General features: G+C 42.5%; 2 protein-coding genes and 1 pseudogene across 4 annotated transcripts; 2 read left to right on the top strand and 1 right to left on the bottom strand.

The window, feature by feature from the left end:
• Positions 1 to 8,193: 8,193 nt before the first annotated feature.
• Positions 8,194 to 101,960, top strand: ASB2 (ankyrin repeat and SOCS box containing 2). Of its 3 annotated transcripts, XM_036735716.1 has the most exons (10): positions 8,194 to 8,558; positions 41,090 to 41,339; positions 56,037 to 56,141; positions 63,872 to 64,038; positions 66,188 to 66,343; positions 70,298 to 70,543; positions 73,737 to 73,908; positions 88,289 to 88,850; positions 94,054 to 94,207; positions 97,691 to 101,960. In XM_036735716.1, exons 2-10 carry the CDS (start codon positions 41,101 to 41,103, stop codon positions 97,825 to 97,827), a joined length of 1,938 nt encoding a protein of 645 aa, XP_036591611.1. In that variant the 5' UTR covers positions 8,194 to 8,558; positions 41,090 to 41,100; the 3' UTR covers positions 97,828 to 101,960. The 3 variants fall into 3 exon arrangements, with proteins under 3 accessions (XP_036591611.1, XP_036591613.1, XP_036591612.1); XM_036735718.1 differs by lacking the exon at positions 70,298 to 70,543 and having other exon boundaries at positions 8,227 to 8,558; XM_036735717.1 differs by lacking the exon at positions 56,037 to 56,141 and having other exon boundaries at positions 8,227 to 8,558.
• LOC118828389 lies at positions 74,403 to 85,704 on the top strand (annotated as a pseudogene).
• An 8,649-nt stretch (positions 101,961 to 110,609) lies between the features above and the next one.
• On the bottom strand, positions 110,610 to 111,487 carry FAM181A (family with sequence similarity 181 member A). Its single transcript, XM_036769509.1, has one exon. The coding sequence runs from the start codon at positions 111,470 to 111,472 to the stop codon at positions 110,636 to 110,638; it is 837 nt and encodes a 278-aa protein (XP_036625404.1). The 5' UTR covers positions 111,473 to 111,487; the 3' UTR covers positions 110,610 to 110,635.
• Positions 111,488 to 144,179: the final 32,692 nt, after the last annotated feature.

Raw genomic sequence — 144,179 nt, forward strand, 5'->3', positions numbered from 1 at the left:
TCAGTTAAAATTTCTCAGGAAATGGTGATAATCAAGTTTTTGCCTTTTTCCATTTTTCATCATTGGCATCACTGAGCTGGTGAAAACCAGTTTAATCGGTATGCTTCCATCCCCCCAAGATGCGTACATACTGAGGCTTAACTGACCTCCAGACATTGTCCCTTTCTTCATCTGCTTGCTGGAGTTAAGTCCACTGGATCCCTGCCCCTCCTTCTTCCTTCTTTCTTCCTTATTAGTCAACTCAAAAAAAATACTCTGATTTTAGTGGTCCAGACTAATCCCCTGTCCCTCCCCACCCCACTTTTGGGGCAAATCTCATTTTTGTGCCATGTCACCTCTTTGTCTAAGAGTCTGTAGAAGTTGGACCCTTGAATGGCTCGAGGCCTTGGATAGGAGGGGACAGCTTGTTGCATGTCTGAGCCAATGGACTATCCATGGAGCTAGGGACAGTGGGAGAAGGCATCCCCCAAGCTGTTCCTCATGGGCATCTTTCATGGCTGCTATCTCTATGTGACAATGTGATTCTTTGGGAACAATTCCCTCTCCTCTTTCTTTGAAAGCTTGTTTGAATAGATTGTCCAATGCTGCAACTGTCTTCAGTATCTTCTCATCATATTTCTTTTTCTAATAACCTGTTGATTTTGCCTTAACCAATTGATGGCCTGACTGTGTAACAGATTCTGATATGACGCCCATGCCAATTACTAGTCATTTCTTTCCTTTTAAGCTACATTTATTTTTTCATAATGTTCACTGCCAGCTGAGCCCAGTGCCAATTGTGCCCAATGTCACCTATTCTCTTTTTAAAGAAAGTATTCATTAAGATGTAGAATGAGGTCTTTGAATTATCTGCAAGCCTACAATTGCTTTCACTTCTGAAATCTGAACTATATTTTGTGCTTTTTGCCGTCTTCCTCTCTGAGTACCTTTGCATTGAAGTCGCTAAGTACTGAAACATTTGCTGATTTAGTTTGGAGGATCTTGTCACATCTGTCATAACATTTCTTTACCTTTTCCTTCCTCCAGAGCAGACACTGGGTTCTAAGCAGCAATTATCTCATTGGTGCTTTTTTTTTTTTAAAACTTATGACCACCAGGAACACTACAAAAACAGACGACTACATGCTCCATGAAATGATGTTTCTAATTGCTTTTCGTTGCATAATGAAAACAATTCTGCAAATCCCTGTACCTCTCCAAGAACACATAAAACTTTTACTCAGTGTACCACCTTGGGCAAGTCACTTCACCTTGGTGTCCTTCTCTGTAAAATGGTGAGTTGGGCTCAAACATCTCTTCCAGAGCTGTATTCTATGATCCTATGTAGTGCCACATCCACTACATGGTACATGGGTCCATGATGGATTTACTCTCTGGATGCATCCTATATCCATTCCTTTTATGAATGAATGAGTGAAGATGAACTTATGTGCTTACCATGTGCAAAGCACTAATGTTAAGTAAGTCCTGGGTACATAAAGAGAAAAGTAAGAATCTCTGCTCTAAAGGAGATTGTATTTTAATAGGGGGAGGAAACACATTTAGGAGGTTTCAGTTGCAAATTATATGGAAAGGTCCAATGGTCCTTAGGGTGCAGCCACAAGGCAGTTGGGAAAACATCATTTTTAGTGTCATTTCCATTAATAAAACCATATCATTTTCTGATGTTGAACCATTTATGAAATGGTATAAAGAACTTTTATATCCTAAAAGAGCTCATGGTCCTTTAAGAGTGGTCTCTGGGGCACTAACACTCAAAATGAGGTAGGAGAGGAATTCAGTGCTAAGGACAAGAAAAAAAAAAACACTGGGGGTGTGGTGTGGAGCCAAGATGGCAGAGTAAAAGCAGGGACTTGCTTGAGCTCTCCCCCAAACCCCTCCAAACGCCTATAAAAATGACTCTAAACAAATTCTGGAGCAGCAGAACCCACAAAATGACAGTGAAACAAATTTCCAGCCCAAGACAACCTAGATGGTCAACAGGAAAGGTCTGTTGCACTAGTCTGAGAGAACAGCGCAGCCCAGCATGGGTGCATAGACGGCCAGAGCAGGCCTCAGGGGATACTGTGGCAGTTTCCAGACTTCTCAGCTCACAAACGCCAAAGACAACTCAGAAGGAGTATAAGCCCTTGTTTGAAGCTGTTGGTGATGGCCCTGAAGGAAAGTCATTGGAAGACATATTTTATGAACATGAAGTAAACTGAATGTAGTGACCTTCAACAGGCAGTTCCACTGCGGAATGTTTTATACTTTTATAAAGCTGAAGGAACTAGACATGGAAAATATTGTATGGATCGCTGAGTATATTTCACAAAGACATTGAACAAAAATTAACAATTATATTCCTATTTTATAATTCAGTGGGAGAAACAAGGTTAGAAAACCAACAAAGACAAATGCGCTCTTGTGGAAAATAATAAAGGCTATTTTGCTATATATTGTAGGCTACACAAAAATAAACAAAGCTTCATCTTACCACATATCAGATCTGTTATTAAACCTTATAAATTAACACCACAAAGAAAAAGACACTGGGATTTATTTTTTTAAAGCTCTGATAAAGGCAAGAGAAGGCCCAGAGCTCAGGGTGGACAGTGAGAAGGTAAGAGTCCTCAACTCTTATTTTGCTCTGGTTTTCTTACAAGGATATCTATCTTTGAACTGGGGAGAATAGGGCAACATGATTAGAGGCTGTGGAAACTTAAGATAAGTGGAGAGATGCTCAGGCAACATGTAGCTGTCCACAGTAGTTACCACACCCTGTTGAATTGTAACCTCAACTAGAGAACTCGAAGAATAGGGACCACTGAGCCACAGCGGTCAGGGATTGTAGAAAGTAAAAGGAAAATACCGCCCCATATTTCAAAATAAGAAAGAAGGTAGAATTTGCAGGTAGATCTTTATTCCTGGTAAAATTTTAGAACACATGGTTAAGCATATTCTTAATTTATTAATATGAGGTATGCCAAAAGTCTTAGGCACAGTGGCTAGAGCACCAGGCCTGGAGTCAGGAAGACCTGAGTTCAAATGTGGCCTCAAACATTTACAAGCTGTGTGATGTGAGCAAATCATTTAACTCTGTTTGCCTCATTTTCCTCACCTGTAAAATGAGCTGGAGGAGGAAATGGCAAACCACTCTAGTAGCTTTACCGAGAAAACCTCAAATGGGGTCATGAAAAGTTAGCATGAGAAGAGTTATAACTGAAACTACTGAAAACAAGTTTTTAGAGCTTTAAACTATCGGCTTACTTTTGGGATACCCTGTGTAAGTTGTTATTAATTGCTGATTAAAAACTTCTTAATTTTACTAATTGAAGAGGGACATTTTCTTAAATAATATCTTCTGGAATTTTGTCTGGAATAAAGGTCTGCTTGCAAACTCTAACCTCTTCCCTATTTTGAAATCTGGGACAATCGTTTCCTTTCTCTTTCAGAGATCACTGACCACTATGGCTCAGTGGCCACGCCTGCCCATTCTTTTGGTGTTCTATCCCAGGATGTAGTTCAGTGGGGCCTCGTAGCTTGAATTTGCAAGAACTTCAAAGAAGAAGCCATGATCATGGAACCCCCCAGGACCTCAGAGACCCTCTAAAACAACCTAGTTCAGAATGAGAATCCCTCTCTAACATACCAGATATGTGATTACAGAACTCTTGCTTGAAGATTTCTAGTGAGGGGGAAAGCCAACTCCCTGCCCCCCCGCCCCCGGCCCGCCCAGAGGCAGCCCACTCTATTTTTGGAGAGCTGATTCTTGGGAAGTTTTCCTTACACACAGCTTAAGTCTGCCTTGCTGCAAAGAGCATTACTAAAAGTCAGCATGGCTCCATCAAGAATAGTTCACTGACCCTCAGAGCTACAAGGAACTTAGAATCTCTGCAGTTCAAACAGGGAGCACCTCATTAGACTCTGAGGTCTTTGAGCTCAGGCATTATTTCCGCCCACCTTTCTAAATACCCTCAGCACTTGGCCCAGGGTGTAGCAGTTTTCTGTCGTTCAGTTGTTTCAGTTATGTCTGGCTCTTTGTGACTGCATTTGGGATTTTCTTGGCAAAGATACTGGAGTAGCCGTTTCCTTCTCCATCTCATTTTACAGATGAGGAAACTGAGGCACAGGGTTAAGTGACTTGCCCAAGGTCATACAATTAGTAGATGTCTGAGGTCAGATTTGATCTCAGGTCTTCCTGACTGCAGACCTGGCACTCTATCCACTGCACCAATGGTAGGTCCTTAATAACTGTTTTTGCTGACTCAACTTGACAAAAATCCCTTTTATAACATCCCCGATGAGTCCCTGTTCATTTTTTGCTTGAAGATCTCATATGAGAAGGAGGCCATTATTTCCTGAGGCAACCCTCAAAAGGAAGTGATTAGTCATGTCAGACTAACTTTGTTTCCTTTTTAGACAAGGTATCTAGACTGTTTATCAGGGAAGTGTAGTCACAGCATACATAGCTTTTGGTAAGCCATTTGACAGTCTCCTATGCTATGGTTGTGGATAAGATGTACAGACATGAGCTAGATTATATAGTTCATTTGAGTGGATTTGAAACTGGCCAAATGGCCGGATGAAAAGAGTGGTCATTGTGGAGTTAATGTCAGCCTGAGGGAGGTTTCATGGGTATAGCCAATCGCTTCCTGCCCATCACCCCTGCTTTCCAGCTCCCCTTCACATACTGTCTTCCTCCATCAGGGTATAAATTCCTTGATGGCAAAGCCAGTCTTCATTGTTTGTATTTGTATACCTCACACTTGGCAAAACACCTAGTTGTTTTCAGTCATGTCTGATTCTTTGTGACCTCATTGGGTTTTCTTGGCAAAGATGATTTGCCATTTTATTTTGCAGTTCATTTTATAGACAAGGAAACTAAGGTAAATAGGTGAAGTGACTTGCCCAGGGTCACACAGCTAGTAAATGTCTGAGGCTAGATTTGAACTCAAGTCTTCCTGACTCTCGGCCTGGTGCTCTGTGCACTATGGTGCTCCCTAGCTGGCCCAGCAAAGTACCTAACATATAGGAAGTGCTTAGTAAATGCTTTTCCATTGATTCATTCTCTCTTCCCAAGAGGAATAACAAAGTTGATTCTACTACGACTACAAAATTGGAAAGGTGAGGGGCAGGAGTATGAGTCCAAGGCCAGGACAGCAACATGTTAGCTAGTGAAATGCCAGAGGGGTAAAAGAGGCAGAGCATGAACCAAATTATGGCCAGAGCCAGGAACCTTGGGGAAGGGCGAGCCCTGTGTGATTATGAGCCCTTGTGAACATAGCTAGTCTGACACGTACCCTGGCTTTGGGGGGAATGGATTTCAAAGAATTCTGGAGATGGATAGGTAGGGTCCCATGGGCTAAATGCTATAGGCCCTCAAAGAACTCAGTTCAAGAGACTGGAAGTGTTTGAGATGAAAATTGTAAAGAATAGACTTGACTTCTTCTGAAGTCTTTGATGCCATTGATCACCCTCTCTTCCTTGACACTCTCTTCTTTCCAAGTTTTCAGGGCACCGCTCTCTCCTGATTTTCCTCCTACCTATCTGCCTGTTCCTTCTCTGTTTCCTTTGCTGGATCCTCTTCCAGATCATACTCTCTAACCACAGGGGTCTCCCGGGGTTCTGACCTGGGCCCTCTTCTCTTCACCCTATCTACTACTTCTCATCAGCTCCCATGGATTTAATTACCATCTCTACGCTGATGATTCTCAAATCTCCCTTTCCTGAGTACAGATCCAGCCTCAGATACTTACTAGGTTATGACCCTGGGCAAGTCACTTAACCCTGTTTGTCTCAGTTTTCTCGTCTGTAAAATGAGCTGCAGAAGGAAATGGCAAACCATCTTTGCCAAGAAAACCTCAATGGGGTCACAAAGAGTCAGACATGATTGAACAACAATTCCCTTCTGAGTGCCTTGCACACAGTAGGTACTGTTGAATCAAATACGAAAAAATGGCTTGCTTTTTATATATTTGTTTGCATGTTGTCTCCCCCATTAGACTGTAGACTCCTTGAGGGCAGGAACTGTCTTTCACCTCTTTCTTGTATCCCCAGAGCTTAGTACAGTGCCTGGCACATAATAGGTTCTTAGGAAATATTGATTGATTGATTTGATGGATTGACTGTTCTCTGTAGCCCCAACTTCTTCAGGGTTAGCCCACAGAGGGCATCACAACCATGTGATTGAAACTCATGTAGCTTGGGCTTTCTTGTGACTTAAGCAGGTCATCAAAGACTTTTGATTCCCTCAAAGACTCCATCAAAGGCACTTGATTGCCTTAGTGCTGAGAAGCACTCCAAAAGAAAAAACAGCCAAAAGTCCCACTTTACTTGCCATTACAATTGTTGAGAACTTTAAAGGTCAGAGGACAATTATCAATGGAGGAATTTATATTTGACCCTAGAGGCTGTAAGCAGCCTCTGGGGTCTATTAAGTTGGGGGTGAGGATGGGTGGCACCGTCAGACCTAAGCTTTAGAGGAAAACGACTTTGGGGGCTGTGTGGAGGCAAAATTGGAACACAGAGAGATTCAAAGCAGGAAGACCACACAGCAGGCGATTGTAAAAGTCTAGGATATTAGGTCATGAATTAATGTAGTGGCTGGGGGAGTGGAGAAGATGTTATGGAGATAGAAATGACAAGATTTTGCAACAAATTGTGGGGTGAGTGAGAAGTGACAAATACTAGGCCCAAGGATTGTTGATTAAAAGATCAATGTTAATTTGAAGGGAAGTCTCTAGTAGATTTCCCTAAAGCTCTGTTCTGTTCAACATTTTTATTGATAACTTGAATGAAGGTAAAAATGGCGTGCTTGTTAAATATACTTATAGTATAAATCTGGAAGAATAGCTAATGCTTTGGATGACTGAAGTGAGTTGCAGAAAGAGCTTGAATAGCTAAAACAAGTGAGCTGAAAGTAGGTAACTAATCTGTGATTTCTTCAGTGTGGGTATTCCTTTCACCAATTGAAATAACTTAGTAGATAAATCTTAGATAGTTGCCTGATGCCCAGAGGAGTTAAATGATTTGCTCATGGTGAAATTACCTGATTACTACAGCTAGTAGTTGTCGAGCCCTATTTGAATCCAGGGCATTGTGTCTTAGCTGGACAGGTGGTTAGTACTCTAATGAAGCAGCTAGGTGCCATAGTGCTGGACCTCAAGTCAGGAAGACCTGAGTTCAAATTCAACCAATACAGAAGTCTTATCTGACAGTGTAAGTAGTATTTGGGACCTATAGTCCCCACCTCTCCACTGAGAGGAGGGAGATGTATTTCATCACCTATCTCTTGGAGCTGGTATTTATCATTCCCTTTAGTCTAAATCCAGCTGCTTTTGATGTAGTTTTCATTTACATCACTGCAGTCATTCTGTATATGGATCTCTTGATTCTATTTTCTTTGTTCTCTATCAGGTCGTATAAATGTTCTCATGCTTCTCTAAATATCTCACATTCATTGCTTTAGAGTCCAGAGAGGTGAGATGATTTGTTCAAACAGTTGGACATGACTGAAATGACTGAACAACGATTGCTAAAAATGAGTTCAAATCTGGTCTCAGACACTTCCCAGCTGTGTAACCCTGGGCAAGTCATTTAATCTTATTTGCCTCAGTTTCCTCATCTGTAAAATGAGCTGGAGAAGGAAATGGCAAACCACTCCAGTGTCTTTGCCAAGAAAATCCCAAGTGGGGTCAAGGAGAGTCGGATGTGACTGAAAGGACTGAACAACAATGATGGCTAAAAAACAAAGGAATACTCTGATAGAAAAATGGAGCAGGCATGGTTTCCTTTCCCTACCCACCTACACCACGCCATCCTCCATTCTTCAGACATTCTTCATTCATTTTTAAAAACTCCTTTAAACCAGACTCATTTATAGCCCCATCCTCCCTCCCTGCCTTTCCCCCCAATCTCTCCTCTCCTCTCCTCTCCTCTCCTCTCCTCTCCTCTCCTCTCCTCTCTCCTCTCCTCTCCTCTCCTCTCCTCTCCTCTCCTCTCCTTCTCCTCTCTCTCTCTTCTCCCTTCTCTCTCTCTCTCTCTCTCTCTCTCTCTCTCTCTCTCTCTCTCTCTCTCTCTCTCTCTCTCTTCTTCCACCTCCTCCCTCTCCCCTCTTTCCACTCTTGCTTTTTTGGATCGTTCCAGAAACATGTCCATATATGGCCTACATGTCAAGGATCACAAATGATGTTGTAACACGAGGGCAACGCTGTGCCATTTAGCTACAGTATACTTTATGAAGAGAAGTTCAACAAATTAATGTAACTGAGGGGGACTGAAAGATGGATAAAAGCTTCTGTAGGGTAATCTTCAGACAGGAAATCTGAGATTCATAACAACTTATATTTTGGCTTGTCATCACTGGTCATGCGGTGGTCCCGAAATAAACTCAGCTTGAAAGAGGAGTGTTTCAAAGCTGCGCTGTAACACATTGAGACACTCGGGGAAAGGAGAGAGATGAAAAATTAGGGTTTGAGGTGGGAGAGGAAGGGGAAGGAAAGCAATGAATATCTGAAGACACAATCAAGGAAGTCCTTCTTTTGGGGGCATTGTTCTCTTGTTTCAGAACCTCACAGGTAATGTATGTTTTCAGCTTTCTTTTCCAGAACTTGCAAAAAAGACTGTTTTGCTAGCTGCCAAAGCCTGAGCTGTTAGTGGTAAAGGGGGGGTGGTGGTGGAAATATTTACTCGGAACTTCTTGCAAATAAAAGCAGTTATCTTTTTTTCTTCTGTCTTTCTTCCCTCCTTCCTCTCTGTCTTTAACCCTAATGCTTGGTGCATGATTTAAATCTAATTCTGGGGAAAGTGGATGGAAGATGAGATGTTGGCTATAGTTACATGAAAGCTTTTGTTCAGATTCTCACTTAAGTGATCAGCTTCTAAGTCTGAAGCGGCAGGGGTTAACTGTGATGCTGCTGCCAACTTGATGTGCCTGCAGGTGTAGCAGACAGCACATAGAGGACTTTAAGGGAAGGGGTTCTGTTCACTGAGCATGAAGGTTTGTTTGTACAAATGTCCACAGAGAGAGGCAGTGTGGTAATTACAGATGGTGGGCTTTGGAGTCAGGAAGATTTGAATTCAAGCCCTGCCGCTGACACAAACTGGTTGTGCGACTCTGGGCAAATGACTTAACTTTTCAGTGCCCCAGCCGACTGCAGGATACCAAGGTGTTGCTTCTTTATGACAGCGGAGGGAGTTTCGTCATCGGGGATTCTCCAGATCAGTGAAATCACACAGACACACAGACATACAGACTCACAGACACACAGACACTCTCTCTCTCCCTCTCCCTCCTCTCTCTCTATCTCTCTCTCTCTCTCTCTCTCTCACTCTCTCTCTCTCTCTCTCTCTCTCTCTCTCTCACACACTCTCTCTCTCTCTCCCCCCTCTCTCTCTCTGTCTCCCCCTCTCTCCCTCTGCTTCCCCTCTTTCTCCCTCTCTCTCTCCCTCTCTCCCTCTCAATCTCTCTCTCTCTCCTTCTTTCTCTCACATACACACACACACACACACACACACACACACACACACACACACACACACCTCAAACAGTGCTTTCTGTGATTATAGTAAAGAGTGTTTGATGCATTAGTTGTTAGAATTGCAAGGGCCGTATGGTCCTACCTGGGTGGAAAAAGTCACACATAGACTTCTAAACCTGGGCTAGACCATCTAGTCAAAAATATTCATTTTATAGGGTAGGAACCCGAGTGCAGGAGTAGGGAAGTGACTTGCCCAAGCCGTACACAGCCGGTTAGGGGCAGGACTGGGACTAGTTCTCACGGATTCCTGATTCGTAGTACATTGTGCTTTTTTAAATAATATTGTTAAAAACTCATATGGATTGAAGTTAGCAATTAAATTTATAAGCACCTTGAGTTATGGGAAGAATGACCGCAGCTCTCTGCCTGTATAACCTTTCAAATCAGTGGCTTGCTGCAGAATCACAACTTGACAGTATTATTAGATGTTGCAAATGTACTTCCAGAACGGTTGGATGAGTCTGGACAGCTGTGGCGAGAGTGGAACTATTTACTTGCAGGAGGTGGGGGAGGGAGAGGGTCTCCACTGGAACCTCTCGCTTCTTCCCTAGGCACTGAGCACAGCTCCGGCTTGGCTTACGTCATCTGTCATTGCATCAGGAGTCAGAGCCACAGGCACCCTGCTTAATTATAATTCTAAATAGGTACCTAGAAATGACTTCTCCAGAAAGACATTGCTATTAAAATCCATCAATTCGGCCTATTCTTTAGTGTGAGGAGGATTTGTTATTTGTTGCAAGGAATTTGCTTTTCCTTTACTTTTTTCTCAATGGAGTGGTGGTGGGGAGCCAGTGGGAGAGCAAATAGATTTCTGTTAATTAAAAAAATATATTTTAATTTCTAAAAGCGTAAAGAGGTAGGTCACCGGTAGAGAGCAGGGACTTTTCTTTTATATGAAATGTGCTGGAAGTGACCAGATACTGTAAGGCAGAAGTAGAAAGCCTATGCGTTGGAGCTGGGAGCAGGTGTTGGGAAGGGATAATTTTACCATGGTCAGAGAACAGGAATTGAAGTCAGAAAACCTGGGTCTGAGTCATGAACCTGCCGCTCACTATATATGACCTTGGCTGAATCTACTTACCGGTTCTGTTTCCTCATCTGTTTAATGGGGCTGAACTAGATCAGGGATCTATGAACCTGTTTTAAAAAAATATTTTGATAACTTTATTTCAATATGATCAGTTTCCTTTGTAATCCAGAGTATTTTGTCTTATGCATTTAAATACCCTGAGAAGGGGCCCATAGACTTGACCAGATTGCCAAAGAGGTTCATGACACAGAGAAGGTTAACCTCTGGACTGAAGAATTTCTAGGTCCCATCCAACTTTAAATCCTGTGGTCCTACGAGCCAATGAAAATGCTTAACTGATTAGTCTCTGTGTAGCGATTCTAAATCTGGGTGCTTGAGTTTTTTATGGCTGGAGGTCAGGGGAGAATCGCAGCTGCCAGGTCCTTCCCACACTTGTCTACTTCGAGGCGTCCCTATGACCCTTGTGCATATTTTACCTCCTGGACACAGAGAGTTAATTCCCTACATGTGTCTTTTGGGTACACACTGCCAGATCACCGTGCTCGGGTTGGGGGTCAACAGCTGTTTGAGTGAATTCCTGGGGAGTCTAGGAATCTATACTAAAACTGAGAAAAGCCAACTTTGTTTTTTAGCCCCGTGACCTCCTGAGCTCTTTGCAATAAGAGCAAATGCTTAACTTTATGGGAAGCCCACGACCCAAAACTGGGTCAAGTGGCCCACTGATGCCTCATGCTTTCAATGGGAATTTCAGACCAAAGCAGACTTGTTGGCATTTGTCCCGAAATGGTAATGCAGGATGTCAGCTAAGGAGGTGTTAACTAGGACAAGGGCCCCACCCCAAGTCAGGGAGGTAGAGCAGATGACCTCTTAGAGACCTGAGAGAATGATGATGAATGGACCCTCAAGGTTTAGAAGAAGTATTTCATGACAAATTAAGATGCTGTTATCAATAATAAGTATAATAAAACAAGTTCACATTTTTATAAAACCTAATGGCTATAACGGGAGGCAGCATATTGTAATGCTATCTAGTATACTGGGGTTTGGAGCCAGGAAGATGTGAATTTGAATCCTGCCCCAGACACATACTGGTTGTTAACCTTAGGCAGTCATTTAAACTTCTCTCAGCCTCAGTTTCTCTCATCTGCAAACCACAGATAGTAATAGCAACTATTGTGAGGTTATGAGGACCAAATGAGGGAACATCTATAAAATGCTATTTAAACATTAACTACTGTTATTAATGTACTTTCATGACCATTTTCTGGTTGGATGCTCATAACGACCCTGTGAAGGGGCAGGGTGAGGAGGAGGGAACTGAAGCTTTGGTGGGATTGAGCAATTTGACTAAGATATCTAAATTACTTTTTCTATTTCTCAGCATTTTTGTGTGGTATATAATTATATAGATTTGGGACTCGTGCATATGGGATTTATTACACTTTTGTGTACCAAGTTTTCTATAAAATGAATGAAACCATCTGTCCTTTTCTCATGCTTTTTCCTTTTTTTGACACCTAGTTTCTCCCTTTTCTCTTCCTTCCTTCCTTGTACCTTCCTCCCCCCATCCTTTTCTTCCTCCCTTCTTTCCTTCCTTTCCAACCACTAGGATTTATTTGTTTTTATTTTGGTGGGGGCGAAGAGGGTGGGGCTCTTCTATCCCCTTTCTGCAATTCTCTCTAGTCTCTTCATCTTTCTCCTCTGATTTTCCCTCCCAAATATCCTTTCTTCATCAACCACTTCCCTTCAATAGCTTTTCTTAATGACTTACCCTCTTTTATTCCTTCACACAGTTGACCTACCCACTCATCTACCATCTCCACACAGGTTCATTCAGTCACTTACAGATTCTTGGGTCATTGCCCAATCTTTCCTCAGTTCCTCCTCTGTTTCAACAACATTTAATTCTTGCCTATCATGTGTAAGGTGCTGCTCTAGGTGCTAGGCCCCATAATCCATTTGGGTGATACATCTATCTATAGCCATAGAAGTCAATGAGAGGTAATTTGAAGGGGGAGAGAGCATTTACTGGTGGGAAAGATCTGGAAAGGTTTGCCATAGGACGTGCAACCAGAACTGGACCTTGAAGGAAGCTAGACATTCTAAGCAGCGGAGGTGAAAAGGGAGCAGGAATTGCAGGCATGGGGAACTGCCTGTGCTAAGTCACGGAGAGAGGAGACAGGGCCATTTTGGCCCTCGGCATGTGAAAGTAAGTAATGTGAAGTATGTCTGGAAAGTTAGGTTGGAGACACCATGTGAAGGGCTTTAAAGGCCAAGCAGAGGTGTCTGTATTTTAGTCAGGCATCTAGGAACAACTGAAGATTTCTGAGCGGTGGAGTAATATAGCCAGACCCATGCATTACGAAGATTATTTTGGTGCCTCTGTGGAACCCAGAAACATGGAGTCCAATTAGGAGGCTATTGCAACAGCCCAGAAGAAAGGAGATTAAGGCCTAGCTAGTTTTGTAACTGTGAAAGCAGCAAAGAAGGGATGGACATGAGAGAGGTACAATGGCTGGCTAGGTGGCACAAGGAGCTACAGATCCTAAGACACGATTATATTCTAGTCATGGGACATAGCCACGAGAAGGCAAGGAAACAGACACTGTGTTAGGTATGAGGAATAGTAAGAAGGCCATTTTGACTGGACCATAGAATTTGTGAAAAGGAGCTACATGTAATGAGGCTGCAAAGGTAAGTGGGAACCAGGTGGTGAAGCATTTTAAATGTCCATCAGAGCAGTTTATATTTGGTATTGGAGGAAAAGGGACCCGCTGAAGTTCATTGAGTGGGGGAGTGTTGTGGTAAGATGTTTGGTTTAGGAAAATCATCTTGGCAGCTGGGTGGGGGATGGATGGGAGAGGGGAGAGACTGGGGGCGGGGAGACCAGTTGAGAGGCTACTGCAATAGCTCAAACAAGAGGTGATGGGGGCCTGAATCAGGGCAGTGACTGTCAGTGGAGAGAGGGGGTCACGTACAAGGGATGTTGTGGAGGTAGAAATGGCAAGATCTATCAGCTGATTAATATGTGGGGTTGAGGAGGATGCTGAGGTTAAGAACCTAGAAGACTAGAAGGATGGTGGTGCCCTTGACAATGTTAGGGAAGGTCAGAAGAGAAATGAATTTTGAGGCAAAGAGTTTGGTTTGAGGCATGTTGAATTTGAGAAGCCTACAGGACGTCGAGTGACTGGCTTGGCGTTAGGAAGACTTGAATTCAAATCTGGCCTCAGACGCTAGTTGTGTGACCTTGAGCAAGTAACTTCACCTAGTTTGCCTCAGTTTCCTTATCTGTAAAAATGAGCTATAGAAGGAAATGGCAAACCACTCTAGTATCTTTGCCAAGAAAACCTCTAATGCAGTCAACAAAGAGTTGGGGACATGACTGAAAATGACTAAGCACCAACAATGGGCCATCTAGTTTGAAATGTCCAATAGGCAATTAGTGATGTGGGACTGGAGCTCAGGAAAGACACTAGGGATACTTACCTACCTACCTGCATGCACATTTATATATGTAAATGTATAGGCAACTAGGTGGTACGATGTATAGAGTGCTGGACCGGGAGTCAGGAAGATGAGATCAAATTCTACCTCAGAATTAGCTGTATGACCCTAGGCAAGTCACTTAACCTCTGTCTGCCTCAGTTTCCTAATCTGTAAAATGAGGATAACAATAATAATAGCCCTATGTCCCAGGGTTGTTGTGACGATCAAATGAGCTGATATGTGTAAAAGTGCCTTGCAAAACTTAAAATGCAACGTCAATGCTAGCTATTATATATATATATATATATAGATAGATAGATAGATGATAGATGATAGATGATAGATAGATAGATAGATCGATAGATAGATGATAGATAGGTAGAGATTTGGGAGTCATCAGCATAGAGTTAATACTTAAGACTGGGGCGGGGTGGGGGTTACTGAGGTCCCCAAGAGAGAGGAGAGAGATAGATAGATAGATGATAGATGATAGATGATAGATAGATAGATAGATCGATAGATAGATGATAGATAGGTAGAGATTTGGGAGTCATCAGCATAGAGTTAATACTTAAGACTGGGGCGGGGTGGGGGTTACTGAGGTCCCCAAGAGAGAGGAGAGAGAAGATGAAGGGTAGGACTTCTGGTATACCTATAGATGGTGGGCATAGCATGGATAATGATGCACCAAAGAAGACCAAGAAGGAACCACTGGAAAAATAGAACCAAGAAAGATTGATGTCATGAAAGCCTGAAAGAAGAAATTATATAGGAAGACTACAGTGTCAAATGCTGCAGAGAGGTGAAGAAGAAAGATCATGAAAAGGCTACTTAGATTTGGTCATTTGAGATCATTGGTGACTTTGGAGAGAGTAGTTTTAGATGAGAGAGAAGGTTGGAACCCAGGCTGTGAAAGCTGAGAAATGAATGAGACAAATGGAGGCAACAAGTATTGGCAGCCTTTTTTTCTAGGAATTTGGATGAAAAAGGGAGGAAAGATCCAAGATCTTGAGGGGAGAGTATGATCTAGGGAGGATGAGGAAAGATTTAGGGTATTTGTAGTCAGCAGGGAAAGAGCCACTAGATAGGGAAAGCTAAGGATTAGATAGGAAGATTATAGAGAGATGAGATGATTGAAGGTTAGAGAGGTGTGCGCATGTGTGTTTGTGAGCATGTGTGTGTTTGTGTAATTGAATGGAGCTTGAGGAAGTCACCAAATTGTACTGACTGGGTCCATTACGTAACATTCATGTTATCTAATCTCAGTTGGGCCCTTACCAAAGCAAGAGGGTTCTTTTACTTCTCCATAATTAGGGCTCTATCTCATTTCCTTGAACTGAAATGCCTCAGCGTGGTTAGAGTCCTAGGGGAGATATGAGTCAGAGTGGAATTTTATAGCCTGAATGATTTGGATTGGCTGCCCGAGTCAATCAAATTAATTAGAAAACACTTAGTTTTTCACCTAATTCAATACCCAATCAACTAATCACACATCTATCCATCCATCCATCCATCCATCCATCCATCCATCCATCCATCTATCCATCCATCCTTCTATCCATCCATCCATCCTTCCATCCATCCATCCATCCATCCATCCATCCATCCATCCATCCATCCATCCATCCTTCTATCCATCCATCCATCCATCCATCCATCCATCCTTCCATCCATCCATCCATCCATCCATCCATCCATCCATCCATCCTTCCATCCTTCTATCCATCCATCCTTCCATCCATCCATCCTTCTATCCATCCATCCTTCCATCCATCCATCCATCCAGGCAGGGTAGTAAAAACAGTAGTAGTAATAATAATGGTAATGATAATAATAGACAACATCTGTATAGTGTTTACTGTGTGCCCGGCACTGTGCTAGGCATTTAAAAATAGAATCTCATTTTCTCCTTATAAAAATCCCAGAGGTAAGTACTGTTATTATTTCTGTTTTACAGATGAGAAAACCAAAGCAAAGTGACTACTAAGTGTAGCGGAAAGAACCAAAGACTTGATGCTAGGAGACCTGGGTTTGAATCCTAGTTGGTAGACTTACTGGCTTTGTGATTATGGCCAATTTCCTTCACCTTTCTGAGACTCAGTTACCCAGTCTGTAAAATGGGGTTAATAATCCCTATACCATTTACCTCCCAAAGTGATGGTGAGGAAAGTGCTTTGTAAATCTTTAAGTGATTAAAGAGATGTGTTATTATTTTTGGCTCATTCATTCGGCAAATGTTTCTTGGGAATTATGGATCCATAAAAGTTCTATTCTGATGTCTGCTTGATAATGGCAGGCACCTGACCCTGGGCTCTCACATGTTGTGCCAGCAGGGCTCAAACTCTGACAGGTCCTTCCTAAAAGAAAGCTTTGAAGATGGTACTGGGGACATACTGTTTCTGCTGTTCAAGGACCAGCTTAACTAAAGAAGGAGAGGCTCATCATCAGATGGTTGGCCAGTAGAAGGATTCACATTATCCTAGGAGCTATGAGATAAAAACAATATAAATCCCTGCCCTTGAGGAGGAGGAGGAGGAGGTATGTGAGGCACAGACACAAATAAATAGGATAAAAATTGAAATATGATGCTTTTATTTTTATTTTCAAATCTTATTTAATATTTTTTCTAATTACATATAAAAACAATTTTGACATTCTGTTTTTTCAAATTTGAGTTCCAAATTCTCTCCCTCCCTCCTCTCCCCCTGCCATAGAGACGGCAAGCAATTTGACATAGGTTATACACAAGTAGTCATGCAAAACACATTTCCATGTAAGTCATTCTGTGAAAGAAAACACTGACAAAAAAACTCAAGAAAAATAAAGGAAGTAAAGAAAAAGTATCTTTGATCTGCATTCAGGATCTGCCAGTTTTCTCTGGAGATGGATAGCACCTTTCCTACAGAATTGTCTTGGATCACTGTGTTGCTGAGAATAGCTAAGTTATTCATAGTAGATCATCATACAACAGAGCTGTTACAGTGTTCTCTTGCATCTGCTAATTTCGCTTTGCATCAGTTCATGTAAGTCTTCCCATGTTTTTCTGAGAGCATCCTGCTCATCATTTCTTATAGCACGATAGTATTCAATTGCAATCATATACAACACGTTCTCTGCCATTCCCCAATTGATGGACATTCCTTCAATTTCCAATTCTTTGCCACCACAAAAAGAGCCACTATAAATATTTTTGTACACATAGGTCCTTTTCCTTTTTGCTTTTTTTCTCTTTGGGATACAGACCTAGTAGCAGTATTGTTTGGTCAAAGAGTATGCATGATTTTATAGTCCTTTGGGTATAGTTCCAAATTGCTCTTCAGAATGGTTGAATCAGTATACAACTTCACCATAAAACATTAGTGTTTTATTTTTCCCACATCCCCTCTGACATTTGTCATTTTCCTTTTCCGTCATATTAGCCAATCTGACAGGTGTGAGGTAGTATCTGACAATTGTTTTAATTTCCAATTTCCCACATCAATAGTGATTTAGAACATTTTTTTTCGTATGACAATAGATAGCTTTGATTACTTTGAAAACTGTCCATTCATATCCTTTGATCATTTCTCAATTGAGGAATGGCTCTTATTTCTATAAATTTGACTCAGTTTTCTATATGCTTGAGAAATGAAGTCTTTATCAGAGAAACTCGCAACGATTACAAACTTTGTATTTCCCTCCATCTTATTTTCCCCCTCTTTATCTGACTCTCTCTCCCCTTTTACCCTGCCCATTCTCAAACGTTTTTGCTTCTGATTTTTACCTCCCCCAAACTGCTCTCCCTTCTATCACCTCTGACCCCCTTCTCTTATCCCCTTCCCTTCCAACTTTCCTGTACGGTAAGATAGATTTCTACAGCCAGCTGAGTGTATATATTATTCTCTCTTTGAGCCAATTCTAATGAGAGTAAGGTTCATTTGCTGATCTCCCTGCTTCCTTCATTTCCCCCTCCACTGCAAAATCTCTTTCAGTCCTCTTTTATGTCAGATAAATTATCCCATTCCACCTCTCCCTTTCCACTTTTCCCAGTGCATTCTTCTTTCTCATCCCTTAATTTTGTTTGTTTAGATAATCATACCATTCACCTCACACCTTTGCTTTCTGTCTATATATACTCCTTCTAACTGCCCTAATACTGAGAAAGTTTTTAAGAGTTATAAATATAATTTTCCCATGTAGGAATACAAACAATTTAAACTTATTGAATCCATTATGACTTCTCTTTCCTATTTACCTTTTTATGCTTATTTTGCATCTTGTGTTTGAAAGTCAAATTTTCTATTCAGCTCCAGTCTTTTCATCAGGAATGCTTAAAAATCCTCTATTTCATTGAATGTCCATTTTTTTCCCCTGAAGAATTACACTCAGTTTTGCTGGGTAGGTGATTCTTGATTGTAATCCTAGCACCTTTGCCTTCAGGAATATTATATTCTAAGCCCTCCGATCCTTTAATGTAGAAGCTGATAAGTATCGTGTTATACTGACTGTGGATCCACAATATCTGAATTATTTCTTTTGGTTACTTGCAGTATTTTCTCCTTGATCTGGCAGGTCTGGAATTTTACTATAATATTTCTGGGAGTTTTCATTGTGGGATCTCTTTCAGGAGATGATCAGTAGATTCTTTCAATTTCTATTTTACCCTCTGGCTTTAGAATGTCAGGGTAGTTTTCCTTGATAATTTCTTGAAAGATGATGCCTTGTTTTTTTTTCTTTTTTGATCATGACTTTCAGATAGTCCAATAATTCTTAAATTATCTCTCCTGGAACTATTTTACAGGTCAATTGTTTTTCCAATGAGATATTTCACATATTCTTCTATTTTTCTATTCTTTTGATTTTATTTGATTTTTTGTTGATGTCTCATAAAGTCATTAGCTTCTGCTTGCCAATTTTAACTTTTAAGGAATTTTTTTTTCAGTGCACTTTTCTAACTCCTTTTCCATTTGGCCAATTCTATTTTTTAAATAGTTCTTCTCTTTGGTGAATTTTTTCCATTTGGCCAGTTCTGCTTTTCAAGGCATTCTCCTCTTCATTGGATTTCTGTGCCTCTTTAACCATTTGCCTATTCTGTTTTTCAAGGTGTTATTTTATTCAATATTTTTTGTGCCTCCTTTACCAAGCTGTTGACTCATTTTTTCCATCATTTTCTTGCATCACTCTAATTTCTCTTCCCAATTTTTCCTCTACCTCTCTTACTTGATTTTTAAAATCCTTTTTGAGCTCTTCCATGGCCTGACACCAATTCGTATTTTCCCTGAGGCTTTGGATGCAGGAATTTTGACTTTGTTGTCTTCTTCTGAGTCTGTTTTTAGCTTCCTTGTCACCATAGTAACATTCCATCGTCAGAATTTTTTCTGTTGTTTGCTCATTTTCCAGCCTATTTCTTGACCTTTAACTCTATGCTGAAGTGGGATTGTGCTTCCCAAGTGGAGGGAGCACTGTCCCAAGCTTCAGGTTTTTTGTGCAGATGTTTTCAGAGGTAATTCTGTGGATCTATCAGTTTTTGCCTCTTCCAAGGTGGTATGATCTAGGGAGAGATGTGTTTACTACTCTCTTGCACTGTGCACTGGTTTGTGAGTGACTACAAGCACTGTTTTCAACCCTGGACCAGGGTCCCTGCTCCCCTGTAGCTGCAAACTCTGATGTTCTAGTGCTCCTCCTCCCATTGGAACTAAGACTCAGGACTGTGACCCAGATCCAAGTAGGCAATGCAACAGAGTCCTGCCCCTGGTGCCAGCAAAGGAACCCCTGCAAATCTCCTTCTGACCCATTGTCCATTCCTCTTACCATCTGTGGGCTGAGGGGTCTGGACCCTGCCACTGCTGTCATGGATTCACTTGCCCTGAGGCCTGCTCCTGGTCTGTGCTGGCATGGCTTGTGTTGGACTGTGCTCCTCTCGCACCCTGGTGCAGTAGACTTTTCCTGCTGACCTTCTAAGTTGTCTTGGGCTGGAAAATTGTTTCATCCCATCTTCTCGTGGGTTCTGCCACTCTAGAATTTGTCTAGAGTCATTATTTAAAGGTATTTGGAGGAGTTTGGGGGAGAACTGAGGTGGGTCTCTGCCTTTCCTCTGCCATCTTAGCTCTGCCTTTGAAATATCCTAAGTTCTTAGGAGGAATGTAAAAGCATTATGAGGTCTGGCAAGGTCAAAGGGGTCCAATCCGACATTAGAGATTGAGGGCTTTGATGCTAGTATTTAAGCCCGTGGCTGGAAAGGCCAAGAGAAGCTTTTTGAAAACCTTTGTACAGGGGAAGAGGGTTCAATACCCTGATATTCTGAGCTCTAAAGGGACGATGAAACTGGATACCTGAAGCAGGAGAGGCTGGAGGATTAGCTAACCTGTCCAAATTCCCATGCTGAGAGCTGCAGTCTGGGGATCTCAGCCAGAGAAAGGGAATAATCTCTCTCATCCAGTAAGGACAAGAATGACATGGACAACACTGGCCTGTAGTCTCTTTTGCAAGTGGAAGAGGAGGCTGATGCTGTGGTGTGACTTAAGAAGGGCCAAGAGCCCACTTTCCCCACCTCAGAACATCCAGATGCCATCCACACTGTCCCCAGGACTGTCATCTCTCCAAGGCTTTTGGAGGAAGACATCCAAGCTTCTTGCTAAGATGCAAATGTGATCTAGGAAAAGCAGCTCTTTAAGACCTGTTGGGAGACAGCGTGGGGGTAGTGGAAAGATCCCAGGACTTATAGTAAGGACATGTGGGTTCATATTTGTCTTTGACATTGACTTAAGTGAGTCACTTATCTCTCTGAACCTCAATTTTCTCATCTGCAAAATGGGGAGAACATGTAATGACTTAGTGTATGTAGAAGCTTTATAGACCTTAAGATTGCTGGGATGTGAACTATTATAATAAATCACTAAAATGAAATGGCTGGAAGTAATTAATATCTGAGCTTGAATTAATTGCTTAAAGTATTTAGTCAGTCACCCAGCTATGCCCTGAGGCAATGGATTTAAGACAATAGATTTTTGTGAGGAGGAGAGAAGCAGGAAAGAAGCAAGAGAAGGAAAGAGTCCAACTTTCAAGGGAATTGCTGCCAAGGAACCTGGAGCAGCTTGCTGTGCTTAATAATCAGCAGAGGATATCTCCAATTTGGTGAGCCGATTGGCAATGACTAAACTGACCTTTGAACCATGGAATAGCAAGGCTGGAAGGGAACTTAGACACCATCTAGTACAACCCCTTTATTTTACAAAGGAGGAAATCGAAGTCTGAGAAGGTGAGGGGAGTTGTCCAAGATCATTCAGCTAACAAGTGGCAGAGTAGGGACTGGAACTCAGGTCTCCCAGTTGCCAGTCCAATGTCCTTTGTACCAGACCAGGCTACCTTCAAGAAAACCAGCCATGCAATTTTTTGGAAAATTCTGTGCCAAGCAGGATTGAGCATACAAGCATGTTACCATCTGGTTCCTTAAAGAATGAGATAATTTAGGGATGTCTCAACAATCCGGCTTGCAGTGTTCTATGAGCTGGTTGTTGTTGGTTAAAGCATGAATTCTGCCTTCATGATATAAGGGGAAAGGACACAATGCTGGGAATGAGGACACCTGGGTGATTAATTCATAGATTGAGTTAGCCCAGCACTGACTCTACCTTGGTGAGTGACTCTGGTCGAGCCATCTTCCTGTCTGGGTCTCTGTCTCTTCGTCTTTGAGATGAATGGATTAGACTGGCTTAGGAGTTTTTAACTTGTTCTGTACCACAGACCCCAGTGATGGTCTGGCGAAGCGTATGGACCTCTTCTTGGAATTGTGTTTTTAAATGCATAAAATAAAATCCATAAGATTACAATGGAAACCAAGAGTTAGTAAAAGCAAAGATGTCATTTTTTTTCTTTTCAATATCACAAATATCCTGAAATCTGTTTGTGGACCACTTGATGATGTCTGAACCCCAGTTTAAGAACCCCTTGACTAAAGAATCTATAAAGTCCTTTCTAGCTTTAGTATTCTGTGTTCTAAGTTCTGATGTTCTGTGTTCCAAGGTCTCTTTCAGCTCTAACATTCCATGTTATGTGTTCTCTCATTGTGTGTTCTAAGGGCTAATATTCTATGATGATGATCTTGTGGGAGAAGACACATGAAACAGAATGAAAGATGGCATCAATCGAGCTGAGTACACTCAGTAGTAATAGTACAGTAGGCTTTTGGAGAAGGGATGGATAGGAAGATTGTTCTTGAGTAGATGAGGCTCGAACTGAGCCCTGATGGGCCTGATAGGATTTGGAGGGAGGTGGGAGGAGAGGGCGAGAGGGAGGACAAGGGGTCCTGGGGAATAGAATGTTATCATTCTCCCAACCCACTCAGAGACTGCTGACTGTTTGGTGATGATCTGAACAATATCCAGCCAGTTGGAGTAGGAAAATAATACTCCATTTCTACCCTAGGGCAACCTGTGAGCGTGTTATTGACATTTGAAAGGACTAAGTCAGGAGGTTGCCAGGATTTCATTCCAGTGCCCCATGTGATTCCCATGTGTCATCATCCCGAGGGAGGCTGAGGGTGCCGAGAATCACAGTGTTATTTCTGACCGCAGCTGTACTGGCCAGCAGCCGCCAAAATAAAGACAGGGCCAGGTCTGGCAGGGGGAGATCAAAGTCCCTTAGGCTTTGTCCTATAACGATCAAAATCTGAATTGCTTCCAAGAAAGGAGCCCTGTCAGGACTTTCATGATGTGTGACCTTGGTCAAGTTGATTAATGACTCTGCACCTCAGTTTCCCCATCCGTAGAGGGGATAATAGCTGCCATGTCAACTGTGTCTAGTGTGGTTATATATGAAGCTAACTTTCTACATGTAAAGTTTGGGCCTATTAGTTAGTGAGAGACTCTTTTCCCCCCAAGCTCACTCCCAAGATCCCACCCACATGATAATTCTCAGCTTTATGGCCTCCTTTTGGGGTCTGTTTTTTCATTGTTCCATAGCTGATGAGAGGAAACAGGTGATAGAAAACAAGTACTGGAATGCTGTTGTAGGATTGCTTGAGCTCTGTCCTTAGCCTTTATCCCTCTCCGCTCCCCCCCCCCCAGCATACATGTACTCAAAGACACATGTATACAATTAATTGATCGATCAGTCATTTATAATGTGCTTACCATGACGCATGTGCTAAGTGCCACAAAAAAACAATCCTTGCCCTCAAGGTCCTACATTCTAATGGAGGAGGCAACGTGTAAATAAATACATACATACAAGATAGATAGAAAGTAGATGGAAGGTGTCCTTAGAAGGGAAGGCCTTAATCACTGGAGGAACTGGGAAAGGCCTTCTTCACTAGGTAGGGTTTGAGTCAAATAATGAAGGAAGAGAGATAGATTCTGAGAGGAGATGAAGGGAAAGAACATTCCAGAAGAGGGAGATAGCCTGTGCAGAGGCTCTACACACTTACACTACACACCCCAATATAGTGATCCACATACACATATATACAGAAACATGCATACACACACTCTTTGTTTTTGTTCAGTCGTTTCAATCATGTTCAGACTCTTCATGACTTGGAATTTTCTTTGCAATGATAGGGGAGTGGTTTGCCATGTCCTTCTCCAGCTCATTTTACAGGTGAGGAAACTGAGACAAACAGGGTTAAGTGGCTTGCCCAGGATCACCCACCTAGTAAGTGTCTGAGGCTGGATTTGAACTCAGGAAGATGAGTTCATACACACACACACACACACACACTCCCTTTTGCCCAACTGTAGAAACTTTATACCACCTGGAAAATAGCCAGGCTGTCCAGGGCATGTGTTTTTAAGTGTGTCCTAGTTCATGGGGTCTCCCCAGAGGTGCAGCTTCCACGTTAGTGAAGGCATTTTACTACTTTCCAGAGCAAGCTAGAACTAACCACTTCTCCCTGTATGGGTGGGGAGGGGTGGGGTGGGAGTGTGCTTGCTCTTCCTTTTCTAGCTCCCCATGTGCATTCTCCTCTGGCTTTTCCTACACAACTCCCTCATTGGATTTCCTTGTCACCATCCCAGATCTTGGACTCCTTCCCCAGAAGCAATCTTTTCTCAGCAAAGTGTGTACCACATGTACTTTTAGTCCCTTTCCCCCAATTAATGGTCAAGTCCTCCAGGCCTCCAGAGGCAAAGGTGTTAATTTTTTTTCTTAATTTAGGGGAAAAGACCCTGACAATGGGCTCCAGGTGCTCTATCTTCCCTAGCTAATCCTCTCCTACCAAGACAAGAATGCCGATGATGTCTGGAGGCCTGTAGTTTCTCCGAAGAGGCAGGTGATTATGAGTCTAGAATTGGAAGGGAAAGCAGAGGTTGTCTACCGCAATGTTACCATTTTGTAGGTGAAGACGCTGAGATACAGAGAGGTTAGGTGACCTGACCAGTGTCACACGTACGAGAGGGACTTGTCTCATCCTAGCCCTCCCTTGGCAGTGAACACTTTACTCTCTCTGTTTCGGGCCTCCTCCACTACCCTATTCACCCCACACATACACAGCCACACTAAATTTGTGGCTAGAAACTAGGTCCCTGTATAAGGATGAAAAGGGTGGCTAGCTGGTGCAGTAGATAGACTGCTAGGCCTGGAGTCAGGAAAACTCATCTTTGTGAGTTCAAATCTAGTCTAAGACACATACTAGCTGTGTGACCCTGGGCCAGTCACTTAACCCTGTTTGCTTCAGTTCCTCATAAATAAAATGAGCTGGAGAAGGAAATAACAAACCACTGCAGTATCTATGCCTAGAGAACCCCAAATGGGGTCAAAAAGAGTTGGACACAACTGAAAATGACTCAACACCAGCAATAACCGTAAGGACGAAGTCAACTCTATCCTTACTACTAGGTGTAAAGAGATAATTTACTGGCTGGGTGACTATCAGGTGTATTGTAACACAGATTCATTTTGGGTGTGGGTTGGACTAGCAGGCCGTCTGCTTTTCTAAATCACATGATTCTGGTGTATTCTGCAATTCTCAACGATTTTAACTTTTATGATCTGTGTATGCCTTGTGCTCTTGAGTTCTTTCCTATGTTTTGTCTTGTCTCCCCAAGAAGCCTCTTTGAGCTGGAAAGAAGTTAAAGGCATTGTTATTTATTTATTTATTGGAGGGGGGAGGCGAGGCAGTCGGGGTTAAGTGACTTACCCAAGGTCACATAGCTTGTAAGTGTCAAGTGTCTAAGGTCACATTTGAACTCAGGTCCTCCTGACTCCAGGGCTGGAGCTCTATTCACTTTGCCACCTAGCTGCCCCCTTCCCCCAGGACATTGTTATTTTAAAAACTCCATTTTAAAGATGAGAAAACAGGCTACGCTTATAGTGTTAAACCAGGATTAAAAGGCAGGTCAACTGATTCCCACCTTAGGGCTTTTTCTAATACACAGCACTATAACTTAAGGTCAGGGACCTTATATTTGTATTATATTTGTATCTTTTGTAGTGCCTAGTATAGGTTGTTGATCAGTCATGTCCAATTCTTTGTGACCCCATTTGGGGTTCTCCTGGCAAAGATACTGGAGTGATCTGCCATTTCCTTCTCCAGCTCATTTTACAGATGAGGAAACTGAGGCAAACAGAGATAAGTGATATACCCAGGGTCACACAGCTAGTAAGTGTCTGAGGCTGGATTTGAACCCAAGTCTTCCTGACTCCAGGCCTGGCACTCTATCCTGGCACTGAGTCACCTAGCTAACCTACTCTGAATTCATTCATTCAGAGTTCTTACTATGTGCTGGGCATTGTGAAAGGTGTTTAGTGATATACAAAGATAAGTAAGGTACTGTCTTCGCCTTTGAGATATTTATAATCTCATAGGCAAGAAAAGAGCTGGGGAAGGAAATGACAACGCCCCGCCCCCCATGGGGTCACAAAGAGTTATGCATGACTGAACAACAAGGGAAGAGAAGTATATTGTCAAAAGACAAGGTTAAATAGCTTAGGCACCAAGTGCTGTGAAAAGTCCTAGGAGAGAGAGGTCCCTAAAAGCACAGATCTGACCATGTCACCTTCCAGCTAAGAATTTTCAATGGCTCCCAATTGCCTCAAGGACAAAAGACAAAATCCCTACCCTGACATTTAAAGCTTTCTACAATTGGGCTCTTGCTTATCTTCCTAGCCTTATTTCATATTGGTCCTTTTCCCATTTCATTCTAGTCAAACTGGCCTGCTACCTATTCCTTGTAAACAACTTTTCCTCTCCTATCTCTGTGTCTTTGTACAATTTGTCCCACGTTTTTGGAATGTACAGTGTTCTCTCTCTTCACCTTTGCCTCGTGGAATCCCCCACCTCCTGCAGTGCTCAGCACATGCCATCTCCTAGAGGCTGCCTTTCCTGATCCCCCCCAGTTATTAGCAGCCCCTCACATTACTTTGCACTTTGATACTTATGTATATATGTCCCTAGTAGAAAGAGTCCTTAGTAAGGACTATTCTGTTTCATCATCAGTGTCCTCCAGTGCCTGAAATAGTTAGTGCCTTTTATGTACTAAACACTTCATAAACATTTATTGAGTTTAAATTGAATCAGAAAAGGCTTCTTGGAAGAGGCGGCATTCAAGGTGAAATCCAAAAACTGGTCAGAATTTCCATAGGGGGAGATAGGGGATTGATGTGGTGAAGTTCAGGCAAAGGAACTTACGAGAACAAAGGAGGATGCAAAGTTAGACAGCTAGGTGGCACAGTGGACGGAGCCCTTCCCCTCAGAATCAGGAAGAGATGAGTTCAAATCCAGCTGTGGATACTGTCTGTGTGGCCCTGGACAAATCACTTAACCTTTGCCTCACTTTCCTAACCTGGAAAATGGAGATAAAGGCAGCACCTGCTTCCCAGGATAAAGTGAGGCAATATTGACGAAGCATTTTGCAAACCTTAAAATACGACTTAAATGCCAGTTATTGTAGTTATCAGGGCTGGCAGGGGCCTCAGAGGCCATCTAGGCACAGAAAACAAGGAGCTGTAAGTAATGAACACACAAGGGTTGAGTGAGGCTGGAATAGAGAGTAGAGGATAATAAGGGTGGTCAAAGAAGCTGGCTGGAGGCAGATTTTGGAGGGCCTTGAATGCCATACTAAGTAGTTACAATCCATCCCCAGGAAGGTAGCTTCGTTTTTGCTTAGCTCAGTAGGAGGCAAAATCCTTTGCAAAGGTGTGGATGAGTGGGTGGTACCTGTTACTAGCTACTAAGGAGTGCTTACGGCAACCGATTTTATTCCCTACTAGAATAAATTTATGGCTCGGTGGCCAGGGTTGGGGGTGGGGTTTGAGGCAGGTGGGGATGGTATAGAGCTGACTAAATAGGCAAGGAAACCTAGGAGGCCAGCTATTTATGCATCCTACCATCTAATATAAATTCATTTTTAATCTTAAAATGAAAACTCTGAGTCACAGGCTGGTCTTTTACTTTAATCAGATCAATTTAGCCAAGATCAGAGTCAGTGAAAGCATATTTTCTTGGAAGGTAAGGGTGGGGAGAGTTGTTGTGGCTCACCCTTTGAACAGGACCAATGACTTCACCAGAGTGATGTCTTGACTTGCCAGTGAATCGGATTTAAGAGAGGCAGAGTTGCACAAAGTCATCTGCTTCCTCCTCTTCTCTAGAGTCATCGAAGTCTAGTAGTAAGACAAAGGTCATGATGACTGGCAAAGGCCCAGGACATTGGCTTTTCTAAATTAAATTAAATTAAAGTCTTTCCCCGGTCTCAGTTTGTCTGAGGCCATGTCCATTTAATGACTAATGACCAGGTAAGAATTGAGACAAAAGATGGCCTAATTCACCATCACAAAGGGGAAGACCTTCAAGAGTTTCTGTTTTCTAGTGACAAAGAATTAGAAATTAAGGGGGAATGGCTGAATAAGTTAGTGGTATATGATAGAATGCTATTGTGCTATGAGAAACAATTAGGGGGATGGGTTCAGAAAAACCTGGGAAGACTAAGATGAACTGATGCAAAGTGAAAAGTGCAGAACCGGGAGAACATTGTATCCAAAACAGCGGTGTTGTAATGATTATCAACTGTGAAAGGTGGGGAAACGGTGACTAGGAGGAAAGAAAGAGAGAAAAGGAGAAAGACAGGGAATATTAAGTGTTGTGCTTTGGAAAGAGTGATGGATTTTGACTCAGAGGACCTGGATTCAAATCCCGCCTCTATCGTCATTGTTCAGTTGTGTTTGGCTCTTTGTAACTCCCATTTGGGGTTTTCTTGGCAGAGATACCAGAGTGGTTTGCCATTTCCCTCTTCAGTTTATTTTACAGAGGAGGAACTGAGGCAAACGGGGTTAAGTGATTACCCAAGGTCACCCAGTTAGTTAGTGTCTAAGGCCAGATTTGAACTCAGGTCTTCCTGACTCCTGGCCCAGCACTCTTATCTACCATGCCATTTAATTGCCCACAGATGCCTGCTTCTGTTGCTCACTACCTATGTGACCCTGAGCAAATCTGCTCCTTTTTTGGGGTCTCAGTTTTCTCATTTGTAAAATGAAGGTGGGGATGTGGGGGAGTGGTGAACAGGACCATATCCAAGGCTGCTTGCAGCTTAGATCTTTGATCACAGAATATCAGACAGAGCTAAAAGGAAGATTAGAGATCATCTGGTTCGACCTCTTCATCTTCCAGAAAAGGCACCTTGTGCTCAGAGAAGGGCTTTTATTCAAGGCAAGCAGAGGGGATGGTAAAGCTGGGATTAGAATTGGATTTCTGGGTTCTCAGTCGAGTTTACCGTCTCTCAAAAAGAATCCGGCTCATTTCCTAGGGTAGGCGGTGATCCTCCCCTTGCCTCCTTTCTCTCTTCTCTCTTCATCTTTAGCTTGGGTAGTTGGGAATTGTGTGTGTGTGCGCGCGTGTGTGTGTGTGTGTGTGTGTGTGTGTGTGTGTTGGGGGAGGGGTTCCCTTACCTTCTTTAGCATGCATAGGTGAGAATTTGGGGAGGGGAAGAAGATGGACTCCTGGTTTAGTGAAAGGAATGCTGGTCCTAGAGATGAAATCATTAACTTGGAGCTAGAAGGGTCCTTACAGGGCGTCTAGTCCAATAGCTTTATTTAATAGATGAGGAAACTGAGGGCAAAAGAGATAGAATGACTTGTCCAAGGTGACCCAGACAGCCAAGGACAGAGGTAGGATTTGAACCCAGATCCTCTGATTCAGACTCAGTGCCCTTTCCACTCCCTCACTCAGTCTCAACAGACTTACCTTCACATCCTCATCAGTAGTGACTAAATATCCCTGCCTGTGACAAGCCTGGGGTTGATGAGAGGCAACGTGGTAACAACACTGGTTCTGGAGTTCTAACACCTGGGTTCAAATTCTTCTCCTGTGACCTTGGGAAAATCACCACCTCCCTGGACCTCATTTTCTTAATTTGTTGAATGAGGAAGATGAATCAGAGCCTCTAAGGCCTCTACTGGCTCCTAGATCCCGAGTTCCCCGCCCCATACTTCCTAAGCAAGTCACGAACTCTCTGGGTCTCAATTTTTTCATTTGTCAAATGAGGATAATAGTAATTATCTTGCCTACCTCGTGAGGTGAGTGCTTACATAACGTGAGTTATTATTGCTTCTTGGACTGAATCCTCTGCCCCTCTCAGGGCTTCTTGAGAATGTTGTCCTTAAATTAGATATTTCGTACACTCTAGTGTCTCAGTCTCTAGAAGACTCTCTTCCAGAGTGACATCCTATTATAGGCCCTCCAGTGCTGTGGCAAACAGAGCGATCTGGATGGGATCCAACAGAGACTGACTTCCTTTCACATTCAGCCCTCTGGCTGGAGGCTCCTCTGGGCTTCCTGTGTAGGCTTGTTGAGCCTCAGTGTGACTGAGGTATGGGGCATGGATATCTTGCTCTACAAATGAGGTCAGGAAAATTCCCATGATCTGCGGACCACTACACTAGGCAGATTTTCCTGGCTTGCTTGGCCACTTATTTTCCTTCCTCATCCCTGAAAATTAGTAGGTTTCCTCAGGGGAAATCTCATGTGTCTCCCTCCCCACAGACCTCTGTGAGGGAGAGTCAGAGGATCTGGGTTTGAGGTTCAGTTCTGCTAACCTCGGTCAACTGTCCTTCTCTGTGACTCAGTTTCCTCCTTTCTAAAATGCAAAGGCTGGAAGTGATGCTCCACTGGCTCTAAATCCAATGAGTGCATTCATGTGAGGGGAAAAAAAAAGCAAAAAAAAAAAACCCCTCACATAAAATCTTCCAACTCTGCTGCCAGCCTGTAAATATGACAGTCTTTGGCCACAGTCCCACTGGCAGGGAGCTGCAATCCTAGGATTAGCCCTGGATAACTCATCTTAATGTGAGAAGGATCTTGAAAAAAAAAAAGGCTCTGTTTGTTTGGTTTCCTATGCCCCTCCTTATTAACTTCTAAGTGACTTGAAATGGTATTCCCTCCCCGCCCTTAATCCCCCCCCCTACTTTTTTTGTAACATCTCAGGCTACTCTTAAGACTGCTTTCTTTTCAATTCTAGTTAAAAATGTAAGGGAAACAGATTGGACCTCTGAGTTCTACAGTATAGTGATCTCCCAAGTGAAGAACTACCACCTAACAAGGAAAATCAGCATCTTCTCTGCAACATATAGTCATCCACTGCATTCTGTGGTCCTGACTTTTGTCTTGTCACTGGCCTTCCCATGATGGGGAGAGGGAATGAGGCTGACTACTGTGTGAAACTCTTCCTCACTTCAATTCATTCACAAGTCAAGATGTCATTCGCTAATGTCATTGTTCTTTGAAAATGAAGGACAAATAACAACACCAGAATCCCGGTGCTGATCTGCATTGATGAAGGGAGTTTCCTTACTAGGAGTACTCAGGAGTGTTGTGGGGGGATTAGGCCGTGTGTTTGATACCTCTGACTCATACTATAGTTAAACGCCTCCACTTAAAGGAAACCCACTACCTTTTATTACATGTTGTCACATCTCTGGTTGTTAAGCAGTGAAATATACTTGAGTCTCCACGAGGACAGCCAAGGACCAGAACACCAGGCCAGTACGTGCTCCCTCTCCATAGACATCTTCAGCTAGGAGAAGCATCTATATTTGAAAAGTTAGTCTAAAGGAATTAGGAAGCAGCTAGGTGGTTCAGTGGATAGACCTCTGGACCTGGAGTCAAGAAGATCTGAGTTCAAATGAGGCCTCAGACACTCACTAGCTGTGTGACCTTGGGCAAGTCACTTAATCTCTGTTTGCCTAATCCACTGGGGAAGGAAATGGAAAACCACTCCAGTATCTTTGTATCTATCCAGTATCATTGCTAAGAAAACCCTATATGGGGTCATGAAGAGTTGGACCTAGCTGAAGAACATCATTAACTAGTCTCTGATGGCATGGAATTGCAGACACCAGCAATCGAATTGTAGAAGATTTTTTTTGGGGGGGGTATGGATTCCTATTGCCCCTGAAATTCTCTCCCCATAGACTGAACTCAGCCAAGAAGTAAGACTGACCCTGTCACCGTGAGCAGGTGGTGAGGGGAGACAGAGACAGAGGAAGCTGAGAGGGCCAGTGTGGGCACTGAAAGGCTGGGTCCATATGGTCAGCACTTTAAGAGGGTTAGAGAAACCACACTTTCCCATGAACTTAATGGAGTTCTCTTTTGTAGTTACCATTCCATGCCAAAAAACCAGCCCATTACGTTAAGTGCTGCCCACTGGCAATAGGACATTTCTCTCCCAGGGCGCAGGGAGGGAGGGAAGGAGAGAGGGAGGGCAGACTGTTCCATGAGGAGATGATACGGGGAGAGCAGCTGCAGGATAGGCTGCTCAGTTTGGAGGGAGCCTGGGCCCCCCAAGCCCCATGATACCACTCTTCCCCTCTCCCATCACAAGTCCTTAGCTGTGTTTAGTCAGGCCTTCCATATAAACCTCATCCCATCTGGGCCTGTATTTTTTTTCCCCTTAAAATACAATTTCTCCCTCTGTAGTCTCCCTGGGGTATTATTATGTATAGAAAAGCCTTGGTGTGTTTACTTGGGAAATATTCATTATTCATCACAATCCATTCTTCTACAGGGTCACTTTCTCCACAGAGTCTGTTGATACATTTTTTTCCCCTGCTGCCCTAGGGTAGAACAGCTGTGAGATCAGGGGACCCTGGGGAGAGACTCCGCGGAGAGGCTCAGCTAGACAGCTAATGTTTGTGGGTACAGGAAGGTGGGGGGTAAATTTAGGGGGCCTTTTAAGTTCCCCTACAGCTACTACCTCAATTTTTCAGATAAACTGAAAGCCAAAACAACGGATTTGTCTAATAGGGTGACATTGCTAGGGGCAGCACGGTGACTCAAGTCCAGGTCACCTGGGCCTTTTAACACTTTGCTGTTGTTCAGTCGTTTCAGTAGTGACTCCATTTGGGGTTTTCTTGGCAAAGGTACTGGCGTGGTTTGCCATTTTCTTTTCCAGATCATTTTGCAGATGAGAAACCTGAGGCAAGCAGGATTTGGTGACTTGTGGGGGGTCACACAGCTAGTAAGTAAGTGTCTGAGGCCAGATTTGATCTCAGAAGGATGAGTCTTCCTCCATCCAGGCCTGGTACTCCATCCACTGGATCATCTAGCTGTCCCTTATGACACTCCTGACTCCAAATTCTGTATTCTTTCTACCTAAGACCGGAGGACTTGAGTTTTAGTCTTTTCCTCCACAACTTACCATTTGTGTAACTCTGGACAATGCACCTTATGATTCTTGCTTTCTCCACCCACAAAATGAGATTAAACTTGTTCACCTCTGAGATCTCTTTGACCTCTGTGCTCCTATGATCTCTAAGGTCCCTTTCTGAATCTAAGATCCATTGATTTAGCATCTTTGTTCCCCTTTGTCATGAATTTTTCTATGTGTTTGGGCAAACCATCAAATGCTGAGTTCAAATTTTAACTATTGCCAACAAGCTCTGTGACCTTAGGCAAGTCAAGCCCCCTTTCTGGGCCTGTTTTCATCTGTAAAACAAGGAAATTTGACAAATGACATCTGAAATCTCTTCTAGATGTAACGTTCTATTGTTGAAAGTTATCCTTCAGTCTAACGTTCTGTATTCTACAATCCCTTCCAGGGGTAACATTCTATATTGTAAGGTATCTTCAAGCTCTAACATCCTGTCATTCTCATTTTCCCATGTAGATATCTAGAATACGGTGTCATCATAGGCACTCCAAGGCACAGTAACTAATGCCCTGGAAGCTGTTGGACTGACCATAGGGTGTATGTGTGGGGGCGATTGTGGGGGTGCTGATAATTTCCTCCTCTGTTGAAAATCTGTTTCTTGGATAACTGGAGAAAAATGGACTGAGATTAAAGCTTACATTAATGAATCCTTACAATAATTATAGATGCTACAAAATTCAAAGATCAGGATGGTGACTTATATATGGGTATTACCTCACTCTAAGTGAGTATGTGAAAAGGCCGTAGGGGCTCCCATTGTATCCTGGGCCATCTCCAGTCATCCTAGTGAATATCTGGCCACTGGATCCAGATGGCTCTGGAGGAGAAAGAGAGGCTGGTGACCTGGCACAGCCCTTCCTCACTCAAATCAAAGTCAGCTCCAAGTTGTGTCATCATTTCCCTGATGCCATGGTCCTCTTCAAAAATGAAGGACAAACACAACAACCACCTGTTTGGTTAGAGACTGGGAAAATAGAGGAAGAAACTATGAGGAGTAAAGATAGGAGGTCTACCTTTTAAAAACACTGGCTCCGATTCTTCAGGTCTGTTTGTAAGTTCTTTCCCAAACTAATTCCTTTGTTTGCTGATTTCTTTTCTCTCATGTGTGCAGTTCATTTTCCCATTAGAGTTTAAGCTCATTGAGGGCAGAGGTTAAGTCTTGTGTTTTGACATGTGTGCCTACAGTACTGAGCCTGGGGCTGGTCACAGAATAAGGCTTAAATCGTGCAGGAAAGGGAAGAGAGAAAGAAGGAAGGGAAACATCTTTTGGTGAGGCTATAGGATCAGAACTTGGTATCCAGAGACACTCAGTCTTCACTGGTCCCTGGCTCAGCCACCAGGTAACATCTTGTTTTCATGAGTCTATGCTTTGTCTTTTAAAAGACATTATAAATGTATAGGAGGGTCAATTCTGTCACATTCTAGCTGTGTGGCCTTGTATAAGTCCCTTAATATCTCTGAGCCTCAGTTTCCCCATTAATGAAAGAATGAAAAAGCATTTATTTATTTTTTTTTTTTTTGCTGTGTGCCAAGTACTGTGTTAAGCCCTGGAGATACAGATACAAAAGTGAGACAGCCCCTGACCCCACATAACTTACATTCTAACAGGGAAAGATTAATAATAGTGAGAATTTATATAGTACTTTACAATTTGCAAAGCATTTTATAAATATTCATTTGATCCTTGCAAAAGCTCTGAGGAGGTACTATTATCCCTATTTTACAGAAGAGGAAACTGAGGTAGTTGTTGTGCTTAGTTGTTTCTGTTGTGTCTGACTTTTCATGACCCCACTTAGGGCTTTCTTGGTAGAGATACTGAAGAGGTTTGCCATTTCCTTCTCTAACCACAGAAGTTAAATAACTTACCCAGGGTCGTTCAGTAAGTGTCTGAAGAAGGATTTGAACTCAAGTCTTCCTCACTCTAAGCCTAGCCCACTATTTACTGTACCACTGAGTTGTTGGGCTAGTGGTAGCCAAGGAAGGATGTTTTGCTCTGAGAATTCATCAGGAGAGTGAGCAGAATAATAAGGCAGTCCATTGGCATGGCCTTTCCGGAACCAATGGTGGTATTACTTGATTCCAACTCTTAGAGCAAGATGTGGAAAGCAGAGAGGGACGGGGGCGGGGGGGATGTGGCTGCAAAGTAGGGAATGCCCAGGATGAAAGTGAGGCCTGATTGACCCTGGGAATTCACACCTAAGTGTCTTAGTTCCTACAGGCATGGCATTTAGAGAGGTCTGTTTGGAGGGCAGCGCAACAGCAGGAGTAGGGATGGGATGAGGGCTCTCATTCATGGACTTAGAGGGTTTGAAGCATCTATGAATGGAGGTAATAATATCTGCAGGACCTATGTTGTAAGGCTTAGGTGAGATCCAAATGAAATTTAGACATATATGTGTGTGTGTGTATGTATATATGTATATACACATATATACATCTATATCCACACACACATACATGTATATATACTACACACATGTACATATGTATTTATGAGATTGTATATATATTATATAAATGAGATTACATACAAGGATACATAAGAATATGTGTATATGTGCTATGTATAGAAAATATATGCTATATATAATATGCATGTATGTATATGTATGTAATATATGGCAGCTAAGTGGGTGCAGGGGATAGAGCGCTGGGCCTGGACTCAGGAAGATGGTCTTAGGCTAGCTCTGTGACCCTGGGCAAGTCAGTTCACCTTGTTTGCCTCAGTCTCCTCATCTGTAACACAAGAGAAGGAAACAGCAAACTGCTCCAGTATTTTTGCCAAGAAAACCCCAAATGAGGTCACAAAGAGTCAGACACTACTGAAAAATGGCTACACAATGACAAGATATAATATGTATGTAGGTGTGTGAATATATGTATATATAAATATATAAAATATCTATCTGTGTGTGTGCATAAAATCATCTCGCTTTGTAAACCAGGTGCCACATAAATGTCAGTTACACACATCTTTGGGATGCATGATTACATATTCTAGGATTCCTATTTTGATTTCCTCTCTTAATCAACCTCCGATATTGTGAACTTTATGCTTTTATATGGAAGTTGTTTTCAGTGTAATAGGGGGTGTCCCACATGTATCCCTGGTTTCCTTAGTGGCGACTTTGAGCCTAGAAAAATGAGAAAATCTTCCAAAATATACCAACACCCTTTATATCACCTTACAAGGGCTACTGTATTATAGAAATGTGAGATGTTACAGTATTATTATACTTCTGCAGTCCTTAGCCCAGAACTGGGTATAAAGTTGGTAACCCATCTCTAATGGCAGTTAGGTAGCACCATAAATAAAGTGCTGGGCCTGAAAGGAGAAAGACCTTAGCTCAGATGCAGCCTCAGACACTTACTAGCTGTGTGACTCTGGGCAAGGAATTTCATTTCTGTATGCCTTAGTTTCCTCAACTGTTAAATGGTGGTGATAACAGCCCCTACCTCCCAGGGTCTTTGTGAGGATGGAATAAGATAATTCTTGTACAAAGTCCTTAGCACGTTGCCGGGCACATGGCACGCACTTAATAAATACTTATTTTCTTCCGAATACTTGAATTGAATAAAGGCAAAGTTCTTCACCTCCTACTCAACCCTAACAGAGGCAAGAGGGAAACTGCTGTTCGTAAAGCCTTCCACTCCTTCAGAACGGTCCCTCCCCTTCTCCCTGCTTCATCCATCAACATCTAAACTCTTCCAGTGTGGTGGAGTTCAAATACCACTGGATTTGGTGTCACAGAAACTGAATGTAAATTTCAGCTCTGCTATGGATTAGCTGTGGTGTCGTTGTTGTGGTTGAGTCATGTCTGACTGTTCATGACCCTATTTGGGATTTTCTTGGCAAAGATACCGGAGTGGTTTGTCATTTCCTTCTTTGGCTCAGTTTACAGATGAAGAAACTGAGGCAAACAAGGTTAAATCACCCAGCTAGTAAGTGTCAGAGATCAGAGGTGAATTCAAGAAGACTCATCTTCCTGACCCCAGTGCTCCATCTACTGTACCACCTTGTCCCATATTAACTTGTATTTATTTGACATAGAAAATCAGTATTTTCTCTCTCTTTCTTCCTTTCTTTTCTTCCTTCCCCCTTTCTTTCTTTCTTTCTTTCTTTCTTTCTTTCTTTCTTTCTTTCTTTCTTTCTTTCTTTCTTTCTTTCTTTCTTTCTTTCTCTTTCTTTCTTTCTTTCTTTCTTTTTCTTTCTTTCCTTCCTTCTCTCTCTCTCTCTCTCTCTCTCTCTCTCTCTCTCTCTCTCTCTCTCTCTCTCTCTATCCCTGTCTCACTGTCTGTCTGTCAGATAGTATCTCTCCTAACCTTTATGTTCTTTCGGGGCAAAACCACTTCTGCGTCTTTATATTCATTCCACATCCCCTTTTCCCCTTCCCCCTCCCTGGCTACCCAATATCTACTGAAGTTCCTTGCACATAGTAGGTGCTCAATGAACATATGTTAAATCAAGGAATAGATGGACGTGAAATAAAGCCCCGGTTTCTTTGTAGTTGCCTTTCATCTTTATCATTCACTGTTCCCATTCGTGTATCCCGTGCTCCAGTTAAATCAGGAGACTCAGACTCTGCTTTCCTCCTGTGCTTACTCTGTACTCTCTGTCTTGAATTAGAACCCCAATTCTGCCTTTCCAATCATCCCCTGATGCCCCTGGGCAGAAAGAATCTCTCCCTGCTTCCCATTTTGTTTACACTTCTCTTAAGGTACTTTTCTCTCTTTGTCATACTCTGGAGTCCAGCCAAATTTACCCTCTCCCTGGTTTTCACACAATTCTCTTATCTCTATACCTTTGCATTGGCCATTCTGCCGACCTGAAAGGTACTTCTGGTTCACCTCTACCTTTTAGGTGAATGCCTTTGAGATATACTTCAAGCACTGCCTTCTCCATAGAGCCTTTGCTAATCCTCTCTACTTCCAGTATCTTCCTTCCTGAATTACTTTGGATTTAATAATATTGTATGTATTCCATATATACCACAGAAAAAAGCTCTTTGAGGGCAGAAATTGGTTCAATTTTTTTATCTTCAGTGTGCAGTGCCTAACACATAGTAGGCACTGAATAAATGTTCAGACACTTACTAGCTCCGTGACCCTGGGCAAATCACTTAACCCTGTTTGCCTCAGTTTCCTCATCTGTAAAATGAGCTGGAGAAGGAAATGGCAAATGATTCCGGTATCTTTGCAATGAAAACCCAAATGGGGTCATAAAGAGTCAGATGTGACAGAAAAAAGACTGAACAACGACAGTAAATGCTCATCCATTGATTGGTTGCCTTATATAGGGTGTCCCAAAAGTCTTGGAGCCGTTTGAAGCCCTTGGGACACATAACCCTGTGCTATTCTATTGTATTGTATGATACTACTGTACATTTTAATAGTACCTTGATATTTTCAAAGTGCTGGTACAATTTTTACTATCCCCATTTTACAGAGGAGAATGCATCTAATATGTCAGAACTAGATGTGATTAAATTTCAGATGAGGATGTCTTACAATCACCACCTTGGTGACCTTGGGCAAATCATTTAACTTCTCTATAATGGGAGAAGTGTGGACTAGATGAGCTAATTCCATGCAGTAAGCATTTATCAAGAACCTAGGTGAAAGACTATGCTGGGGACTAGTGATACGGCAAATGTCAGGGTATCCTATAAATTAATGCTATCTTAAGAGCTTAAAACTGACACCTTGTGGAGTCTCTTCTCTAAAGGAACTTACATTCTACTAGGAGATACAACATCTACAGCTACGGTATAAGTAAATGCAAGATACTTTGTGGAAAGGGAGGACACTAACATCTGGGGCGGGAGAGAAATCAGGGAAGGCTTCCTGTAGGAGGTGACACCTGAGTAGAATCATGAAGCAGGTTAAGGATTCTAACAAGTTGAATTGAAGGGGAAATGTACAACAGGCCAGCATGAAAGTGATAGATTAAATGCAAAGTTCAGGGAATAACAAAGAGGCCTCTTTGCCTGGAACTTAGAATGCAAGGAGCAGATGCATGCGGAATGTCTATGAAGGGAAGCTGGAGCAAAGGCTTGAAATGACTGTATTTTTTCAGATACAATAGGGAGCCAGGGAAGTTTCTTGAGCGAGGCAATGACTTATTAGATCTAATTCTTTGGGGACCAAAGTGGAGGATAGATTGGAAAGAGAGAGAATGCTAGCGGGTCGAATATTCAGGAGGCCACTGCAATAACCCACGTTTGGGGTGGTGGGGGTGATGGAAGGTAGTTGGAGAAAGGGAAGGGAATACGCATTTGAATAGAACCTCTTGTATGCCAGGTACTTTGCAATTATTGTCTTATTTGATTCTCAAAACCACCCTGTGAGGTTCGGTGCTGTTTTTAAGTTTTATAGTTAAGAAAACTGAGGCACAGAGTGGTTAAGTGCTTTCCCTAGGGTCACACAGCTAGTCACTGTCTGAGGCAGCCTTTGAACTCAGCTGTTCCTGACTCCAGGGCCAGCACTCCATCCACTGCACCACCAGCTGCCTGATGAGAGGTAAATGTTGTGGAAATAGAACTGACAAGACAAGGCAGTAGGAAATGAGAGAGAGTGAAGAATCAGGAATGACTTTGAAGTTATATACTTGAATGACTGGAAGGACGGTCATTGCCTCAACAAAGAGAGAATTTTGGAGGAGGGGCAAGTTTTACTCTAACGCTAGCCCTAATTCTTTTGGCAGAGAGTGGGCTGGAGGTGGGGATAATGGATTCTGTTTTGGATATATTGAACTTGAGGTCATAGGATCGTAGGGTTAGGGACCTTAGAGGACACGGATTCCAACTCCTTCATTTTACATATCAGGAAACCAAGGTCCCAGTTAAGTGACTTGTCTGGATTTGAACCTATGTCTTGCTGGCCTGAAAATCCACTTGGCCACAATAGTTCTTCATACAGGTAATGTCCAGCAGGTAGTTGATAATGTTGGACTGGGGTTTAGAAGGGAGATCAGGACTAAATATATAGATTTGGCAATTATGTATGTAGATGTGATAAGTGAACCCTAGGAGCTGATGAGATCATCAAGAGAGAAAATATATCAAGGGAAGAAGGTCCAGGACAGTGCCTTAGATGGGGGTTGGGGAACACAAACAGTTGGAGGGTGGGAAATGGATGATGATTCAGTAAAAGAATATAGGAAGGAGGTAGTCATACAGAAGGAGAACCAGGGGAGAGTAGTATCATGGGAACCAAGGGAAGAAAGTATCCTAGAGGAGCAAGTGGTCAAAACCTGAAGAAAGGCCAAGAATAATGAAGCCTGAGAAAAGACCACTGGCTTTTACAGTTAAGAGTTGGTTAATAACCTTGGAAAGAGAAGTTTCAGCCAAGTGGTAGGGCCATAAACCAGATTGCAAGGGGCTGAGAACTGAGGAGGAGGTGAGAACGTGGAGATAGTAATAGTAGATGTCTTTTCTGGAAATTTGACTGTGAAAGGGAGGAAAAGTACAGGCTGATAGCTGGAGGCTGTGGCACGGTCAAGGGGCAGTTTTTTCTATTATTAGAGAATGGGGCAGACCTGACCCCTTCTAGCTCTGAAAGATCGAGCTCTTACCACTCCAGGTCTCGTGTATCATTCCATTAAGCTGCCTCTCTGTAGGTATCTGTGTTCATGTCTCATACCTGCCTCTCGACTGCAGTGTCCTTAAAGGAAAGCATTTTGTCTCAATAATGATAGCATCTAACTTACATTTTTATAGTCCTTTAAGGTTTACAAATGATTTACTCCTGACAATCCTCCAAGACAGGGCGGCTCAAGTATTATTATGAAGCCCATTTTACAGATGAAGAAAATGAAGCCCAAGGAGGAAAAAAAATGCACAGCTTGTAAACGTTAGATTCAGATTTGCATTCAGTAATACTAATACAAATATTATCTCATTTGATCCTCACGACCCCTCTGGGAAGTGGGTACTATTGTCATCACCCCCATTTTATAGGTAAGAAAACTGAGGCAAAAAGAGGTTCGATGACTCCCCTAAGGTCACATAGATAGTGTCTAATGTTGGATTTGAACTCCTATCTTCTGACTCTGGGCCCAGTGCTCTCTGTCCTCTCCATCACTTAGCTGCCTCTAGTACCCACTTCCCTTCATTTTCTCCTACAACACCCAACTCTGTGGTTCTCTATGTATTGTCCATCCTCCTACACTATGAGAATCTCGAGGGCATGAACTCTTTCTCACATATTCCCATATCCTCTTTAGAACCTAGTGCAGGGCCTTGTAAATAGAAGGAGCTCAGCACTTTTTAAAATTTTAGTGGAAAAGATATTGAAACATGGCCTTTTAGCTCATTCTCCCAAGGGCCCTACAGATGCTGCCCTAGTGATTGGGACACTTTCATTTTTCACCAAGCTCTTCAGAGTTTCATTTTCTTTACCCCCTCATTGAACTCTCTCTTCTTACCCCATGATAACAGACCGGGGGAGGATGGCCATGGAGATCACTGCACCAAGTGCCCAGAAAGCTATCGGGCACGAAGAGTACAGTCTGTACAGCAGTATGAGTGAGGATGAACTTATCCAAATGGCCATCGAGCAGAGCCTGACGGACAGCTCCCCTGGGCAGCCAGCTGCCCCAAGCTGTCAGAAAGCTCGGACGGCGGCGAGAGAAACGGCTGCGGCCAATCGCTCCAACAGGCCACCTGCCCATTTTTACCCATGGACCAGGTAAGCAAATGGAAAATTGTGTGCACGATGGGGACAGGGTTGGGTGGCGATGGGGGCTTGGGGCTAATTGGAGGGGTGAAAGGAGGAGGGGACCGATAAACCACAGAACTTGCCTTACCAGCCAAGAGCTTGGCCAAGCAAAGGGAGGCAATATGAAGTAGTGGGAAATCTGCTGGATTTGATGTCAAGGAGGCCTAGGTGGAATCCTGGTGCTAACATTTATGAGTTATATAACCATGGTAAATGATATGAGTTTTCAGAGCCTTAGTTTCTTCATTTGTAACATGGGGATAAGACTTAAACATCGCTTACCCTACAGGGTAAGTGTTATGGGGAAGGTGCTTGCAAAGTGTTTATAGAAATGTGAATTATTCCATATGGCTAGTTCTCAATTATCTATATAAATGGTGGGATGGTGGGATGGGTGGTGTGGACAGCCCAAAATACTGGCTAATCCAGGAAAGAATTTACATCTATTTTCAGCATGCTTTTGGGTACTTGAACTTTAGAAATGAGAGACTGACCAATGCAATGGGGAGAGGACTAGCCATGGAGTCAGGAAGATATGTCTAACATTTCTATAGACCTTTAAGGTATATGTGAATTTCTTAAGACAATCCTATGGGGGCATTGTAATGACCATTTTACATTTCAATTCAACGAACATTTATTAAATTTCTACTACATGCAAGTCACTATGTTAGATCTTGGGAATACCAAAACCACATCAGAGCCTTCCCTGATATCAAGATGTATACATTGTACTGAGTTCAAGTCCAAGGTTCAAGATCTGCCTCTTGAACATATTAGCTATGTGAGCTTGAGCAAGTCTTGCAACTTTTCAGTAACCCAAACGACTCTCTAAGACACTAAAATAGAATGTAAACATTTCTTTTCCTTTTTTTTGGTTTCTCTGAATGTATATATTTGTATGTATATATATATGTGTGTGTGTGTGTATGTATGTATATTGTATATATGTATGTGTGTATGTATATTGTATATATGTATGTGTGTATGTATATATATGTGTGTGTGTGAATATATGTGTATATATAAATAGCACTTAGCATGGTGGCTGGCACATGGGCATTTAAAATAAAAACTTGTTGAATTAAATTGAATGAAATATAGTTACAGGTGAGTTGCTGTTCTGAGTTGGTGGAGGGAATTTACAGGCTGAGTCTTCCCTAAATAAATTCTCTTTTCCTTTCTTTCTTTCTTTCTTTCTTTCTTTCTTTCTTTCTTTCTTTCCTTTTTTCTTTCTATATGTGATGCAAATGTATTCTTAAACAGGATTTCCCAAAACATTTAGTGAATGGTTAAGTTCTAACAGCATAAAAGGAGGTCCTTTTCTCAATAATAATATCTAACACACAATTTTAACTTTAATAGTTTAAAAATACACTCAGACTTTTGGAATATGCTGTATATGTGTCATATATGGCTGTATTTGTATGTGTATATATGTTTATATATTATATATGTATAATATATGTTATTATGCATAGTCTTTTATACACGGTCTAATGTATATATATACATGTGTGAATGTGTATAGATAGAACATGCATAAAATATACACACAAAATATGTATAAATACATACACACACATATGTATGTACACACATATCCACACATACACATATATAAATCACAGGCAGCTAGGTTACACAGTGGATAGAATGCAAGGTCTGGAGTCAGGAATTCTCATCTTTCTGAGTTTCAAATCCGGCCTCAGACACTTACTAGTTTGTGACCCTAGGCAAGTCACTTAACCTTTTTTGTCTCAGTTTTTTCATCTATAAAATGAGCCACAGAAGGAAATGGCAAACCACTCCAGTAGCTTTGCCAAGAAAACCCCAAATGGGGTCATGAAGAGTCAGATAAGACTGAAACAAATGAACAATATAATCACACTCACATGTAATTTGAACTTTCATTTCATTGGCATAGGGAACTCTCAGTGAAAATTTTTTTCTCCCAATCCAAATTGGCACCTTCTTTCAAACATATAGTTTTGGAAAATGTTTTGGGTCACTAAGAATTTAAATGATTTGCCTGGGGTCACAAAACCAATATGTATCAGAGATAGCATTTGAACACATGTGTTCCTGACTGAAGACAGCTCTCTATCCATAATCTCATGTTACCTTTCTTTCTCTCCCTCCCTCCCTCTCTCTCTCTCTCTCTCTCTCTCTCTCTCTCTCTGTGTCACACACACACACACACACATGCACACAATACATACATTCAAATGTATGTGAATATATCCATGTGCATGTGTATGTATGTTTGAGATTTTGTGCATTGACATCACTTACCGATAAAACAAATTAAACTGTACTCTGGGAAACCTGACTTAAGAGTCCTTGCAAAGTTACCTAGTTTCCCCAGCCTCATTTCTCCTTGTTAAGCAGCAACCTGGTCCCTGCTGAAAATAAGCATCAGCATCTGTGAAGACAGAATATTAATTGGTTATCTGAGTGACTCATTTTTACTACAAGGTGGATGCTTCAGGAGTAATTAAGCTTTTGAGTTTACAAATATTTGTCTATATGGTCAAGCTATGCTTCAGTTATTGAAATGGTATGGGATGCACACCTCCCACTCCATCAAGACCCGAAGGTTTGGGGTCAGCTGGAAGAAAGGTGGGAGAGTGAGGAGGAATCAAAAGCCAAGTGGTTGGGTCCATATGTAAAAAATAAGGTGACTGACGATGTAAATACTCTGTGCTTTTATAGATGTAAAGGCAATACTCATGGGATTAAGAGCTAGAAGAGACTTTAAAAATCAGCTAGTCCAGAGGCACTTAAACTTTTTTTTATGTATGTGTCTTGGACCCCTCAGGCAGTTTGATGAAATCTATGGGCCCCTTGTCTAAATAATATTTTTTAAATGAAGGAAATGCTAAATTTTAGTTAGAGCAGGGATTCCTAACCTGGGGTTCACAAATAGATTTCAGGAGGATCCATGAATATGGATGGGAAAATTACATCTTTATTTTCACCAATCTCTGACTTCCTTTATAACCCTTTATTTTATGCTTTTATAAACATACTGAGAAGCATTCCAGGGGCTTCATCAAACTACCAAAGGGGCTCCATGACATTGAAAAGATAAAAAAAATTCTGGGTTAGAGGTTAATGCAAATTATGATGTAATTTTTTTCCCATTCGACTTAATGGACCTACTGAACTCTCTCCTCACACCCCTTGGGTTTCAAGATAAAGAAGCCATGATATTCTAGCCCAACTCTAATAGAGAAGGAAGTGGAGGTTCAGAGGGAGGAAGTAATTTGTCCAAAATCAACCAAGTAAAGTTAGTGGTAGAGGCAGGATTCAAATCCAGGTTGTCTGATAGAAAATCTAACACCCTGAGCTGTCACCGTGTCTTTCCTTGCCCTGCCCCTAAATGGGACAGTATAGTGCTGGGTGTGGAGTCAGGAAGACATGAGTTCAAATCCAGCTTCAGATACTTACTAAGTATGTAACCCTGGGTAAGGCACTTTACTTCTGTCTGCCTCAGTTTCCTCAGCTGTAAAATGGGAATAAAAATAGCCCCTGCCACCCAAGATTGTTGTGAGGATGAAACGAGATGATATTTGTAAAGCGCTTCACACAGCGCCTGGCACATAGTAGGTGCTTAACTGATGCTTGTTTTCTCCCTTCCTTCTTGCTCTCCAGAGTGTGAAATGTGAGCAGATTCATAGTTTTTTGACTTTTCTTTTCAGCCCAGGAGATCCTTTTTTACTTAGGGTCAAAGCAACATGCACCTCAGAGTATTAACCTAGACTGGAACTCTTCATATGGCTAAGTGAGGACTGAGCTATATAGACTGAGGGCTTCTAGAGAGATTGAGCCCATCTTTTATTACTCCCCTGATAGATTCTTCCTCAAGTCCTGACAAAAATAAAACATTGAATAAGCTGTTAACATCTACACATTTGTCTTTTCATCACCTGAATAGTCTATGGTTGGCCTAAAATAAAGTCTTTGCCTTCTCACTCCCCACCTGGGGGTGGAGGAGGAAGCTTCCTGGGAGTTCTCTTCCACAGCACCCTTTCCCTGTCATCATCCTCCCTTTATATGCCAGACCATTTGAATCTCACAACAACCTATGAGGTATCTGCTACAGGAATTATCCCTATTTTACAGATAAGGAAACTGAGGAACGTTACACAACTTGCCCAAGATCATGGAGATAGTCAATGTTAGCAGTGGGATTTAAACCCGACTCGTCCTAATTCCAAGTTCATCTCCCCATTGTGGTGTCTCTCTAGTGCAGTTAGTCTGAGAACCAGGAAAGGGGGAGGACTCCAAGGACTCAGGATAGAGTCACAGGACTTGGGACAGAGTTAGGTGAGACAATTTTATAGGTCCCTCCTAGCTCAGACATTCTGGAGATTAGCAACAGATTTAAAGAATGTCTTTGCAAGCACGTCATGACAGAGTCAGCATGCAGAGTGGGGAGAGCCTGGGGTCAGGTTCTGCTTTGGGTACACACCGGCTGTGTGACTGAGCAAGTTTTCACTTAACCGTTCAGTGCTCTGGGCAAAAATCTAAGACAAAGGTGACCACCAGCATTAGTAGAAGGAGTTTCCTCCCTGGAGAACTCTCTGTACCAGTGAGATCTCAGGTCCAATCTCTATCCCTACATAAACATATTTCTCTGTCTCTATTTCTCTGTCTCTGCCTCTGTCTCTCTGTGTCTCTGTCTCTGTCTCTCTTCTCCCTCTCCTTTCTTTTTTCCTTTCCTCTCTCTCCTTGTTTCTCTCTCTTCTCTCCCTCCCTCTCCTTCTCCCTCTCTCTCTCTCTCCCTCCCTCTCCCCCCCTCTCCTTCCCGGTCTCCCTCTTTCTCTCTCCATCTTCCTTCTCCTCTCCCTCTTTTTCTTTCTCTCTCTTTCTCCCTCTCCCTCTCCCGCTCTCTTTAGTTCCCTTCCTCTCTCTTTCTCCCCCTCTCTCTTTCTCTCTGTCCCCCCTCTCTCCTCCCCTTCCCTTCTCTCTGTCTCCGACTCTCCCTTGTATATATGCTCTGATCTAGGGAGCAAAAGAAATGAAACAAACCTCAGCATGAGCTTTATCAAAAGACCGGACATCAGAAAGCCTGTTCTTCAACTCTTATCTTTTTTCACTTTGGATTACAGGTTCAGACTACCGCAGGGGTCGGGATAGAGGCACAGCAGAAAGGGTATCACTTCTGAGTTGTTATTTAGTCGTTTTTCAGTCGTGTCTGACTCTTTGTGACCACATTTGGGATTTTCTTGGTAAAGATACTGGAGTGGTTTGTCATTTCCTTTTCCAGCTCATTTTACAGATGAGGAAACTGAGGCAAACAGGATTAAATGACTTGCCTAGGATCACAGAGCTCATAAGTGTCTGAGGCTGGATTTGAACTCAGAAAGATGAGTCTTCCAGGCCCTGGCACTCTACCCACTGCATCACCTACCTGCCCATCACTTCTGAACGTAGGTTCAAATCCTGCCTCTGAAGTTACATGTTTCACATTGGGCAAGTTATACAATTTCTCTGGGCCTTAATTTCCTCACTGGTAAACTGAGGAGGTTTCTGCATATGGCCTCTGAGGTCATCCCTTCCAGCCCTGTGGTCCATGAAGTTTTCCCATTGATAGAAGGGCTTAATCTGCATTTGTCAACAATTTATCTTTGCTTAGAAACACCAGCCCAACTTGAGAATGACCTTATTGCACCAGCCCTAAGAAGCTACAAAGTAATTTGGTGAAAACAGTATCAAGAATGTGGGTGTACACTTTGTAATGTAGTTTCAAGGACTTCCCCCTCCCACTCTGGGTAAATGGCATCGCTTGACACAGACGATGTGATAGTCATCCTGGCAAAGTTCCCCTGTATTTTATTAGTCAGTTCTCCAATATCCGTGACTTGGGATCAGAAGAAGAGGACCATACACACACTCAGGCCCTGAATAAATAAGTCCTTGTGGCCTTTACTGTATTTGAAAGCTCAGTTATTAACGTTAGGACAACCACATGTCCTACAGATTGTATCTCCTTGTATGTGAGAAGATAAACTGGGTCCTGTAGACATGAACTCTTTTTTTTTTTTTTTTTTTGCTTTTTGGCAGGGCAATTGGGGTTAAGTGACTTGCCCAAGGTCACGCAGCTAGTACATGTGTCAAGGGTCTGAGGTCACATTTGAACTTGGGTCCTCCTGGCTCCAGGGTCGGTGCTGTAGTCACTGCGCCACCTAGCTGCCCCCGACGTGAACTCATAGAATCATGGGATCTCAAAGGGGGAAAAGGCCTAGGAAAACACCTGATTCTCAACATAGGATCACCCATTAGTTCTGTGGGCCTGAGCACAGCTCATCATGGATGAATGATGGGGACGATATGGTAGATGGAGCTTTGGACTAGGAATCGGGAAAGTACAGCCAAACATTCCCTCAGATCCTCACTGACCTGGGATACTGTCCTCGTCTGTGTGATAATGGCAGCGTTCCCCTCACAAAGTTACGGCAAAGATCAGATCAGATCATACACTTAGAGCATTTTGTCTAGCCATGAAACCCCCATCTGAGGTTTTCTTGGCAAAGATATTGGCATGGTCTGCCATTCCCTTCTCCAGCTCCAGGAAACGGAGTCCAACAAGATTAAGTGACTTGTCCAGGGACACACAGCTCATGAGTACCTGAGGCCGGATTTGAACTCGGGTCCAGCACTCTGTCCACTGCGCCATCTAGCTGCCCCCAAAGTGCTACATAAATGCTTCTTACTGCTCCTGTTGTTATGCCATGAATCAGCCTGTGTCATTTGTAAATTACTAGAACTGTGATGACATTTTTCCTCCTGTTGAGCTGAAAGCCACCTCCTAGCTTCCACGGGTTGGTCCTGGTTCTGCACATCGAGGCCAAGCAGAATAGAGCTAATCCTTTCCACCTGTGAGCCATGCAAGACAAATTTTGTTCCTATGACTTGTCTTTTGTTTGAAGACAATAACTACCTTCCTCCCAAGTCTCTTTGCCCAACCCTACCTCACTTAAATCTGATTTGCTTGCATGTCACGGCATCACCTCCCTGATGTCATGGTCCTCTGAGAATGAAGGACAAACAACAACAACCCAGCTTTTCAATATCTGTTGTCGATTTTTCCCCTATAGTATATGCAACCTAAGTTTGTGCCAAAAAACAAATAAAAAACTTAAAATGTACCAGAATAGTACAAACAAGCACATAGGGCAGATGACATATAGTTTTGTTTTTGTTTTTTAAAAGGTTTATAAACCATTCTGCAGCAGTGAATATAGTTTAAACTGCTGCAAATCACAAACTCCCAGAGCTGAAAGGAACCTGACAGGCCATCTCTTCCAACCCGAACCTAAATAGCAATTTCCTACACAATATTTCTTTTTAAATTATTTATTTATTTTTCGTTTTCAATATCCAGTTCCACAAGTTTTTGAGTTTTAAATTTTCTTCACCTCCCTTCCCTCCCCCTCCCCAAGATGGCATGCAATCTGATATATGCTCTCCATAGACATTCATACTAAACATTTTCACATTGGCCATGTTGTAAGGAAAAATTAGAACCAATGGGATGAACCACGAGAAAGAAGAAACAAAAGAAAACAAAAAAGAGAGAGCAAATGGTATGCTTCCATCTGCATTTAGGCTCCGTAATTCTTTCTCTGGATGTGGATAGCATTTTCCATCATGAGCCTTTTGGGATTGTCTTAGAACCTTGAGTCGCTGAGAAGAGCTAAGTCTATGAAGTTAGTCGTTGCATAACATTGCTGTTACTGTATATAATGTTCTCCTGGTTCTGCTCCCCTCACTCAGCATCAGTTCATATGAGTCTTTCTAGGTCTTTCTGAAGTCTGCCTGCTCATCATTTCTTATAGCACAATAGTATTCCATTACGTTCAGGTCCCACAACCTGTTCAGCCATTCTCCAGTTCATGGGCATCCCCTCAATTTCTAATTCTTGGCCACCACAAAAAGAGCTGCTATATATATTTTTGTATGTGTGGGTCCTTTCCCCATTTTTATGATCTCTTTGGGATACAGCCCTAGAAGTGGTATTGCTGGGTCAAAGGGTATACAAATTTTTATAGCCCTTTGGGCATAGTTCCAAATTGCTCTCCAAAATGGTTGGATTAGTCCACAACTCCACCAACAATGCATTAGCGTTCCAATTTTCCCACATCTTCTCCAGCATTTATAATTTTCCTGTTTTGTCATGTTAGCCAGTCTCCTACACAATATTCTTGAGAAGTAAACGTGATTACCTCCAAATGATGAGGAAGCTCATTATTTCATAAAGAATTTCATTCCATTTTTGGCCCCAGGTAGGTGGAACAGTGGATAGAATGCAAGGTCTAGAGTCATCTTCCTGAGTTTAAATCTGGCCTCTGACACTTACTAGCTGTGTGACCCTAGGGAAGTTACTTCACCCTGTTTGCCTCAGTTTCTTCATCTGTAAAACGAGCCGTAGAAGGAAATGACAAACCATTCCAGTATCTTTGCCAAAAAAACCCAAATGGGATCATGATAAGTTGGACACGACTGAAAAACAACTAAACAACAAACCTCATTCGATGAACAAATTCCACTCTCATTCAGGTACCCAGGTATTTAAAATTTGGGCTCTTGTGTTCTCCAAAGGCTTCCTCACTGGGTTCTTGTTATACTGGGGTACTTTGCTAACAGGACTATTTATGAATCCTAGGAAAGAAGCTATTGAGAACTTGGGAACTTACCAGTGGGAATCAGTGTGGTCTAATAAAGAGAGTACTAGATTTAGGGTCACATGACCTAGTTTGAATTCCTGCACTGGTGTTTATTACTATGTGTGACATTGGGAAAATCACTTACATAACTTGCCTATTCAGCTAATGAGGTCATTCAGCTAATAAATATTTGTGGTGGCATTTGAACCCAGTTCATTCTAATTCTAAGTTCAGAACTTCATCCACTATATTATATTCCCTCTCTAGAGCAGTTAGTCTTAGAGTCTACAGTGGAAAGTCAAGTCAAGTCTATAAGCATTGGTTGAGAGCTTACAACTCCAAAGTTCCAGGTACTATGCTAAATGCTAGGGATTAATATGCAGGCAAAAAGAAAGATAGTCCCTGCCCTCCAGGACCTTACATTCTAACGGGGGAAGACAGCACATAAAAGGGAGCTGAACATCGTGGGAGAGAAGCACGTCCATGGAAGTATGGTGGTAAATTCCAGACAATAAAGGATGACTGGTCTGGATCCTTTATCAGAACGGAGATTCTGGGATCAACTCATCAATTGGAGAAAGGGGCCACAGGGGTGAAGGGAGAAGGCTGATGAAAAGACTTAGAAGATTCACGTTTGAGTCACGGCTTGGCCACTTACTAGTTATATGACCATAGGCCAGTTACTTTCCCTTTCTCAGCCTCGGTTTTCATATCTGTAAAATGAAGAAATTGGGTTAGACAATCTTATAAGTCTCTTCCAGTCTAAACATTCTCTAAACAAATAACATATTTAAATATTGTCTACAAAAACTGAGGAGATATTGTGGTATAACGCATAGAGGACCCTATGGGCCTTGATTTCCTAATCTATAAAAAGAAGGGACTGGATTAGATACGGCCCAGTAGATAGAGTGCTGGGCCTGAAATCAGGAAGACTCATCTTCCTGAGTTCAAATCTGGCCTCAGACACTTATTAGCTGTGTGACCCTGGGCAAGTCATTTAACATGGTTTATCTCAGTTTCCTCATCTGCAAAATAAGCTGGAGAAAGAAATGGCAAACCACTCTAGTATCTGTCCCAAGAAGACCCCGAATGGGGTCACAAAGAGTCAGACATGACTCAAACAACAACAAAGCACTTAACACAGTGACTTGCATACAGTTGGTGCTTATTATATGTTTGTTGGGATCAGTTGGATTGAATGTTAAAATATAGAGCACCCGAAAGGTATTCTAAAGTCCTAAAAAAGACCTTAGGTCATAAATGACATCTCAAAACTTGACTAGGAAAGCAGAAGTTCTCTCAGGAGCACAGATTTAGAGCTAAAGAGGCGCCTTAGTCTAGTGATGTGTTGGTAAACGTTTCACAACTAGCTCTCTGGGGCAAAAAAGGAAAGTACAACACACTTTGAGTTAAATTTGCACTATTAACGTTTTCTTCATAACTTTCTTAAGTCTAGATAATCGGCACAATAATAAATCAAGCCAGAATTTGTAGTATTTGCCCATTTCCGAGATCTAAATGCTCATACTCGAAATTTAATAATCAGCTCCCAAGAGTCAGTGCAAGCTGGCTCCAGCACACCGGTCCGACCCATTCACTTTATAATGGAAGAAACTGAGGCCCAGACTGGGGAAGTGGCTTATTGTAGGCTGTGCTAATAATTGGTTTTGTTCTTTAAAGTCTGTCTACTTACATTGCTGATAAGAGAGCTGCTGAGGAAGGTGTTTGAGCATCAGCGTCAGGCCTAGATTAGGGCTCGAGGTCAGAGATAAAAAAAAAAAAACCAAAGCAAAATATTTTCTCATCTATGTTCTCTCCCTCCCCTACTTCATCCACCTACCCCAATCACTTATAACCTTCCTTTAAATCCCCATGGATGTTAAAGCAGAGAAAATCATAAAGTGACTTTCACCCATTCAAAATCACATGAAAATAGTTCAGGAACAAAAGTGACATTCTCCATGCCCCATCCTACCTTAAATCTGGGTCAATTCCAAGCAGCAAAGTGGCTTAATAAGTAGATAACTGGACATGGAGTTAAAAAGACCCGAGTTCAAATCCCTCCTCCGATACATATCTCTGTGACCCTGGGCAAGTCATTCAGCCTCTGTGGACCAGTTTCCTCATCTGTAAAATGGGATAATAAAGGTGTCTCCCTCACAGGGTTATTGTGATGCTCAAATGAGGTGATGTAGGCAAAGCACTTTTCAGAACTTAGGGCTCTAATTAACGCTTATTGTTTTCAGTGGCTTCCGACTCTTTGTGACCCCATTTGGGGTTTTTTTGGTAAATGCTGGAGTGCTTTGCCTTTTCCTTCTCCAGCTCATTTTACAGATGAGGAAACTGAGGCAAACAGGGTGAAGGGACTTGTCTAGGGTCACACAGTTAGTAAGTGTCTGAGGCTGAATGATTCTTCCCGATTCTAAGCCCAGTGCTCTGTCCACTGTGCCAGATAGCTGCCCAAATAAATGCTAGGAGCTACTATACGTAATCGCAACAGCAACAGATATTTTTTCAGTGCCTACCTTGTGTAAAGCACTATGCTAAGGACTGGAAATACAAAGACAAAACTGAAAAAAAAAGCCTGCCCCTACTGGGTAAGAGGCGATAAGATAACAATCCGCTGGGGGCCTGTAAGAAACCGGTAAATATAAGATAATTTGAGGAGACCAAGGGCTCTAACAACTAAGGCAGGGATAGGGAACTTGTGGCCTCGAGGCCACGTGTGGCCTTCTAGGTCCTCTGGATTCAAGTGAGGAGCCATAAGGCCATAGGTTCCCCACCCCTGAACTAAGGGAATAAGGAAAAGCTTCCTATAGGAGGTCCCGTCTGAGTTGACTTTTTTTTATTAGTTAATTTGTTTATTTTCAGTTTTCAACATTCACTTTCCTGCATTGAGTCTTGCAGGAAGTTAAGAATTAAAAGAGGTAGAGGTGAGGAAGAAGGGGAATAGCCAGAAAGCCAGTTTGGCTGGGCTGTAGAATGTGTGAAAGGAAGTTGTACAAGTCACAGTCTTGCGAAGGGCTTTGAACAGCAAGTGGAAGAGTTTGTATTTATGGTAGAAGCCATAGGAAGGCATCAAAAGTCCCTGAACAAGGGCATGGTGTGATCTGATCCATGTTTTAGGAAGATTATTTTGGCAAAGAGACTGGAGAGAGGAGACCATGGAGGTAGAATTAGGAGGTGATGAGGGCCTGAGCTAGGGAAATAGCTCTGTGATTAGGGAGAAGGGGTAGGATGTGAGAGATATTGTGGAAGTAGAATTAATAAGACTTTGCAACTGATTTCAATATGGAGGTGGGGTGGGAAAGAGTCAACGTTATGAACCTGAGTGGTGGCCATCACAGAGAAAGAGAAGTTGAAAGGAGGGATGGTTTTAGGAGGTCATAGATTATGATTTCCATTCTAGACATGTTGAGATGCTGATGAGACATCTAGGTAGAGATGTCCAACAGGCATTCGATAATGGAGGATTGGAATTCTGGAGGAAGCTAATACACATATGTAGAGTTGATAGTCTTATGTAGAAAGTTGATAAACCCCTGGAGCTTGATAAGACCACCAAAAGAGAGAGGGTGTAGAGAGAGAAGAGGGCCTCAGACAGACCCTTGCAGGACACCAGCATTTGGTGGGCAGGACATAGATGAAGGTGCAGCAAGGGAGACTGAGAAGTGGTTACATGGGGAGGAGAACCAGGTGTCTAGAAAACCCAGGACGTTGGTCAACAGTGTTAAAAGCTGCAGGGAGGTCAAGAGGGATGAAGACTGAGAAAAGTTCTCAGATTTAGATATTGTTGATAACCACTGAGAGATGGTGTTAGAAGCCAAATCACAGGGGCTGAAAAATGAGAGTGAGGTTAGGAAGTGGATGCAATGAGTGTAAACAGATTTTTCTAGGAGTTAGACTGTGAAAGGGAATAGAGATAGAAGATGATATCTTGAGGGGATGGTAGGGTCGGGTAAGGTGTTTGTTTTTTGTTGTTTGTTTTTCAAGGGTGGAGGGGAAGTGACCTGTTTGTAGGAAATTGGGAAAGATCCAGCTAAAGAGAGCTACAAGATGAATGAAGTAGAGGAAGAATGATCAAAGTGGGGCAGACCCCCCAGGAGGAGAGGAATATATGGGGTCAAGAGGGGTTGGCTTTACTGAGGGAAAGAACTACGTCTTCATCGCAGACTGTAGTAAAGAAGGACATAATGGGATATGATGTGAAATAAGGGAGAAGAGTGGTTATTTGTGGCAGGTAATTGGCACAGCAGATAGAGCGCTTGTCCTGATATCAGGAAGACCTGAGTTCAAATTTGGCTTTAGATGCTTATTATCGGTATGACCCTGGGCAAGCCACTTAGCCTCTATTTGCCTCAGTTCCCTCCTCTGTAAAATGGGGTTAATAGTACCTCGCAGAATTATTGTGGGGATCAAATGAGGCAATATATAAAGAACTATGTAAATGCTGGGCAGCTAGGTGGCAGAGTAGATAGAGTACCAGGCCTGGAGTTAGGAAGACTCCCCTTTATGAGTTCAAATGCGGCTTCAGACACTTACTAGTTATATGACCTTAGACAAGTCACTCAATTCTTTTTGCCTCCCTTCCTTATCTGCAAAAAGAGCCAGAGAAGGGAATGACAAACCACTCCAGTATCTTTGCTAAGAAAACCTGAAATGGGGTAACAAAGAGTCAGACACAACTGAAAAAAGACACAACAAAAATATAAATGTTAGCTACTATTACTTAGATTTTTCTCATTTAAGTATGATGTGGGGTCCTTTACTGAGAGGGTGGTGGGAGGGGATGGTATAGGGGTCTTGAGGAGAGAATAGAAGGTTTGGACCAGCTCCTGTGGAGGATGTGGAAAGGAATCACAGATATCATTCATAGATTCACAAAATGTCACTTCTAACCCTATCCTTTCATAGATGAGGCAAGCAAGAGTGAGACAGATGAAGTGGCTTTTCCCAAGCTCACACATCTGTTTAGTGCAGGGCTTCTTAACCTTTTTACACAAAAAGGCATGGAAGCCTTTGACAGTGCGGCAAAGCCCATGATTAAATATCAGAGTGATGCTTTTCAATGCACAAAATAAAATGCATAGGAGTACAAAGGAAACAAATTATATTGAAATACAGTTGTCAAAATACTTTTAAAAAACAGCACAGTGATAACAACGAATTCATGGACACCCCCTCCACCCTAGTTTAGAGCCCCTAGTTTGTCAGAAGATTGGGGACTTGGAATTAGGCCTCCTGACCCTCAGGGCAGGATTCTTTCTATTATTATATTATATATGTCCTGCCACTGGACTTTCAAGAATCAGAAAGAGACCATGAGGACAGGGTTTCAAACTCTCTCTATCCCCCAGATGCCTACACAGAGCAGGTGCTTAATAAAAGCTTGTTGAATTAAACTCAGTTGTCAAAGAACAGAAGAGGAAAAGGGTTTGAATACTCCAATTTCTGGGAGGAGGCACTTCTCAGCCTGGATGGGACCTGGCCCTGAAGGCACCATAAGGCTGGGACGATTTCATGACCTCAGCTTGCAGCTAACCACTCTAACCACTTTTTCAAATCTTCCTTGGAGGTGGAGAATATCATGTCACTTCATATCTTCCTTCTGTGTGGTTGTGTTGTTTTTTTTTTTTAAAGGGGGGGGTGTGAACCTCATTGTTGTCTTATATGGTCATTCAAATCCCTTGGTGCTTCCTCAGAAGGCCAAAAATAATCCAGAGCTGAGAACAGCTGAGTCCAGCCCAGAGCAAGCTGTGGCCATCTGCTTTCATTCAAAGTCCCAGTGCCCAGCGTCAGCCTCTGCTTCTCTCTCTCTCTCTCTCTCTCTCTCTCTCTCTCTCTCTTTCCTTCCCTTCTCCCCTCCCCCTTCCTCTCTCCTTCTTTCTTTCTATTCCCCTTGATCCTGCTTCCAATAACCCCTGGATATGACCCGCTTCTCTTACTCTGAATATTTTTCCTTGTTTCACTCATGCCATCACCCCTCCAGGTCTGCAGCTCCTTCGGGGACCCAGCCTCCGCCTCCCAATGTGGGCTTGTTTCAAGGGGTCAGGCAAAGATACAACGGCAGCCTGTTCAAGACCCCCCAGCCTGTGTAAGTGACTCCCTATATCCCCTCGTCCCAGGCTCCCAGTCACCTTGTTGTCTGTCCTAACTAACCTAAATGGCATTTGTGGCACAGAGGGTGGGTAGGGGCTGATGTCAGGGCAGTGAGGAAGGTGGCTTGGAAGGAATTCCCTGCCTCCCCTCACTTCTGTCTTTCCTCCCTCTACCTTGTGGTCCCTTAAACACATCTAGTCATTTCAAGGGTTGGACCTAGACCAGAAGGTCCAGTCTCTCCTGATTCCTCAGAACTCATGAGTCACCCAGTGGGGAGGCAAACAGGTCCTTGCTCATGTTTGTTTGCTAATTCACTTGTCAGGACTCTAACTGAATTAGCTTTCATGCTATTTGAAACTCTGGATGTATTAAGACGCTCCTCACATCCGGGGGAACTATAGTTCAGGGAAAGAGACAGAGGTGGAAATGCCCTGGGAGATGCACAGAGAGGTGCGATGAGAGGAAGAGTGAGAGAGGAAGAGATGAATGAGAAACAGAGAAAGACAGAGAGAGAAACCATGGAGACTGAGAAATAGACAGAAGAAGGCAATGCTAGAATCAGGAAAGTCTTGTTTAATGCTGGGGTTTCTGGGTATACCTACCAAGCAGGAATGCTTTTTTCCCCCAACCCAAACTGGATTAATATTTGATATTCCAAAATGTCCTTACTTTTTCCCTTTTGAAAGGAGAGATGATTTCCATGTCTGCAGTGGAATGGTAATGCAAACTCCTCTGGATAAAGGAAACTATCTTGTTGGTGAGCAGGTCCACTGGATCCCCAAATCCCAGAATAGCTGTGGTTCTTAAATCCTAGCCACTGCACAAGTCCAAAAGCCACTCAGATGGCTTTCTGAGCTCATTGGAGTGGGAGCTTCTTCCATAGCTATCATCTGTCCATGCCTTCCCATCCTGCATGGGTTGTGTCCATGTTTTTTCCCCCTTCATGAATTGGAAAGCCATGAGATTGCAAACAGAGTTGGGTATCTTAGAGACCATTTAGTCCAGCGTCCACCTTTTATAGATGAGGAAATGAAACACAGGAGGGTTAAGTGATTTGCTTTAAGTCACAAAGGTATGAGGTGGGACTTGAACCCAGGTCCTTTGATTCCAGATGGGGCACTCATTCCGCTGTGCCATAGAGGATTCTTTGATCATGGAAGCCTTCTTCTGGTGCTTTTAACATCTCTGGAGTCTCACTGAGGCACTGGGTCAGCCCGTCTGTTGTCTCTCATACTCCACTTCCGATCACCCTTGTCCTCAATGATGTCTTTTATATATATATGTCTTCTCTGATAACATGCTGTAGCCTGCTTATAGCCCCCGTGTGTGTCTCTTTGGGTTTCTTGTCATTTTAATCCTTAGGAAGTTGTTGTGGTCCTTGAGTTATAGCCATTGAGCATCACCTAGAGACTAGGTGTTAAACAGATGGACTACAGAGAAGTAGTACTTCCAAAAAAAATCGATTGATAAGCATCAGAGATAATAAATATGTAGAGAAGTATTCTGGTTTCCAAGAATCAGAAAGTTTTGCTCCTCTGTGAATTTTTAAAACAACTTCCTTCTAATCCTTTGACTATCTAGCCTTGCATAGAAACCCTGGAGGTCAGGTCAGCTTACAGTTTCTCGGATAGCATCCATTTCTGGTCAACCCATGCAAATATACTTTGGAGAAAAGAAACAACCCCATATGGTGCAAAAAAAAAAGTTCTGACGTGGAAATTGAGAGACCCTGAGTTCTTGTCTCTGTCCTGCCAGTAACTCACCTTGTGACCTTAGGGAGTCACTTCCTCTCTCTCTAAACCTCAATTTCCTCTGTAAAATAAGTGGGTAGGTGATCTCCAAATTCTGTGTTCTGCATTCTGACTTGCTCTGTTTTTGAAAGTCCCTTTCGATTCTAGCATAATACGGTTCTATGATTTTAAGACTCCTCCAAGCTTTGACAGTCTTTCCCCCTTGTTTTAAGGCCTCTTCCTATCTCTGATTTTCTGTTATTCTAAGGTACAACATTTTCAAATCTGTGGTTCTAAGGTCCCTTCCAGGTACAACATTCCATGTACTAGGATTCTGAGGGCCCTTCCTACTCTCATGGTTCTTTGTTCTACATTGTAACTCCCTTTCTAGCTCTAAAATGTTCTATTATTTTATGATACTAAGAAAAATTGATTGAGGGTAAGAGGGAGATGAGATGAGGTAGGGGATTGAATGAAATTCTGATTCTCTTTGTTAGCTTCCCGGTTTCTTGTCAATGATTTCCTAAGGATAGTCCTGGGGTGGGGGGAGTACCTATCCTATTTTTCCCAGCAACCCTTGCAATGAAGCCAGTGACCTCTCCTAGCTCAGGGCAGACTCGACAAAAGGCCAGATGAACAGCTAGCTACCTTCTGTTCAGATCCACAACTACTCCAAAGTGCCAGCATTTGGTTAACTAAAATGGATGTGGATGGTTCCAGGAAGGACCATTCTGGAGAAGTAAAGCTTCTAAAATATGCCCCATTGACAAAGAGAGAAGTAATATTGCCTAGTATTTATATGGCCCTAGAAAGTTTGTAAAGTGTTTTCCATATGTTATCTCATTTGATTCTTACAACAGCCCTGTGATGTACAGGAGGTTTTTATTCCTATTTTACAGACGAGGAAACTGAGTCTGAGAGAGATTAAGCAACTTGCCTAGAGTCACCCAGCAAGCACCTATGGGAGACAGAATTTGACCTCAGAGCTTTCTGACTCAAAGTCCAATGTTCTAATAAGCAAATGCAGACAACTTCACCAGTCAGTGACAGATTCCTGATAAGAATGGAGAGTCCTCAGACCCTGCTTCTTGCAAGACAACGACTTCCTCTGTTCTCAGCCTTCCTGGGGTTTAGTCTCAAGGAAGAGGGGAGAATGGCAAGATCGAGAGGGGCCATGTCAACTGGATACCCTGGGGAAAGATGTTTCTTCTCCTTTTGGCTAGTGCTGAGAGGAGGGGGGGGGGGAGTGAGAGAGAGAGAGAGAGAGAGAGAGAGAGAAATGCCTGTTTCTTAACATAGAATTTCTGCTTTCTGCCCAGCTGGAGTTCAGCAGCACACTCAGCAAGGGTAACCAAAAGGAAGGAGAGTGAGGGGAAAAGAGGAAATGGGAAAAGTACATTGTGGTTTTAGTCCTTCTGAACTTGACAAATGTTCTGATGAAGGGTTCCTGCAGAAATCATCCTGGTAGAGGACGGTGGGTGGGTGGGTGGGTGGGGGCAGTTTCTAGTTTGCCTGCCTGTTTCCCCCGGCCTCATCCACATTTAATTTTATATGCATCTCGTACTCTTGCAAAGCTATTAATACAAACCCCAGAGGTTGAAACAGGAGGAAGTGGCCAGGTAGGTTTATGGGCACAAGTCTGAGAACTCTTCATGTTGACCCTGAGAACTCTGCCGTTGACTCTGGCCTCACTGTGGCTCATTTTCTACATCTACAAAATGAGGACATCTCTGTAGCAGCATCAATTAATTAATTAATTCACTCATTCATTATTAAGCGCCAACTGTGTGCATAGGACTGTGCTAGGCATTGTAATATGGTAGAAAGAACACTGGATTTGTAATCAGAAGACCTCAGTGAAAGCCTTGACTTTGGGCAAGTCTGAACCTTTCTTGAGCTCAGTCTCCCCATCTATAAAATGGGGGAATTGAACTAATTGACCTCTAAGTTTCTTTTCACTTCTGATTCTGTGCACATATGCGTGGGAACCTTTGGGGAAATCATTGAGTGGTATCAGAATCATCCTCCATTTTTCCTTCATAACTGCTCCCAGCTGCCACGTCTTATCAATTCTACCTCCATCACATCCCTCTTCTCCATTCCTGTCATTTACTCACACAGCCTCGACCACCCTGGTCCAGGCCATGATCATTTCTTTCTTGGTTTATTGTCTCCTAACTGGTTATTCTGCCTTCAGTCTTTCTCCTCTCCTATCCATACCACCCACAGCTATAAAATTGTTATTCCTAAAACCCAGGGCTGGCTATGCCACTTTCTTGCTCAAGAAACTTCAATAACTCCCTAGTGCTTCTAAGACAAATAGAAGCATCTTTGTTTGGCTATTAAAGCCCTTCACAGGGAGATCCTATCTTCTCTTTCTAGAGTCACCTTTAATACAAGTATGAGATAGAATCTAAAGTCCTTAAAGTCACGGACTGCTTTGTTTTTTGTCTTTGTATCTCCAGTGCCTTGAATAGTACTTGGCACCTAGCAGAACGTCAATAAATGTTTGCTGAATTTAAATATTTGATATGATCCCTGGCCTTATGGAGATGATAACCTAGTAAGGGCATAAGGCACAAACACAGGTGACTATAATAAATGATATTGGAGCATTTACTCTGAAGGGCTTTCCAAAAATGACAAACGTGTTATTGATAATCAATGTTAATTTTGTCTGGTTGAGAGAACAGTTACCTGGGAGTCGGAAGAACCAAGCTCTTGTCCTGACCCCACTATTAACTAGCTGGGTGAGCTTTGGCAAGTGACTGCCCCTCTCTGGACCTCAGGGTCTTCTTCTATAATATAGCAGGATTGGACTATTAGATTTAAACAGGAAGTAAGAGCTGACACAGCTGGGTGGCACAGTGGATAGAGTGCTGGACCTGGTGTCAGGAAGACATTTTTCTGAGTTCAAATCTGGCCTCAGACACAAATTAGCTATGTGACCCTGGATAAGTCACTTAACCCTGTTTGCCTCAGTTTACTCGTATATAAAAATGACCTGGAAAAGGAAATAGCAAACCACTCCAGTATCTTTGCCAAGAAAATCCCAAATGGGATCATGAAGAATTGGATATGACTGAAATGCCTGAAAAACACCAAAAAGAATTGGGTACTTTAAGTGGGGCCATATAAAAAATATTGGAATGGTGAAGAATGGTCTCTTCCAGCCTTAGAATTCTTTATTTTGATTAAATATTGGCTGTTTCAATGTCCTTTCCAGCTTTTTGGTGAGTGCTTTGAGGTAAGGTACTGTAGGGGCAAGCATACTGGCACACCCAGGATGCCTGCTAGTACAGATTCTGCTTTACTAAGGAAAGATAGCTGTTTCAGGGATTAACAATCTTGCTTTAATTAAACATACATGTATCATTCACTTAGTTCAGGGGAAAAAGTCAGCACCCTGAACTTCACAGCAAATACAAACAGAAAAAAAATAACACAAATCAATAGACAGGCTTCTAACTGAAGGACTGTAGCAATACGTACAGTTACCAGAGAGAGAAGTACCAACATCTGGGTTTTCAAAGCCAGGGGGCTCCTTAATGGCTACCCAGAGTCTCGTCTGGCCAAATAACACGAACACTCTTCCAATGAGTGAGCCCCAAAGTAAAATGCTAACCTCAGAGTATATATACTGTTTCCAGTCAAGGACTCTTGATTCAATCAAAGACTCCTGATTCAAACAAAAGCAAGACTCAATCAAAGGCACCTGATTGCCTTAGTGCTGAGAAGCACTCCAAAAGAAGAAACAACAAAAAGTCCCACTCTGCTTGCCATTACAGGCACATGGGAAGTAAGAATGGTAAGACCGAGTAGCCATATAATCTTCATTCCTTAGAGTAAGAGCAAAAACAGTGAAGTGATTCAGAGAAGACCATAGTCTGAGGTGTAGCATTTCTTTGTCTAATATTCCCAAATAACTCACATTATAACTTCAATGAGAGGCAGCCTGGTGGTAGACAGAGAGGCAGCTTCAAAGCCTGGGAGACCTGAGTTCAAGTCCTACCTATAACAGGTACTAAATGTATAATCTGGGAAAATTGCTTACCTTACCTAAACTGCTGAAAAAGCACTAACCAGCATTTTGACAGGTAGTTTCCCCATCTGGGAGTTCCTAAGAACATGGGTCACCTGAATCTCACTCAGACCAGAGCCATTTCATCAGTTTGAATGTACCTCCATATTTCTCAGAGTGAAGTAGAGACAGACAGATTTTAATTTTAATGTCCAAACTATTATTTTAAAAAAATAGACCATACCCTTCTTGAAGGTCCAAAGAAAGGAGCAATTCTTTGAAATAACCCTGGTTTGTCAGTCACAAGACCAGGGTCTGAGTCTGCACTCTCACCCTAAACCAGATAAGTTGGGTAATCTCTTTAACCTTCTCATTAGAGTAAACTCTTTGTTAGAAAGGATTACTTCATTCTTTGTGTTTATAACCCCAGTGCCTAGCACACAGTAGGTGCTTAGTATATACTTGTTGATTGATGATCCTCAGATGTTGGGAAAGATCGAAGGCAAAAGCAGAAGGGGATGACAGAGGATGAGATGGATAAATAGTGTCATGGAAGCTTGGACAGACTTTGGGGAAGAGTGGAGGACAGAATGGCCTGCCGTACCATGGTCCATGGGTCACTAAGAGTCATACGCGACTGAATGACTGAACAACAAAAAAGAAATCAGCTTATTTCTAAGTCAAAGGAGGGGGTTGGGCAGCATAATGTCCAAGGTCTTTTCTGCTCTAACATTTTATGTTCCATGGTCTAACCTGTTTTCTAAGAACTCTTCTAACCCTAACATTTTCTGTTCTGTGTTCTAAGGTCTCTTCTCACCTTTGGCCAGGGACAGTTTTACTTTTGCATTTTATATATCTAGTGCTTACATAGTGAGTGCCTGACATATACTAGGCACTTCACAAAACAGGAGTTCTTAACCTAGTGTCCAGAAACTCCAAAAAATATTTTTGATAGCTATATTTTAATATAGTTTCCTTTATAATCTTATTATATATTTTATTATATTGTTATATATTTTATTTATATTATTATAATATCATATATTATATATTTATTTATTATATATTATACTTTTATTCTATGCATTTAAAAACAATATCCTGAAAGGGGGTCCATAGGTTTCACCAGAATACTAAAGGCTTTCCAGGACACAAAAAGGGTTAAGAACCCCTATGATAATGCTTGTTGACTACAGTTAGTGATTCTGTCCCTTTCCATCTCTGATATCTTCTTTCCTCTGATGCTGCCACCACCCTGGTGCAGGCCATTATCACTCATGCCTCGACTGGTGTCATAAGCAGCTTGTTGGCCTCCTTGCTCCAAGTGGTTCCCCCCGCCAGTCCGTCCTCTATTCAGCTGTCAAAATGACCTTCCTAAAGTGCAGGTCTGACCATATTGCTGCCCCAGTCCCCAATTAAATAAACACTAATGGCTCTCTCTTATCTCCAGGATCAAATATAAAATATATCGTTTGGTGTTCAAAGCCCTTCTTAACCGGGGCCTTTCTTACCTCTCCAGTACAGTTATATCTTACTCCCCACTCAACCCCACCATGTACGATTTCTTGTTTTTTCTTGTATAAGAAACTCCATCTCCTGACCCTGGGAATTTTCACCAGCTGTCCCCCGTACCTGGAATTCTCTTTCTCCTCATTTCTACCTCTTGCTCTTCCTGTTTTCCTTCAAGTTCCAGCTAAAATTTCACCTTCTACAAGAAGCCTTTCCTGATCTCCCTTTATCCTAATACCTTCCTTCCAGTAATTATCATCAATTTATTATGGATGTAGCTTGTTCCCACATGATCGTTTGCATATTGTCTCCCTCATTAGACTGTGAACTCCTTGAGAGCAGGGACTGTTTTTTGCCTTTCTTTGTATTCCCCACACAGTGCCTGGCTCACAGTAGGTGCTTAATAAATGCTTGTTGACTGATTGAGGCAAGCCAATGTTAACTAGCTCTCTTTTATTCTTAAAGAGTCATAGATCCCGTGGTGAAGGCCATCAAGGATGGTGATGAGAATGCCTTAACTTCCATGATCCAGTCGGGCAAAAACCTCTCTGAACCCAACAAGGACGGATGGCTCCCTCTGCATGAAGCTGCCTATTACGGCCAGTTGGGCTGTCTGAAAATATTGCAGAAAAGTGAGTTGAAAAAGAATGGTAAATCTGCATTAGTTAAGGATGTGGGAAGACAGCAGAAAATAGAAGGAAGAAAAACAAAAGTTGGATTATGTAAAGACACGTAAAAAATCTGTCTCCTTTCATAATCCTACTATATCAAGTGATGCGTGTATATATGTGTGTATACACATATGTACACATACATATATACTTACACATATATACATAATCACATATATGTATATATGTATATGTGTATATATGTATAATATATATAATATATATTTTATATATATATATATATATACACACACAGCCTCGATCACTTAACTATGGCAAGTCACTTAACCCTCTTTGCCTCAGTTTCCTTATCTGTAAAATGAGCTAGAGAAAGAGCTAGCAGACTGCTCCAGTGTCTCTGCCAAGAAACCCCAAATGGGATCACTAAGAGTCAGATATGACTGAACAAAATACATAAAGACATTGGATGCACAGCAAATGCAAATTAACATCTATTAATTACTTTCTCACTATATATATATACACAAATATATACATATATACTATATACATACATTTATTAATTCCTTTTTCACTATACATACATACATACACACACATATATATGTATACATATATATATATATATGGAATTCACATGTGAGGGAATTCACTCTACCAAGGTAGGTGGGTACTTTCTCTGCAATTTGTAGTCTTAGAGTGGGGGTTCTTAACTTTTTGGGGGGTCATGGAAGCCTTTAACAGTCTGGTGAAGTCTATGGATTCCTTCTCAAACTAATTTTTAAAAAATTAAACTAAATATGGTGCCTGTAATCCCAACCACTAGGGAAGCTTAGGTGGGTGGATCTTTTGAGCTTGGAAGTTGTGAGCCACAGTGAATAATGCCGAGAAGGTGTCAGCACTAAGTTTGCCATCAATATGGTAAGCTGGGGAGGGTGAGGACAACAGGGGCAAAGTGACCCAGGCTGGAAATAGAGTAGGCCAAAGTTCCCCTTTCGATCAGTGGAGGGACTGACTTATCCCTAGCTCTTGTTCTTCCAACCTGGGGGAGATAGGGAGAGCTGGCATGTTTTTTTTTAAATTAAACTTTTTTTTAAATTGAAGGAAATGCTAAATTTCAGTTAGAGGTTCGTGAAAATAAAGTTGTATTTTTTTTTCTCGTCCAACTTCACTGACATCCTCTAGGCCCCAGGTGAAGAACCCACATCTTAGAGCATTAATGGATTAAATGACTTGCCCACAATCAGTCAGTAGGTGGTCAGAAGGCTTAAACACAAGTTTTTCTGACTTTGAATGGCCTCCCTATCCACTACACCATGTCTTGTTTTACGAAGGAAGCAAATAAGCATTTATTAAGTACCTACTGTCTGCCAGGTGCTTTATAATTATTGTCTCATTCGATTCTTGCAAATATGCTGGGAGGTAGGTATTATTTATATCTTCCTTTTACAGTTCAGGAAACTGAGGCAGCTAGAGGTTAAGTGACTTGCCCAAAGTCACACAGCTAATAGATATCTGAGGCTGAATTCAAACTCAGTTCTTCTTGATCCAAGGCCTGCGCTCTATCCATTTTACCACTTAAATACCTCTCCTTTAGAAATATGAGTTATCATTGTTAAATCTCTGGGCTTCAATCCTCTCATTTGTTAAATTCAGGATAACTACTTTACCTTCCTCTGAGGTCTGGCGTGAGACAACATTAAACAATCTATAATAAAACATTTGGATAGTTGGAAACGTTAGACAAATATTAGTACAATGGGTTGGTTCATTCCATGTGATTTCGTAAATGTTCTTCCTTGAAATCCAATTCATTTGCTGATACGTTTAGTTCAAGGCGTCCCAACATCCTTAGTGCAGTTTAAAACGAGTAAAGCTTAAAGCTGCCCCAAGATTTTTGAGCATCCTGTAAACGTGCGTGTGTGTTCTGGTTGTGCCTTGTGTTCGATTCTTCTTGACACCATTTGGAGTCCAGTTCCTTTTACAGATGAGGAAACTGAGGCAAACAGGGTTAAGTGACTTGCCCAGGATCACACAGCTCGTCAATGTCTAAGGTCACATTTGAACTCAGGACTTCCTGATTCCAGGTCTGGGACTGTAGCCACTGAGCCCCCTCGGGCGAGTTTATTAACCACGATCTTTCCTCTAGCATATCCTGCTGTTATCGATCAACGCACCCTTCAGGAGGAAACGGCCCTTTACATAGCGACCTGCAGGGGAAACCTAGACTGCCTCCTGACGCTTCTGCAATGTGGAGCTGAGCCTGACATCTCTAACAAGTCCCGGGAGACCCCGCTCTACAAAGGTGAGTGCTGGAGCGCTGGAAAACACAGCCCAGAAATCAAGCCTTCAGACACACGATGCTCCCTTCAAAGAAAGGCTGAGCTCAGCCGTGGCTGTCCTTGCTTAAAGACATCCTGAGACCCCTCAGGTGTGGTTACCAGGCTTCTAGGGGCAGGGATGCAGGAATTCCTTTGGCAACATCTCCCCCCAGCGGTCACCCAGCCTTTGTAGAGAAGCGTCCAAGGACGGGCAGCTCACTATCTCACAAAGCCCTTCATTCAGTTTTACCATTGGGCTCTTTTGAACGACAGGGTGAGCCGACCTTGGCCTCCTGGGCGTTTTCTACCCGCTGGTTCTGCTGCTTCCTCTGAAGTCACACTTTCCATCAGCATTGGTCCTGCAGATCGCTACCGTGTTACATGAAGTTTTCAAGTGAAGCATTCAGCTATTAGGCGGTACGTCAGCTAGATTGTTAGACTCGGAGTCAGGAAGACCTGAGTTCAAATCCAGCCTCACGCACTTACTAAGTAAGCTGCCTAACCCGGGGCAGTATATTTAACCTCATTCAACCTGTCTCCTGATCTGTAAAGTGGGGTTAATTCTAACCCCTAACACAACTTTGTTGTGACGAACAAGGGCTTGGCAAACCTTAGAACACTCTGGCAATTATTATTCAAGTTCCGTCGTCATTTTGAGACCCTTTACCCTCCTGGTCGTGCTCCTTCGGACGTGACGTGCAGGGTGTTCCTGAAGTCTGCACACAGAGGCAAAAATGTGTATTTTCAAGAAATGAAACGGATGAAATTTTCAACCACATTCTATTTAATTGGAATAGTAACAAAAGACACCTTCAGTAGGATTTCCATCATTTGGGATGCGAAGGTTCACGTGACCTCGATGCAGTGACTCCACAGTGCCGTCAATGGCCTCTGTGTCCAGACTTTAGGAACCCCTGGTAGTCTGACGCTATTCATGCTAACATCTGGTGGCCAGAAATGAACACGGTCCTCCGGATGTGACCTCACCATCCTCACTTTGTACAGTACACATCCGTTAATGCAGGGTAAGATCACTTCAATTTTTTGGCTTCAAAGATACATTTACTTTTATTGACATTTCAGTGCTCAGCCAAGCGCCCGCCATCCTGATGTTGGATTTTTTGGAGCCCAAGGGCAGGCCTTTAATTTTATTCTTATTGAATTTCATCTTGTCAACCCCAGCTAGTCATGCAAAGTCGTCAAGCATTTATTATTTTATTTCTAAGCTCTTTTATAGAATAAAATGTTATTAATAATATTAATATTCATTGATAATCATACAACAATAGAAAGGTTATCAATCTGGGTAATTTTAATAATGATTCTTGAAATAATTACAATGTGGCTAATAATATTAATTATAATAGCTAATGATATCGATACTGATTATTAATATCAAGATTACCTTATATAAGAATGTCATTTACATCCAAATCATTGACACAAATGTTGGGTAGAATAAGGTTGCAACATGCCCTTAGAGACATCCTTTCAGGTTGGAATCATCAGTACCATTTGTTTGGTATAATTCAAGTGTGGCCTTTCGACGGAGTCCAAGTTTTACAGAACAAATCCTGTTATTAAGGGGATTTGTTCTGTGAAGTTTGGATTCAAAGGGCTGCACTTGAGGACCTAGGGGGCCACATGTGGCCTTGAGGCCACAGATTCCCCAGCCCTGGTTTAGATTGTGCACCTACCTATGAACCTGGCCCACATTTCTTTTCCTTGTTCACAAATGCACTAATTAATATTTTGGTCACGATCTGCAGATGCCTTAAAGAAATCAAATTCTGCTATTGTACAGCGTGTCTCTGGTTCATGCGCTCATCTATGCACCCGTTCATTCACAAGACATTCATTAAATGGCTGTGTTCTGTATGAGGTGGTGGGGAAGAGTCAAGGAAAAGAAGGCGTGGTCTTTGCCTTTAAGGAACTTGCTTGCTTTCTAATGAAGGTGATAAAACAGGGAAACATGAACCTGGGTTCAAATCCCCTCTCACTAGAGATGAGATTAGGAGGAAATCTCTTGATCTCTGGGCCTTGGCTGCTGATTGAAGGGGGTGGGATTAGGCGGCCTCTGAGGTCCCTCCAGTTCTAAATTTAGGATTTTGCAACACTCGGAGGAAGGGAGGAAATAGGAATTTGTTAATCACCTACTAAGCCAGGCCTGTGCTAAGCGCTTCACAAATATCCCATCTGATCCTTGCAACAACCCTGGGAGGTAGCTGCTATTATTATCATCCCCATTTTGCAGTTGAGGAAACTGAGGCAAGCAGAGGTCAGGTGACTTGCCCAGGGTCACACAGCTAGTCAGATTTGAACCCAGGTCTTCCAGGCCCAGCATTGTATCCACTGTGCCACCTAACTACTTCTAGGAAGAACAAGAAATTCCTTCTGGTCGTATAGGTGGGAGGGTAATGAAAATCAAGGGTGCTGGTAACATCGCCTCCTCCTCCACCTCCTCCGCCTGCCTTCTGGAATTACAGATCATTAGAGCTGGGAGGGACACGAGAAGTCATCCTGCGTCACCTCATTTTACTAAGGGAACAACTGAGGTCCAGAGAAGAAGTGCCTCACCTAATGTCACAGAGTCTGCTGACTCTTAGGCCAAACTCAGGGTCTGCTGACTCTTAGGCCAGTGCTCTGCTCCTGCAGCCAGACTGAAACTTACTCATCATTCAAGGTCCAACTTAAGTCCTGCCCCCTCTACAAAGTCAATAAATGTTTATCAACACTTGGGAATATAATATTATTATAAGATAATATTAACACCTGGGGATTGTAATGAAAGAGAGAAACAATTCCTGTCCTCCAGAGGCCTGTCATCTAATATGGGAGACAACATGACAAGAACTATGTATGAACAAGAACACAGGATAAATTGGAGATAATCAACAGAGGAGAGGCATTAGTGTTGAGGGACATAGTGACAGGTTTCTTGCAGAAGGCAGGACGTTAGCTGTGTCTTGAAGGAGCCCAGCAAGCCTGGGGGCAGAGATGAGAGAGAGAATTCTAGGGATGTCAGACAGCCATTGAAAATGCCCACCCGAGGGATGGAGTGTTGGATGCCTGTTAGCTCACAGTTGTCCTTCTCTGAGTTCTTTGCATTTCCTCTCTACATCCTACCTTGATAACTGTGTACTTTTTGGTGATTTCTCCTGAACTTTTTTCAAGTACCACAAAAACCAAAAGTCTCTTCCATCGTTACTTTCCTTTCCACACGTTTGCATCCGTCTTCCCAAGTAGATCATGACCTAGTCAGAGGTGGGGACCACAGTGTCATGCTTCTGGGAATGTTTATCCCAGCACCTTGGCTTCCTTACATATAATGTATACCCATTAAATAGCTCATAAAATCTGATCATGTGGATACTACAAATAAAAAGAATTAACTAGCAACAATACATTTGTTGAATGAAATGGAATAAATCCTTTTTAGAGCTTCTATTTTAGTTAAACTCGTAATTGTGTTAGGTAACCTTAAGGGTAGGGGTAGGGGGACACTCCATAGATACTTAACTCTACTAGATTCTAACCTTCATGAGGGTGAGGAGAGTGTCTTATCCAAAATATCTTCCCCTACCACCCCCATACATCGAACAGTGTTCTTCACACATTAGGTGCTTAACAAATGTTTTTAATTTGAGAAATTGAGAATTAACAGGATGAAAGTACTCACATGGCTAGATCTAGCCCAGAAGCCCAAGGTTCCCAAGTTCTATAATTATAGATAGTATTAGATCATAAACATTAAGATTATTAGAGACCATCCCGTGGCTCAGTGGGAGGACCCTCATGAACTTCTGGTGGCCACAAGCCACCTTCTGAAAGTCATTTCCTCAGAGAACTGAACCTTTCCTAGAAGACTGGTTTTAGGTGACAGACCCCTCTCCCATGTTCTTCACTCTGCTCAGTGATTTGCATTTTTCCTGGCACAGCTTGTGAGCGGAAGAATGTGGACGCTGTCAGGATGCTGGTACAGTACAATGCTGATACCAACCATCGATGCAACCGTGGCTGGACTGCTCTCCATGAATCTGTGGCCCGGAATGACTTGGAAGTCATGGAAATTCTGGTGAGCGGAGGTGCCAAGGTGGAATCCAAGAATGCATATGGCATTACCCCTTTATTTGTGGCTGCCCAGAGTGGACAGCTGGATGCACTGCGATTTCTGGCTAAGCATGGTGAGTGGAAGCATGACCCTAACTAAGAGAACTGAAGCATTTCAGAAATAACAGAGACATTAGAACAAAGAAAGTTAGAGGTGGGAGATATCTTTGAGCCATAGAATTCGAGACTTGGACTGCAGGTAGGTGTTGCAGTGGATAGAATTCTGGGTCTGGAGTCACAAAGATCTGAGTTCAAATTTGAACTCACACCCTTCCTAGCTATGTGACCCTGGGTAAGTCACTTTACCTCTGAATGTCTGAGTTTTCTCAACTGTGAAATGGAGACAATAGTACCCACCTCCCCTGGTTGTTTTGAGGATCAAATGAGTGTAACATGTGTAACATGTGTAAAGTACTTTGCACAATGCCTGGCACATAGTAGGTGCTTAATTAATGTTAGCTTTCTTCCTTCTTGGAAGTAACAAACAAACAACCTTTCAAAGCTTTTGTAATGGGCAAGTGTTGCTGTCTGGTAAGATTTGGAGGGTTAGAGTAGAAAGCAAAAATGAAATTAAGAGACCTAGGTAAGTGATCTGGACAGATTTTTTCCAGACCACACCTTTCTCCTTCTACTAGGTAGCTAAGAAGGCATGATCTTGGCCTCCTTATATACAACATATAGCCATTAAATATCGCATAAAATCCAATCATGTGAATACTCTAAAATAATTAATTAGCAATAATACATTTGTTGAATTAAATAGAATAAATCCTTTTTAGAGCTTCTATTTTAGTTAAACTCCATTGGCGAGGGATAGTAGATTTCACGAAGTGCCTGCATTCGAAGCCATATCTGAATCAGGTTCCACAATGACTTGATTTTTTTGTTCTGTTTTGTTCTTTAGCCTAGAGAAAAGGAAGGAAAAATTCCAGATCCATTTTGTTCAGTGTTTTGGAAAGTTTATAAAAATTATTAATAATCAAGCCCATAAAATTTCTTTTACTTTTACCCCAGAGCCTTTAAGTTAGGATGACCCTAGCTCTTCTGAACCAAGGCACAGACTTCTACTGTCCTATTTGGATTCTGTGGATTTCTAGCTATCCACTAGCTTCCTCCATTTCACTCTTCCCTTTATTTATCACAGTAAAGTTATGCTCAATTATAGTTTTAATATGAAACAAAAAAAAATCAGGAAATAGAAACAGGTGAAAGAAATAGAGAAAATCATAGACAATGACCTGAGAGGGAGTTGGGGGAGTTCAATCTTTTGCAAGAAAGAAACTAACAACCAGGTTTTACAAATAAGAAAATTAAATTTTAGGAACACTATGGAACTTGCTCAAGTTCATGTAAGCAATAAGGGGTGGAGCTGAGATCTGAAACTGGATTTCCTGGATTCTTGAGTTCAGGGTTCTAAGGTTCCAATGGTGGAAAAACAAAGCAAAATAAAACCTTGACATGGGTACAAATGAATTCTCAGAGGTTATTTTTTCATTCTAGTATTCCATAAATCATCAATTCTATGTTTTTCCTTCTTAATAAAATAGCCTTCTTTGCTTGTGACCATCCCTATACTATTTCTAGCTATGGCATTTTAAAATTGCCAAACATGGCCTGGGCATTTGGGTCAAGGGAATGCAAAAGTTGGCAGGCAGCTTTTATGCTCAGATAAACATCTGATAGTTTAGCAAACATCTGAGTGGAGCAGAGAGATTTGTTCACTGGTTTAGGACAAATATGCACTGGCCATCTGGAGACAGAGGCATAGGAGTGGGTCCCTGGAGCTAAGGAGATGGGATTGGGGAGGACAGAGACACATGTTAGATGATGTCAAAAGTCAGGAGTATTATAGACATATATCCTGTTGATCCTATGTGCATTTCTTCTCTCCCACCCCCCACCCACCCCAATAGCTTCATATGCTATGTTCATCTGTAGATAAAAGTGTTTTTCTTGGGTGGGTGAACAGCTTGTCTGACCACAATGTGTTAGAGAGCCTTTGACATTGTGTTTTGAGTTTTAAAGTTAGAATTCAGTTCACTTAAATAAGCATTTATTAAGTGCCTATTAATTATGTGGTTTTTCAGTCATGTCTGACTCTTTGTGACCCCATTTGGGGTTTTCTTGGCAAAGATACTGGAGTGGTTTGCCGTCTCCAGCGTATTTTACAGATGAGGAAACTGAGGCAAATAGGGTTCAATGACTTGTCCAGGGTCACACAGCTAGTATGTATCTGAGACCATATTTGAACTCATATCTTCCTGACTCCTGGCCCAGGGCTCTATCCACTTCAACAGCTAGCTGCCCATTCTAGGTATGGGGGACAGCTATTAAAAAAGGTCAGAGATAGGAGATAGAATGTTGTGTGCTAAGAACGTGATTGGACTGGATTATAGAGTATGTAGAGACAGGAAGGGACTACATTGTGAAGTGCTTTAAATGGCAGAGAACTTTACATTTGATTCTACAGATAATAGAAAACCGTTGGATTTACTGAGGTAGAAGGATGACACACTCAGACCTACACTTTGGGAAAAATCACTTTGGCTGATTGGTTCCACTGAGTGGAGACTGGAGTAGGGGCAGACTCAGAGCAGGGAGATCATTTAGGTCATTGCAACAGTCCAGGGCACAGGGGCAGTTAGGTGGCACAGTGGACAGAGCACTGGCCTAGAGTCAGGAGGACATGAGTTCAAATTCGGCCTCAGACACTTACTAGCTGAGTGACCCTGGATGAGTGACTTAAATCCCGATTGCCTCAAAAAAAACCCAAAAAAACAAACAAAAAAAAACCCAACCCAGAACAAAAAATAGTCCTGGGGATAAGACTTGAGAGTCTCAACCAAGAGGGTAGCCAACTTATCTGAAGGGGTCTTATCTGAAACAATAAAATTGGGCAATTGATTGAGTATGTGGGGTGAATGAGTGAGGAACTAAAGGGGGGTGCTAAACAGAACTGTGATTTGAACCTCAGTTTTGTGGGTTCAGATTCAGTGTACTTCTCATCCAAGGCCAGCATCCCATGGGGACTCCCAGTGGGGCCTTAAATTACCAGTACCATAATGTACATGTGTTCATCAGTTGTACTTTCTTCTTAGATGGGAGGGACCTGGGAGAATAGAGAAACCCTGGGAACCTGTCAGGGAGAACAAGATAGTGAAAGAAGAGGAAAGTCCGGGAAGCAGCACCCCAAAACAGACTTTTGCCCCCTCCCCAATTTTGCCAGGGGCTTCAGAGCACTAGACCAATCCTTTTGTTCTCGGCTAGGTGCGGACATTAATACGCAGGCCAGCGACAGTGCCTCAGCCCTCTATGAAGCTTGTAAAAATGGGCATGAAGACGTGGTGGAGTTCCTCTTGTCTCAGGGAGCGGATGCCAACAAATCCAATAAGGACGGGTTGCTGCCTCTTCATATTGCCTCCAAACGAGGCAATTACAAGTGAGTTGAGAGGACTTTAATTTCCCTACACCCCCATCCCCACCCTCCACCTCCCTTTCTACAGTTCTTTCTTGGAGAGTTAGTCACTGATCTGACAGAGGAAGAGACTTCTCTCTGGAGTTGGAATAAAAGGGAATTGTTACTGGTTCTACTATGCCCTAAACTGCGCATACATGAAAACTCTACCCTTAGAGAACAAAATAGTGCTGAGTGCCTTATGTGGGTAGGAAGGGGGGGATCATTCAGAGGATCATAAGATATGAGAGTGGGAAGAAACCTTAGAAATCTCAGGAGTTCTTAACTTGTTGTGTGTGTCATGGAACCCTTTGGTGGTCTGATGAAAGCTATGAACCCTTTCTCAAAATAATGATTTTAAAATATATAAAATAAAATGTGTAGGATAACAAATGAAATTAATTATATTGAAATACAATTATCAAAATAGTTTAAAAAATTTCACAGACCCCTAGTTTAGAACCCCTGATCCTGGGACCATGCCCCACCCACCAGCCCTGCAACTGCTGAGGGCCCAAGGTAGCTCTTCCAAGACACCCTGCTCCCCCACTATGGAGGGGTCCCAGGTACCAAGATAGGCGGCACTGCCCAAGGGCCCAGGAGGAAGGATGCGGGATCAGCATGACCCTGACACAGGAATTGCTGAGGTTGGGGGATGGTGTGTATAATACCGTCCTGATATTAGGTGAAACCAAATGTCCACCTGGCTCAAATACAGTCTGTGACCCTGCTGAACCAGCACTCCCCGGAAGATTATATTGTTGTTGTTCAGTCGTGGCCAGCTCTTCCTGACCCTTGGACCTTAGCACGGCAGGCCCTTTCATCCTCCACTCTCTTGAAGTTTGTCCAAGTTCATGTTTGTTGTTTCCGTAACACTATCTATCCATCTCATCCTCTGTCATCCCCCTTTCCTTTTGCCTTCAATTTTACTACTGACAAGCCAACGAAAGACCACACTCAATCAATCCCAAACAAATGGAGGTGACGTTAAGGTGCAGTAGCTGTTTCAGGAATTTGGCAACAGGAGGCCCACTACTCTTTAGTCCTCAGGAGCAAACGTCTCTGAAAAGCGTCCTCCCACCATTTCTCAGGGTATAAGAGTTCAGACAGTATGAACCCTGGCATATCTAATAATCCATCCAAAGCACTAAAGTGGGACCTCTGACTCCTGAACAAGTACTAGGGCAGCATAAGTGTCAACTGACTCCTTATTAAAAGCTAGAAATCATTAATTATCCTGAAGATTATTTTGTGGGTCCGAATGCCAAGAAAAGGCATGGCATTATGGGTGACCCCAGCAATAAGAGCTATGATGCTGCTGAGGGGGCCTATATTCATGTACCTCGAGACCACTTGACACATGCATGTAAAGTACTGAAAACATTCACAAAAGCAGCTGTGGGCAGGTAGCTTGAGTCTATGGCCACAAACTTTACCAGTTTGTAGCCCTGAATATGGTTCACAACGAAAAGTGCTTTCAACAACAAGCAGCCGAGGAAATTAAGAAACAGGTTAAAACAGTCAGCATGAAGGTTATTCACATGCTACAAAGCTTTATATTCTGGAGCCAAGTCTGTATGGCCTTTGGACTGCTAAGCATAGACCTCAAAGAGTTGATCAAAAAGCACAAGTTTTAGGGGTTCCGTGTCCAGCAGGTGCATAAATTTGCTCACTCTATCTTGCAATCCGTGGATGCTTTCTTCAAAAACAAGATCATTTGTTGTGACCTGAAGCCAGAAAACTTCCTTCTAAAACAGCATGGCTGTGGTGTAAGCAAGGTTATTGACTTTGGGTCCAGCTGTTTTGAGTACCAGAAACTCTACACATGCAGCCTTGTTTCTACAGAGCACCAGACATCTTCTTGGGAAGCTAGAACAGTACACCTATTGATGTCTGGAGTTCTGGCTGCATTTTCACCAAACTTTTGACTGGATGGCCTCTCTTTCCTGGAGACCATGAGGGAGACTAATTAGCTTATATAATGGAGCTTCTAGGGATGCCCTCCCCAAAACTTCTTGAGCAAGCTAAGCATGCCAAGTACTTTTTCAGCTCCAAGGGTCTGCCCTGATATTGTGCTGTGACTACTCAGGTAGATAGGGGGGCTGTCCAGGGTAAGACGTGAGGTCCCCCAGGCAGCAAAGACCGGGAGACAATACTAAAAGGATGTGATGACTGTTGTTTAGAGAATTCTAGAAACGATGCCTCCATTGGGACCCCTCCATCCTCCTGACCCCAGCTCAGGCCCTTAGTCTGGCCTATGCCCAGACCTCTCACTATAGACAAAATATCAGGGGGAATGGATAGTAAATCCTGTGAATTCTTTCCAAGGATTGGATTCCAAATTACCTCCAATCCCTGGAATAGATAACAAGCTTAAAGCTAACTAATGTCAGAAACTAATGGTGGTTTACCTTTTTGTCATGTGCTGCCCAGGCGGCTGGGTGGTGGAGTGGATAGAGCACTGGGCCTGGAGTCAGGAAAACTCATCTTCCTGAGTTCAAATCTAGCTTCAGACACTTCCTAGCTGTGTGACCCTGGGCAAGTCACTTCACCTTGTTTGCCTCAGTTTCTTCATCTGTAAAATGAGCTGGAGAAGGAAATGGCAAACCACTCCAGTATCTTTACCAAGAAAACCCTAATGGGGTCATGGAGAGTCAGATACAACTGAAAGATGACAGAACAACAAGTGTGCTGCCCAAACTTAGCAGATAATAAAGAGGGATCTGTGTGGCAATACACATAAATGATATTTTAATCATCCTGAAAACCTGCAAAATGGAAGATACAAGTTCTGGGAGCCCTGTTCTCATCAGACTTTTTAAAGGCCAAACTTTTTATATGTATGGAAATGAACTTTCGAAGGGCTAATACCTAACCACATTGTTTCAGGACATTGGAGTACCTATTAAATTACTTTTTATAAGTTAAAAAAAAGAACCCCTAATCTTAAAGCCCAATGAGATTAAGTGAGCTCAAAGGATCATAGATTTTAGATGGGGAAGGGGCTTTAGAGAAGAGATGTGTTGGAGGTAGCTCTAATCCGCTCGTAAGAGATTGTTAAATTTTCATTGTGACCATTTACATCCGCAGAAAATCACTATCGATACAAATCAGGGATTGATTTTTTAAAAAATTTATTGTCTTGACTTAAGAAAGTATAAATAATGGAGATTAAATTTAAAGTGTGCGCATAGTTCTTTTCCCCCCAAGAAAGTCTGGTTGTTAAACGTTTACTAACACACCCCTGGTTTAGGGATCATCAAGTAAAACCCCCTCACTTTATAGTTGAGGTAAATCAGGCCCAGATAGGTTAAGTGACTTGCACAGGGTTACTCAGCTAGAAAGTATCTAAGGATTTGAACTCAGGTCTTCCAGATTTCAGCTCTATCCAATATATTGTATTTCCTGTTGACCATGGACACAGAGCTAATAGATGTAAAATCACATTTGGATTAGGGGAAAAAAATGCAATAAATTCCCAAGTACAAGATAGTGGAGGCCTAGTTAGACAGCAGTTTACATCTAAGAGATTTGAGAATATTAGTTGAATGCATATTCAGTGAGTCAACAGTGTGATTATGGCAACCCCAAAAACTAATTTGATCTTGAGCTAAATATATTAAGAGATACAGGCTATGGTAGTCCTTTTGTATTCAGCTCTGGAGCATTGTGTTTCATTCTATATAACGTATTTTTGTTGTTGTTAAGTCATGTCTAATTCTTCATGATGTCATTTGGAGTTTTCTTGGCAAAGATACTGGAGGGGTTTGACATTTCCTTCTCCGGCTCATTTTATAGATGAGGCAATTGGGGCAAAGAGGGTTAAGTGACTTGCCCAGGGTCACACAGTTAGTACATGTCTGAGGCCAGGTTTGAACTGATTATCCCTGACTCCAGGCCCAGCTCTCTATCACTTAGCTGCGCTGTATTTTTGGAAGGTTATTAATAATCAGGAGAACATCCAGAGGAAGGGCAACCAAGACGGTGAGAGTCTCTGATTCCATGTCATATGAGGATCATTTGAAGGAATTGGGGCTGTTTAGCTCGGGGAAAGAAGACTTAGGAGAAGTGCCTGGAAGGGAGAATGGGTTTGTGCTTTTAGGTGCTTGAGGGCTGAACTAGTAACAATTAGTGAAAGTTAAAAACAGATAAATTCAGACTTGACAAAAAACTTCCCAAAGATTAGAGCTATCCATAAATGCAGTGGGCTCCCCTGGGAAGTTGTTGGTCCCCTCCATCCTGGGGGCGGGGCGGTCTTCAAGGCTAGATAGTCACTTGTCACAGAGGCTGTAGTGGCCCTTGGCTAAACTCAATGGCCGCCGAGGTCCTTCCCAGCCCTAACATTCTGTGAGTCTGTGAGGGAGGGGCCATTATCATTCCCATCGCACAGATGAGGGAACTGATGCTGAGAGAGTTTAAATGTTTGCCGAGGATCGGATGAGTTAAAACATGTGCGCACCTTCCAGTGCTCTCATTGTAGTGGCTATTGAGTCATTTCAGTCTTGTCCAACTTCTCGTGACCCCGATGGGGGTTTTCTCGGCCAAGAGACTGGTGTGATTTGCCATTTCCTTCTCCAGCCCGTTTTACAGATTAGGAAACTGAGGCACACGGGGTGAAGCGACTTGCCTAGGGTCACATAGCTAGGAAGTGTCTGAGGCCGGATTATTATCACTATCATTATTATTGTTAAATTACGGAAAGAAGGAAAGCAGCATCTAAGAGTATCTTAGTGCCAGACACTTTAAAAACACCGTCTCATTTTATTCCCACAACCTTGAGCAGTAGGTGCAATTAGTATTATGTTATATTATATTATAATGTTATTATTGTTACAGATAAGGAAACTGAGGCAGACAGGTTAAATTGCCCAGGGTCCATAATGATGATCACGACAGCTAACATTTTTATAGCACCTACTATGTGCCAGGCACTGTGCTAAACACTTTCCGATTATTGGGTCATTTGATCCCCACAACGCCCTGTTTTATAAGCAGTAAATAATCATACCAGCTAGTCCCGATCTACATCTGGCCGCTGGACCCAGACGGCTCCGGAGGAGAAAGTGAGGCTGGCGACTTTGCACAGCCCTGCCTCACTTAAACCGGATTCACCTGCAAGTCACGGCATTCGCCTCCTGATGTCACGGGCCTCTTGGAGAATGAAGGACAAACGGCAATGACAGCTGACATTCTATAGCGCTCTCTGTATTTATATAGTGCTCCCTGTGCCAGGCACTGTGCTAGTCGTTATTATTTCATTTGATCTTCACGACAATCCTAGGAGGCAGGTGGTATTTTGCAGATGAGGAAACTGAGGCAAAAAGCAGTTAAGTGATTTTCCTAGGGTCAGACCACCGCTAGGAAGTTTCTGAGGTCACATTTGAACTCAGGTCTTTCTGACTCCAGGCCCGGCTCCCTTTCCTTATGGATAAAGAAACCCCCTCCATCAGTGCTGGCTGGCACCTTTTCTGCAGCTTGCTGTCTTAAAAGAGTTGTCTGCCCATCTACAAGCCTGTCTCTACTATCCATAGGCACTTTGAAAACATTGAAACTCTGTATAAATATGTTAGAAATAAAATTAATATTCATCTAGTCAGAACCGCTCATTTTGTGGATGGGGAAATTGAAGCCCAAATGAGTTAAATAACTGGTCCAAGGTCACACAGCAAGTTAATAGTAGAGCTAGCTAGATGCCCTTTCCCCTGTCCCTGTTCTACGGCCTGAACTAGGACACAGGAGACTTGGGTTTGAATGATCATGTTAGCCATGCAACCCTGGGAAAGTCTGAGCCCGTTTCCTTGCCAGCAAAACAGGAATGCCAGTACTTGTGCTGCTTGTGACCAAAAGCATTCTGTAGACCTCAACATGTTATGGAAATAAGAGTTAACACTTGTCAGCTGAGGTTCCTGGGGTGGGGGGAAATGTAAATATTACTCGCTTTTTCCAATACTACCTAGCACCTTTTTTGGGTAGAGAGTTAAATACATTACATAATTATCTCTGTGAATGAAGGCTGGGATGACGCAAAATAAGAGATGGTTCCAAAGGTTTTGAAATGCTTCCAGTGACAGACTTGTAAATTCGTTTGTTCGTGCATTCCTTCAGACTCTGAGTTGCAAAGCAGGTTCTGATCTGCTTTGGCAGAGGGAATCCCTCCCTACCCTAAGGAAGGCACAAGTCCCTTAAAAACAACACAACAATGATGACACAAAGAAATAAAACTTTGTGCAGAACCTCTTGCTGGACACTGAGGGATATACCATGTCCAGATAAGATGCATTCCTTATCCCTCATGCACCTCTGTGCCTGGCCCCAACTACCTTCTAATTTGACCTAGACGCTGCGCCCCAGCTGTCTGACAATGCAAAAATGGACAGTGGATGCAGATATTTTTCTATGGTTTTCACCTACAAGTTTTCCTTACTTTAAGCAAATTGGATACATGCAAATCCACATACACACAAAATATATGGGGACGGGCACAATTCTTTGCTTTACATCTGTGCCCTCCACAGGGCTCTTTTAAATGTCAAGATCTCCTAATGTGTTCATGATATGATTCGATTTAGAAATATTTGACTTAACCAGAACTTGGGAGACACTTCAGTTGTGGAAAGTTGACTGTTTTGGGCTGGATGGAGTCACCATGGCTTAGTGGATGGACCACAGGACTTGAAATCAGGAAGACTAAGGTTCAAATTTGCCTCAGACACTTAGTAGCTGTGTGACCTTGGGCAAGTCACTTAACCACTTTGAGACTCAGTTTTCTCTTCTGTAAAATGAAAGGGTTAGATTCAGGAGCCTCTCAGGTCCCTTCCAGCTCATAGGCCTATGAATCTATTGATATGCTTGACTTACGTGTTCTTCTTAGGCTCATTCTTGGCTCAAAGCCCTTTCTAGAGCCATAACTGATATAATTAATGACAAGGTCCTATCGCCGTCACAGCCCAGAGGTCAAGTACAGACCCAACTTTGTTCACTGGTGTGAAATGAAGCGTTAACACGCTGTATCTCGGGAGCAGCCAGCACCACATGTTTTTCAGAAACGACCGGTCCTTCTGCCAAGTAGACAATCATTATTAACTGCTCTGGTATTTGGAACGATATCTTCCATGGTGACCCCTCTGGAGTCATGCACGTTGAGTGCGTAATTTTTTAGGAATGAACCATTCAGGCTTTGAGCAAAAGAATATAACACAGAAATGACACCACCACCTTTGCCGAGGGCGGCGTCTATCGATTTCTTTGGTGTTTGTCTCTGTTAACACCCTCCCTGATCAGGCCTGGGAGAGAGGCTGAGCCTGGGATTTCATGGGTCCAGGGAACTCCCGGGATGAGGAAACTCCTTCTATTGGTGCAGATTCAGCCACTCAGTCAAGTCAGTCAATAAACATTTACCAAGTGCACACCATGTACCAAGCACTGTGCTAAGCATGGGGGATACAAGAAGATGCAAAAGACAGTCCCTGCCTTCAAGGAGCTCCCATTCTGCTGGGGGTAATAGAAGCACACAAAACATATACAAACAAGCTAGAGACAGGAAAAAGATGAAAGAATTAAAAGAGGGAAGTTGTTGTTGTCATCAAGTCCTGTGTCCCCATTTGGGATTTTCTTGGCAGGGATACTGGAGTGGTTTGCCATTTCCTTCTCCATATTATTTTACAGAGGAGGAAACTGAGGCAAACAGGGCTGAGTGACTTGACCAGGATCATACAACTAGGAAGTATCTGAGGCTGGATTTGAACTCGGGAACATGAGTCTTCCTGAATCCAGGCCCGGTGCTCTGTCCAGTGCACCACTTAGCTGCAGGTATCTCCACAACTTTTAGTCTTAGAAAGTTGACCCGGAAAGTGAGAGATTAAGGGATTTGCCCAAAGTTCCATAACAGCTTGTGTCAGAAGAAAGACTCTAACTCAGGCCTTCCTGATTATTTTCTTTTTTGGGGGAGGGGGGAGTAACTGGGGTTAAGTGACTTACCCAGGGTCACTCAGCTAGTAAGTACCTGAGGCTGGATTTGAAATCAGGTCCTCTTCACTCCTAGGGCTGGTGCTTTATCCACTGTGCCACCCAGCTGCCCTCACACCTTCCTGATTCTAAGGCAGTTTGTCCACTAGGCCACCCTGCTTCCCGCTAAGTATAGGACCTGTGGACAATGCTGACAAGGAAGCCTTGTTGCTTCAAAATTTCCAGTGCCCGTGACACCATTCCACCTTTATATTCCAACAAGTAAATCGTTTCCTTTCTTTAGACCTCATCTGTAAAAACGGGGAGTCAGCCTTGAACTAGGTTCTTAAATTTTTTTGTTGGTGAAACCTATGGATCCTGTCTCAGAAATGTCTTTAAATAATTGAAAGAAACGCTCAATTTCAGCTAAAAGTTAGTAAAAATGAACATGTAATTCATTTTTCAAAGTTTTATTAGCATACAAATTCATGGGCCCCCTGGAATCTATTTGTGAACCACACATTAAGAACCCCTGGACTAACCCATCTTGAAGGTCCCACTCAGTCCTGACCTTCTACTTTTTATATTTTATGTTCTAAGGGCCCTTCCAGTCCTAACCTTCTGTGTTCTCTGTGCTAAGATTCTGGTCTTAGCAGAGATCAAATGAGGTATTTGTGAAACCCTTAGCACAGTGTCTGACCCTGAGTAGGTGCTTGATAAATGCTTGTTTATCCTTCCCTTGTTCTGAGGTCTCTTCCTGTTCTAACACTCTACCATTCTGTTGTGCCAATTTCCATCTAGAAGTATTTCTTACTCAAAGCAAATTGATTTATGAAAATCCATATTCACACAAAAGACTCCTTTAGGGTCATTCTTTACTTTCTATGCTTTTTCACAGAGTTTCTTTAAATCTCCATGGTGCTCCTCTAGTATGCTTGCAATATGAATCATTTTATAAAAATTTAATTTATACATAGCTTCCTTCATCTGTGGCTGCCCAGTGAGGTCCTTCCATACATGCAAAACAAAGACGAAAACATTACTTACTGTCAAATACGCCAAATAGCTAATAGGAAATGGAAGCCTAGAAAAAGGAGAGGGAAGGCCTGTGTCTCCCCCGCTTACAGCTCTGGAGGTTAAGAGAAGGCCAGGCAATATTACTTGGGAGAATGCTTGGGGACTAATTATTTTATGTACACAGATAAGCTTCTAATGGGAAACTGTATTTTTGTTTTATTTTTCTCTAGAGGGGAAAAATGCTGTAGGTTTGCAGGGGGTATTCAATGCCATTCTCCCATTTAAGGCTCTGAGAACCCTAGCAACGTGCCCTCCCTCTCTCCTAAGAAGAGAAAGGAAATGAGTGAAATGTTGCCTTTTCTGAGGCACGGTTTCTGCATCTGTACAATGGGGAGAAAAGTACTTATATGACATACTTCGTATAATATACATATATGTATATATACACACACATATATGTGGGCATATACATACATATGTGTGTATATGTGTGTGTATGTATGTACGTATGTCTGAGAATTATCAGGGACCTTACAGGACCAATCTCCCGTATGTCACAAATGAGGAAACTAAGGTTCAGATATGAATTGCCCGTGGTCATACACCTACTAAGTGGCATAGCCAGGATTAGACCCCAGGTGTCTTGACCTCCGAATCTGAGAACTTGTGGATAGGACGGTGAACTTGAAGTCAGATAGACCTGAGGGTAGCTGGGAGATGTAGTGGATAGAGCACTGGCCTTAGAAGCAGAAAGATTCATCTCCCTGAGTTCAAATCTAGCTTCGGACACTTGCTAGCTATGTGACCCTGGACAAGTCACTTAACCCTGTTTGCCTCAGTTTTCTCCTCTGTAAAATGAGCTGGAGAAAGAAATGGCAAACCCCTCTAGTATCTTTGCCAAGAAAACCCCCAAATGGTGGTCATGAAGAGTTGGAGGAGAGAAAAACTACTCAACAGTCAGTGATAACAAACTTACAACTGAACAATAGCAGTAAAGCCCTTGATTCATATCCCTCCTCTGATACTTGACCCCCGGTGAGTCATCTGGGATTTTCTTGGGAGAGATACTGGAGTGGTTTACCGTTTCCTTCTCCAGCTCACTTTACAGAGGAGGAAACTGAGCCAAGTAGGGTTAAGTGACTTGCTCAGGGTCCCACAGCTAGTAAGCGTCTGAGGCCAGATTTGAATTCATTTTTTAGCAGTCACTATTCAGTCATTTCAGTCTCACAACTGAACACTAATAATAAAGACCTTCGTTTGTATTCCTCACTCTGATATTTGACCCCTGGTGAATCATTTTACCTTCTTGGTCTACAAAGTGAGGGAGCTGGATCTGATGCTCTGCAAGGTGCCTTCCAACTCTATTTCTGTGATCCTCGCTAACCCCTGCCTGGGCAGAGAGAGCCCTCTGGCCCTGAGCAGTAGGTGCTTGGGGAATGTTATGGCTATGACAAAGCATTTGTTAGGGATGGCTGAGGGCCAGGCCCACAGCACCCAGCCCTTCTTCCTTTGACCGCCACCTTTGCGGGTCTAGATCAAGCCTCCTGAGCTTGCACAAACAGAAATTATAAGGCAATGAGTCCCCCTGGGTGTGTAAATTTCCTTTGTAGGTTTGAAAGATTGATTTGTGAAACAACAGTCCGAGATCCCAATGATAATACTTTCTGCTGGTGTCATAGTGTGAGACTTAGTGGTGTCGGATTTCAAGGGGACCAGAGAAAATTCATTTTGCCAGGAATTGGGTAAGCTGGGAAACTATTTGCATGGCATCTGCTCCGTGAACTGTTCCTGCCCTCCACTGAAATGTGTGAAAAGATGTGGTCACCTGTGAAGATTAGGGTCTGCAACTGAATCTGCATTCCTCAATGGCCCTTGTCTGTTGGCCGCGGGCATAGAATCTAGAATTATAGAATGCAATTCTTGGAGTCATGTAATGTTAGAATCATAGAATCTTTTAAAATTGGATGAATAATTTGTCTTCAAATCACCTTCCATTCTCCGTATATTCCTTTACTTCTCCCTCCTCCTTCTCCATCCAGAGATTTATACTTTAGAATGAAGCATAAACATAGGGTGGTACAGTGGATAGAGTCCTAGGCCTGAAGTCAGGAAGACTCATCTTGCTGCGTTCAAATCTGGCCTCAAGACACTTACTAGCTGTATGACCCTGGGCAAGTCTCTTATTCTTGTTTGCCTCAGTTTCCTTATCTGTAAAATGAGCCGGAGAAGAAAATGACAAAAATCACTCCAATATCTTTGCCAAGAAAATCCCAAATAGGGTCACAGAGTTGACACGACTGAAATAAACAAACATACAGAGTAGCCTTGTCATTGCATTGGGATAGGGAACTCTACCAATGTAGGCCAGCACTTTCTTTGCAACTTCCAGTCATAGAGAGTTACCTAAAACATGGAGAAGTCAGATGACTAGGGCCAGGTCACAAATCTATGAGGTGTCCGAGATGGGATGTGAACCCAAGATGCCCTGGCTTGAAGTTAGCTCTCTGTCCACTCCACCACACTGCCTTTAACAAAGCATCAAAAAGTGAGGGGGAAAAAGCAGTCCATTAAAACTAATCAACATATCCACCAAGTGACACGCCCATAGTCCTCCACGTTTGCAAAGGGGGGAGGAGGGTACAGAATCATAGCATCTTAAAATGAATCATTATGTTCCTATGACTTTTCTCTAAGAGAAGACAAAGTCCCAAAGACAACCACTGGTCCAAAGTTTCCTCTGCTTGTTTTTCTTGCCATTTCTGGAAAAAAGAATTCAGTGAGCCTAAGTGTTAACCTCCCGTTTTCCACATGCAGGTGTGACCCCATCTCTTGGATGGTGCCTCAAGCTCAGTTCTCTTCAAAACATTTGACTCCTTCCTCGACTCTATTTCTGCGCCAAATGAGGGGGTCATACTAGGTGACCTTAGGAACTAGAAACCAAGTGTCCTGACTCCCTTCCCACCCAGTAAAACTCATCCGTCTAATTCTTCCTGGACTCCTCTGACTGAAAATAGAAGGATCACATAATGCCACTCTTCCCCAGACTATAATACCTTTGTTAGGCCTCCAAGACAATATTTGCATTTTAAAAGGCACTTTACTGTCATGAGACACCTCAGAGAGCCGGTGATACTTCTGGCTAATTTTTCTGATTATAAGATCAGCCCAAATTTGACGTATGTATTTCAGCTAGATGGATAAATCAGCTTATTTTCACACACCGCACCTCTCAGTTCAAATGAACTGATAAGCCTCATCCAACTGGAGAGAAATGTTAAGAATCGTTCAAAACGAATTGAAATTCTAGCAAACTCTGAAAGAAGGATGATAGTCGTGTAAACCTGCCCTTATGATAAGCCCCATAAAACGGCATCAGAAGCAGAGAATATTAGAACCGAAAGGGATTTTTGGACATAGAATGTATTAGGATATAGAACACAATGTTGGAGGTAGAAGGAAGTAGCCTTGTAAACTGGGGTGAACCACTTCTCTGGAATGCAGTGTCCCGGTCTCTAAAATGGAGATAATTATTTTCCCTCACCTACCTCACAAAGGTTTTAGGAAAGAAATCGGTGAATCTCAAGTGCTAGAGAATTGTGACTTAGTATTTAAAAAAAATGTTTAGAACATAGAATGTTAGAATGTGAAGAGTCCTCAGAAGTCAGCAAATCCAGATAACATAGCTTTGATGTTACAAAAATCGGCTAAATAGAATAAAACTAATTTCTATGTTTGTTAAGTCTTCTCACCTGACCTCGATGCTAACAATTCACTGCTAAATTTTCTCTGGATTTATCATAGGATCATAGATCTAGAGGCAGTGTTGGTAAAAGGTTTAACAACCAGCTCTCTGAAAAAAAAAAGTACTTTAAAGTTTAATCTGCATTATTAACACCAGGTTAGGCAGGTGGCAGCTAGGTGGCACAGTGCATAGACTGCCAGCTCTGGAGTCAAGAGGATTTGAGTCCAGCTCTAGGCTCAGACATTACCAGCTGTATGACCCTGGCAAGTCACTTGACCTTGTTTACCTCAGTTGCCCCATCTGTAAAATGAGCAGGAGAAGGAAATGGCAAAACCATTCCAGTATCTTTGCCAAGAAAACCCCAAATGAGGTCAGAAAGAATCCTACGTGACTCAACCATGTCAACAACCATAACAACGAATTAATATTTTTTTTAAGTGTAGACCCCAGGCCATCCCCAGAACAATAAATCAAGTCCTGATTTATGGCATTTGTTGATTCTCTAGGTGTAAAGGCTCAGACTGTAAATTTGACCTTTAGCAAGGTCCAGCACACCCCTGTTCCATCTAACCTCCTCACTTTACAGATAAGGAAGCCAAGTCCCTGGGAGATTAAGTGACTTTTCCAGAGTCACACGGGTCCTAAACATCAGAGCAGGGATTGGAACCAAGGTCCTCTGACTCCAGAGAAAATGTCTCCCCAGCTAAAATGAAATTTCCTGTAAGACAAGGATTGTATTTCTTGCCTTTTTGGCTCTCTTACTCCATACTTCTCTCCCAGAATGCCTACATAGTACTAGAAACATAATAGGTTTGTTGAATTAATAAGAATAACTAGCGTTTATGTTGCATCTCTTATGTGCCAGGCTCTGCGCTCATGCTTTACAAGCATTCTCATTTGGTCGCCACACTAACTCTGAGAGGTAGGCGCTATCACAGTTAAGGTAACTGAGGCAGAGAGAGATCAGGTCCTGTCCCTAGGGTCACACACCTACTAAGCGTCTGCTGGATTTGAACGTGTTTCTTCTTGACCCCAGGCCTAGCGCTCTATCCTTTGTGCCACCTGACTGCCTCAATTATTGACTGTGATAAAAATAGCACCTTCCTGAAACAGTTCTGGTTTTTAGAGTATTTTCATGTGGTTTTTCATCCTTTGATCCTTGTAACAACACAGGTAGGACAGATGGCATGATTTCCTTTTTGATAACAGCAGCTAACATTTATATCGAGCTTACTATAAGCATTTTACAAATGTGATTTTATTTGATCCTCACAACAACCCTGGGAGGTAGGTGCTTTAATTATCCCCATTTTACAGATAATGAAAAGTGAGGCAAACAAAGATTAAGTCACCTGCCCAAGGTCACATATCTAGTAAGTATCTGAGGTTGGATTTGAACCTAGATCCTCCTGACTCCAGGTCTGGTTCTCTATCCACTGTCCTACCTAGTCACCTCTATTCTTATAGAAAAGGAGACTGAGGGTCAGAAAGGTTATGTGACTTGCTTAAGGTCACTAGGTGAGTTAGTTACAGAATCAGGACCAGAAACCAGGTTTTTAAACTCTGAGGCCATTGCTTTTTCTGCTATCCCAGAATAACATGACTGTATCTGTCCCATTCTCAGTGAGATATCCCATAACTTATTTCTGTCTTGCGTCATAGGATTGTTCAGATGCTGCTTCCTGTGACCAGCCGCACCCGTGTCAAGCGCAGTGGGATAAGCCCCCTTCACCTGGCTGCCGAGAGGAATAATGATGATGTGCTAGAGGAGCTCTTGGATGCTGGCTACGACGTCAATGCCACCCTGTCCCCCGAGAGGTCCCGGTTGTACGAGGACAGGCGGAGCACTCCCCTGTACTTCGCTGTTATCAATAACAACATCTACGCTACTGAAATGCTCCTACAGGCGGGGGCAAGCCCCAACCTGGACATCATCAACCCTCTGCTCATCTCCATCCGCCATGGCTGCCTCAAGACGATGCAGCTCCTGCTGGACCATGGGGCCAACATCGATGCCTACATCTCCAGCCATCCCACCACCTTCCCAGCCACTATCATGTTCTCCATGAAGTGTCTTTCACTTCTGAAATTCCTCATGGACCTAGGGTGTAATGGCGATTCCTGCTTCACCTGTCAGTATGGGAATGGCCCCCACCCAGCCACACAGACCACATCAAGCAGGTTCAATGAGATGCCCTTGGACAAGTCACCCACCGTCATCCAGGTAGGTAGAGAAACCCAAGACTTCTAAAATCATGGAACCCCAGAGCTGGAGAGGATCTCAGGAGTCATTGAGTCCAGCTTCTGCCCAAATAATGAATCTCATCCATGACATCCCCAAAGAGGGGTTATCCGGCCTCCACTTAAAGGCCTCAAGATTGCCCATTTCACATTTTTGGGGTCTTTGTACAGTTGTTAGAAGGTTTTTCCTGACATTTAATCAACCAATAGGCCTCTATTAAGAACCTACTATGTGCCAAGCCCTGTGCTAGGTGCTAGAAATACAAAGATAAGAGTGAAATAATTCTTGCTCTCAAGGGGCTTATATTCTAATGGGGAGAGACAACAAAGATTTACAGCTAGACATAACATATGCAAAACGAATATAAGGAATTTTATGGAAGAGAGCGTTAGCAACTAGGCTGGAGGGGGATGGATCAGAAAAAATTTCAGGTAGAATGTGACACTTGACTTAAGCCTTGGAGGAAATCCTGGATTCTGAGAGACAGAGGTAAAACTACAGGCATAGGGCACAACAAAGACAAAGACATGGAGGTGGGAAATGGAATGCCATGTATGCAGACCAGCAAGTAAGCCAGTATGACTGGATTGAAAAGTAGCAAGGCATAATGTATAAGAAGACTGGAAAGGCAGGAAGGGGACAGACTATGAAGAGATTTAAAAACCCAATATCTTTTTTTAATCTATTAATTTATTTTTAGTTTTCAACATTCACTTCCACAAGATTTTAAGTTCCAAATTTTCTCATCTCTCCCCTCCCTCCATCCCAAGCTGGCATGCTTTCTGATTACCCCTTTCCCCAATCTGCCTTCCCTTCTATCACACCCCCTTTCTGTTATCCTCTTCCCCTATCCCCTTCCCCTCTGTTTTCTTGTAGGGCAAGAGAGATTTCTATACCCCATTGCCTGTATGTCTTATTTCCCAGTTGCATGTAAAAACAATTTTTAGCATTCATTTTAAAAACTTTGAGTTCCAAATTCTTTCCCTTCCTCCCTTCCCACCCACCCCCACTGAGAAGGCAAGCAATTCGATATAGGTTACACATGTGTAGTCATGCAAAACACTAATAGTCATGTTGTGAAAGACTAACTATATTTCCCTCCATCTTATCCCACCCCCCATTTATTCTATTCTCTCCTTTGACTCTGTCCCTCCTCAAAAATGTTTGCTTCTGACTGTCCCCTCCCCCAATCTGTCCTCCCTTCTATCATCCCCCCCTCTTATCCCCTCCCCCTCCTACTTTCCTATAGATTCCTATTATTTTCTCTGATTTTTATCCATGTTTCCTTATTCCATCTCTTGGAATCAAGAAGAACAAACCTAATCTTTCCCTATGAAAATTTAAATATTCAAAGACAGATTGTTCTCTACCTCCCTCCCCTAAAAAAACCCAAAACAAGCAAATCTTCTCTAGTTTGGGTTAAATGTTCCTAGTTCTTCCATGTGCTTCCCATGTCATAGTCTAGTACCCCTCCCACCCAGTCTAGCTGTTCTAGATGTGATCCGATTTGTCAATATCCTTCATAAAATGTGAGGTCCAGAATGGAGCATGGAATTGTAGATACGGCCTCTTTAGGGCAGAGGCCAGTGGAACCATGCCTTTTCCTGACCTGTACTCTGGTCTGGTCAACTCCACATTAGTCATGTATAGATTGTCAATTGCAAAGTTTTTAATCAGTTCAGTAAACACTTGTTAAGTTCCTACTGTGTGCAAAGCACTAGAGACACAAGATACTTGAGGAGGCTGTGAAGATGAAACAAAATACCTATGCCCTCTGCACTTGTGGGATTTCAAATCTAGTAGGGGAGGAAGATCTGTGTTACTTTGGGCAAATTGATTCATCCCTTTGGGCAACTGTTACTGAAAAATGAAGGGGCTAGTCTATGTTCTCTTTAAATTCCAAACACTATGGTTCAGTTTATTTCAAGGACAAAAATTATTCCGTGCCTAAATCAGCTTGGGGAACGTAGGACTAGATCTCGGGGTTACCTTTGCCCTTCTTCCTCTCATACGCCATCAATTACCAAGTCCCGTTAATTTCACTTCACCAATATCTCCTATCTCCCTCTCCTTTCTATTCCCACAGCGGCCACCCTAGTACAAGCCCTCATTACAAACTGTCTAAACTACAGCAATAACCAACCAGTCCGTAAACGTTTATTAAGTGCTGGGGCTACAAAAGGAGGGAGAAGACAGTCCCTGCCCTCACAGCGTTTACGATTGAGTGGGGGAGGCAAAAAGCAAACAAATGTATAAAAAGCAAGCTATATGCAAGATAAATAGGAAATAATTAACAGAAGGAATGCACTAGGATTAAGTTAGTAGGCTTCCTATTCAAGGGGCATGAGGAACATGCATTTGCAGGATAGGTTGAGCCTCATCAATTTTTGCGGAGTCGCCTGCCAAACTCTCCCCCTAGGATAGGCTTTTAAATCACCCAGATGATGGACCAGGGAAATAACTGAGTGACCTCTGGGTATCTCTGCCTCAAAGCTTTCTCCCTTCCAATCCATCTTGAATACAATTAGAAGATAATCTTAATTATGCATAGATCTGGTCATATCACTCCTTTTTTCAAAAGAATTCGTTGTTTCATATTGTCTGTTCAGTACAGTTCAAACTGCCTGGCATTCGAGGCCTTCTATGTTTTGACATCAGATTACGCTCTACCTCCTGCAGAGATATAGTCTCTGTGCTTTTGCTTCCACAGTTCTTTCTGCCCTTTCTCTCTTTATTGAATTCTTGCTTATTCTTTCAAACCTACCTCCAGGAAGCCTTCCTGGATTCCCCTAGGGACTCACCTAGTACTTGGCTTTGCACCTTTCTTATGTACTTGTCATGCATATTCTGCATTCTCTCTATATATGTTGAACCCTCTCCTAGATTGTGAGTTTCCCAAGGAGCTCTATCTTATCTAACAATCTGTGTTCTGTACATAGATGAATGAATCTCCAGGGCAGGGATTCTTGACTTTTTTGGCTGTCTGTTGAAGCTTTGGAAGCTCAATGATTCAGCAGATAGAGAAATGGACCTGGAGTCAAGATGACCTACATTCAAATCTAGCCTCAAACACTTTCTAAGTGACCTTGGACAGGCCCCTTAACTTTGTCTGTCTCAATTTCTTCATCTGTAAAGTGGGGATAATAGTAGCCCTTACCTCAAGGTTGTTGTGAGGATAAATTGAGATAATATTTGTAAAGTTCTATTAAATGCTAGTTTTGATGACAACTGGGCAACTTAGGTGACAAAGTGAATGGGGGTGGAGTTGGGAAGACTCCTCTGATTCATGAGTTCAAATCCAGGCTCAGACACTTATATGAGTTTGAACCAGTCAGTCAATGCTCTTTGCCTCAGTTTCTTCTTCTGTAAAATGAGCTGGAGAGGGAAATGGTAAACTACTCCAGTACCTTTGCCAAGAAAACCCCAAATGGGGTCCCAGAGTCAGACACAACTGAAAAATCACACGACAACACAATGACGACAGACCTCTTCTCAGAATGCTCTCAAACACAGAAAATAAAATATATAAGATTATAAAGGAAACGAGTTACACCAAAATGAAGTTATCACACTATATTTTTTAGAAGTAGGACAAAGCCATAATTAATCTTTGTGCCGCTAGGGGGCAGTAATGCCAAAACCAAAGTGAGGGAAGGAGATGGGCACAGGCCAGGGCAGTCTGCAGATGAGAAAGAGCTGCTCTTGAAAAATACCTTTTAGAACATTGCCAGGCTGAGAAATTTGACTAATAACTTAGAAGGAAAAAACCCAAGTTTCTGTAGCTCTGTTTAGGGCACTGTAGGGATTGATGTCCCCGTTTAAAAAGTCTTTTAGCTCATTAAATTATTTCCCTGGTCCATCATCTCGGGTGATTTAAAAGCCTACCCCAGGGAGAAGGTTTGGCAGGCAACTCTCCAAAAGTGGATGAGGTTCATCACATCCTGCAAATGTACATTCCTCGTCTCTCTTGAACAAAACCGTCGACTTACTGGCACCATTTGTTTTGTGTGTGTCTGGAAGGGAGCCACCTGGTGTAAGGTCATATGAGGATGCCCAGGAAAAGTAGTGATGCTTCAAACACAAGGATGAGATGCTTTGGTAGGTAATAAGGTGACCATCCCTGGAAGTATTTAAACAGAGGTTAGAATGTTGTAGAGAAGATGACTGCATTGGGTGGTAGTTTGAACCAAATGAATCTACGCTTGGGAGGGCCCGGTGACAGAGAGAGGAGGCTACCAGGTCCTCCCACAACACTTCCTAAGGGGAATGCTGTCAAACATAGGAAGGAAATGAGGAAAAAAGAAAAGAAAACAATAATTTATTAAGCACCTACTGTGTTCCAGGCACTGCACTTGGAACCCTATGAGGGAGTTCAGTTATGATCCCATTTTACAGTTGAGGAAGCTGAGGCAAGCAGGGTTTAGAACCTGTGCCCAGGGTCACACAGTTAAGAAGTATCTGAGGCAGGATTTGAACTCAGGTCTTCCTGACTCCAGGCCCAGCACTCTTATCTATTATGCCCTGTAGCTGTGTCTAGAATCCTGGACTGGTTGGACCAGAATTAAACGCTGGACTTGGTTTGTTATTATTGTTAAGTTGTGTCAGACTCTTCATGACTCCAGTTGGGGTTTTCTTTTGAAAGATTCCAGAATGGTCCATTTCCTTCTCCAGCTCATTTTACAGGTGGGAAAACTGAGGAAACAGAGTTAAGTGACTTGTCCAGGGTCACACAGCTAGTGTGTGAGGCTGGATTTGAACTTGTCAGGATGAGTCTTCTTGATTCCAAACCCAGTGCTCTATCCTCTATGCCACCTAGCTGCCCAAGAATCATATTACATTAGCACATTTGATCCTTACAGTGACCCTATGAGTTAAGTATTGCAATGGTGTGCCCATTTTATAGAAGAAACAGGTAGGCAGCGAGGAGGTAACTTGCCCAGGATCACATGTCTAGTAAATTACATAGTCCAGGGCTAAGTTCCAAACTCTTTCCGCCATGTTTTATTTCCTTTCTCATGGCCCAATGGGCTTAAAGCAGGATCAGCAAATAGTGGTAGAACCGTGATCTAAGAATCTTTCATCTTAGGATCCTTGGACTATTATAGAGAAATATTGATGAATGATTGTCGATCGGTCAATGGATTGATTGGTTGAGATCCTGAACTGCCTGTGTTCTTTCTCTCAGTTCTGTGAAATCATCTCTGCCCCTGAGGTCAGCCGTTGGGCGGGACCCATCATTGATGTTCTCCTGGATTACGTTGGGAATGTGCAGCTGTGTGCCAGGCTGAAGGAACACATTGAGAGCTATGAAGATTGGGCTGTCATCAAAGAAAAAGCAGGTGTTTATGAGTGATGGGTATCATCTAGCTCCTGGCAGAGGATTTGCCCATTCAGTCTTGTTTCACTCGATTCCCTTCCACATACACTACCGTCTACCTAGGTTGGCCCAGATGCTGCTGTTCCTCTTAGAGGGCCCTCCATCCACCATCCCTGGACCTTTATGCTGAGTATCCATCATACCTAGAATGCTCTCTCTCCTCATTACCTCTTAGTTCTCCTGGCTTCCTTCAAAACTTAGCTCAAGTGCCACCCTTCTGAAGAGGGGCCTTTCCCAGTATCCCACTACCCTCCACTAGCGGTTTTCACTCAAAGATTACCTTCTATGCCTTCTGTATAATCTCACATGTTATTTACATGTCCCTCTGTTCTGGGCTGGGTTGGACTTAGGCTGGTTCCCTGGTCACTGAGCCTTGATACTGGAATAAAATGAAGAACTTTTAAGTCATTAAAGAGGTAGCAAAAGGAGATTTAGTTAGTCATAGCAAGAAAACGATAAGAAAGATGATTAATATACTATGTTAGGGAAATGCTTGCTTTATTCCATTAATTAAAAAATTAATTTAAAAAAAATAAAGAGAGAAATTGAAGCTTCTCAAGCTGACTCAGCTGAGCAAAGCTCTCTTGCCTGAGTTACCCAAGATGATCCAATAATCAGACATTAAAGCTCCCTGGCATGCCTCCTGGCTGCTTTCCCCTCAGGTGATGAGGAAGTGATGTCACCAGCATAAACCTTTATTCCTTTGAGTCAACCAAATCTCAAGAAATGCCTCAGTGTCTTTTCACGAAAAACTAGCATTAACTTGCATGTGTGGAAGAGCTAGGATATTGCTCCTACTACCTTCTCCCCTAATCTCCATTAGAATATGAGCTCCTTGAGGGCTTGACTATCTCTTAGCTAGGTGAGCCTGATGTCATCTCACTTTTTTGAGCATTAGTCTGGTGGGGACGATAATAAATTCACTAACTACTCCTAGGGTTGCAAGGAAAAGTTTTCCAAGTGTGTGTATATGTATATACACACACACACACACACACACACACACACACACACACACACATATATATATACACACATATATATATATGTGTGTGTGTGTGTATATATATATGCAGGGTGTCCCTAAAGTCTGGACACGTAGGCAATGTGGAGTTATTGCATTGAGTTCACGTGAATCTTGCAAAGCGCATCAACCTTTGCATCACAAATGATGGAAATCCTATTGAAGATGTTATTTGTTAATATTCCAATTAAATAAAATGTTGTTCAAAATTTCTTTCATTTCATTTCTTAAAAATATGCATTTTTGCCTATGTGTCCAGACTTTAGGAACACCCTGTATATGTATAATATATATGTATATATATATGTATGCATGTATGTGTGTTTATGTATACACACACACACACACACATATGCTCCTTGAGGGCTTGACTCCCTCTTAGCTAGGTGACCCTGATGCTATCTCACATTTTTGAGCATTTGTCTGGTGGAGATGATGATAAATTCACTAACTACTCATAGGGTTGCAAAGAAAAGTATATATATATATATATATATATATGTACACATATTATATATGTGTGTCTATGTATGCATGTATGTATATGTATATATACATATATATTAGTTTACATAGACATATACACATATATGTGTGTATACAAATATTATATATATACATATACATATATATATATATATGGAGGCATTATTACAAGATTATGACCCTTGTTTCACTGAAGTTCTAAATCAGAACTGACGCTATTCTCTGATAAGCCCCTGGCTAGGTTGACTTTCCAGGCAAAGAAGGTACAGATAGGTCTCTCAACATAGTCTAAATTGAACTGGAGATCTGATCCCTGTTCATAGTATCAAAGATCCCCAGAGTGGGAAGGAACCTTAGAGAAAATTTAGTTCATCCCTTAATGGAAACAAGAATGCCTTCTTTAACATCTCTGAGAAGTGGTTACTCAGACCCTGTTTAAAAATCTCCCAAAGGAGAATGCTCATTCCCCTTAGAAACACCCCATTCCATTCTGGGGCAGCGATAGCCATTAGAATGTTTTTCTGGGTGTTGAGCCAACATCTGCTTCCATGTAGAGGGATCTAGGTGGCACAGCATATAGAGTACTGGGCCTAGAATTAGGAGCTTCTGAGTTCAAATCCAGACTCAGACACTCACCAGCTATGTGACCTTGACCAAGTCATTTCATTTCTGCCTTAGTTTCCTCAACTGTGAAATGTGGATAATGATTTCACCTAACTCCAGGATGGTTGTGAGGGTCAAATGAGATAATATGTGTAAAGTGGACAAACCCAGAACTTAGTGGCACTGTGTAAAAGCTAGCTACTGATGTTATTCCCCCCTAGATCACTCCCTTGTTGTACTATGTAAAAGCTAGGTATTATCATCCCCTCCTGGATCGCTGCCTTCTTGTGGGGGAGGGACTGTGTAGCTCAACAAAACCATAAGCTATGCCATGCAGGATTACTCACGATGGACAGGTCAGAGTGGAGAAATGATTCATTAGAGAGAGAAGTGGCAAACCGCTCCGGTGTGTTTGCCAAGATGGTTGGATGGATGGATGGTTGATCCTTGGGGTCACAAAGAGTCAAACACAACGGATTGACACATTATTATTATTAAATCTATGATCCTCTCATCCTATTTCTGTAATAGTAGTTACGGTCATGAAGAAAAAGCCTCCCTGGGCAACCTCCTGACCAAGCTCAGTTTGGCTCAGACCTCTATCAAAAACCAGTTTTCACTGAGTCCCTACTGTGTGCTGCATACAGCTTTAGGCACTCTAGGGGAGATGGAAATACAAGCCTGAGTCATAGATTCCTAGACTTTCAGAGCTAAAAGGAGACCTTAGAACAGAATAAAGAATGTTAGAACTAGAAGGCTCCTTAGACATTATTTTGTCCAAACCTTTCTTTTAACTGAGAAGAAAACTTTCTTTATGAAAAGTGACTTCCCATATCAGATAGCCTATCTAACAATAACACATTTACAGAGAACTTCAGTGTTTATAAAGTTCTTTCCTTCCAAGTAACCCCAGGGGGTGGCTGATGTAAGTGTCTTTATAACTCATGTTATAGATGAGGAAAATGAAGCCCACCAAGGTCAAAGCCGGCATTTGGACTCCACTTCCAAGTTCTTTCCCCTTCACCTCCCTGTTTTTATCCTTTATGTATATTCTTGCTCCATCATTTAATTATTCAGGGTTCTAGAAGAATAATTCTAATAGATATCAAGGTAGAGGTCAAGATATCACAACGAAGGTCAGTTTGACAAACATTTATGAAGTGTATGCTCTGTACAAGAAGTTTGATTCGACTGAGTTAAGAACCTACTAGCCCCTGCCCTCAGTCACTGGGACCCCATTGCCAAGGCTAGAATCTCTAGGGGTTGAGTCTGTCTGAGGTTCTCAAGCCTTCAAATAAATCCTTGACTTAAGTCTTTTTCCTTTTGTTCTAGAGCCGCCAAGGCCCCTGGCTCACCTCTGCCGTCTGAGGGTTCGAAAGGCGATTGGGAAATACCGCATCAAACTCATAGACACTTTGCCGCTCCCTGGCCGGTTGATCAGATATCTGCAGTATGATAATTCTCAGTAATTTACACATGTTGGAGGAAGGCAGAGCTTCCTTTGAGTTTCTCCACAGCACAGTGATTAAGTACCAGGATGATGGTGGCTTCCCAGTGACGATGGTCAATTGACAGGACAGTCCTCGGGTTCACAAGGATTACAGCTATCCCATCACTGTGGCCAGCACATAGACTTGCGTTGGTGGGGCCACAGTCCAAGAGCAAAGAGGGAAAACAAAACAGCTAGGTGGGCTGGGGGAGGGGGAAGGGGGAGGGAGCAAGTGAGACTTACACAAACGCTGCCATGACTGGATTTCCAGACTAGAAGACAGGTTTATTGACTTATCCCCAATGTTGGCACAAGTAGAAACTGGTACGAAAGAAAACTTCTCACTTCATAGGTTTTCCAAGCCTTTGGGGGTGCGGCCAAGGTGAAAGGAGTCTCAAGAAGTCCAGGAAATACAGAAAAACGAAAGCAACATTTGCCTGGTATGCCGTGATATAGTTGTTAAAGATTAGAATAACCCATTAGCCTTTCACAGTATCTCAGCAGATTTCAGTAGATTAACTTGGCTTCATTTTCCCTCTCTCTCCTGCCTCAAATCTTTGGTAAATCTTTTACTTTACTTCAAGAATCACGAAACCTCAGAGTGGGAAGGGACTTCTGGTCTAACCTCACGTGCTATGCAGTAATTCTTTGTGCAATGTCCCTGATAAGTAATATCAGGTAATAGAAGCATAGACATGGCGTCCGAATGTTGGGATCCCAGATTCACCACTTAAGGGCAGTGAGAATGCGGGCAAGTCATTCCCTGCTCTGGGTCTCAGTAACTTCCATTGTAAGAACAGTGGTTGGCCTTCCTGCTCTGTGAGATTCCTTCCATCCTTTGCATCATATGCTTCTGCTTTAAATCTGGCACATTTTTCTCCAATCCAAACCTGATGATCACTTCTGCTTTCATTTTGAGTACCACCTAGTGGTTCCTTGTTGTGGTGCGGTCATGTTGCTGAACCTCTTAAAGATCTAAGAGCATTTTAAAAAATAAATCTTCCCCAACGAGACTTAATCCCCCCCCATCTCATAGCCTGTGCCCTCGGTTTCTTCCTTTTCTGCACTCAATTTTTTTCCTTCTCAGCTTTCTTCTCAATACATTGTGATTGGAGATTGGGGACTGTGGTGAATTGTTCGTCTAAAAGTTTTGATAGATACAGATGGATGCCTCCTACATGAGACCCGACACCTGTCAGCAATTTTTCCCCCTGCCTAACTTAATTTTTTAATATAAACGTTTTATTGGTGTTCTTCATCACTGTCCCTTCCTAAAGATTCACTCCTCTTACCCTAAAGAACCCTCCTTTGTATCTTCATGTCATAGCTAGGATCTATGGGGGTCACATTGTATACCAACGTCACCTTTGGAAGCCTCTTAAATATATTTATTCACAGAGATACAATAGTCTTCATTCCCTCACATCTGTTCTTCTACAGGAGTCAAGACACTGGAAAAAACCATAAAACATACACTTAACACTTAGCGTATGTTATAAGCAAAGGTACTGTGATGATTACAGGGCTTTCCTGGAGCTCTAACAATGATAATAATGCTTTGAGGTTTACAAAATGTTTTCTATATGTCAATTCATTTGACCTTCACAACAATTCTGTGAAGTAGCTACTATTACTACCCCATTTTACAAATGGGGAAAGCTGAGGCTGGGGGAAGTTAAGTAACTTGCCCAGAGTCACAGCATTTAAGCATCTGAGACTGAACTCAAACTCAGTTCTTTCTCACTCCAAAGCCAGCACTTTATCCACTGTGTCCCCTCACTTCCTGATCTCACGCAACACGTATGCTGGTTGGTGAGGCCCATGTCCGCTGCAGTTATGTTTCCTTTTCAGCCCTCCCTGTGCTCATTCCCAATGAATGGAAGAGCTTAATTAATCCACTCCTCGTGCCGTTTGCTCTGTTTTGTCCTAAAACTGCTTGCATTTGCATAGATCTTTCTGTAATAACATTCGAGAGGTAAGTTCTTGTTTTATTTGTATGAGACTCTTCCAAGTTGTTAGATGAAAGGAAACGGGGGCATCGCCATGTGATGAGGGGCAGTGTGAGGTTGTAGAAAAGGCACTTGGACATGAAGAAGTTCCAGGTTTTGGTTCCAGTGCTGCCTGCTAGCAATACTCACTCGTCCTCTCCTCTGGGCCTCTGTTCCTTTAACAGTAAAATGAAAGAGTTGGAGATGATCTATCTCTAAGAACTCTTCTGTTTCAGATATATTAGCAGTCTCTGAACCCTAGTGTCTGGGTGAAGAGAAGCATTGAGTTTGTGATAGGTTAGTAGTAATGCTTGCTATCAAAGCATAAAACCAAATGCATGTATAAAGTACTTGTTTTGAATCTTTTAGTGGCAAGGGTCTTTAGAGGTCATCTAGCTCAGCTCCCTTATTTTATAGATAAGGAAACTGTGGCCTAGAGAGGGTGACTTGCCAAAGGTCCCATAAAGAGTTGGAGCAGAAACTACAGTCTCTCTAACAGATTTAAAAATTAACTCCCAAACCAACAACTGTATTTTCCAAAGGCTAAAATTTAATTTGCATGACTCCATTAGATGTCCAATGGTGTCATGAGCTTGTAGATGAGAAAACATTGCCTACAAAACACCAACACTGTCCCTTAAAGGATTTAACTTCCCTCCTTGCTATACAGAAAAGCAACAGCAACAAGTAGGAAGGTAAAAAGTTCTGCCACAGGAACCCAGGAAAGGGATAACTCAAGAATTGTCTTATGGGATATATCGGTGGGTGGGGAGGGAAAAAGACGGCCTGTTGAATCATGCAGACTATTTAGAATTATGGAATTTTTCAGACTAGAAACCTTTTGTAATATTGTCACTTTAAAATCTTCAGAGACTGTCATGTTCTATGTCTTGCAGCCATATAATAACACCAATTGAATATTGTTATTAAAAAGATGGACTTTCATTTGGGGGGAAAGTTTGTAGTCATTAAAAAAAAGTTTTGCAATTTCCTAAAGGAAATCCACTCTCCTTTTGTTTAATTCTGGACTCATCTTATTATCTATTTTTACTCTCCATAGGTTGTCTATCCAACTGCATGTCATAATTTGAACAATAGACTTGGTTTTTCCCCTGTAAATTGTTAGACCAAATTCAAATTTGAGAGAGCTTGAGTTTTCGTATACTGAGTTAGGTAAAAGTTACATTTTTTTTTTAGAATTAAGAATTAGAAACTAATTAGAGAATAAAGATCCTCTCCAATCTGAAGGCAGGAATCCCACTTCTCAGTGTTTCTTCACACATGTGCCTGTGCCATCAGAGAGATAGATACAAGGGATGATGATTTCTTGAAATTTTTCTTACCTTCCAATTTATTCTGATCATATGACCATAAAATGTTGGAGTGAAAGGGATTTCTTATCCAATTGTTTCATTTGACAAATGAGGAAACCCCAGCATGCTTCTTCCATACACCTACTTTAAGCTCATCTTTCCTGGAGATACAGGAAGAACACTCCATGAGATTTATAACTGGAAGGCACCTTGGGGATCATAGAGTTCTGCCTTCTCATTTGTCAGATGAATAAACTGAGGCACAGAGCAATTAAGTGACTTGCCCAAAGCCACAGGAGATCCAAGATTTGAACCTAGGTGGTCTGATCCCAAAGTCAGCCCTCTTTCCCTTACACCATGCTGGTTCTTGCTGTCACCAGTTATGAGAGATTATTTTCTTCCACAAAGACCTGATGACAGGTAAGTCTATACCCACTAAAGTTATAGGGGTTCAGCAGAGATCTCTTTGTGGTAGATTCATTTCCCTGGTCTTGCAGCTTTCCGAGCTCTATGAACCCTTGGATAGGACAGAAGGAGTAGCAATTTCATTGTACCACGAAGAGCAGGGATCTAGTTAGTGGTAGTGGTGGTAAGGGCGCAGTGTTGCATGAGCCATGCCAGTCTTAGGACTGCTATACTTTTTTGTACCAAAGATAACACTTTTGGGCTGGAAGAAGGATGTGCTTTGGGGGCTTTTGGGGTGCTAAATCTCTTCAAAATGCTTTCCACGACTTTCTCCCACGTGATTTATAAGTATGTACTATAATATTGTAAATCTGGACAACGGGCTAGTAAATAGCTTTGGAACACTATTCTTCCTTTGGTCTTTGTATTAAATGACCATAGAGTCGCTATTGTTGAGCCATTTATCGGTTGTGTTTGACTCTTTGTGACCCCATTTGGGGGTTTTCTTGGCAAAGATACTGAAGTGGTTTGCCATTTTGTTCTCCAGCTCATTTTACAGATGAGGAGACTGAAGCAAACAGGGTTAAGTGACTTGCCCAGGGTCACGCAGCTAGTAAATATCTGAGGCCAGATTGGAACTCAGGAAGATGAGTTCTGACTCCAGGCCGGGCACACTGTCCTTTGTACCACCTCACTGCACTGATCACAGACTATCACGATAATAAAATTTAGAACATGGGCACTTAAATATAATCAAGTACCACTTATTTATTTTACTGAAGAAGAAAATGAAGACCCAAGAGATTAAGTCATTTATTTAAGGTCTCAGAGGTGCTACACAGCAGAGTCTGGATTCGACTCTGAATCCAGTGTTTTTGTCACTATACCAAATACTCCTTAGAAAAAGAGGAACCTGAAATAATGAGAACTCTTTTCTAATATACTGGTAGCTAGGTGGTGCAGTGGGTAGAGCACTGCACCTGGAGTCAGGAAGACTTGAGTTCAAATCCTGCCTCAAGATGCTTATTAGCTGCATATCCTGGGCAAGTCACTTACCCTCTGTCAGCCTTAGTTTCTTCCTCTGTAAAATGGTGATTATGATAACACCCACACCCCAGGGTTGTTGCCATCTGTAAAGCTCTTTGCCAACTTTAAAGAGCTAGATGAACGCTATTCTTCTTCGTCTACTTCCTCTCCTTGCCCACCGCTCTCCTGATGGAAGGTGCCAAGGGGCCACGTAGGACGGTTGGTCTTACACAAACATTCCTCCTGCACCACACAACGCCTCCTTGTAAGAGTCCAGAGGGTCCTCAGGTGAAAGGGCATCAGAATGAGGCTTTGTTGCTACTGCTCTTAGCTGGTATCTCCATGACTTCTCAAGATTAAAAAGTGAATGCTTTCCTCACAACCGGACCATAAGACAGCCAGGACAAATGTCACCATCACCGTTTTATAGGCCGGCCAATCAACCAATCTATTAATAAGCATTTATGAAGAGCCGATGATGTGCCAGGCACCGTGCCAGGTGTTGGAAATGCACAGACAAACACAGAATAGGCCCTGCCTCTAAGAGGGGCATTAGAGTCTTTTAGGGAAACAACATGTATATGTGTAAGTAAATACAAAATACAGGGTGTCCCAAAAATCTTAGTTTGGTCTTAAGGGGTGAAAGCTTTAAAAATGCACTAAGGTTTTCAGGATACCCTGTATAGTCATGATATTTTCAGGTGAGGAAATCTAGCAAAGACCAAGGGAGGAGATCAGAAAAGGCCTGAAGTGGAGCTTAGACTGAGCTTCCATGGAAGCTAGGAATGTTAAAATTCAGGGTAAATCGTTTCCTGCATGGAGGACACTTTCTACGCAAAAGCATTGAGACAATAGGTGGCAGTCTTCTCCAGTTTAAACACATCCATTCAACTGGTTCTCACATAGCATCATCTTAAGGCCTTTCCCCATTATTTGTCATTCTCCAGTTTATCAATGTCCTTCCTAAAATGTTGTGCCTAGAACCGAGCATAATATTCAGAGATGGTCTGGCAAATGGCACAGTAGAGAGGGACTGTCACCTCCCTTTTTAAAAATTTGATTGCTGCTCTCCATGAAGCTTAAACTGCATTATCCTGGAAGAAAAATCAGTATTGTTGAATCTGCATTCTATAGTGAACTTATTGGTGTCGATTGAGATAGAAATTCTGAGAGACAAGATTCCAAGCAAGATCAATTTATTTATTATTAGTTGGCCTAGCTTCTTCTTGTTGAGTTGTTTTAGTTGTATCCAACTCTTGGTGACCCCTTTTGGGGTTTTCCTGCCATTTCCTTCTTCAGCTCATTTTACAGATGAGGAACTGAGGCAAACAAGGTTCAGTGACTTGTCCAGGGTCACAGCTAGTAAGATTTTGAGGCCAGATTTGAACCTGGTCCTCCTGACTCTAGGGTTGGTGCTCTATCCACTACCTGGTTGCCCCTCGTTAGGCTAACAGTAACCAACAAATTTGATCATCGGCCTCTCTTGATGACCTGGATTGAGGGCCAACAGGGCCTTTTAAACCTAGGTGTGTCTTCCTTCTGATTGGCCTCACGCTACTGGAACCTCTCCTAGCAAAGGCAAGGCAATCCCAGCGGGCAGACATTTTATTGAGGAGGTAGGTTAAAGTTCTCAGCTGCTCCCTAGTCATCATTCGCCCTCCACTCCTCCTCCCCCCAGTACTCAGGTGATAAGATCAGTTTGTAGCTGGGGAAAGTGGGCCGGCCTTCATACGATCCAGATTCCAGCCCTCTCTGACACTTTCAGAAGGCTAGTTGCTTTACGAGACCCAGCTGCTTCTATCTTGCTGTTGTTTGTCCTTCATTCTTGAAGAGGACCATAACATCAGGAAGGTGATACCACGACATGCGAGTGAATTGGATTTAAGTGAGGGAGGGCTGTGCAAAGGCACCAGCCTCACTTTATCCTCCAGAGCCATCTGGGTCCGGTGGCCAGATACACATCAGGATGACTGGAGATGTCCCCGGATGCAGTGACCCAGATGCTTCTAGCGATTTTGACTAGAAGCCGTGTCAATCAGGTTCCCCCCAGTTTGGTCTTCCCCACGTAGACCAAGTCACCCCTAACTTTGACTACAAAGTAAGGACAAGAGGCTTGTCCCCTAGGGAAGGCCTGGTTCTCTGTCTACAGGGTAAATAGACTCAAGAGTCCAAGAGCAGATACCTTGGGGACTGAATCACATCACTCAATTAGCCCTTCAGAAGTGGGGTCTGACAAAATGAGGGAAAGAATGGATCACAGTAATATTGATTATTATGAATAATAAAAATTAATTAAAATTAACACGGCCAGTGAACTTGAGTCATATGCAGTTTTAGCTTTGCTGACTAATCCAGTTTGCCCTTACGGAATGGAAAACATCTGAATTGGAGCAAATAAAATGGACTCCCTTGTTTTCAATGTAAGGTGAATTTTTTTTAATGTCAATTTATTCTTGGAATTGAGAGGGAAGAGCTGCAGGGACATATGTTCACTGAATATGTCTCAGCTCTACGACTCTATTAAAAAGGAAGGGCTGAGAAAATGTTTAATAATGATTAGAGGCCACCAAAAAAAAAAGAATAAATAGCATATTGCTCATTCAGGCAGCAGTTTGGTCCTAGAGAGGCAGATTTGTTTTTGTTATGACATTTGAAAAATCACAAATCTTTGAAAGAACCTCAAATGATAAAAAGTTTATTTAAAAGCATATTGGTGAAAGGTTAACTGAAGTAGATTTATCCAGACAAACAAAGCATGCTTTCCAGTGTGAAGTATGAACATTGTTGTTTAGTTGTTTTGGTTGTGTGCGGCTCTTTGTGACCGCCTCCCCACGTGCCCCCTCCCCCCCCATTTGGGGGTTTCTTGGCAAAGATACTGGAGCGGTTTGCCATTTCCTTCTCCGGCTCAATTTACAGATGTGGAAACTGAGGCAAAGAAAATGAGTCTTCCTGACTCCAGATCTGGCACTCATTCCTGCCCCAAGCATGGCCATTATCAAATCATGTTTATTGGACATTATGCTTCCCAGGTAAGAGGCCATGAAAGCCTAAACTTGACTGGTGGTCATTTGAATGGAGAGAAGGGACAGATATGAGAGATGGGGTAATAGAATTGACAAGATGTGGCAACTGATTGGACATAGGGAAACTGAGGCTGGATCTCTATACCACTTTAACCTATTTTCTATTACGGGTCATCATTCAAAGGCAGTCCCTTCAGTCAACCGCTCATTTGGTTGATTTAGGGCACTGGACAGACAGTTGTCATGAAGGACCCCATCCTACATGTGGACGTGGCCTCAGTGAAGAGCCGTGTCTCCTTCTAAAGAAAAGAGATTGAAAGCAAACATGCAGACGCTGCTAAACCCTTCAGTCTGTTAAAAAGAGTTCAGAGGCAGGTGGTACGGTGGGGAGGGGAGGGTGCTGGACTTGGAATTAGAAACACCTGGGTTCAAATCCTACCCTAGGTCACTACAAGCTCTGGGAGGCTGGGTAAGTCACTTAAGTGCTCTGTGCCTCGGTCTCCTCACCTGTAGAATGAGGGGGTTGGACGCGATGACCTGTGAAGGCCCTGCCGGCTCTCATTCTGTCGTCTTACGGTCCTGTTCACAGAAGGGCCACGGGCCGGATTAATCCCTTTGAGGCAACGGCTGGTCCCGGTCATCGGAGCTGTCCTCGGTCTTGGGAGCATGGACTTAGAGATGAAAGGGACCCAGGAATCATCTAATACAACCTCCTCACCGCACAGATGAGGAAACGACACCGAGAGAGGAGAATAATTCACCCCGGATTATACAGAGAGCGAACAGCAGACCCGGTCCTCAAACCCTCCAAAGGCATCGCCCTCTCAGCAGCACCGTGTGACTCTTATATCAACATTCATCTTCCCGACAGAAACAGAAGTGGCTGGGTAATGCAATGAACAGAGTGTTGGGCCTGGAGTCAGAAAGACCAGGGTTCAAATCTGGCCTCAGAAACTGACCCTCTGTGTGACCCTGGACCAATTACATTTCATCTCTGCCTACCTCAGTTTCCCATCTGTAAAATGAGGATGATAATAGCATCTGCCTCACAGGGTTGTTGTTATTATCATTATTATATCACAAATGAGATAATTAATAGTATATGTACAATATATAATACATAATATTATAGTATACATACAATATATAATATTATATCTCAAATGAGATAATTTTAAAGATTTAGCAGAGTACGTGGTACATAGTAGGTGCTTAATAAATGCTCGTTCCCTCTTCCAGCAATGGAAACTCCCGAGGGAATTATATCAGACAATCAGCCTTCTGACAACCCATAGAAACCCAGGGTGAAAGAACTTGGGAGTCCAAAGGTTGCTAGGAGTTCATCAAGAGCTGAGTTCTGACTAATAAGACAATAATAATCACTCACTGGGGCAGCATGGTGGAGTCACTATGGCACTGCACGGTAGCAGGTAAACAGCTGGCATCAGAGTGAAGAAGAATTGGACTCAGGTCCTGCCTCTGACACACACTGGCAAATCACTTAACCCCTCTCCCCAAGCCGCTCCCTAAAACTGCAGGTTGTTGAGAAGGTGCCAGTCTACGTTGGTGATGGGAGTTTCCACACTGGGAGTTCTTTACACTAGTGACGTCATAGGTCCAGTCCAAAGACAATAGTTGCCTTTCTACGGTGATGAACGAAAGGTTTACAAAATGTTTGGTTTTTTAATCACAACTCTGTAAGGAAAGTAATACAAATATCATTGGCCTCTCTTTTTCAGGTGGAAATTCTAATTTCCAAGCTGAAGGCCTAGAGGGGCAAGTGTTTATAATATCCAAGATTTAAATATGGCTACGTATTAGGCACTGTGCTGAGCGCTTTATGATTAGTATGTCCATTTACCCTCACAACAGCCTTGGGAAGGTAGGTACCATCGTTGTCTCCATCCTACAGACGAGGAAATTGAGGCTAACGGAGATGATGTGACCTGCCCCGGGTCACACGGCTAGTAAGCATCTGAGGTCCCGTTGGAACCGAGGTCGTCTTGATTGTAGGTCTAGCACTCAATCTACTTTGCCACTTAGCTGCCCCAGTTACACAGCTATTATGTTGGAGAGCTGAGATTTAAACCCAGAAAGTAAATCCAAAGACTAAATCACATTCTAGGGCTCTTTACAGTAGTGGTAGTAGTAGTGGTGGTGGTGGTAGTGGTGGTAGTAGTGGTGGTGGTGGTAGTGGTGGTGGTGGTGGTGGTGGTGGTAGTAGTAGTAGTGGTGGTGGTGGTAGTGGTGGTGGTGGTGGTGGTAGTGGTAGTAGTAGTGGTGGTGGTGGTGGTGGTGGTGTGGCGTATCGTTAGCAGTGGTGGCAGTAGGAATGGTAGTAGTTATAGTAGCAGCAGTAGTTGTAGTAATAGTGGTAGTAGTGCTGGTGCTGGTGCGGGTGGTAGCAATAGGAGGAGGAGCAGTTCTTTTAGGTTTTCAAAATATATCACATGTTAGTTGTACCTGCACCTAAGAATGATTTTTTAAAATTTGTAAATAAAGTTTTATTGCACTTAAAAATATAAAAAAATTCTTAGCCTTCTGAAGACTCTAGTCTAGTCAATCAATAAAAGGCCATATTAAGCCCTGATTTGTAGAATTGTTGATTTCTAAGGTGTAAAGTTCACACTGAAAATTTAACAATCAGCTCTCTCTTAGCAGATAGGTGCAAACTTCAGCACACCCCTGGACCCATCTCTTCCTTTCTGTAATTTTTATCCATTAACCCCTGCCTAGTTCTGTGCTCTGGGGCCAAGGAGAACAAGTGAAAGAAGAATCCTTCTTCCGCAAGAAAACCCTACACATACGTGAAGACAGTGATCATGGAAACAACCTATCCCCACCCCTGCTTGTCTTCTTCACATTAGATATTCTCAGATTAATGGATGGTTGTTTGGCATGGTCTCTAATTCCCCATATATCTTGATTCTTCTGGAAGCCCTCTGGCTTGTCAATGTCATTCCTGGAATGTGGCATCCAGAATCAAATAGAATATTCTAGATGTAATGTACCTGGACAGGTGCAGAGCAGGAGAATCAGGCATCCCTTTCCCCCCAACCCAACCTTATTAAGGAAACAATACCCCTCTGAATGCAGCCTATAACTACACACTATTGACTCACATGAAGTCACCAGACATATTTCCCCACTGTTTACTTTTTCCTTGTAGAGTTGATTTAAAAAAAAAATTCTAGCGCAGGCATAGGACTTCATGTTTATTGCTGTTCAGTGTTACCTTATTCAATATGTTCTATCACCCTAGACTGATAAGATTTTTTTTTTTACATTCTGACTGTTTCCAAAGTGTTAGCCATCCCTCCCAGCTTTGGGCACCACTCTGACATTCCACTGCTCTTAAGTTTTACTCCCTTTTCAGCCTTCCTTTGTCCCAGTCCATACCCCTCGTCCCAAAACAATTTCTCCTGTCCCTGTTCAGTCTACTTCCTTCTCCAACATGATCACCTCATTTTCAAATCTTGACCATCTTGTCCAACTCTCTCATTTGACAGAGGAGGAAACTGAGTCCCAAAGAGAGTAAATGACTTGCTCAGTCATATGGCAAGTTACTGGCCATGGTAGGACTGGACCCCAGGCATCTCAGTTCCTAGTCTGATACCCCTTCCAAGGTTGATGCTTTGTCCCCCGTCCCATTTGGTACATGGATGGCACCTACCATTGATTGTTGACATTTTAGTCATTTCTGCAATGGAATTGACCCCAGATTCAACAAGAGTCTCTTAATTATCTGAATTATTTCAGGCTAGAACTAATTTGGGACCTGAAACAATCTGGGTCATTGTCTCGATTCTCTACTTCATTTCACAAAGGGAGGCACAGACAAAAACTACCTGTTAATTGCCCAAACAATTATTTTGTCTTCATGGTACTAAACTCCTAGTTGGATTATTTCATTTTGTTGCCAACTGGCAAATGCCTGGCTATAAGAGGGTGGATACAGCCTTGGTCCTGAGTGTCTTTTCAAAGAGCAGAACACATCATTCTCTAGAGCTTTTTCAAATAACTAAGCTTCGTACTAAGGCACCATAGAAACAGGCTGAGTGAGGCTTTCTTTCCCACTTTAACCAAATTCATCCGGGTCTATATTTACCTAGATTTGTCTAAGATTTCCCATTCTTTTCTACTTTAAGAGCGCACTCATCAGGGACTGCAGGTACCTAGATTTGCCGGCCTTATTTATTTTCCATGCCCTGTCCTTTTACCTTACTGCTCAGCCAATAAACTGACCTGCTTTCAGACTTCTTAGGGATGTGATTGGGGACATAGGTAGGGTTGGTTTGTGATCACACTGGGCTTTTTGTTTTGATTGGCTTCTCTGATAACGAAGCGCCATAATTAAGCGTGTGAAGCCAGAGCTGAACCTTGAGAATTACCTAGTTCAACCCGATCATTTTAAAGAGGAAGAAACTAAGGCCCTGAGAAGGAAGGCAAGTATGTAACTGAATTGGTATTCAATTTAAAGAGATCTGAGAAGTAGAAACTAAAAAAATTACTTTGCTTTATTCTTTTAACCCTCTTAATATTTACAAGGAAGATGAAAAAATGAGATTGGCTTACAAATTTGTTGGCAAATGAAGAGAATATTGCTTCCTGAGCACCTATCAGATAAAAGTTAGCTGTCTCCCCTCCCTCCCCACCCCCAACTGCTAGAACAGCTGTTTACAGTACAGATGGAGTTATCTGGTTCGCAATTGTCTTCTGACGTGAGGCTGATCAGCCCTGGCTCCAGACCTCATTGATGCTGACTGGGAAAATAGCCTTTACCCCCTCCCTACCCCTCCCCATTCCCTCTCATGACAATAATTATCTTAAATACCCCCAGTAGGCCTCTGAATGTGCTTTTTGTGAATATTGCAGAAGTCATCCACTCAATGTTCCTCATGGCATTTCCGGGGAGGCCATCTCCCCTACAGGGGATGGGGTGGGAAGCTTTCCTCTGCAGGAATCCAGAGGAGCTGAAATGATCTTCATTAGATCAGGTTGGTCAGTGCTTTCCAAGGGTCACTCACCTGGGGCTAGATATAGCTGAAAACATTAAAAATGGGAGGAGGAACCCCTGGCTTTGTGGGAATGGGTTTCAAGACCACTGGTCTGTAAACTTTCTGGCCTGGGCTACCAGGCTCCTTGCAGAAATGGCCCATCTCCCCTGGGGAAGATGGACTTTTTCTCCAAAGCCCCAGACCAGGCACAGGAGACTGAGGCAGACCTCCTGGGCTCTGGTAGATGGGTTGTCCATGGTATTGGAATGGACAACAACTCCAGGCACTCATTCGGCCCATGAGGGAGGCTGAAGTGACCTTAGGGGACTCCTTTTCTGCCCTGGGAGAAGCAGGTACAGGGGCAGTCTCTGAGCCCACGGTATCAGGCCTCTTTTTGCTTTTTTTCCCCTCATAGGCAGGAACCTCCCTGTGGACTGAGAGCCCATCTAACCCTCCAGAGTAGCTTTGGGCAGGCCGGGGTTCTTCCCAGAAGGAAGCAGGTAGCTGTCTTTTCCGCATAGGTACTTGGTCCGGCCTGGAGGCCTCTGGGATTTGCTCTTGAAGGGCCTGCTCTTCAGGAAAATTTTCTTCCATTCCTGAGTTTCCGGGGCCCTTCTCAGTGCTGCCATTAGAGGGGGTGCGGCAATGGCCATCCTCAGGCCCCCTTTTTGAGTGTGATTCTCCAGATCTATTGGGATAGCATCTTGGCATCCGGGAATATTTCTGAGAAAACCTCTTGAGCTGTTTCTGCAGGTACTTTCTGTGATCTACAGAGCGTCGGCAAGGGGCAGACTTGTCCAGGGCAGCCTTGATGTCACTGGAGGCCAGGTTCACGAAATTGAGTAACATCTTCACCTCACTGTCGGATGCCATCTCCCTGGGTGCACCTCCCGGAGATTTCCATGAAGAGCTGCTATTCCCTGGCCTACAGCTTAGCGGACGGACACAGGGCAGACCTAATCAGGGAATAACAGTAATAATGAGAAGCTGTACTTGGCCTTGGCATCGCTTTTAAAAGTTTGCAATATGCTTTACACCCACTGTCTCCTTTCAGCAAAAATCGAGGACATTGCTAACTGGGAAGCACATGACAAACCAGACCCGAGATGCATTGCCACCTCTGGCAGGCGCCCACCCACCACACACACTTGCCGACCTCCCTGGTGGGCTAACACCTAAATGCCGAACCAGCAAACTTTCCTGCATTAGCGGTAGCCGTCTGCAACTTTGAGAACTTATCCTGGCTTTTGAAAGCAGCGCACCCCCACCCCATGCCGGTCTCCTTTCACTGAACCTCGATTTTCCCTTCCAGTCCCTCCAGAAAAACAGACTCTTAGCCTCAGCACCGCCCCCCCCCCCCGCCCCATCCATGCGCCTCTCCCTCTTCTTCCAGGACACCAATTTTTTTTCTCCCACTCCACAGCAGTCTCCACCTTCCCCAAATTCTCTCACCACAGCCCAAACTTATTCTCCATTTACAACACCACCCCCCGCCCCTTCACATCCACATCCCTATTCTCTAACCCCGCCCAAGAGCCCATTCCTTCTCACCGGCCCACTCACTCCAACCCCGCTTCTCCTTTCTCCCATACCCCCCAACAGCCCTCTCACTTTCTCCTTGTAACCGCCAATTACCAGCCCCCCCGCCGCCTTCCTCCTGCTCTTCTCCACCATCCCATACTGCCTCCGGGTTAGGAAGGGGAGCGCTCCGCTCCCGGCTCATCTGGGTACACAGGTAACAGGGACCTCGGCAGTTTCATGCCTCCACCGCCGCCCGAATACCGTGCATCCCCAGCACACGCATGCAGCCCTCACCCCCTCCCTCCCTCCCTCCTTCCCTCCCTCCCTCTCCTTCCCCCGGCCCGCTGCGGGCCAGGCTGCCTCCCAAATATTGACTGTTACTGTATGCGGCCGAGGAGGGCCCGGCGGAGGGCTAATCTTGTTACGCGGGTTATACACGACCAACCTTTGGAGGAGCGAGCAGCGCCCGGGAGGGTTCGGGAGCAGTTTAGCGGCACTCGAGTAGTCTGAATGAATATCACCTCCTCGGAGCTGGGGGACGCCTCCGGCCAATCAGGAGCCACTCTGCAAATACAAAGCCTCCCAATCAGGCGTCGGGCCCCCTGTTCCCACATTCTTTGCCATCACAAATTGTTACCATGGGGACCATCACAAAAAAGACAGCTAATAAAATACCATCATTTCCCGGCAAATTTCTGCCCCCTCATTCTCCACCCCCCCCTCGCCATACACACTTTTCCTTCCCTCCATCCTTTCTGTGTTGGGGGGCGTAGGGAGGGGGGAGGGCGGGGAGCGGGGAGGGCGGTTCTCAAGCGCCCTGGACGCGGGCTCTGCTGATGGCGAGTGAGTGGAGAAGAGAAACTTGAAACTCCCTATTGAGGACAGCTCAGAGGGGCCTGGAGACGTGGGCGGCCATGCTCCAGCGCGGCGGGACAGTTAGGGAGGGGGTGAGCTGATGAGGCTGTCGACTTTTAAGAGTGGCAGAGTCGCTGGTGTCCAGCCTCGGCATCCTGGGCGAGTCGCTTCATCTCGCTGTGTATCTCAGTTTCCCCATTTGTAAAATGGGGCGATGATATGGGGATAATAATAGCGCATACTTCACCGGGCTATTGCGCGGATTAAGTGAGCTAACACCGGTAAAGTGAAGCGCTGCGCAAACGCTGTTATTATTAAGTGATTCTGGGCTCTCCGCTATCCAGTTTCCTTATCTCCAAGGTAACCCTTGGGCTAATCATTTTGCTCCTCCGTGCCTCAGTTTCCTCTTCTGATACATGGGGTTAATAAGTGGGTCTTGTCTGATTTTTTTTTCATCTTTCTCAGTGCCTCTACACGTTTAATAAATGTTTGCTGAATTGGGTTTGATGTTGACCCTGGGCAAGTCACTTCGCGGGCCTCTTGGGTCTTCGGGTGCCTTATCTGTGAAATGGGGATATTGGTTATTGTTAAGAAAGGGCTATGGAAGCCTCGGCGCACTCCAGAAATGCGAGCTATCGTGATTATTATTTCTATTATTATTAAAAGCCCTCCTCCATCTTTTTTTTAAGATGATGTGTGGGGGAGGGCAGAAGAGGAGGAATGATGTCAGAAGAGCTAGGTAAGGAAGGACCCGGCGCTCTAAAGAGTTGCGGGGATAGATATCCATGGAAAGCCGGCCTGAGCGTTGAAGAATCTTGTCTTTTATGTTTGCCCCCTCAATTGAGGCGCACAAAGGCTGAATTACCCATTCAAACCGGCCGGACAAAGGGATGGAGTTGGATAGCCCTCTGGCATTTGTAGTCAAACAGTTAGAGACTTAAATCGAGTCGTCATGATGGAGAAAGAGTTAGACAAAGCCCATAGAATTACCATCAGCAAACATTTTCCTGTGTCATATTAGCGAGTCGCCATGGCTCCCCCTGGCCCGGAGACAATAGCACAAGTTTGCACACTTGGTCACTATCACCCTGCCAACGCTGGCGAGGAGCGAAAACAGGGCGATCTTTGAGGGAGCGAGCATGCCCACTGCGGGGCCTGGACCGTGAGGGGGAAGAAAAGCGTGTGAAATGCTAATTGAGCTGCTTCCTTTATTAACCCGGAGCTCTGGGAGGGAGGCTTCCCCCGCGGCTGTGGCCTCCTCCTCCTTGTCCCCCTCCTGGTCCTCTCCCCGGCTGTCCGAAGCCGGTGGCAATAACTCAATAGCCCGGGAACCCAGGCATCTCACCAAGCGCCCGCCCTCTGGGAGAGGCGAGAAGAAATCCTGACCCGGTGAATTTCAGAAATGCCGGCAATTCCTGTAGGTGGCTCATCCCCACACGCAAGTGAGGCAGGTGGAAACGCTGAAGGCAGGGGACTCCCAACTGGTTTCACAAGGCTCCTTTCTCTGACCCTACAGGAATTCTCTTTAAGGGCATAGTGGCTGATCCTCAGTGAAGAGAGGCAGGCGTCCCCTTCTGCTCTGAGCTGCGAGAATTTGGCAGTCCTTTCTTTGAGACTCAGTTTCTCCATCTGAAAAAAAAAATCAGAGTTGGATTAGATAGACCTCTGGGGTCCCTTCCACCTCTAAATCTATGACCTTACCACGATTGCAAGTTCTTAACCTGGGGTCCATGGACTTAAAAAAATGTGTCACTATTTCAACATAATTTATTTCCTAATAATAGTTTGAGGATAGGGTGATGGGCTGCATGATCGCTAAGGTTCCTTCCATTTCTAAAATATGGTGTTCTGTGTTCTAACATTCCATGTCCTAAGGTCTCTTCTTGCTGCCACATTCTGTACTCTGTCAGTGTTCCAAAATTCCTTCCAGCTGTAACATCCTATGAACCTCCAATCAGTTCCTTTAAATTAAATTCTAAAGGAAACATCTTTAGGTCAATTAGTTATTAAATGCCAATAGGTGTGAGAATTGGAGATCCTTTCCCCTTCAGTACAGTAAGGGTACATGAGGCTGAAGACTGTCAATAGGATCTGATAACTTAGAGGGAGAAAATGAAAACACTGTGGGCTCTTCAGACAAAAGCCAGCGAAATCCCACCCCCCACTCCCCACCCGGGGCGGCCAGGTGGGAATCTTTACTGTTAATCATCGCCGAAGTAGTAATGATTTTGGAAGATTAAAGTAGCAATGTGGTACTCTACAAGGGAAAATCTGCAGGATTTGGAGGCAGAGGAACAGTTAAAATACTGCTTCTGCAACTTTCTACCTGTGAACTTGTTCAAGTCACCTACCTTAGTTACTCCATCTGTACCATGATGGAAGTTGTACTAGGTCACTTATAAGAATCCTTCCAGTTCTGAAGGTATGATCCTATGGTGATGAGGGGGTTCTTAATCTGGAGTACATGAACTTTTTTAAATGGATAATTGTATTTCAGTACAAGGTGTCCCCAAAGTCTTGGTGCAGTTTTTAGCTTTAATACCTTAAAACTTGTGGCTTTAATAGCTTAAAATTGCACTAAGACTTTGGGGACACCCTGCAAGATTAGGTTCCTTTGTAATCCTATGTATTTAATTTTATGCATTTAAAAATAATATTGAAGAAGGTTCCATAGGCTTCTTCAGATTCCATGACAAAAAAGGTTAAGAATCTCTGATCTAATAGAACATTCAAATATTATTAGTCATTATCCCCAGACAAACCAACAGGCCTTTATTAAATGCCTACCGTATTCTAAACACTGTACTAGATGTGGGGGTGGAAAAATGAAAATGAAGCTCTCCTTGTCCTTAAGGGCCATATTCTTCCAATCTGGTCTGTTTTGAATATAGCGATGTACAACCCTAATACTTTTAGAACAACACTTTCATCAAAGAGGGACGATTTGATATCCAAGAAAGAGAAGCAGACTGGGAATGAGAAGACCATTAGAATCACAGGTTTGCCATCTATAAACTCACAGAATGTTAAAACTGGAGTCCAAGCTTTGTGGCCTTGTGCTATATTCATTTTGAAGCAAGGTTTCCTGAATGTGTAAAATGAAGACAGTAATACACCAGATACAGAATAGTGTCAGAGCTGGAAGGAAACTGAAAGACCATGTGCTCCAATGTCTCATTTTGTAGATGACCAAACTGAGACCTGGAGATACTGAATTGCCTAGGATCACACAGCTAAGTAAGTGGCAGATTCAGGCCTTAAACTTAGCACTCCTGACTCCATATCTAATGTCCTATCTACTACATCTCCATGTTGAAAAGTGCTGCTTAAGGAACATTTATTTGGTTGTGGTATTTCCACAGAAGCTAAGGGTAGCTAGGTAGCACAGTGGATAGAGCCAGGCCTAGAATCAGGAAGACTCATCTTCCTGAGTTCAAATTTGGCCTCAGACACTTACTAGCTGTGTGACCCTGTTTGCCTCAGTTTCCTGATCTGTAAAATGAGCTAAAGAAGGAAATGGCAAACTACTCCAGTATCTTTGCCAAGAAAACCCCAAATGGGGTCATGAAGAGTTGAAGACACCTGAAAAGACTGAACAACAACAAAGGTTTTTCCACTGCATCACAGCCAGCTCTATAAGGTCCTTGTGAGGATCAAATAAATATACACATTCAATTTAATTCAACAAATTTTCATTAAATGTTAACTTTGTGCAACACTGGACAAGGGAGAGGGTATACAAAGATGAAAAACAACACAGTCAAAGCCAGGCATCATGGGATGCTAAGGCTGGTGGATTGCTAGTGTTTGGGAGTTCTGAGCTTCAGTATACCTACATCAGGTTCTTCACTAAGTCTTGCACCAATATGGTGAGCCCTTGGGAGTAGAAGACCACCAAGCTACCTTAAAGGGGTGAACTGGCCTAGGTCAGAAAAATTTTTAAAAAGTTTAAAAAGGCTCAAGGGATTTAAAATATAATAAGGTAGATAAAATAGCTACACAATTTAGTGTGATAGAAATTAGCTTACAATGGGGGCAAAGGAGGGTTCTGGGCAATGTGATAGAAAACTGATGAGAAGAGGAGGAGAACTTTCACGAGGTGATTGGGAAAGTGAAGGACAACTTCATAGAAGAGAGAGCACCAAATTTGGGCATTTAAAAGAGGAAAGATTTCAACAGGGAAAGATGCAGGGAGAATATATTTCAGACACGGAGGACAGACCACAAATACATGGAGACACGAAATGACGAGAAAAGATTAGAACATAGTGAGGAGCTCAGTTTGACTACAATTTAAAATGTAAGAAGGATAAGAAAGATAAGAAAGGTAGGTTGTGACCAGATATTCAAAGGCCTTGAATTTCAGGTTGGGTAATTGCTGTTAGTACTTTGTAACCATGAAGCAATATATAGATGGGGCAGCTAGGTGGCACACTGGATGGAGTGCCATGCGTGGAGTCAGGAAGACCTGAGTTCAAATGTGACCTTAGACACTTACTAGCTGTGTGACCCTGGGCAAGTCACTTAATCCTGTTTGCCTCAGTTTCCTTATCTGCAAAATGAGCTGGAGAACAAAATGGCAGACCACTTTAGTACCTTTGCCAAGAAAACCCTAAATGGGGTCACAAGGAATGGGACATGACTGAACAATTTCATTGTCATGGCATTTCCCTACTCAAGTACCTGAAATGGCTTCCTTTTCCCTATCTCACCAATTCCGCATTCTATGGTCTTGCATTAAAATCTCTTTATCATCTGGTCATGATTTCCTTTTCCATCTCCCCAAAGAGTACTCGATTTAAGAGCCAGGAGAGCGGGTTTTGAATCTCGGCTCTGCTGCTTATTACCTGGCTGACCTTGGACAAGTAATTGGGCCACAGTTTTCTCATTTGTGAAATAAGGAGGTTGCACTAAGCCATCTCTAAGCCCAGGTTCTGTTCAGATCAGACTAGGAGCTCCGATGCCTCTCTCTGACATGAACCCAGCCCTCTACTCAGTCTTGTTCTCTTTGCTGTCCCGCATCATGCTATTTTCACATCCATCTCTGTCTTTTGGTCCATCCTTTCCCTGGAATGTCTTCTTGGAAGATACAAACACTTCCTGATCCACTTTCAGTGCTACCTCCTCCAGGAAATGTTCTCCTTCTCCAAGTCATGCTGCTCTCCCCTTTCTCTGAATGTATAGGCTAATGTGGTATGGTGACAAGGAACACAAGCTCTGGAGTTAGGCAGCTGGGGTTCAGATCTTATATCTGGCCCTTACTGTGTCACCTTGGGCAAGTCAATTCCCCTCTCTGAGCTTCAATTTCCTCATTTATGAAAGGAAAGTTTATGTTGTTGTCCTGTCTGACTCATCATGACCCCATTTGGGATTTTCTTGGTAAAGATACTGGAATGGTTTGCCATTTCCTTCTCTAGTTCATTTTACAGATGAGGAAACCAAGGCAAGCAGGGTTAAGTGACTTGCCCAGGGTCACCCAGCTAGTAAGTGTCTGAGGCCAGATTTGAACTTAGGAAGATGAGTCTTTCTGACTCCAAGCCTGGCACTCTATCCACTGTGCCAACTAGCTGCCCAAGGGCTATTATGCCTATTTAAAAGATTTATTGGGACATCAAATAAAATCTTGTATGTAAGTCTGAAATTGTCAATTTCGTGTCCCACAATGCAGCATTTGATTATTATACTCTCTTATTTCTTTTGCATCAGTCTTACTTCCCTGGATACATTGTAAATTCCCTGGGCACAGGGACCGTGCTTTATACTTTTTATACTTTCCTACTCCGGGTTTCAGTTTCCTCCTTTGTAAACAATATGAGCTCATGCTTCATAGGAAGGGAGGATAAAAGTATTTATTAAGTACCTACTATGTGCCAGGCACTGTGCTAAGGGCTTGCCAAATATTTTCTCATTTAATACTCATGACAACCCTGGGAAGGAAGTGATATTAATATCCCCATTTCATAAGTTGAAAACATTGGGGCAGACAGAGGTTAAGTGACTTTAAGTGACTTGACCAGCATCACATAGCTAGGAAGTATCTGCGGCCAGATTTGAACTCTGACTCCAGGCCCAGCAATCTATCACCTGGACCACTTACCCGCCTATGGTCATAAGATCATAGATCTAGAGATAAAAGAAACCTTCGAGGTCATCTTTTCCAATACCCTCATTTTACAATTGAGGAAACCAAGACATTAAATGATTTGCCCAATATAGTTAGTGACAGAGAGAAAACTTGAACCCAGGACCTGGGATGCCAAATCTAGCACTATTTCTACTGTACTTGCTTGTACTTACTTCTTGCTTCCCCATATAATATTCTGAGATTTACAAGACACTTTTTAAAAAAAACTACAACCCCTCTGGTGTTCTAAACCTTACCATTGCCAAAACCAAAGCCAAAACCCAAGTCTCTGAGAGATTCCTCGTCCCATGTTCTTTAAGTTAGATAACTGCCTTGTTTCATTTATTAGGTAACATGACGGTTTCCATAAGCGACATAAAGTGTTATCAGAGCAGAGTAGATCATAGACTTAGAACGGGAAGGGATTTTGCAGATCAGGAAACTGAGGCCAAACAAAGTTAAATGACTTACCCAAGGTCACACAGGTTCTAGGGAGGGATCATTTCTGACTCGTGCAAGGGAAGGCTTCCTGAAGGTGGTAGAGCTTAAGCTGAGACTGAAGGATATTTGAAAGGAGAAGCATGAGCAAGGATGGAGAGGCAAGACAACAGAATATGTCCATGGATGGTGAGTAATCCTATTTGGTTGGACAATGGAGGAGAGCACTGTGAAATAACCACTAAATCTGATGGCCTTTTCTCAGTCCTCAACCTATTTGACCTCTGTGCACCTTTTGACCCTGTGGTCTACTCTCTGTTCCTGGATAGTCTCTCCTTTGGATTCCATGATACCTCACTTAGGGTTCTCTCACCTGCCAGATTCTCATTGTTTAGTTGGATTATGTTCTGTCTACTGTTTTCTGAGCATGTGAGTCCTAATAAGATTCTGTCCTGAATCCCATGTTTCTTCTCTCTGTCTCTCTTTGTCTGTCTCTGTCTGTCTCTGTCTGTCTCTGTCTGTCTCTCCCTCCCTCCTTCTCCTTCCCTCCTCCCTCCCTCCCTCTCTCTCTCCCCCACTCTCTCGGCTTCCCTCCCTCCCTCTCTCTCTTTCCCTCCCTCCCTCTCCCTCTCTCTCTCTCCCTCCCTCCTCTCTGTCTCTGTCTCCCTCCCTCCTCCCTCTCTCTTTTTCTTCCTCGGTGATCTCATCTATTCCCTATTAGATTATCATAAATGAATCCACAAATTAAACCCTAATAAAATTTCTCCTGAATTCCAGTCCCTTGCCAGTTGCCTGCTTGAACAACTGCTTTTGAATATCCCTTTGGTATTTCATTTGTTGTTGTCGAGTTGTTTCAATTGTGTCTCACTCTTCGTGACCCCATTTGGGGTTTTCCTGGCAAAGATACTGGAGTGGTTTGCCATTCCTTCTCCAGCTCATTTGATAGATGAGGAAACTGAGGCAAGCGTGGTTACGTGACTTGCCCATGGTCACGCTGCTACTGTCTGAGGATAGATCTGAACTCAGGTCTTCCTGACTCCAGGCCCATTGCTCTCTCCCTTGTGCCACCTAGCTGCCCCATTGGCATTTCATGGAATCATAGAATTTTGAAGGTGGAAGGGACACCAGAAGCCATTCAGTTCCACTTTGACCAAGAAATCCCTCTAAAACATTACCAATGGGTAGATATCACTTGAACCCCCCTCCCTCCCCCGTGAAGGATTTCTTTCAAGGTCATCACCCACCAGCCTGATTTCACCTTTGGATAACTCTAATTATTGGAGAGTTTTTCTTTTAATCAAGTCTGATTCTCTGCAGCCTGCACTCAATAATTGAAGCTCTTTCCTCTAGGGCCAAGCACAACAAATCTAATCTCTTCCATAGGGTGATCCTCCAAATATTGATGATAGATCACCCCACAGTCTTCTCTTCTCCAGGCTAAATATTCCCAATTCCTTCGAATCAATCCTCCCATCACAGGGCCTCAGGCCTCCTTGCCAGCCTAGCTGCTTCACTTTAGACATTTTCCATGTCATCAATGTCCTTCCTACAATGTAATGCTTAGAACTGAAAGCAATACTATGGTTGTGGTTTGACCTGGCCAGAATACAGTGGGATTGTGATCTTCCTAATTCTGTCTTTTTTTTTAAAAGAGGAGGAGTATAGAAACATATTTTGGTAATTAAAAATGAGTTCTGCTATCGACTCATATTGACGTCCAAATCATTTTTCAGATGAACTCCTTTGTCGCCATCCTTGTACTCACGAAGCTGATTTTTTAACTCAAGTGTGAGACTTTTACATTGGTCCCTATTAGATTTTATCCCAGTGAATTTGGTCTAGCGTTCTAGACTTTCAAAAACTCCATATGTCCAAAGTGGAATTCCTTATTTTTACCTATAAATCCACCACTCCATCAAACTCTCCTATTTTTGTTGAGGGTGTCTCATCTTCTCAGTCATTTTGGTTTGCAAACTTGAAATCATCCAAGAATCTTTGTGGATAGAGCTCTAGGCCTACAGTGAGGAAGGCCCGAGTTCAAATCCGGCCTCAGACACTTCCTAGCTGTGAGACCCTGAGCAAGTTTGCTAAAAAAAAAACAAAAACAAAAAAACAACCAACAACAACAAAAAAAAAAAAACAAAAAACACCACGATTTGCTTCAGTTTCCTCATCTGTGAAATGGGGACAAAAATAGCAATTATCTCCCGGGGTTGTTGTGAGGACCGAATGCGATAATAATTATAAATGGCTTAGCACAGGGTCTGGCTTACGGTAAGCACTATATAAATGTTAGTTTATTATTATCATCATTATCTTGACTCTTCCATCTGTCTCACACCCCCTCCCATCTAATTAGTAGTCAAGTCTAATTGATTCTGCTTCTGCACCATTCATATCTGTCCCTTTCTCTCCACTCATATGATCTCTCCCATAGTTTAACACCCTTTGTTTGGGCACTTAAATAGTTGCCCAATTAGTCTCCGTCTCCAGTCCCTCCCCTTTCCAATCCAGCCTCCAGACAGCTGCCAAGAGAGTTTTCCTACAGGACAAACCTGACCGCGTCAGTTCCCTGCTCAATAGCTACCCGTTGCTTCTAGCAGGGAAAACAACACTTCTCATCCTGGTATTTAAAGTCCTTTGACACCTGACTCCGAACTACAACCCTCTAATTTCATATTTCTCCCATTCGTGTACCCTATATCTTGGCTATACTGGAGTTTCCCAAATTTGACATCAATTCCCTTCCTCTCACTCCCACAATATCTTAGGCTGTCCTCCCTGTCTGTAAAGAATGCCCATCTTGTCCCTTCCCTTCAGAATCTTTATTTTTCTTCAAAGCTTAGCTTAGGTGATACTTCATTTCTCACTCCCCCAATTGTCACTGCTTTCTCCCTCTTCAAATTTTGTTGCATTTATTCATTAATATTCATACTGTTTTCCTCTTGGTGGAATATACGTTTTTTTGCGGACAGAGACTTTCATTTCTATCTTTGTATCCCCACCATATAGCACAATGCCCTGCACTTAGTAAATGCTTAGAAAATATTAATTTTAATCCAGTGGACTTGATCTGGATCAAAGGTAGAAAAATAGGCTGGAATCAGATTGTGAATGGCATTGGGAGCAATGGTGAGTCAGTGAGGATTATTGAGCAAAGGAATTCATCGGCACTCTTCATTCTGCAAACCCTGGAACTCATATTTCATGAGTACTCTCTGCCTTGGGGGCTTCTCCCTCTGACTGGAGGATAGAGAGCTCCTTCCAGCCCAGCTATCTTTTCACTTCCTGCCCGGATGCATTCTCTGGACTTCTCCAGCCACCACAGCCTTCTTGAGTGCAAGAAATGAATCCCACCCCACCCTCCAATTTGTGTGCCCATCCTGAAGCCCAGTGCCTGGCACATAGGAGGCACTTAATAAATATTTATTGATAGATTGCCTATCTAGGGGTAGGGAACTTGCAGCCTTGAGGCCACTTGTGGCCCTCTAGGTCCAAACTTCAAAGAACCATTTGGCATGTGAAGGAGTAATTAGAGGAGAGGAAACCAAAAAGAGAAAGTAGCTAGGTCGTTATTATGATTATTCTGGAATTAGTAGAGTGTTGCTAGAAATAGAAAGGAATGGCCAGAGATGGAAGTGGTTGGAGTGGAAGAATCTTGGGAAAGTAGATTTAAGACTTTTCAGTTGATTGAATACAGATGGTGGTGAGGAAGGGAAAAGAACCAAAGTTCCTGTACTATGAAATTTCAAGTCTGAGTGACAGGAAGGATAGCAGTTCTATTTTGTAAATAATATTTTATTTATTCCCTATTGTATGTAAAAACAATTTTAAAATTAATTTTTTAAAGCTCTGAGTTCTAAATTCTCTCTCTCTCCTCCCTCTTCCCTGAGATATCCTATGTGTGCGTGTGTACATTTATATACACACATACAGACATGTATGTGTGTGTATACTGCAGTCATGTAAAACATGTTTCTATTTATTCGTGTGCTTTCTAGTGTTTTTAATAGGAATGGGTGTTGTATTTTGTCAAAGGCTTTTTTTGTGTCTATTGAGATGATCATATGGTTTCTGCTAGTTTTGTTGTTGATATGGTCAATTATGCTAATAGTTTTCCTAATATTGAACCAGCCTTGCATTCCTGGAATAAATCCTACCCGGTCATAGTGTATTATTATCGTGATAAGTTGCTGCAATCTTTTTGCTAATATTTTATTTAAAATTTTTGCATCTATATTCATTAGAGAAATTTGTCTATAATTTTCTTTCTTTGTTTTGACTCTACCTGGTTTGGGTATTAGTACCATATTTGTGTCATAAAAAGAATTTGGTAGGACTCCTTCTTCACCTATTTTCCCAAATAGTCTGCAAAGTATTGGAATTAATTGTTCTTTAAATGTTTGATAGAATTCACATGTAAAACTATCTGGCCCTGGAGATTTTTTCCTAGGGAGTTCATTGATGGCATGCTCAATTTCTTTTTCTGAGATGGGGCTATTTAGAAATTTTACTTCCTTAAAATTATAAATAGCATCTACCTAAAACCATCAACAAGCATTATTTGTAATGGGGATAAGCTAGATGCATTCCCAATAAGATCAGGGGTGAAACAAGGATGTCCATTATCACCCCTACTATTCAATTTGGTACTAGAAATGTTAGCTGTAGCAATAAGAGAAGAAGAAGAAATTGAAGGAATTAGAATAGGAAAAGAAGAAACTAAATTATCACTTTTTTCAGATGATATGATGATTTATTTAGAGAATCCTAGAGAATCATGTAAAAAACTACTTGAAATGATAAACAACTTTAGCAAAGTTGCAGGATATAAAATAAACCCACATAAATCCTCAGCATACCTATACATTACTGACAAAGCCCAACAGCAAGAGATAGAAAGAGAAATTCCATTCAAAGTTACTGTAGACACTATAAAATATTTGGGAGTCTATTTGCCAAGACAAACCCAGGGCCTATATGAACATAACTATGAAACATTTTTCACGTGAATAAAGTCAGCTCTAAATAAACGGAAAAATATCAGTTGCTCATGGTTAGGCTGAGCTAATATAATAAAAATGACAATTTTACCTAAATTAATCTATCCATTCAGTGCCATACCAATCGAACTACCAAAAAACTATTTTGCTGAGCTGGACAAAATAATAACAAAATTCATCTGGAAAAACAAGAGGTCTAGAATATCTGGGGTATTAATGAAAAGAAATGCTAGAGAAGGTGGCCTAGCCATACCAGATATTAAACTGTACTACAGAGCAGCAGTCATCAAAACTACCTGGTACTGGCTAAGAAATAGAGGTATGGATCAGTGGAATAGGATAGGAATACAAGATGGAGAAGTCAACAACTATAGCAATCTACTCTTTGATAAACCCAAAGGGGCCAGCTTCTGGGCTAATAATTCACTATTTCACAAAAACTGTTGGGAAAATTGGAAAATAGTAGGGCAGAAACTGGGCATAGACCAATATCTTACACCATATACCAAAATAAAGTCAAAATGGGTTCATGATTTAGGAGTAAAAGCTGATACTATAAGTAATTTGGGAGAGCAAGGAATAGTTTACTTATCAGATTTATGGAAAAGAAAAGAATTCATGACCCAACGAGAGTTAGAGAGCATTACAAAATGCAAAATGGATAATTTTGATTATGTTAAACTGAAAGGTTTTTGTACAAAAAAAGCCAATGCAACCAAAATTAGGAGGGAAGCAGAAAATTGGGAGAAAATCTTTACAACTAGTATCTTTGATAAAGGCCTCATTTCTAAAATATACAGGGAACTGAGCCAAATATACAGGAATACAAGCCATTCCCCAGTTGAGAAATGGTCAAAGGATATGAACAGGCAGTTTTCAGTAGAAGAAATTAAAGCTATCTATAGGCATATGAAAAAATGCTCTAAATCACTACTGATTAGAGAAATGCAAATCAAAACAACTCTTAGATACCACATCTCTCCTGTCAGATTGGCTAAAATAACAAAACAGGAAAATGATAAATGCTGGAGAGGATGTGGGAAAATTGGAACATTGTTACATTGCTGGTGGAGTTGTGAGATGATCCAGCCATTTTGCGGAGTAATTTGGAACTATGCCCAAATGGCCACAGGAATGTTCATACCCTTTGACCCAGCAATACCACTTCTAGGGTTGTATCTCAAAGAAATCACACAAATGGGAAAAGGACTCATATGCACAAAAATATTTATAGCAGCTCTTTTTGTGGTAGCCAAGAATTGGAAATCAAAGGGATGCCCATCAATTGGGGAATGGCTGAGCAAGCTGTGGTATATGAAGGTAATGGAATACTATTGTGCCATAAGAAATGGGGATGATACAGACTTCATAACAACCTGGAAAAACCTACACGACATAATGCTGAGTGAGTGAGCGGAGCAGAGCCAGGAGAGCATTGTACGCAACTACAGATATATGGATTCCGTGAGGACCAACCCTGACAACCTTTGCTCTTCTCAGCAACACAAGGTGCAAGCACAACTCCAAAGGACTCACGATGGGGAATGCTATCTACAACCAGAGAAAGAACTATGAAGTTTGAATGCAGATTGAGGCACACTTCATGCTCGCCTTTTTCCCCCCTTTTTTCTTCTCTTTTGTTTTTGTTTTTGGGGTTTTTTTTTGGTTCCGTCTCTTCTTTCTCATGATTCATTCCATTGGTCATAATTCTTCTCCACAACTTGACTAGTGTATAAATTAATTCAATGCGAAGTTATACGTGGTAGTTATATTAGATTCCATGCCGTAGTGGGGAGGGAGGGAGGAGGGAGGTGAGAAAATCTGGAACTCAAAATTATGTAGAACTGTGTGTTGTAAACTAAAAATAAAAATTAAAAAAAAAACAAACAAAAAAAACCATGTTTCTATATTAGTCATGTGAAAAAAATGAAAAGTAATCTGCTTCAATCTGCAATCAGACTCCATCAGTGCTTTCTCTGGGGAGGGATAGCATTTTTCCACATCAGTCCTTTGGAATTTTCTTGAATCATTGTTATCACTGAGAATAGGGAGAGAGGTTCTATTAACAGAAATAGGAAGTTAGGAGGAAGATGCGGTTTGAGAAAGCTAAGACCTAGCTAGCTCAGACGACTTTCCCAAGATCACACAGTAAATAACAGGGCAAGGTCCTCTCACTCCAAATCCGCTGCTGTTTATGTTACATGCTGCTGAATTATTTCATATCTTGTTTCCTTCTCTGCAAAACAAGAGCTGGATTAGATGATCTCTAAGACCCCTCGGCTCCAAATTTCTTTTTTCCCTTGGTATTTCAAACATGAGCATTAAGTCAAAAGTAATATTTGGAATTATCCCTCGTGCTTTTCTGCCAATTTCCCCCTGGGCAGCAGCCTGTCTCCCCCCTGCCCCCAAGTCCCAGCTCTGCATTCAGGGTTTCCATGGTGCAGTTCCTGAAGCCATAACTTTACAGCTCCAGCTTGATATGTTTGCTGTTCCCCACAATGAGTATTTCATCTCTCACCTCTGTCCATGCCTTTGCCCATGTCTGGAACATCCTCCCTCCTCTTCTCTGTGTCTTAGAACACCTAGCTTCCTTCAAAGCTCAGCTTAATTTCCTGAACTCCCCAGCTTCTGGTCCCTCCTGAAATTACTTGTATTTACTTTGCCTATGTTTTGTATTACTTAAACACTTAAATGTGTCTTTATTGTATCTGTTTCCTTCCCCCCACCCCACAGCCCTCTTCCTCCTGAAAGTAAGCACTTTTTGGGGAGATGCTATTTCTTTTTTTTTCCTGGCCAGGATCACAGATATAGAACTGGAAAGGACCTTGGAAGTCATTGAGTACAGCCCTCTCATTTTACACATGAGGAAACATATTCAGAGAGGTTAAGAGACTTGCCCATGGTCACACAGTTATTAGAGAAGGCAGGATACAAACCTAAATCTTTGAGTCCAAGTGCCTAGGATGATTCCTGGCATATAGTTGACACTTAATAAATGCTTGTCGATTGATTATGTTCTAATATCCTCTATTCTAGGTCCCTCCCAACTCTATGTTCTGTGTTCTAATATTGTGTATTTCAATATCCTTTAAAGATCTAATAGTCTGTGGTTCTGTGAAACTATAGTGCCAAGTAGGTTATGTTTTTCAGATCACATATTGGGATCTGATAATGATCCAGAACCAGGATTCAGCCTAGATTTGAACCACTGAAATGCTCTCCATGGCTAATGATGGTCGCTTAAGTGAGCATACAGTGATAATCCTTGTGACCCCTTCTATATGGTAGCTAGCACTGCTGTAGATCCAGAGAAAGGGAGAATCCTTTTCACAACTGGATGAGTTTTCTGTCCCACTGCTTCCAAGCCAGGACTGTGGGTCCTACTAGAAATAGCAGCAAAGCAGAAAATGCCTTTTGGTCCATAGTCTGAGCAATTTCGCCTGTTTTAGAGATAAGATTTGAACCCAGGTTCTCAGACTAAATCCGATGTTCTCTATGCCACATTAATCCTCAGCCACTTCTGCTTCTATTCATTTCTCTATAAAATGAAGGGATTGGCTTTTATGAACTCTAAGGTCCCTTCCAGTTCTGTCATTTTTGCCTTCTCAGGTTTCTTCCAGTTCTAACATCCAATGTCATCAAGTCTCTTAAAATGGCAAAAGGGATGATTTCAGGGAAACTTGGGAAGATTTGTATAAACTGATGCAAAGTTAAATAAACAGGAGAACAGCTTACACAAAAACAATATTGTAGAGACAAACAAATCTGAAAGACTTAAAAACTATGATCAATATAATTACCAACCAAAATTCCAGGGGACTGATGATGAAACATGTATCTACATCCTGGCAGAAAGGCTGTGGACTCAAAGAGCAGAAGAAAGCATGTGTTTTTGGACATATCCAATGTAGGAATTTGTTTTGCCAAATTATGAAAATTTGTTACAAGGGTTCTCCCTCTCCCTATCCCTATCTTCCTCTCCCTCTCCTTCTCCCATCTTCCTCTCCCTCTCTCCATCTCCCTCCTCCTCTCCCTCTCTCTCCCCTGCCTCCCTTCCTCCCTCCCATTCTCCTTCCCTTCCATGTTCCCTTCCTACTTTCCTTCTTTCTTCTCCTCCTTTCCCTCCCTCCCTCCTTCCTTCCTTCCATGGGAATGGGGAAACTGAAGAAAAAACACATGCTTATTAATTGAAAAAAAAATTACGCTTAAAGAAAAACAGGCCTGTTTCATCTGGTGAAAGATCTTTGAGTGAATCTATCTAGCAGTGTACAGAATGTAGCAGCTCTAGTTTTCCTGTGATACAGTCAAGGGTATCTGCCTTGGGGCAGACACTATTCCATAACAGGTGTTTCTATTTAAGATAAGGAGCTGACAATATGAAATTTCTCTCTCTCTCCTTTTGAGAATTCAAAATGGAACAACTCAGATGGGGAAATCCCCTCCACACTCATGTATGTAACCTCAAATACACTACTATAGATTTACATATAGAATACTGTGTGACACTGCCTTCTCAATGGTTCTTGTCAACCCGTAGAGTATTTGATGAGACCTCAGAGGCTATTGGTATTTGGATGTGAATCCTCCCTCTTTTTTAAAAATTTAATTTATTTAATATATTTAGTTTTCAGCATTGATTTTCACAAGAGTTTGAATTACGAATTTTCTCCCCATTGCTACCCTCCCTCCCACTCCAAGATGGCATATATTCTGGTTGCCCCGTTCCCCATTCAGCCCTCCCTTCTGTCACCCCACTCCCCTCCCATCCCCATTTCCCTTCCTTTCTCGTAGGGCAAGATAAATTTCTATGCCCCATTGCCTGTGTATTTTATTTCCTAGGTGCATGCAATTTTTTTTTTGTTTTTGAACATCGGTTTTTAAAACTTTGAGTTCCAAACTCTCTCCCCTCTTCCCTTCCCACCCACCCTCCCTAAGAAGGCAAACAATTCAACATAGACATGCGTATCATTATGTAAAACCTTTCCACAATACTCATGTTGCGAAAGACTAATTATATTTTGCTCCTTCCTAACCTATCCCCCTTTATTGAATTTTCTCCCTTGACCCTGTCCCTTTTCAAAAGTGTTTGTTTCTGATTACCTCCTCCCCTTGTCTGCTTTCCCTTCTATCATCCCCCCTTTTTTATCTTCTTCCTCCTTCTTTCCTGTGGGGTAAGATACCCAATTGAGTGTGTATGGTATTCCCTCCTCAGGTCAAATCTGATGAGAGCAAGATTCACTCATGCCCCCTCACTTGCCCCCTCTTCCCTTCCTACAGAACTGCTTTTTCTTGCCACTTTTATGTGAGATAATTTACCCCATTCTTTTTCCCCCTCCCTCAATATATTCCTCTCTCATTCCTTAATTTGATTTTATTTTTTTAGATATCATCCCTTCATATTCAACTCACCCTGTGCCCTCTGTAAACATGTAATGAATGTAAACAAAACAGTTCAACTTTAGTAAGTCCTTTATGAGTTCTCATTCTTGTTTACCTTTTCATGATTCTCTTGATCCTTGTGTTTGAAAGTCAAATTTTCTATTCAGCTCTGGTCTTTTCACTGAGAAAGCTTGAAAGTCCTCTATTTTATTGAAAGTTCATATTTTACCTTGGAGCATGATACTCAGTTTTGCTGGGTAGGTGATTCTTGGTTTTAATCCTAGCTCCATTGACCTCCAGAATATCATATTCCAAGCCCTTCGATCCCTTAATGTAGAAGCTGCTAGATCTTGTGCTATTCTGATTGTGTTTCCACAATACTCAAATTGTTTCTTTCTGGCTGCTTGCAGTACTTTCTCCTTGATCTTGGAGCGACAATATTCCTAGGATTTTTCTTTTTGGGATATTTTTCAAGAGGTGATTGATGGATTTTTTCAATTTCTATTTTACCCTGTGGCTCTAGAATATCAGGGCAGTTTTCCTTGATAATTTCTTCAAAGATGATATCTAGGCTCTTTTTTTGATCATGGCTTTCAGGTAGTCCAATAATTTTTAAATTATCTCTCCTGGCTCTATTTTCCAGGTCAGCAGTTTTTCCAATGAGATATTTGACATTGTCTTCCACTTTTTCATTCCTTTGGTTCTGTTTTTATAATATCTTGATTTCTCATAAAATCACTAGCTTCCACTTGCTCCAGTCTAATTTTTAAGGTAGTATTTTCTTCAGTGGTCTTTTGAACTTCCTTATCCATTTGGCTAATTCTGCCTCTCAAGGCATTCTTCTTCTAATTGGCTTTTTGGGGCTCTTTTGCCATTTGAGTTAGTCTATTTTTTAAGTTTTTGGTTTCTTCAGTATTTTTTTCCGTATTTTTTTGGGTCTCCTTTAGCAAGTCATTGACTTGTTTTTCATGGTTTTCCCACATCACTCTCATTTCTCATCCTAATTTTTCCTCTACTTCTCTAACTTGCTTTTCCAAATCCTTTTTGAGCTCTTCCATGGCCTGAGACCAGTTCAGGTTTTCTTGGAGGCTTTTGATGTAGGCTCTTTGACTTTGTTGACTTCTTCTGTCTGTATGTTTTGGTCTTCTTTGTCACCAAAGAAAGATTCCAAAGTCTGAGACTGAATCTGAGTGCGTTTTCGCTGCCTGGCCATGTTCCCAGCCAACTTACTTGACCCTTGAGTTTTTCATCAGGGTATGACTGCTTGTAGAGTAATGAGTACTTTGTTCCAAGCTTGAGGGCATGCGCTGTTATTTTCAGAGCTATTTCTATACAGCCAGCTCTGTCACACCAGCACTCCTGCTTCCCCAAGAACCACCAACCCTGACCTGACTCAGATCTTAAGCCGTCTCTGCACTCCTACTCTGATCCGCCACCTAATTCCTCCCACCAGGTAGTCCTGATGCCAGAAGCAACTACAGCTGTAGTTCTGTAGCTGCACCACTTCCACTGTCCCCAGGGCGGTAGCCCAACTGGGAACTCCTTTCACTCTGTCCCCTGCAGCTTTTCCCACTAACCTTCTCTGTTGTCTTTGGTGTTTGTGGGTTGAGAAGTCTGGTAACTGCCACAGCTCACTGATTCAGGGCACTAGGGCATGCTCCGCCCAGCTCCTGGTCTGGTTGTTCCGCGCCACCCATGCTGGGCTCTGCTCCACTCCGCTCCTAGCTCCATGTGGGATAGACCTCACCCAGAGACCATCCAGGCTGTCCGGGGCTGGATCCCTGCTTCCCTCTACTATTTTGTGGGTTCTGCAGTTCTAGAATTGGTTCAGAGCCATTTTTTATAGGTTTTTGGAGAGACGTGGTGGGGAGCTCATGCAAGTCCCTGCTTTCCAGCCGCCATCTTGGTTCTGCCCCTGCAATCGGTTTAAACCTCTTTTGGAACACCTCTAGTGAGAGAAGACTCACTACCCTCACAGGCAGCTCATTCCACTGTTGGTCAGTCAGCCTTTAGCATTAGGAAATTTTGCTTATATTGACTCAAACTATGTCTCCAGGTACCTTTCCCCACTGCTTTGTGTTCTGTCTCCTGTGGCCAGGAAGGACAAATTGGATCCGTCTCTTGTATGACAGCTTGCAAACAGCAATCATGTCTCCCCTAAATTTTCTCTTCTCTGATTAAAACATTCCCAATTCCTTTAGCCAATCTTCCTACAGCGTGGTTTTGAGTGCCCTCCCTCATCCCGGTCACTGTCCTCTGAATTTCCTCTAACTTGTCAATATATTTCCTGAAATGTTACTTTCGACACCGAACATAAGACCACAGATGGTGGATGACCATGGCAGACGATACGAGAGCTCTCCCCTCCTTTATTCTGGACACTATGTTTAATAATAAATAATAGTTAACATTTTCATGTGCTTTAAGATTTGTAAGACGCTTTAGGTGTATGAGCTCATTTGCACAAGTACAAAATGGGGAATGTTTAGCCAGGAGGAGAAATGGCGGGTGGGAAAGTCATGAGAGCTGTCTTCACAACAACCCTGCGAAATAGGTGCTTTTATTGCCCCCGTTTTATAGAACAGAAAACTGAGGTGGAAAGAGGTTAAGCAGCTTGCCCGCAGGTGAAGGGGAAAGGAGTAAGCGTTTACACAGCACCTACTGTGTGCCAGGCATTGTGCTAAATATTTTTGTAAATGCCACATTTGATAGTATATAGTAAGTAATATTTAATATTTTCAACAAGTAAAAGCAATACTAGTAAGTATCTGAGTCAGGATTCAAACCCATGTCTTTGAACCCTGACTCAAAGTCCAGGGCTCTATTCACTATACTACACTGCCTGTGATTATATTTTATTTGTATTTGTCCAGACCTATTATTTCATTGGCATGAAGAACTCCTTGTATGGAAATTCCCTCCAAAGATGTAGACCAGCAAGTCACCTGTAGCTTATAGCCACAGAGAGCTGCCTGAGGGCACCGAGGGGTTAAGGGGCTTACCCAAGGTCACAGGTAGAAATGGACAGAGGCAAGACTAGATAGAACAAAGGTCTTCCTGACTCTAGCTCATGCCACCTTTGGAAAGCTCTAAATATTAAGAAGCTTTTATAAATAAAGATAATTTATTTATTATAAATAAACGATATTTATTTTATATTAAATAATGCTTTATTTTATGTTATCAATAAATAATTTATTTTTAAATAATTTTATTGACTAGTAAATAAAATTTGAAAAATAGAAACTTTCATCAAGCTGAAGTTGGCTTCTTTGTAACTTCCTCCCATTGCTCCAGGGTTGTCCTCTGGGCCAGCAGTGTCAAATCCAAATAGAAAGGGAGCCATTAAACAGTACATAAAGATTTTTGCTTGCTGTCTTCCCCATTAGACTGTAAGCCCCCTGAGTACAAGGACCATCTTTCACCTTTCTCTGGATCCTCAAACCTCAGTACAGTGCCTAGCATATAGTAGGTGCTTAATTAATGTTTATTGACTGGATGACTGACTTACAGAGTCCTTGGCTGCTCGCCTTTCCTGTTTACCCTTATGGGAATATGAATGGGTTCCCAAACCTGTTCAATCTGTTTCATGTCTATCTGGGAAATGGGTGTGTGTCTGCGGGTGTCTTGTTTAGTTGTTTCACTTGGGTCTGACTCTCAGTGACCCTGTTTTGAGGTTTTCTTGACAGAGATACTGGAGTAGCTTGCCATTTCCTTCTCCAGCTCATTTTACAGATGAGGAAACTGAGGCAAACAGGGTTAAGTAACTGGCCCAGGGTCACACAGCTAGTAAGCGTCCAAGGCCAAATTTGAACACAGGAAGATGAGTCTTCCTGACTCCAGGCCCAGCACTCTATCCTCTGTGAAACCTGGCTACCTTCTGATAACTCTAGTCAGGGATGTGGAACCTGATTTGTTCTGTGAAGTCTGGATTCCGTCAGAGGGCCAAACTTGAGGACCTAGAGAGCCATGTGTGGCCTCGAGGTAACAGGCTCCCCACCCCTGCTAGGTGCTTAATAAAAGTGTGTTAGTTAAATCATAGTCCCAGAATCATAGAACGTTAGAGCTGAGAGAGCCCTATTCAAAGCAGCAGGAACCCTTAGTAAGTGGAATGGGGCCACGAGAAAAGTGAGTTCTGGTTTTAGAAGCAGAGGATCTGTATTGAAATCCTATCCCTGCCACTACCTGCATACACGTGGGTACATCACAACTTTTCTAGACCTCAGCTGTCTGAAAATAAAAAAGTAGAATAGAAATGCCATGTCATAGGTATTCTGGAAGGAATCCTAACTCACCAGTCTACACTCTCTTACAGTCAGGAAACTCTTTCTCTCCATGATCTCGTTCGGTTCCCCCGGTAGCTCTGTGAGCTGATGTGAAAGTTGAATTTCCTCTATGAGGAAAAATGTAGATTTATCTCAATTTTGTACCTAAAGAAAATGAAGCTCAGCTAGGTCATGCCCTATTCAAGGTAGCACCTTTTCACTGAACCCCACTTTCTTTTAAGGGCCATTGGGGCATGAACAACCTCATCATAAAAGGCTTTCTTACCTTTAAGAAGTGGGATTTTGGAAAGAAAATGGTAGCCACCTAGTATTTGCTTCTCTTTTACTCCTTCCCCTGCACTGAAGATTTCATTAGGAATGGTGCAGTTGGGTCTCACAGATTTTGGCTTCCTAAGAGTCCTTTCAAATTAATTGTGGCTTTATTAACTACAAATAATAACCGGAGGTTTGCAAAGTGCTTTCTTCACAACCTAGTGAGATAGTTATTATGAGTATCAGTCACTCCATTTTACAGAAAACTGAGCCTCAGAAGCTGAGGCTCAGAGAAGTGGCTTCCCAGGGTCATACAGCTGTGTTAGTGGCAGAGCTAGGATTTGAACCTAGTTTCTCTTTCTACTTGCCATACTACTTCTCTTCCCTATCCTTAAGGGAACCATTCAGTTGGGTTATGACATTTCACTCTTCCATATCTTCTAATTCTTATTAACAGCTATCCTTTTAAGACCATGGGCTCCATATCTATTTTGATCATGTGCCAGAGACTTAAGATCTTTCCTTTTTAATTGTTTCGTGACCTCAGATTCCAACTTGATGCATAGCACAGACTTTTTTTTTAACCCCATGAAAATATTGTCTGGAACCTTTTCCCTTTGGTGGGGACCATTTACATAATCAGCAAATGGCCCATTCAACCATTGTTTATCCAGTTTCCCAGCTTCTCCAAACATCTTTCCCTTGTCAGGTAGGGAGGACTATTGGCTTGCAATATGAAGAGTTATTACACCTAATTAATTCTCTCCCCCTCCTCTTTCCCATTCCTTACCCTCAACTTAGGTTATTTCAAGGGTGAACTTCCCAAGATAACTACCTATCCCCCTTGGACATTGGTGAGGTTGTCCCGAAATTAGAAGGCAGCTTCATAGCTGTTTGCTTAGTTGCCTGGCTGGAAAAATGCATTCTCAGAAACAATTTCAGGAGAACAATTAAGCACCGAGGGTTGGTTTGGGGCTTCTGCTGAAGGGCTGGATAGTGACAGAGACTAGAATTCAGAGATGAATTGTTCCAGTGTGAGGAGAGTCTGCTGACTCCAGAGGCTCTGTATTTGGGAACCCTGACTCTGGGCCGGACTGATGGCTAGAGGAAAGTCATCAACAGCAAAGCAAATTCTCTACCTTAAGCAAACAGAAGAAGAGAGCTAGAGACAAAGGAAGCTTATGAACAAACAGAGGAGTGGGAAAGTTGTCACCAGTGTTCCAGTGTATTCCAGCGTATCCCCCTTCCCCCTCCCCAAAAGATGGAAGGGGGCTAAAACAATGATATGCAGGCTATATGTAGCCTTCCAAAAATTACAGAATCCCAGGACAGGAGAATATTAGAGTTTGAAGGAAGTTTGAAACAAAGGATTTTAGAGCATATACTCCTGATATCAGCTTTAAACAAGGCACTGTCTCCTAACTCCAGGCATTTTCACTGGCTGTCCCCCATGCCTGGAATGTTCTTCCTCCTCATCTCTACCTCCTGGCTTTCCTGGCTTCCTTCAAATCCCAGCTAAAATTTCACCCTTTGCAAGGAGGCTTTCCCAATCCCTCTTAATTCTAGTGCCTTCCCTCCATTAATTATCTTCAATTTATCCCATATTTACCTTGTTTGTATGCAATTGTTGTTGTCACCCCCTTTAAGATTCTTGAGAGTAGGGACTGTCTTTTACCTTTTTGGGGGGAGTATCCCTAGGGCTTAGCACAATGTCTGTTGCTGTCGAGTCATGTCCAACTCTTCATGACTCTCTTAGGGGTTTTCCTGGCAGAAATACTAGAGTAGTTTGCCATTTCCTTTTCTAGTTCACTTTACAGATGAGGAACTGAGGCAAACAGGGTTAAGTGACTGGCCCAGGGTCACACATCTAGTAAATGTCTGATGCCAGATTTGAGCTCATGAAGATGAGTCTTCCTTATTCTAAGCTCAGGGCTATATCCACTGCACCACCTAGCTGCCTTGTCAGGCACCGTCGGTCCTTAATAAATGACTATCCAGCCAAATTGGACTAACCCAGCATCTCCTTTACATATCTGGTATTATACTTCCTTGCCTTTGCCCACTTTGCTCCCCACATCTGGTATGTTTTCTTCCTCCTCTTTTTATGTTAAACTCCTATCTGTACTCTAAAGTTCAGCTCAGATGCCACCTTCTCCAGGAAGTCTTCCCTCATCTCCCTGGTAGGTAATGGCTTTATGCATTAGACCTCACGAAACACTTTCCAATTTTCTTTCTTTTTTTTTAAATAAACCTGTATTAATATCTTGTTTATACATTCCCTACATTTTTCAGTGCATCCCTTTCACCCTCCAAGAAAGCTATATCTTATCTTGAAGAATTAGAGAGAGAGAGAGAGAGAGAGAGACAGAGAGAGAGAGAGACAGAGAGAGAGAGAGAGAGAGAGAGAGACACAGAGAGAGAGACAAAGACAGAGACAGAGACAGAGACAGAGAGATGGCGGATGAGGCAAGGGGAAGTTCAATAAATCTAACCAATATTTCAAGAAGTCTGACATTATCGTTTGGTGTTTCATACCCATGACTCCCCGCCTTTGCAAAGAAGTAGAAGGAGGTGGCTTCTCGTACCTCTTCTTTAGGGCCAAGCTAGGTCATTATAAATTTCAAGTATTTTCCTGTTGTTCCTTCCATTTCCACTGTTGTGACCATTGTTCAAATGGCTTTACTAGTTCTGTTTACTTCACTTTGTATCACTTCATGTGTCTTTCTCTATTTCTCTGTACTCGTTGTATTGGTCATTTTGTATAGCACAGTCATATTGCCCGTCATTCACAGACCACAGCTTGTTTTGGCGTTCCCCAAATGATGGACATCTGCTGGTTTTCGTCCTTTACTACAAAAAGTGCTGCTATAAATTGTCCTTGTTTTTCAGTCATGTCTGTCATGTCTGATTCTTCGTGACCCTATTTGGGGTTTTCTTAGCAAAGATTTTGGAGTTGTTTGCTATAAATATTTTGGTTTATATGAGGTCACTCCCTTTTTTGTCATTGACCTCCAAGAGGTGGAACATCTGGGTCAAAAGAGATAGAAATTATAGTCATTTTCTTAGCATAATTCCAAAAATACTTTCACAAATGGTCCGGGGGTGGGGAAACTGTGACCTTCTGTGTGGCCTTCTAGGAACTTGGGTGTGGCCTTTTGACTGGGTCCAAATTTTGCAGAACAAATCTTTTTATTAAGGGGATGTGTTCTGTGAAGTTTAGATTCAGTCAAAGGGTGGCACTTGAGGACCTAGAGGTCTACATGTGGCCTCAAGGCTGCAGGATCCCCTCTCGACCAATTCACAGCTCCACCAATGTGTGAATTTGCATCTTTCTAATAATAGTAGCTAACATCCATATGGTATCCCTATGTGCCATGCACTGTGCTAAGTGCTTCACAAATATTATCTCATTTTATCCTTACACCAACCCTGGGATGTAAATGCTATTATTATCCCCACTTTACAGATGAGGAAACTCAGGCAAATGGAGGTTAAATGACTTGTCCAGGGTCACACACGCAGTTAGTGCCAGATGGCAGATTTGAACTCAGGTCTTCCTGACTCCAGGCCTCCTTGATGCTCTATTCAAGATACCACCTATCTGCCTAATTTCTAATCCACTCATGATATAAGATTGTGTATTAAGGTAATAACATTCATTTAACAAACATTTATCAAATGCTTGCTGTGTGCAGAGCATTGTGCTAGGCAAAAGTGGAAGTGCCCAGTTTAGATGTGATGTGGTCCTTCACTCATGGAGCTTCCAGTCCAGTGGTGATGGCAGACTTGGGGGGGGAGGTAGGCTAAGACATGGTCACAAATCAGTCCAATGTAACCTAAATTGTAAACGTGTTAGAGGATCATAAAACAATAAGCTTAGAGGAGGAACAGACTTTAGAGGTCATATAGAGTCCAATTTCTTTTTTTTACGGATGATGAAACTGAGGCTCAGACATGTTAAGTGACTTACCCAGCTAGTGCCAGAGGAATTCAGATGCAGATCTTCCTGACTGTAAGTCGATTCTCTAGCTTACTCTTTGAGATCTGATGATGGAGATCTCACTTCCAGTTGGAGGAGGCAGATTAAGGAAAGCTTCATGGAGGAGGGAGCATAGGGTTAGCACTTAAAGGAAGAGTACAATGATAAGAAAAAGGAAGGGAAATTACTTTTCCAAGGTGGTTAATTACTAGGAGAAAAAAGACTGGAATCTACGTCTGAGTCCCAAGTCCAGTTCTCACCCCTATGGTCTGAAGGATCCTCCAGGGTCTACAGGCTGGTCTTCTGTCCCCTGAAACACTTTAAAAAATGTAACAGAATACTAATTCACCCAAGCCAGGGAACTTTTTTTAAATAATATTTTATTTTTCCCCAGTTACATGTAAACACAATTTTTAACATTCATTCAAAAACTTTTGAGTTCCAAATTTTCTCTCTTTCGCCCTCACCTCCTCCCTCCCTGAGACAGTAAGCGATTTGATATGTTACACGTGCTCACTCATGTAAAACATATTACCATATTAGTCATGTTGTAAAAGAAGACACAGACCCAAAGGGAAAAAAAATCCATGAAAGTATACAGAAAGTGGAAAATAGTCCATCTACATTCAGACTCCATTAGTTCTTTCTCTGGTTGTGGATAGCATTTTCCATCTTGAGTCTTTTGGAATTGTCTCGGATCATTGTATTGCTGAGAACTGCTAAGTCATTCACAGTTGATCATTGTACAGCATTGCTGTTACTGTGTGCAATGTCCTCCTGGTTCCGCTCACTTCACTTTGCATTAGTTCATACAAGTCTTTCCAGGTTTTTCTGAAATCTGCCTGCTCATCATTTCTTCTTATAGCACAGTGATATCCCATTACAATCACATTGGGTTCTAAAGGTGGGCAGGTGCATGGGGATGCAAAAAAATAGTCTGCTCAGTCCGTATGGTCTTTTGCCCATTCAGCGTGGTTTCATGGACCAAAAAGATTTTGAAATTTGCTGATCTTCTCAAACAATCCAGGGCAGCAAGATTTTGAACCTAGAGGGATCCCACCCCGTTCCATTTCTAGACAACTCTTTTAGGAAGGTTTTTAGTATATTGAGTTGAAATTTGCTTCCCAGAAATTTTGAATCAATTCTTAAGAGTCTCAAATCCTCTAGAGTCAAGTAAAACAAGTTGAATCCCTCTTCCATTTGACAGTCCTTTCAGTATTTGAAGCCCCCTAACCTGTGACCCAACATTCTAGCCTTACAGTACTTGTAATTGAGTCCTAGATCTGTCTTTTTTGTGCAGTGGACTGACAAGACCATGTGCTCCTCTGTGAAGAGGAGTAGCCAAGCTCTTGGATAAGCTGATACCTGATAAAGAGGACACATCTCTGATTAGATAAATGAACTTGGGCATACCACTTCACCTAGAAGTCTCTGTTTGTCCATCTGAAAAATAGGGATAAGAATGCCCATCATGTTAACTTCAGAGAGATGCAATGAAGGGCAAGTTATGTGAACTAAATAATGTTTGTTTTGTAATTGCAAAGTACAATATAAATAGAAATTTGCTATTAATCAATGATGTGTGTGTGTGTGTGTGTGTGTGTGTGTGTGTGTGTGTGTGTACATAATTCTGGGACAGCCTAAGGAAATTATGAGAGAGGAAATGGGGGTATTAATCCTTATTTCTATAGTGTTTTGTACATTTCAAAGCTTTTTCAATTTTAGATTTCATTTTACTTTTACAATAGCCTTACGAATTGAACCGTATGGATGTAGAATCACAGATCTTAGAGTTAGAAAAGCAGTCAGGGGTCTGAGGTCATCAGCTCCAAGCTTCAGAAGAATCATTCCCAAATGGCTATCTACTCTCCACTTGAAGACCTCCAACAAAAGGTAAGTCACTACCTCCCAAGACAGCCCACTCCGTTTTTGGACAACTCTAATGGTTGGTGAGTTATCCCGCCTATCAAGCTGAAATTGACTTCTCTGTAACTTTGACCCATATCTCTTAGTTCTGCCTTCAGGATCCCAAACAGCACAAGCCTAATCCCTTCTTCCACCTTATAGAGTTTTAATAGCTAATGATGCTGTTGTTGAGTTGTTTGCATCGTGTCTGACTCTTCATGAACCCATTTGGGGTTTTCTTGACAAAGATACTGGACTGGTTTGCCATTTCCTTCTCCAGCTCATTTTTATATGCGAGAAAACTGAGGCAAACAGGGTTAAGTGACTTGCCCAGAGTCACACAGCTAGTAAGTGTTTGAGTCCAGATTTGAACTCGAGAAGATGAGTCTTCCTGACTCCAGGCCCATTTACTGCCCCAACAGCTAATAATAGCTAACATTTTTACAATGCTTTAAAGTTTGCAAAGCACTTTACAAATATTATGTCATTTGATTCTCACAACAACCCTGGGAGGTAGGTGCTCTTACCATCCCCACTTTATAGATGAGGAAACTGAGGCAGACAGAGGTTAGATTGCCCAGGATTCACACAGCTAGTGAAGGTCTGAGGCTGGATTTGAACTCTGGTCTTTCTGATTGCAAGTCTAACACTCTCTTCATTGTGCCAGCTAGATGCCTCAATCAGTGATCATCCTCTTCCTTTACTCTTCCCCTAAATGTTTTTTACCCTCTAGGCTATACATTGCCTTTTTTTCCAACTGATCCTCAAATGCTAGGGTTTTTGAGCTTCCTTCCTCTCCTGTTCACTCTTCTCTGAACATATTCCATTTTGTCAATATAACTGTTAAGATATGATGACCATTGCTAGACACAGTAGCCCAGAAGTGCTCTGACCAGAACTGATAGCAACAGCACTGCCATCTCTCTCTAATTAGATATTATGCTTCTATCAATGCAGCCTCAGTTTGCATTAACTTTTTGCTGTTGTTTGTTGGTTTGCTATATCACACCTTTGACACCGTTAGAGGTTGCAGTCCAGTAAAACTCAGTTCTTTTCCATATAAACTGTTTTTAAACCATGCTTCCTTATCATGTACCCGGGCAGTTAACTTTTTAGTTCCAAGTAAACTAGTTGTTTATGTCTCTTTTAAATTTCATTTTACAAGATTCCATTCATTATTCAAGCCTGTGGACCAATTTTTCTATCCTGATTCTGTCATACAGGAATCAGGCGAGGAAACTGAGGCAAAAAGGGTTAAATGACTTGCCCAGAGTCACACAGCTAAGAAGTGTCTGCAATGATTTTTCTGCAAATTTTAAAAAGTATGTCTTTTGTGCTTTCATTCATAAAAATGGCAAACAAAACAGAAATAAGTACTCCACTGGAGTCCTCTCCACTTTACACTTTTTACCCAAATTACCATTCTTTCATCGGGTCTTTGGTGAATAAAATTGTAACAAAAACAGGTTGAGACACAGTTTTCTCCAGTGATGTGTAAACTGTTAGTAGAATGGGTCCTGCTGACCGTCTCAGCCAAAAAGCCTGAGCATGATCAATTTGTAGTTTAGCCTATAAGTAACTAATAAATTGAGTCACTAGCCTCTCTCAAAGATCAAAGACTCAGAGGGAGGGCACACAAGGTCTTTTAAATCTAGGTGTGTTCTCCTTCTGATTGGCTTCATACTACATCTTTGGCCCTCCCCTGGCAAAGATAACACAATCCCCATTGGTAGACATCTTAATGAGGAGGTGGGTTAAGAGTTACTTCAGCTCTTCTCTTTTGCTTCCTCAAGAAACCGGATTAATCCTTCTCAGGTGATAGGATTAGTCATCATCTGAGGAAAGTGGGTTGGCCTTCAGGTGTAGATGATCACACCCCTCTCTGACAATTAAGGCTCGCTAATTGCTTTATGGGCCTCAGCTGCCCCTAGTAATCTTGGCCAGAAAATCAGAACCATCCCAATTAAGTCTCTTCCCTCCTTTGGCCTCCCTCTTGGAGACTGAATCACTCCTAATTTTGACAAGGAGCTAGAAAGACAGGAGAGCTTAAGGGGGTTCTCTGTTTTTCTGTAAATAGAGACAAGGGTTCTTGGTTAGCAAGCAGCTGCACTGGGGATTAGGAGTGACCATGTTACTCTTGAGCTGGACTAAGAGATAGGGTTTAGACATATGGGAAAATAATAGATTGTAGAGAAATATTAATTAGTAAATGATGTAATACTAATTTTCTTCAGGTCCAACTATTTTGAATCCACTTAATCTTGAGTCCACTGGTTCTTACCCAGTCCACATTTATTTCTCTTCTCCATAAAAATATCCCAAGAGATGCCATTCTCATTATCCTTCATTTTAGTAATCCTATTAAGAAAGGAAAGGTTACTTTAGAATGAGCTTTTCCCATAAAGCCCAAGTAGGCTCCTGGGGATCAATGTTTCTCTTTCGAAATATGCACAAACCACCACTTTATTGCCAGAAATGGAAGTCGAGCTGGTCATTTTCTAGTTTGAAGAATCTAGCTCCTTTTCCTCCTTGAAAATTGGAACATTAGCCTATTTCCAATCCCTTGTCCTGTAGCAACTCCGTTGTTCTCGGTGATTTATGAAAGATCACTGGCAGCTGCTCAGCCATCACACACACAAGTTCTTTTAGTACCCCGGGATACAGTTCAGTCTGGTCTAATGACCTGAATTCATTGAGGACAACTAGGTGCTCTCTGACCATCTCATTATTTATCTTGGGTTTCAATTCCTCATTAGAAATGTTTGTTCTAACAAGTCTGAGAAAACAAAAGCCAATTAGGAGTCGAATAGTCCTTCCCTTTTTGTCATTTATTACCATCACCCTGTCTACCTCTTATTTTACATCACTGCTAATTTTCCCCTCATTTTCTCCATCTGCCATGGGGCATGCTCTCCCGGTTGGTTGATCCCTAGTTGGTGCTGCCATTCTATGAGGGCCCCGAGACATGTTCACATCATCCCCAGCTTGACTCACTCTCTAGACTGCTTAACTTCCTCACCAGCAGAGATACCTCCTACCACTCCCCTTTTCAGTTCTCCTTTATGTTTTGTTTTCCCTATTAGATCCACGAGATCAGGGACTGTCATGTTTTCTTGTTTTCTCAGTACTTAGCACAGTGACTGGAACATTTTGTTATTCTTCAGTCATTTTTGCTTGTGTCTGAATTCCCCAAACCACTTACACCCTGCCCTCCCACCTAACCCTGCCTATTTCCAGTAGAGAACCTTACTTCTTTACTGAAAAATTAAGTGGATACAACATAAGCTCCCTCTTCTCCCCAATTCTATACTTCAGATCATCTCAACATCACCCCCCACCCCATTTCTTCCTTTTGTCCTGTCTTGGAGGAAGAGATGTTCCTTCTTATTAACACCAACCCCATTACTTGTCTATTTGTTCTAATACCCTCCCATCTTTTCTGGGTGCTTGTCCTTTTGATGATTCCTTCTCCCTCTCTAATTTTGCAACTCTTCTAATTGGCTCCTTTCAATTGTCTCCACTATCCTTAGAAAACTTTTACTTTATCCTACCTTCCCTTCATTCTATTTTCCTCTCCTCTTTTTCACAGCCAAGCTCCTAGAGAAAGTTGTTTCACATTCATTGCCACCACTTTCTTGCCTCTTATTCACTTCTCAATCTCTTGCAGTGTGACTTACTACCTCTTCACGCAACTAAAACTGTTCCTTCTCGATTTACCAATGATCTTTTAATTGCCAAATCCAAAAGCCACTTCTTAGTCCTCATCCTTCTTGACCTTTCTGTAGCATTTTATCCTGTTGACCATCATCTTCTTCAAGACACTCTCTTTACCTGGGTT

This window comes from Trichosurus vulpecula, chromosome 8, assembly GCF_011100635.1.
Source record: "Trichosurus vulpecula isolate mTriVul1 chromosome 8, mTriVul1.pri, whole genome shotgun sequence".
Lineage (NCBI taxonomy): Eukaryota > Metazoa > Chordata > Mammalia > Diprotodontia > Phalangeridae > Trichosurus > Trichosurus vulpecula.

What these genes read in the sequence shown, in the direction of transcription:
- ASB2 (XM_036735716.1), top strand. Translation starts at nt 41,101, where the DNA reads ATGGCCATGGAGATCACTGCACCAAGTGCCCAGAAAGCTATCGGGCAC. An exon ending in CATTTTTACCCATGGACCAG is followed by an intron (nt 41,340 to 56,036) that starts GTAAGCAAATGG and finishes TCACCCCTCCAG; the next exon opens with GTCTGCAGCTCCTTCGGGGA. An exon ending in TGTCATCAAAGAAAAAGCAG is followed by an intron (nt 94,208 to 97,690) that starts GTGTTTATGAGT and finishes CTTTTGTTCTAG; the next exon opens with AGCCGCCAAGGCCCCTGGCT.
- FAM181A (XM_036769509.1), bottom strand. Translation starts at nt 111,472, where the DNA reads ATGGCATCCGACAGTGAGGTGAAGATGTTACTCAATTTCGTGAACCTG.